General features: G+C 34.6%; 14 protein-coding genes, 1 long non-coding RNA gene, 1 other non-coding gene and 2 pseudogenes across 22 annotated transcripts; 12 read left to right on the top strand and 6 right to left on the bottom strand.

The window, feature by feature from the left end:
* The first annotated feature begins 5,600 nt into the window (after positions 1-5,600).
* On the top strand, positions 5,601-8,979 carry LOC110810210 (Pectin lyase-like superfamily protein). The gene is made up of 7 exons (XM_088213869.1): positions 5,601-5,838; positions 6,428-6,559; positions 6,653-6,853; positions 6,962-7,006; positions 7,110-7,317; positions 7,998-8,188; positions 8,344-8,979. Exons 2-7 carry the CDS (start codon positions 6,476-6,478, stop codon positions 8,725-8,727), a joined length of 1,113 nt encoding a protein of 370 aa, XP_088069995.1. The 5' UTR covers positions 5,601-5,838; positions 6,428-6,475; the 3' UTR covers positions 8,728-8,979.
* Positions 8,980-9,672: 693 nt separating this feature from the next.
* PDF1B (peptide deformylase 1B) lies at positions 9,673-13,834 on the bottom strand. The gene is made up of 7 exons (XM_022036296.2): positions 13,552-13,834; positions 13,236-13,374; positions 12,544-12,736; positions 11,947-12,057; positions 11,213-11,275; positions 10,219-10,363; positions 9,673-10,101 (listed from the first exon to the last, which is right to left on the bottom strand). The coding sequence occupies exons 1-6, from the start codon at positions 13,757-13,759 to the stop codon at positions 10,262-10,264; spliced, it is 816 nt and encodes a 271-aa protein (XP_021891988.1). The 5' UTR covers positions 13,760-13,834; the 3' UTR covers positions 9,673-10,101; positions 10,219-10,261.
* A 501-nt stretch (positions 13,835-14,335) lies between these two features.
* On the top strand, positions 14,336-21,429 carry LOC110810250 (protease Do-like 10, mitochondrial). Its single transcript, XM_022036351.2, has 8 exons — positions 14,336-15,033; positions 15,282-15,527; positions 16,145-16,340; positions 17,429-17,688; positions 17,778-17,905; positions 18,991-19,194; positions 19,857-19,907; positions 21,086-21,429. The coding sequence occupies exons 1-8, from the start codon at positions 14,502-14,504 to the stop codon at positions 21,326-21,328; spliced, it is 1,860 nt and encodes a 619-aa protein (XP_021892043.2). The 5' UTR covers positions 14,336-14,501; the 3' UTR covers positions 21,329-21,429.
* A 217-nt stretch (positions 21,430-21,646) lies between these two features.
* Positions 21,647-25,426, bottom strand: UCH2 (Peptidase C12, ubiquitin carboxyl-terminal hydrolase 1). Its single transcript, XM_022036311.2, has 6 exons — positions 25,177-25,426; positions 24,952-24,992; positions 24,236-24,282; positions 23,339-23,385; positions 23,157-23,259; positions 21,647-23,080 (listed from the first exon to the last, which is right to left on the bottom strand). The coding sequence occupies exons 2-6, from the start codon at positions 24,980-24,982 to the stop codon at positions 22,304-22,306; spliced, it is 1,005 nt and encodes a 334-aa protein (XP_021892003.1). The 5' UTR covers positions 24,983-24,992; positions 25,177-25,426; the 3' UTR covers positions 21,647-22,303.
* Positions 25,427-26,431: 1,005 nt separating this feature from the next.
* LOC110810194 (uncharacterized) lies at positions 26,432-27,483 on the top strand. Its single transcript, XM_022036282.2, has 2 exons — positions 26,432-26,692; positions 27,167-27,483. Exons 1-2 carry the CDS (start codon positions 26,500-26,502, stop codon positions 27,325-27,327), a joined length of 354 nt encoding a protein of 117 aa, XP_021891974.1. The 5' UTR covers positions 26,432-26,499; the 3' UTR covers positions 27,328-27,483.
* A 1,081-nt stretch (positions 27,484-28,564) lies between these two features.
* On the top strand, positions 28,565-41,200 carry NBS1 (nijmegen breakage syndrome 1). Of its 3 annotated transcripts, none has more exons than XM_022036308.2 (14): positions 28,565-28,790; positions 29,338-29,391; positions 32,762-33,026; positions 34,573-34,661; positions 35,849-35,979; positions 36,749-36,795; positions 36,925-37,033; positions 37,408-37,494; positions 38,146-38,317; positions 38,790-39,277; positions 40,231-40,292; positions 40,386-40,488; positions 40,598-40,747; positions 40,908-41,200. In XM_022036308.2, the coding sequence occupies exons 3-13, from the start codon at positions 32,830-32,832 to the stop codon at positions 40,649-40,651; spliced, it is 1,539 nt and encodes a 512-aa protein (XP_021892000.2). In that variant the 5' UTR covers positions 28,565-28,790; positions 29,338-29,391; positions 32,762-32,829; the 3' UTR covers positions 40,652-40,747; positions 40,908-41,200. The 3 variants fall into 3 exon arrangements, with proteins under 3 accessions (XP_021892000.2, XP_021891998.2, XP_021891999.2); XM_022036306.2 differs by having other exon boundaries at positions 28,565-28,824; XM_022036307.2 differs by having other exon boundaries at positions 28,565-28,824; positions 40,598-40,824.
* On the top strand, positions 35,766-35,930 carry LOC148269086 (U2 spliceosomal RNA; annotated as a pseudogene).
* A 322-nt stretch (positions 41,201-41,522) lies between the features above and the next one.
* On the top strand, positions 41,523-42,551 carry LOC110810230 (kunitz type trypsin inhibitor 106-like). Its single transcript, XM_022036323.2, has one exon. It carries the CDS (start codon positions 41,700-41,702, stop codon positions 42,315-42,317), a length of 618 nt encoding a protein of 205 aa, XP_021892015.2. The 5' UTR covers positions 41,523-41,699; the 3' UTR covers positions 42,318-42,551.
* A 1,970-nt stretch (positions 42,552-44,521) lies between these two features.
* On the top strand, positions 44,522-45,661 carry LOC148269085 (NDR1/HIN1-like protein 6). The gene has a single exon (XM_088213811.1). The coding sequence runs from the start codon at positions 44,676-44,678 to the stop codon at positions 45,453-45,455; it is 780 nt and encodes a 259-aa protein (XP_088069937.1). The 5' UTR covers positions 44,522-44,675; the 3' UTR covers positions 45,456-45,661.
* A 1,124-nt stretch (positions 45,662-46,785) lies between these two features.
* On the bottom strand, positions 46,786-51,147 carry LSM8 (Small nuclear ribonucleoprotein family protein). 3 transcript variants are annotated; one of them, XM_022036279.2, is made up of 8 exons: positions 50,990-51,147; positions 50,731-50,879; positions 49,938-50,006; positions 49,712-49,752; positions 49,561-49,635; positions 47,327-47,379; positions 47,123-47,232; positions 46,786-47,050 (listed from the first exon to the last, which is right to left on the bottom strand). In XM_022036279.2, exons 3-7 carry the CDS (start codon positions 49,972-49,974, stop codon positions 47,142-47,144), a joined length of 297 nt encoding a protein of 98 aa, XP_021891971.1. In that variant the 5' UTR covers positions 49,975-50,006; positions 50,731-50,879; positions 50,990-51,147; the 3' UTR covers positions 46,786-47,050; positions 47,123-47,141. The 3 variants fall into 3 exon arrangements, with proteins under 3 accessions (XP_021891971.1, XP_021891970.1, XP_088069952.1); XM_022036278.2 differs by having other exon boundaries at positions 46,786-47,232; XM_088213826.1 differs by having other exon boundaries at positions 46,786-47,232; positions 50,731-51,137.
* A 301-nt stretch (positions 51,148-51,448) lies between these two features.
* On the top strand, positions 51,449-56,923 carry LOC110810191 (nodulin MtN21 /EamA-like transporter family protein). Its single transcript, XM_022036277.2, has 7 exons — positions 51,449-52,162; positions 52,700-52,747; positions 53,046-53,168; positions 54,928-55,077; positions 55,914-56,085; positions 56,343-56,403; positions 56,502-56,923. Exons 1-7 carry the CDS (start codon positions 51,509-51,511, stop codon positions 56,602-56,604), a joined length of 1,311 nt encoding a protein of 436 aa, XP_021891969.1. The 5' UTR covers positions 51,449-51,508; the 3' UTR covers positions 56,605-56,923.
* Positions 56,924-57,023: 100 nt separating this feature from the next.
* Positions 57,024-60,092, bottom strand: LOC110810190 (rho GTPase-activating protein). The gene is made up of 2 exons (XM_022036275.2): positions 58,516-60,092; positions 57,024-58,141 (listed from the first exon to the last, which is right to left on the bottom strand). Exons 1-2 carry the CDS (start codon positions 59,788-59,790, stop codon positions 57,209-57,211), a joined length of 2,208 nt encoding a protein of 735 aa, XP_021891967.2. The 5' UTR covers positions 59,791-60,092; the 3' UTR covers positions 57,024-57,208.
* Positions 60,093-61,785: 1,693 nt separating this feature from the next.
* LOC110810189 (NC domain-containing protein-like protein) lies at positions 61,786-70,107 on the bottom strand. Its single transcript, XM_088213799.1, has 2 exons — positions 69,835-70,107; positions 61,786-62,786 (listed from the first exon to the last, which is right to left on the bottom strand). The coding sequence occupies exons 1-2, from the start codon at positions 69,926-69,928 to the stop codon at positions 62,014-62,016; spliced, it is 867 nt and encodes a 288-aa protein (XP_088069925.1). The 5' UTR covers positions 69,929-70,107; the 3' UTR covers positions 61,786-62,013.
* A 5,481-nt stretch (positions 70,108-75,588) lies between these two features.
* Positions 75,589-77,474, bottom strand: LOC148269084 (uncharacterized). The gene is made up of 3 exons (XR_015820348.1): positions 77,161-77,474; positions 76,880-76,950; positions 75,589-76,636 (listed from the first exon to the last, which is right to left on the bottom strand). It is a non-coding gene; the product is annotated as an uncharacterized LOC148269084 (long non-coding RNA).
* Positions 77,475-79,693: 2,219 nt separating this feature from the next.
* Positions 79,694-80,675, top strand: LOC110810255 (uncharacterized). The gene has a single exon (XM_022036359.2). The coding sequence runs from the start codon at positions 79,805-79,807 to the stop codon at positions 80,414-80,416; it is 612 nt and encodes a 203-aa protein (XP_021892051.1). The 5' UTR covers positions 79,694-79,804; the 3' UTR covers positions 80,417-80,675.
* A 2,968-nt stretch (positions 80,676-83,643) lies between these two features.
* LOC148269083 (signal recognition particle RNA) lies at positions 83,644-83,943 on the top strand. Its single transcript, XR_015816042.1, has one exon.
* A 5,864-nt stretch (positions 83,944-89,807) lies between these two features.
* On the top strand, positions 89,808-104,828 carry ARF8 (auxin response factor 8). 2 transcript variants are annotated; one of them, XM_088213780.1, is made up of 14 exons: positions 89,810-90,439; positions 90,614-90,726; positions 90,831-90,929; positions 91,057-91,113; positions 91,211-91,366; positions 91,457-91,541; positions 98,248-98,338; positions 98,430-98,594; positions 98,668-98,790; positions 99,753-99,828; positions 100,739-100,886; positions 101,702-102,762; positions 102,842-103,032; positions 104,399-104,828. In XM_088213780.1, exons 1-14 carry the CDS (start codon positions 90,397-90,399, stop codon positions 104,502-104,504), a joined length of 2,514 nt encoding a protein of 837 aa, XP_088069906.1. In that variant the 5' UTR covers positions 89,810-90,396; the 3' UTR covers positions 104,505-104,828. The 2 variants fall into 2 exon arrangements, with proteins under 2 accessions (XP_088069910.1, XP_088069906.1); XM_088213784.1 differs by lacking the exon at positions 104,399-104,828 and having other exon boundaries at positions 89,808-90,439; positions 102,842-103,036.
* An 892-nt stretch (positions 104,829-105,720) lies between these two features.
* LOC110824890 (nucleolar GTP-binding protein 1 pseudogene) lies at positions 105,721-109,083 on the top strand (annotated as a pseudogene). The gene is made up of 2 exons (XR_015817173.1): positions 105,721-105,937; positions 106,688-109,083. The product of XR_015817173.1 is annotated as a nucleolar GTP-binding protein 1 pseudogene (transcript).
* The last annotated feature ends 3,342 nt before the right edge of the window (positions 109,084-112,425 follow it).

Raw genomic sequence — 112,425 nt, 5'->3', positions numbered from 1 at the left:
GCATACGATCGCGTGATTAACAAGTCAAATTTAAATTTCGTATGGGAAAGAATTAGAAGATATCATCAATGTTGTCTCTTTGATTGAATTTCAGGAAACAATTTTTTTTTTTTCGAAAGGAAGAACAAATGAAACTTAATATATATATACAAATATGTATATGTATATATGAGTATATATTATAATCATAAATTATGAAAGCCATGTTGGGCTGAGTATTAATTATTCAAACTCACATGCATAACAGAAGAAACGATTGGCTTACAAGCAAGAACCAGAAACATTGAACTTCATTGCCGCCATATCAATATATACACACATAGAAATAGTTAAAAATATATATATATATATATATATATATTAACACGTTGAATTAGTATTATAACGATGTTGCATGAAACCCATTACTGTGGATGACGATGTACGTGTATATATATGATCTCGTGATCTTTATATCATTATATATTATTATAAAAATATACTTTTTTTAATAATTAATCTAATTATTATTATTTTTTAAATGTGGCATTAATTTCTGTTTCTAATGTTTTCATCTTATTTTCCACATTATGATTAAATCGTAGGGAGTGCACGATATATAACCCATATTTTAATTAAATCCCTTCCTATATAATTTTATAATACGTAACGACTTAATTTATTAATATATTTATACGAACTCTTGACGGGTATAAAAAATCCGATATATATATATATGTATAGAGAGAGAAAGAATAATTGAATAACTTTTGTTGTTATGGGCAAAGTTAAATTACTTTGAAGTTGTTTTATATGTAATAATTATATGGCATATGATGCCATGGATGGATTCTAAAATTTCAATAGAGAATCATGGGGTACTAATTTTCAAACATTGCGTCTTTTAAGTTAGCTAGCATGATGTAATTTTGATTTTTTCTAATTTTTTATTTAATTTGTTTAGTAAGAATGTTGCTTAGAGTTTATAGCATGTAGGCATAAATTATTTAATAATAAAATAAAATAAAATAAAATTACAGTGACCTAAAATTCATGCACGATAATTGGCGCAATAAATAAAATTAATTATTTTTTATTCAATTTATCATTTAAAATTATTTATAAATAAAAAATTATTTACTACGTGAAGAATATATATAATTGATGATTGAAATTAGAGTAAAAGAGAAAAAATTTAAGAGCAATCCCTAAAGCCATGGCATGATCAATGGGATTAACTTATTTTTAACGGTTCCTTTTTTGTTTTCTATTTTCTTGTTGAATTCCAACTTTCATTGTCAATCTCCAAGTAAATTAATTAAACATTTGTATCTAATTACAATATATATATATATATGTATATAAACTATTCGTTAAATTAAATATTTTATATTTTTCTTTAAAATAAATATTCTATTTTTTTATTTTTACTTTTTCATATAATAAATGTGTGAATCAAATATTTTTTGTATGTCTTTATTAAATTATTATATTTGTAATTAATATGTATGTATGGTTTAACTAGTACAAATCTATTATTTATTATATACGCACACACCTATAGATATAAATACATATTTTTGTGTTTGTTTCTTTATATTCTTATAATATGCTTTTTCCAAGGTTTGTTTTTCAAAGGGATTGCCTTGTCCTTAGCCGCTTTTAGTGGCTTTTTCAAGTAAACTTCTAATATACACAAACAATTGGTACATACATACATATATATATATATATATATACACATATTATCTATGTATTCACTTGTTAGCCATTAAGCTCTTGGAAATTCTATTATTAATTTCCACAAAGATCAATCAACATAATGCTATGATGCTACCTAGTTATCTATAGTCAATGTGACATATATAAGAAAGTAATTAATAATATAAAATTATAAAGTTTATTTAAAATTTTATTAATTAAATTAAATTAAATTAAATGCGAACTAATTTATTATATATATATAATTTTTTTTAAAAAATATATGTATATATGTAAATTATAATTTATTTATAAAATATATTAAATACTATAAAAGATTTTCAATTTCTTGTAGGAGCTAAATTCATAATATATATATATATGAAGAAAATCCGTAAATCAAATTCAAAGTGTTAATTTATTGGTAAGCATATATTGACTTGCGAAACAAAGTCGTGATAATTTTCTTTGTAAATCACTAATTCCACAAATAGACGATTGCTTTTAACCTAATCTAAGGTGATAAATTTTAGTTAACAAAATTCAAACTAACAGTTGAGCACACGTGTGTGTGTGTGTGTGTGTGTATATATATATATATGTAATTTGCGAGTATAATTTATTTAAAAAAATATTAACATATTTTCATCTGTATGGTTGAAAAAATCAGCACATATACAAAGTTTAATTATACCTTAAATATATTTTTAATAAAAATTTATATATATATTTTTTATAATTAAATAATACTTATTCATTAATAATAATACGATTAATTTTTTAAAAAATTACAAGTAATGCACGGTGTAATTTAAACTCATATATATATATATAAATGTAATTAATTTCATATAATTTTTAAAATTCAGAGAATTGATTAATTATTAGACATAGCTGATATCACGTCTAGCTAGGCCAGGCACCTATATATATATGTATATATTATAGCTAGCTACTCTTATATTAATTTTTTCTTTAAAGAAAAAAAAAAAGATAGCTGATGCCTACAGTTTAGTTTTGTGGTGCATAATTTAAGGATTAAATTAGCATTAATTAAGCTAACTATACATACATATATATATATATATATAAGCATTGAGATGGAGATATGACTTGTGGATGATGTATGCATGACGTAGCAAGTCGACACTATTAATAAATTAGGGTTCGAAATACCAATTGCAAATGATTTAATAGTTAAATTTTTATATTTTATTTAAAAATTATAAATTCAAATTTTATTAAAAATTATATACATGTTATTATTATTTTTAAGTATATTACAAATTCATTGCAATCAATTTATAATATTTAAATTTAATTTTTTATTGTATTTATAAGATTGTAATAATTAAATCTTAATAAATATATTATATTTTAAAAAAATATATATTTTATATTAATTTAATAAAATTAAATACTTAATTTACTATTATGTTGATAACAATAATTTATTAATATATTAATGAGATTGAAAAAAATTAATTTATTAATACACGTTAGTAAGATTGTAATGATTACATTAAAATTAAATTTTAATAAATTTATTACGTTTGTAGACGAAATAAATATAAATTATAATTAAATTTTTTTAAAAAATTAAAATAATAATAACATATTAAAAATTTAATTTAATAATTTTTTCTTAAAATCAGAGTTATAGATTTCAAATTAATGCAATATTTTACCAACAAAAGAATAGAACTGTAGTGACACGTGGATGCCGATCCAGATGCACAAGCTGGATGATAAATACGGTTATGATTTTAGTTAATTAAAATAATTAGGATTACTTATTTTAATAAAAATAAAATAAAACGTTGACTTGCCCTGCGATTTTTCAAATATATATATTTAGTTATTGAAATTAAAAAATTATAGATAGACACGTGGCAGATGTAGGACGATCCAAGTGTACTAAATGTATGATACATATGTGGGTACGATTTTATTTGTATTTCTTAATTGTGTGTAGATTTTCATATGAATTTGAGCATCCAAGCAAATCCGATTATAAAATTTATAAAATCTTCACGTTGTATAAAGTATATATTTTACTAATCCAATTTTTGTTCATAATTATGTAATGCCAATATGAACCATGATTATTGCTTATGTGTGTGTATAATATATATATATATATATATGTATGTATGTATGTGTATTTTTTTAATTGCTTAAATGGTTTGGTTGACACGTATCATACATATATAATGTGCTGTGTAATGTAAGGAATTTTTACTATTCGTGATGTGTGTGTTTTAAGGAATTTTCACTATTTTGAGAAATTATTAAAAATCCCACCGTTTTTTTTTTCTCTTCATTGAATGCGGCATGGAGAAAGTAATACAAAAAAATAGCTGCCCATATACATATATATATATATATGTTGTAAGTAATTAATGGAAGAAGCTCATCATTTCTTGGTTATAATTTATCAGAACAATTGTACAGTCAATGTTAGTTAATTGCCTGTGTTTTATAAGTGTAGTTTAAATGATTATTTAATGAAAGTACTTTTAATAAATAAGTTATTATGTATTTACAAAAAAATAACTGTAAAACCTATATTAATTTAAAAAGTAAAAAAATTATTATGTTTAATAGAAACAGTTGTTGATATTAAAATAACCAAACATATTATAATAATTATTAAAGATTTTTTAGCTAATGTAAAATTAAAATATTAATTAAATCTTAACTAACTAACTAACATATATCTAATGAATCATATAAGCATGTGTTTATATTTATTACACGATATATGATACATACATAATATATATACAAATATTTGTATTATATAATACATGCTATAATATTATAGCAAATATACAATGTGGTGACTGTTTAATAAAAAATTTCCTATAACTTTAAAAATAAAAATTAATATAAAACCAAAATATGGCACGAACATGGACGTGCTTCTCATACACATTTAGAAGGATTACAGGCAAAAATGATCATGGAGAAAAAAACTCTATTTATATAATAAATAATAAATAAATTAGATGTTGTGCACGTTGGCCGTTGATCATCATGTTTCAATAATTTTGAACTAATCAAACAGAACTGAATTTAATTAACACAATTAAACTAAGATTCAGAATGTCCTCAAATATAAAGTATTCAATGATTTATTCATGGGTCAATGTTTTACACATGGTGGGTCATGAAGGTTTTATTTTTTATTTTTAGTTTTTAAATTATGAATTTATATTTTTACAGGTTAAAAGAAATTACACGAATATCAAACTTGACTTATGACTTAAAATATTAATTTTGTTAAAATTTTTATCATATTTTATCTTCCGTAAAATTAAAAATAAATGGGATTTCCATCTCATAGTTCTTGAAGCTCTTTTCTTTTGAGGTTTTAGATTCTTCTAATTTTGTTTTGTTTAGCTTTGACTCTCTACACATATAATTTTATGAGTAGACAGTTAAAGATATTTTCTAAAAAAAAAAAATTTAATACAGCTTCATTTGGAAGAAATTATAAGTATTAACACTCAGAAAAATGAAGCTACAAAAATATTAAACTCCATTTTGCCTAAAAAGATTGGGAGCTGGGATTTTATAAGCGATGATATAATACTCTATAAGTTAATGACTAAAAATACAAGTAAACCCACAAAAACAATTGAGAGGAAAAAAGGGAAAACTGTCCGCACACGAGAGCAATTAACAGTCGAGCTTTTGTCCTTATCTAACTGTGGGACTCATGGGTGTATAGTGTACGTATAACCCATATAAGCTTAGTCTCTTATCCAGGTATCTGCCTATAAATACGAACCCACTTATAATCACTTTCATCCCCACCAACGCATACATATTACCTCTCTTATACTATCCATCTTCAAACTCTCAGGAAAAAAAACCAAATTAGAGCAAAAAATGAAGATGGCTAGGTCTATTTTCATAGATATTAAAATACTGAACATTCTTATTGCCTTGCTTCTTTTGTTTTCAAGCTTCGGGACCAGCAATGGCAGACACTGCCGGCAATTGTTAGGCAGAGATGAAATAGTCTCTGTGTTTAAGAACAAAGAGAAAGGAGGAATATCAGCGCCAGCAACACAAGGTGGCAAGTATTCTTCCACCTTCAACGTGTTGGATTATGGTGCTAAAGGTGATGGGCATTCCGATGACACCAAGGTGATCACTCTTCATTTTGATCCCATGTTTCACGTATGCTTAACTATGCATGTATATGTGTATGCGTATATAGATATATGTATCATGTATTTGTATGTAAATGCATGTTCATCGACATGTATCATAATACATGCACCAGAAATCATGACCGAATGTCATGAATTGCTTCATTTTGCTACTGCATATCTTCTGGTTGAGGTGGAGGTAAGAATCTAATATGAAACATGGATGGGACCAAAAAGGATGGCGGAGACATGGGGGCTCGAGTCACAAGATGAGAATCTCATCTTTTCGTAGCTGACCTCGTGGTGACAATGAGCAGTAGTCAAATAAACAGACCAAGAAATTGATATGCAAATTGGTCATTATTTTAAATAAAAAATACATGACAACAAGAATCAAAATAAACCAGTGGCTGAAAAGGCTAAAACACCAAGTATAAGCAACTAGGCAAAAATCATCAATTTCTTAAAGCAAATTTGACGACCGAGTTGAAAACAAGAGCAATAAAATTCAATTAAAGATCGAAGCATCATATTTATTATCCTTATTACTAATATTTTTTTGTTACCATTAAATTTTGTTGCAGGCGTTTGAAGCATGCTGGGCAGCAGCTTGTAAGGTCGAGGCATCAACAATGGTAGTTCCATCGGGGTCTGTCTTCCTAGTGGGACCTGCTTCCTTCTCAGGCCCTAATTGTGCACGAAATATTGTTTTTCAGGTAAACTTACATTAGAAAAGACGGAAAATCCCAATCAGAAATTAAATTATCAATCAAATGAACAAGCACTAACTTGATTAGATATCCTTGCAGTTAGATGGCAAGATCATAGCTCCTACAAGCTCTGGAGCCTGGGGATCAAGTCTCCTGCAATGGATAGAATTCGCAAAACTCCAAGGAATTACAGTCACAGGTAAAGGAATCATAGATGGGCAAGGTTCAGTCTGGTGGAATGACTTGCCTACTGATAGGCCTGAGCACAAACCAGAGTCAACTGAAAGCTCTTATGATCCGGTAATTAACAGCAAACACTTTTTTTAGGCTATACAGAGGCATATGCTTTACCTGATCTCATTCTGAAAAAACTAACTGCCTTTATTCATTCAAAATTATGCCTGGCAGTTAAATGGCGAACTCAGTTCAAAGATGCCAGGCAACAAACCAACGGTACTTACCTTGTTCCACAATTTGACTATTTCACAATCAAGGAATGTTGAAATCAAGAATGCCCATCTCTTTGTACTGTACTCAATATTATTCTGATATGTAGGCACTGAGGTTCTACGGAAGTACCAGAGTGACAGTTACTGGTATAACAATACAAAACAGCCCTCAGACCCACCTGAAATTTGATGACTGCACCGGAATTCAGGTTTCTGGTTTTACTGCATCATCCCCTGGCAACAGCCCAAATACAGATGGAATCCACCTGCAGAACTCCCAAGATGTGGACATTCACAGTAGCACTCTCGCTTGCGGTAACAAAAAGAATTTTAATACAATAAATTGTTTTTCATAGGGCCATAAAAATAGCCATTTTTAGTGAAAGTCATTCAAGACGAATAGTAATTAAACCAACTTATCCGTCATAGTTTAGTGAAAGAGAAATTTTGGGTGAAAAACAGAAGAATAAAGACAGGAAAAGAAATAAGCAATCAACATGAAGAAATATAGGAAAAATAGACTGAGTGGGATAGATTAGATAGAATAATAATTATAAAATGAAGATAAAGAGAGATAACCGAGAATAAAATCCTAATAAAAGAATTCTTAATTCACCATCATATCTCTTTGTTACTAGCTACTAGTGTGGGACATTAATTACAACTAATATGAAAAATTATAAAAGAGAAAATACAGCTATTCCAATTCATATAAACTTAATATACCTAAATAAAAAACTAAAATATTATAATATATAAATAATTTAAAAACACAAAATAATAATAATTACAACAAAGATTTTTAATTGAGACTGTGTTCCAAAATAATATCTTTTTTTTTCTGCATCAGATAGAAAATCTAAAACTCAACCAATAGAGAAAATAAGAAAAACAAACCAAAAAATCACACAACATATGGTAAAAGAAGCCCAGATTACTGGATTATGATACATGTTTCTGCATTTTAGTAACCAAAGTTCAACTTCATTCTACAGGAGATGATTGTGTATCCATACAAACTGGATGCTCAAATGTTAACATACATAATGTGGAGTGTGGACCTGGACACGGAATTAGCATTGGAGGGCTTGGAAGGGATAACACAAAAGCCTGTGTATCAAATGTCACTGTCCGAGATGTCACAATGCACAATACATTAAGTGGTGTTAGGATAAAGACATGGCAGGTATAAATTAAAGCATCATAATCAAATTAATTTTATTCTCTACAAGATAAAATATATATACCGGAATGTTGGCACATAAGCACCCAGTGCATGCATGGTTAGATAAACAGAAGAATCACACAAACCATCTAAAATATTACTCTTTTCCACTGCAGGGCGGATCAGGCTCTGTGCGACAAGTCATGTTCTCAAATGTTCAAGTAAATGAAGTTGAAATTCCTATTGTGATTGATCAATACTATTGTGACAAGGGTACTTGCCACAACCAAAGTTCAGCTGTGGCTGTATCAGACATAAACTACATAAGCATACGTGGAACCTATACACGTAAACCCGTACACTTTGCATGCAGTGACAGCTTGCCATGCACAGGAGTATCTTTATCGACCATACAGCTAAAACCAGTTCAAGAAAACCAAGGACCTTTCTGTTGGGAGGCATATGGAGAGCTGAAAACTACCACCGTCCCTCCAATTAGCTGTTTGGAAACAGGGCGGCCATCAAAAGCTGGAATACATTCTACTTCTGATTCCTGCTGAGCTTATACTTAGAAATCATGTAGCAACACCAAGTCAAGGATAACCGACAGTTTCTCCACCCTATTTGATAAGAACATATTGCGACCAAGATGATGCCAATCTGGCAAATCACGGTTGTCCAAGGCTTGTTAGTTTCCGTAGGTATACAGCAGTTTCTATTGGAATAGAGTATGAAAATCTTCTAGTTTCTATATACTCGCTACTAGAAGTTCTCGACATATTTGCCTTTTCCTATACAATTGCATATTTTAACTGAATGTGCACAAGATCTACTCTATAACATTATAGCTATTTGCAAGCAGAATAAAATAAAAATTAAAAGAAAAAAATCAAAGATAACACAGGAGAGAAGTAAGCAAACAGTAGACCTGAGCTCAACAAAATAACCGATTATGACTTTATTACTGACCAAATACATCACTAAATGACAGCACATGATTTTGACCTGCAAAGGAAGACCAAGGCAGCAAACATCAAACCCCTCGTTACCAGTAATTTGAAATGACCGCAGGCTCCATCCTCCCAAAAATAAAAGGAAAAACCAGTATTCTTGTGTTCTATGCCTGTTTCCAAGTCAAGTGCCAACTGAACTTTTGGATGCACCAAAGGCCTTCAAGCAGAGCGTAAAATTTCTTAAACAGTGAAGATAAGGGTTTGATCCATGTCAAAGATGGTAAAGAGAAGACAAAAGACATATGCATGAAAAACAATTGCCTATCTGATGTTTGAGGACGCACATATTTACACCCTCTTAGCTTGATTCATATGTAAAAACCAGGAAAATGGTTCTCTTATGACAAGAAATGGTGGCCGAAAGAAATAACTTAACTTAGATAAAGGATCAGTTGAATGTTGTTATTTTTGTTCCGCTCTTAATCATCTTTTATCCAAGCATTTATTCTTTAAAAAATAGCAAGAAGAATATGCAATCTCTACAAACTGATATCAACGAACATAGCTCAAATGTAGCATTAAGCATAAGTTAAAAATGATGACAATTACTCCAATAATATCATACAGCAAAAAAAACCATTGCTTGTGATCAAACTACACCAACCTAAACTCAGAGCTGATCAATCCTCTTACAGTTCGAAGAACAACAAGGATAACAATTAGGGTACACTTGTGAGCCTTCTGAGATTTATGGTTAGAACTATAATGATCCCCATTTTTTCCAACAAAGAAGGTGAAACATCTTTATGATGGAAGGAAGAGATGTTCTATCACATATGTCTGCATGTCAATAGTCTGCAAATCAATCTTTTTATGTACCCAAAAATCCTTATATTGGAAGTAGTCTACTCTAGCGAGTTCCTCACATAATACTTTCAACATCCTGCTGCTTTTCAGCATTCTCATATTGTAGATAGCACCCTAAAAAATTGGAAGGGGAAAAGAGAAACGTACAAGATCAGAAGAACAAAAAGTTTCTTACTTTATGGAACTCCATGTAAAATTAGTTCAACTGAAAAGATAATAATATGAACTTACATTTCATATGGCATTGTAAGGGGTTTGAAGCAGTCTGCATCAGTTATGATTTACCAAAGCCAGCTGCAACTTTCTTCCTTTTCCGTGTTTCTATCCTTTCAGGGCTTGAGGATCCTGTCTTATCCTTGTATTTGTTCTCTAAGGACTGCGCATCAGATAAGCGTCCAGACAATGTGGTATAATAAATCCGTATTCCAAGCAAATTGACATATTCACTTTAATTGTGAAAGGGTCAACACTCCAAAAACAATTCTTCATGGTATAAAGATTTTACCTAGCATAGTTAATTTAAAGATGATAAATTATTTTCCACATAAATTAACTGACAAGCAGATTGTGCTTCAATTTTGGGCTAAAATTATATACAGAACACATCAAATCCAAGGACAGCAGCCTCTTGAAAACTCATAATAATATCAGTTAATCAAATTATAACACCTCAGTCTACAGATATCTTTTCACATGGAAGAAAAAACAAGAAAAAAATTCTACATATTATCATGAGACAAACTTCTACTATCTTGCTAGGAAAAAGATTTTGCCAAGACATGAATAACAGTATGACAGGGAGGTCTCAGGATGGAATAGAGCGGAAACTACAGAAGGGGACAAGAGTAAGGATAATCTTTATGGCGTTTGGAGTTTTTTTAGTAGTGGAATACAGTTAAAGAACCTTTCTCTACCCTCAAAATATGAACTGACTAATTTATCCTGTATTTGTTTAGAGAATTCAACAACCATACTTTATATCCTTTAGATTCATTTTTCCATATATTAGTATTCACTGTCAACGAAGTTTCTTTCTTTTTCTAAATAAATAAAAAAAGAGATTCATACTTAAACTAAAAGGCATTTTCTATGAATGCAATAATGCATACAGTCAATTCCAGAATCGAACCAAAGAGAATTTTCTCTTCCCCTTCTTCTCATTACATTCTTTCCACTAATAAACTTATATTTCGAATACATTAAGACAAGTTACGCTTCCACTTACTTTCAGTTGCTCACAAATGCTGTCGAGGACTTCGTCAGTCATTCTATCAAAGAACAGAATGCCCTGCAAATTCAAGAGCCAGCTTAGTGACCAAAAATAAAAGATGGATATTAACTTTTCATATCAACACATTTCAAAATAAACAGCAAAAAGAAACATTTCTAAAAGGCAAATAGGATCCAAGAACTTGTTTAGTCCATGCACTAAAAACTGCCAACATTAGTTATCTATCTAGGCTGTAAACAATGTTAACATGGATGGGTACATTATGGAAAAATGGAATTAGATTTTTAGTATACTTTTGGTTCAATATGCTGTAACTGGGATTATGTAGAGTTTGGAGCTAAAAATGAACAAAACATAAACAAGAATTACGAGCAGTAGTAGATGATTCTTTGATCTCTTTAGTTAATTCAGACTGAAACCCCAGAAGTATGAAAAAAATGTACACATCAAACTAACTCGGGATCAGAGGTAGACAGTTGAGGCATTTAATTCAACCTTGGACTTAAATCTAATTGAACAATCTGCACAAGGTGAGTCTTAAATGATTCTATTTCACTAACTAGTAGGAATGAAATCCTTTCCATTTCAGAATTCTATGTAAAAAATATGCTAATTGACGCAGCAGATTGTTCCCAAGGCTGCCATCACCAAATCCATTCCATAAACATGCAGGCATATCTTTGCCGATAATCAAAAAGTACTGTTGAATTTATTAGCAAAGAAAGAACCTGCAGATGGTCAAATTCATGCTGGAACACTCTTGCAGGAAGACCTGACAAACTGAAACTAAACCTTGCACCATTAATGTCCCGTGCATCAACCTTAATAGATTCTGGTCTCTGCAAGAATGGAAACAAGAGAAAAACTCAATTGCTTTGGCCAAAAAGAGAGAGACAAACAGAGAGAGAAAGTGAAGGAAAAAGAAGAGACAAACACAAGATCTGAAAGTGAAAAAAAAAAAGCACACAGTAACTAGAGACTCAGACTCCTTGAAATGAAAGATGCTGCATTTGAAGTTAAGCTAGTGCTTATCTGTCTCTATCTTAACTATCTGAAGATAGTACCAAAGCAATTTTCGGTATATTCTCCTTCACTGAGAGTAAGTGAACAAAAATTTAAGGGAGACAATGAATAAAAAGATCAAATAAATTTAAAAGACAAAAAAAGAACTCAGAAGATACATCCACAGTTCTATGAATTAAGTCTAATCTGGAAAACACCAAAATATTCCTTCAACAATACCAAGAAAAAAAAATAAGGCAGGAAATCCCATCCGTATGCCATTGCAGATGGAAGTTGGCACCAACATTAACACTTAGGTATACCTCTACATCAGCATAGATCCCTGGGAAGGACAGGCAGCCTTCATTGAATAGCACCATTTTCTTTGAATATTTGTTGACTCTTGGATTTACAAGAACAATTTCCTCTCCTTCACCACGCTCCCCAACCGTGTTAAATACCATAAGTTGAACATTTATCCCTACTTGGGGTGCCGACAGCCCAATTCCATCGGTTCTGTTAAAAAGGAAAACAGCATATGTTTTTCATTCTCTTGCAAATAGCAAGAATTCCTTCTAAGCATTTAAATGGAAATTAAAACCTAATTAAGCTAAATAATTTCAGATAAAAGTTTCCTGGTCTAAGAAAATTCCATTGAGAGATATTCTCAAAATTAAATTAATTAGTATCAATAATTTTGATTGAGTAATAAATTAAATTATTTTTTATATATTTAAACTGCTGTTATGACACATCAAAATCAATTTCACATAATACTGTAACGAGTTATGGAGTTTGAATCCTGCTTGCAGCTCTATCTGGAACTGCAAGATCCACGTCTACCAAACATGCATATTAGAATATAGATAATAGATTTATTCAGAAAGAACAGCCATTAATCTTCGTGTTTTTGTATTCAAACTAATAAGATTCTCTTGCACGTAATACATGTAACATATAGATGAGAAAACTTACTTACACGGAATACATGTAACATATAGATGAGAAAACTTACTTATACATAACGTCGAACATCTCATCGACCAGCTTCTTTAAGTTATCATCAAATGTTCCAATTCGCTTGTTTCTCGCTCTCAATATGGGGTCTGGATACTCCACAATCTTCAGAGGTGCCTCAAAATGAAGATCAGCAGCTAAAAAAACAAAGATTAAGCAAAAAAGAAATATAAAATTAACAGTTAACTCGGCAGTCGCACTGCCACTAAAACACAGAGCTCCTCAACTCTCTCTCAAACTAAATTCTTAAAGAATTTAAAGATGTGAACGGATACGTAGAATTATATTATTGAGCGGGAAGTCACTGTGCTTACCAGAAGCAACTTCAACGTCTTTGAGCACGGAGCCGCGCTTGGCCTGAGCGTGAACCAGATGAGACAGCGGTCTGGTTTGAGTGACGCCGGAGAAGAACCGGCCGGTTGCGTCGAAACGATTTAGAACAGGAAGGGACAAGGATAAACTCATTTGGCGCGAAAAAACGGGAAGGAGAGCGCGCGATAGGGACTGAGATGAACAAGCCATGGCGGAAGCGCAGCAGCGTGGCTTTTCCGTCCACAGTTCCACACTTGTGTGGTTTGGAATGTGACCTCCATTTTTCTTTCATAGTTATTTCATATAATTCACAATTATTTTTGTTTAATTAATGAAACTGTTTAAATATTTAAAAAATATTCTCTAAATTACAAAATAATATTATTTTAATTCATATTTTATGAAAAAATAATTCAATCTCCATAGTAATAAATTCAGCCCCTTCAATAAAAACACATGATTCAATCTGATCTTATTTGGCTCTAAATTGATAAATATTAATAGTCTTTACTGAAAAAAATAAATTATTGAATTAATTTTTAAAAATTTAATATTTTTTATAATTTTTTAATTTTTTAATTATAATTTTATTGTTAGTGTTGTTTATTTATTTTAAGCGATATTTTTTTCAAATTTTTTAATTAAAAAATAAAATCATTGTGTTATACTTAAAGTTTTAAAAATTAATTTTAAAAAATTTTAAAAATTAATTAATTAAATTAATAATGGGCCTAATGGGCCAATAACGTACAAATCCGGGTCTTGCCTGCCAGACACCAGACACCAGAAACCTAGCTTTCAAGCATTTCCCTCTTCATTTCCAGTTTCCAGTTTTTCTTCAGAGCCTCTTCTTCTCTGTTACCTGTGTCACTTGCTGCTCCCTGTTTGTTAGACAAGACATATACCAGAAGACAGGAGAGGAGAGTGAAGGTAACGGGGAGGAAGGAAAGAGATGCTACGATCATCGGCCCGTATAGTTCGGGGGGCGTGGTCGTCTTCCTCGTCTGCCAGTTGCGCAGTACATGAATCGCTCAAAGATTGTCGGCAGCACAGACCTCTTTCGTCTCCTTTTGCTCATTACCGCGCCATTTGCAACCACAACAGTTATTTTTGCACCAGTACAGCTGATGCTGATACTTATAGTGTTGGTAGTGGTAGCACTTGTTCATCTACTTCAGTTTCTGTAAATTCAGAGCAGGTATTTGAGAATGAGAATGGGAGTATCGGAGCCTCGAGCAGCAATTCTGTTCGACGTTACGGCGCGTCTTTGGCGGCACAGGTGCTTAGAAGGAAAAGATTGGGGAGGCGAAGAAGAAACTTGGTGCTGGAAAGGCAAGAAGATGGCCAGACAACGGGAATGGACTCCGCGTATTCGGCGATAGAGCTGGCACTGGACTCTGTGGTGAAGATCTTCACTGTCTCTAGTAGTCCTAACTACTTTCTGCCGTGGCAGAATAAATCCCAGCGGGAATCCATGGGCTCTGGTTCTTTTCTTTTTCTCTTCCTCAATTTTATGTTTGGTTCATTCCTTGGGAAGCATGAAAGGAAATCCATGAGCTCCAAAACTGGACTCTTTTTAGCTGTTCAGTGCTTGCAACTTCAATGGATTGCCAATGTTATAACTTATATCAACGTTATTAAGCTGTAATTTTCTTGAATTGAAGGTTTTGCATGAGTTTGCCTTGAATTTGGGTATTTTGTTTACGTTAGCATGCTTCTGGTGATGATGTAGGGTTTGTTATTCCCGGGAAGAAAATTCTTACAAATGCTCATGTGGTGGCTGACCATACATTTGTGCTAGTGAGAAAGCACGGCTCGCCAACCAAATATAGAGCAGAAGTTCAAGCTGTGGGTCATGAATGTGACTTAGCTATTTTGGTGGTTGAAAGTGAAGAATTTTGGGAAGGAATGAACTTCTTGGAGTTGGGAGACATTCCATTTCTGCAACAAGCTGTAGCTGTTGTTGGCTATCCTCAAGGTAACAATACTATAGATCACTAGCTGTTGCTGGGGGACAGAATTTTGTGTATTCATTTTAAATGCACCATTTTGAAGAGAATTACCTAATCCACAACTTGAATTTTTATAATATGCCTGTGTCCTAAATCATAACTCTTTGTTAGTTTTCATGCCAAAAGATTGAAGAATAAAAAGAGAGTTAAATTGATGAGCTTTTTTTCCCGTTGATTTCCTTTTCCCTCAATCTGAACTTGTAAGTTTCCATACTTTTATGTCTAAGTTTAAGTTCTAGAAGTTGTTTGAATCCTCACTTTTTTTGAGTAGATCCAATTCTCCAGATTTCGTATGAGGATCATCTATTTACAGGTTTTAGACAATCTCAAGTGCATCAAATATACTATTAGGGGGATAATTAGTCATCTAAGCTAGTGAAGAAACTAGACATCAATGAAGTGTAATTTCTTTGTTGCCTAAGCATCTAAGAGGTATATCCAGGTAAAAATGCAAAGTAATTATAATTTTGTTACATTCTCTTGAAAATTCATCTATGGGATGGATGGGAAGTTAAACTTTCACCAAAATTTATGTGTCATTACATAATTGGTTCCATATGTCATGACTTTCTCTTTGATGCAGGGGGGGACAATATATCTGTTACTAAAGGTGTTGTCTCCAGAGTTGAACCTACTCAATACGTACATGGTGCTACCCAATTAATGGCAATACAAATAGATGCGGCAATAAATCCAGGGAATAGTGGTGGGCCGGCAATCATGGGCAGTAAAGTTGCTGGTGTAGCTTTTCAAAACCTTTCAGGTGCTGAAAATATTGGGTGAGTCTACATTTTTGTCCTTCAATGTGGATGATAGGATATGTTTTTACACACCAACAATGAGAACCATTCTTTGGCACTACAACTTTTCTACAATTGTTAGTGAAATCTATAGGGATATTTCTGTGCCCAATAGTCATTTTGGAAATGCTCTGTCCACTCAAGCCCTATTTTAACTCTTTATATGATAATAAATATGCAAGGTTTTTATAGGGTCAAAATGTAGGACAACTGTATGCTTTTCCATTTATCCCATTGCTCATCATGGTCGACAACACCCTAACCTTCTGAAATGATAAATTAGCATTTTATGTGACTTCAGGTTCACAATATCTCATAATTGCTGTATCATGAATGGCAAACCTCTAACCTTCTGAAATGTTAAATTGGCATTTTGTTGTGCATCTAATGTGAGTTCAGTTCATACTATCTCACTGTGACTATAGTACGTATACTGAAAGTACAATATGAATGCATCAAACATTTTGTGATATCATGAAAGGATAGGCTGCTTGTATTACCTTGTTAAACACCAAAAGACATACTCTCTAGCTTGTTTGGGAGCTAGGCATGTTAAGTTCCTATTTTATGAGATACATTAATGATAATATTATTAGATTATAAGCTTATAAGCATAATGCTTGGATGCGTGGTCCAAGTTCATGCTATTCAGAATACTTTTTTCCTCCCCGCTTTGTCAAGTGTGTGGTGGATGTTGGATTCCATGAGTAACTGCCATTCGTCTAGAGGCTTGATTCATTTGGGAAATATGGTCAAATTCAAACTTTTTTTTGGGTGAAATGTAGATCTTCACTGAAAGCTTCATAATTTTAAAACAAAAAAAACGGGTTTTCTTGGGAAACGTTGAAGAATAGAGACTTGGAAGCAAATCATAGCAATGCAGTTAAGATTTTAATAGTAATCTTAAACAGGACTTATCTTGATAACTCAAATTATCTTTTTTTTTTCTGTGTACAGTTTTTGTTAAAAGAGAAAAAGTATTTTGCCTGTCATTATTGTTTAGCTAACTTCTCTTTTTTGTGGATAACTTCTGCTCTCTTTGCTGTTTTGATTTTCAATTTTTGCAGTTATATAATCCCTGTGCCAGTAATAGAACATTTTATAGCTGGTGTAGAAGAAACTGGAAAGTATGTAGGATTCTGCTCTTTGGGTCTATCATGCCAGCCTACTGAAAACGTTCAACTACGGAATCACTTCCGGATGCGCGCTGAAATGACTGGTGTACTTGTCAGCAAAATAAATCCTCTGTCTGATGCACACAAAGTCCTGAAGAAGGATGATATAATTCTTGCCTTTGATGGTGTACCTATAGCTAATGATGGAACAGGTAAATTCTTTTCCCCCTTTAGTGGTGTTCTGATAATTGGGATTTCTACTTTTTTGCTTAATTCATAACATTACTTGCATTCTTTGCAGTTCCTTTCCGAAACAGGGAGCGGATAACATTTGATCATTTGGTATCCATGAAGAAACCCAATGAAACAGCTTTAATTAAAATTTTGAGGGATGGTAAAGAGTATGAGTTCAGCATGACTCTAAGACCTGTAAGTCAAGATTCAGTATTATCATTATTCTTGATACAGGATAATTTGTTTGTCTCGCATCGAGTTTTCTTTTTAAACTAGACACCAGGGCTCTTCCTGATGTAAAACAAAATAAGGTTGATTTGCCTACTTAGAAAGAAAACCTAGATATCACACCTGAGATTTGATTGAATTACAAAATCAAATATTCAGAAGCTCTCAAAATATTTTATTGAATAACTGAAGTTTGACTAATAAATGAGATTATAAAAGCTATTTATAATGACTTCTTAATTGATCTTTTCCAAAATGAGATTAAATTAAGAAATATTAATACTAAAGAGGATTGGAAAATACTTTTACTGATAAAAGTAGTCAGTTCCTCCATATGGCACAAAGTTTATTCATAGTTGGCACACATTTTCTAATTGTTCTCTTTCTTTCCCTGAACAGTAAAAACATGATCCTGTAAGTGAATTTTCTAACAGATGCATATATATGTGGATGTAGAGATTTTTTATGAGAATTTAGTTAAAACTTAGAAGCTAAGAGAAGAAAAACTTGATCCACAATTCATGTTAACTAACAATAAAACTTGCAAAAAATAAGAAAATGTTGTAAATACAATATGTAACTCAAAACATATGCATATATATTTGGACAGGAATATCTTTTTTTATAAAAATTTAGTTAAGAGTAAAAAGTAAGAAAAGAAACTTTTGATACATAATTTGCAAATACAAGTGCATGTGTTTTTGTATTCCTTGTGAATTATGGGACCTCCATTATCTAGTTGTACATAATCCAGTGTTGATGTTGATATCAGCACAGTAGGTTCTAGGAAAATGAATGAACTTATTAATGCTCTTGTATGCATTTTTGTTGCATGGTTCGTATTTATGGTCTCTCTTTTGACTTTTGATTACTTAGTTTGTGTTAGGTGATGTTCTATTATCCTAGTTCTTCAATAATTTGTATTTATTGCATGAAAGGACTTTCTGAGTTTGCAAAATAATAAGTGTGAATATCTTTAAGAGTGAATATATTACCTGTTTTGGGTTTATTTTAATATTTTACTTAGTAATTAAAGGTTACTTGTTTTCCAGTTGCTGCCACTAGTTCCAGTTCATCAATTCGACATGCTTCCAAGTTATTATATTTTCGCTGGCTTGGTTTTTGTGCCACTCACTCAGCCATACCTGCATGAATATGGAGAAGACTGGTATAATACTTCACCACGTCGGCTATGTGAACGTGCACTAAGGGAGCTGCCGAAAAAGGCTGGTGAACAATTTATCGTCCTTTCCCAGGTCTGCAGGTTTCTTTGAAAAGAGAAGTGCATTATAGCTACTTAAGGGGAAAAAGTCCTGCTGTAAAAAAAATTAGACTCCAGTAATTAACTTTAAAAATCAGGAGAAAAAAATGGAATTCTGGTTCCCGTTTTGATAAAATCTAAAACAAATTTCCCAAGAAAACCTGTTATAATTGAAGCTGTCTTAAAAATAAATCTCAATTCTGAAAGAGTTAATATCTCGTACTCAATTCTACATTAACAAATTCTATAGAAACATTTCACGTATCTTTCTAACTATTTCCTGTTCTTAGAATAATTGCATATTGAATTCCCATTTTTACACACGACAGTGATATATACCTTCTTCTGTATGAGTAGCTCCTTGACCTCACTATGACATAGTATCTAATTGTGTTCATCGCAGTAAAAGGATCTGTTTTTAATTTACTTCTATTTATCTGAGTAACTTCAGTTATCATTACCTAATGAGTGTCCTCGCCAATGTCTTCCCCTCTCTTGAGTGTTGACCTATGCTAACTTTTATCCATATTATTTTGTACTGATCTTATCTTCTTGTTATAAAGCTTCTGTCAGATGAATTTTATGAGGATGCAATTGCTGAAGTGGAGCCGGTGTCTTCTGATTGTTATCTAATTAGTAATCATTTATCTGGTTCAGGTGCTGATGGATGATGTCAATGCAGGGTATGAGCGTCTTGCAGAACTACAGGTACCACGAATTTTCCGATTAAAAATATACTTATGATTGTAATCTCCATTTTTTCTGATAATTCGCTCAACTTGACAAGCATCATAAGTGGAAGAAAATCAAATTGATGACAGATCTTTCTGTTCTTTTGTTTTTGGGGTGGGGGGTGGGTTTGGTGGGGGTTCTGACAGTATAGCTTTGAGAGTTAAACAAATCAAAGATTTGACTTTACAGATCACTAATTCTCACAATGTTCTAGAGACCCTTTTGACCAGCAGCCATATTATACAGCCTGGACCCATAAATATTTACTGGGGTAGAATCAAATGGATTTGGCAATTGTGACCAGAGATACTGTTCGTCTACTTGTACTCACATCACATCTAGATGCAGTTATTTATTTTAGAACAGAATTTAACATTAATGAGTGCATATGAAATCCTTAAGAACATAGTAGTTGAACCTGGATCAGATACTGACTAGCAGTTACAGCCCTAAAAATTTCACAAATGAACCTGTAGGAAACATTCCAAGCCTTAGTACTAGATTCATCTAGGTCCTCTCGTAGTTCGTTCTCTGACTAGAAGGGGTTGTCACGTTAATTCTACCATCTATTTTATTTAGCCAAAAACAAAGGCAAATCAATTGCTTTTCCTCTAAGCTGTTCCTAGCCAATTTAGTTAGAGAAACAGTCACCTGACTTGCCAGAAGCATTTGATTATTAAAAACTACTGATAAAGAGGAAATCAGTTCTCTGATTCATACTGAAATCTTGAGGGTGTTTGTTTTGTGCTTCAGAGAGTGGATGGTACAGTAGTGAAACTATACCCATCAATAAGATAACCTATAAATAATAAATTTAGTCATCTTCCATGGTTTAAGTTTTTGGGGTATAATTATTTAGGGTATGGTATCAAAGTTTAAGGTCCTTATTTCAAGTTTTTACTGTGTAAAGTTTCATTATTTATCTATTTATCCCTGTAATTGAGTTATCAGTTTTGTTATGTATTTTAGTCTGGTCAATGTGCAATTCCACTTGCAAGTGGGAACGAATATTAAGATACAATATGAATTGTTAACTTTGACGTTGTCCTACTAGCCTGAGCTTTTGAGGAAGCTATTGCATATATTTTATTAATATATTGTATCTTTAACAATGTTTGTAATAGTGCTGAAAATCTGAAGTAAGCAATTTGCAGGTTAAGAAAGTGAATGGAGTGGAAGTTGAAAACTTGAAGCATTTATGCCAGCTTGTGGAGTGCTGTAGCGCAGAGAACTTGAGGTTTGATTTAGATGATGACAGGGTAATTGTATTAAACTATCAAGTGGCAAAAATAGCCACATCTAAAATTTTGAAACGTCATAGAATTCCTTCTGCCATGTCCTCTGACCTTCTTAGCGAACAGAACAACTCGGAGATTGAGTTAGCTTGCTCAAGCTGAGCTCTCTTTGGATACTACTTGTCAGTGCATCAGCTGGCGAAATTTTGTTCTTATTTAGTTGCCATTTCTAATCTTTAAATTATGGCTCATATTTTATTTTAGTTATTACTTTTTAATTCTAATTTTGTTAAATAAAATTTTTAACATTGCCATTGTTTTCTTGAGAAAATGTAGGTTTTACTCAAGTCTCGTTTTCACGTCGCTAAAGAGAATTTTAATTCCTACTTGTACAGGAATTATAATTTTATCCCCAAAAAATCAAACCCATCGATTTAAATGTAAAAATAATATTTTTAATTAAATAAAATGAACAAGAACTCAAAAGTTTAAGACTGGCTTCATTGGAGCTTGAAAAGCACATCAAAGGATCATGAGAAGTTCTGATTAGGGATTATGGTACAACATGAATCTTTTAAGCCCGTAGGTGGAAGTAAATTCAACATATCCAAATTCATCAAAACTAAGAGTAATTTAAGTTAAAACAATTCACTCTAGGCTTTATTTGCAGAGAAACTACAAACAAACACCAATAGGATCTTCCATAACAAGGAGGACATAATAATATATTTGAGATTCCTATCAATCCTGGTCAGTTTCATTAAGGTTTTCCATGGGCAAGGAACACCAAGATTAGCAATTTAACTTACGGTGCTTACCAGCTGAGAGAAGCCTCTGTCACCCACCTGCCAATGCTTACGCTGTTTCGCCCAGCCAAAAGACCGCTTGTGGTTCATCCATCTGCTCTAGTTTTAAAATCATGTCACGGTCATCTTATATTTTGACAACAATGCATGGCTATAGTGACAAACACTCACTTCCCGGTGCTTAATAATTCACATTTATGTCAGGATACGGCCATCAAAAAGACTACGTAAATATCAAATAACTACTAACCACAAAGTTCTCTTCAAGTACCAATACTTTGATAACATAAGGATTTCCATGAATAATGTAAGCCCATGAACAAAGAAGCTTTCACCTGGTGCTGCTAGTTTTCTGCTTGGCCTTCTCTATCAGAGGTTTCAATTGCTTCTTTTCTGCAAGAATCTTAAGGAAGTTAAACAAAAATGGGATGTAATTGTGCTTCCTACGAATATTCTCAGTCCTCCACTTCTTGAATTTTTCTTCCTCCATTAAGATCTTCTCAGTTGCACCCTCAATCCCAGCATTTACTTCCGACAGTGATTTGTTTAGAGTTTCGAAACTGCTTTTGTCCACCAATCTCTCTGACTGTAAGCTGGCCAACTGCTGCAAGATCCGCTCCCTCTTCTTCTGGAGCTCCTTGAGTTCAGCAGTGTACATTTCCTTCCTGTTCTTGATAATTGCCATGAGATTGAATCTTATTTCGTTTTTGGAGTACCTCTCAATGCGTTCTTGGATCACAGGTTGCACCATTTGTAACCATTCCAAGTCACCTTGACCACCAGGGCACTGACCAAGACTAATGGGTCCCTCCTTCAAACCATCAAGCTCATATAGTACCCCATCGACAGGTAAGTAGCTTATGAAGTGGTAAACATCATCATCTTTTGTTGCAGCCTTCTGCTCCTCTGGAACAAAAGGTTCGGGCCTAGCAAAACTATTATGAGCTGTACGAATAGCTTCACTGTTATTGATAGCCAGACCTTTTAATTCAGGGGGAAAGTTCTTGGTGAAATCTTTAAGCTTTGACAATTCTGGGCCAATGTCAACATCTGGAGAATTCATGAGGATAGACAAGATTGCTTGGGTTGCACAAGCATTATTTATGACCTGTTAAGTATCAAACAGTACATGACAAATTCTCACACAGTTATGACTATAAATATGTATAACGTTGATAACTAACCTGGCTAGCAAAAAACAAGTTAGGATTCGGATCTTTGATTACAAGTCGGTCATCCTTTTCTCCAGGACGCCACTTGAAAAGAAAAATCAACCCATACACTGGCCTGTAAACCAAAGGAAAATCAGGATGCAAAACATCATGAAATGAGTACATTCAGATATCATGTCTGTGCAACTACTAACCTAAGGCTGTTAAGAGAATCAAGGTCCAATGAATACAATTCTTCAACCTGCAAAACATGTCAAGGCATCATATAGAGGAAGCTGATTGGGGGTGGCAAAGGAAGCAATTGTTTTTTTCTTTTTCTCTTAAATGTTCTAGCAATAGTGACTAGACAAGTGTAGGAGGTAATAAGTTTTTTTATGATGAAATGAAACAGTCGGCCCAAAAAAATGTCTGATCGGAAAGAAACAAGATGGGGCCCTAGCAGAAACCCTCTAACTTCAAAAGCTAAGCCCAGATTACCCATAATAAAAATTCTGCTTATCAGAAACAAGAGATGCATAAAGATGAATACATCATTCAACTAACTGGTCAATTTGAGGCAAAGAAACTTTACAGCTTGATGGGGTTTACTTTCAATCTCTCTTTGCAAACACTCGAACAAAAAGTCTGGATTGTTATTCATTCAGCACTCAACAGTTGACTTTTTTTTTTCTTTTAATAAACTCAACAGTTAATTTGATTAGAAATAGAGAAATAAAACACCAGAACTACTACAAACAATAACCTAGACATCCTAAAGAGAGGCTTTTCACGTGCATGATCCACTGTTGAACAAACAAAGAAAAAAATAAATTATTACTTACATCATATTTTGTTTTAAAGAAAAAGTCTGTATTATTGACAAGACGAAAAGAAGGCTCTGCCTATGTAAATAAGGTCTGATTTAAAAAAAAAAAAAAACATTGAGGTTCCCACTCTCTCATTAGAGATGTAACGGTTAGTGAACCATCATTGATCCTCCTACAGTACTCTTAACACACACCATATAAGTGAAGAACATAGAACTAAAATAAATTGTCAAAAGAACTTTACACTGTTCATGTTTAAAATAAGAGAAATTCAACAAGAGTTACCTGTACACCTTTTACTTGCATTTGTTGTATCAGTTCTGTAAACACACCTGAAAGCAGACCATAAAAAAGTTTAAGCCACCTCTTGATAGTTATAATTGCTCGCTATTACATGATTATTGGGCAATCTTGGGAATGGTCTTTCTTCTTTAATATTTTCTCGCCCTGAAATAACCATAGAAACCTACCAAGTTGCCCCATCAAATCTTAAAGCATTACCTTCTAAACCTATCTTTCCTTACAGCAATTGATGCCAAACATCTTTTTAAATTATAAAAAAACTGTTCATGGAATTGTTTACATTTTATACCATACATGGCAACTCGATTCTTCATTTCTTCTTCTTGCCTAGTTACAGGCCAAAATTATAACCTGCATTAGCAGCTCATACTTTCCTATGAGTCACAATAAAATTACTCAAAAAAGTTTTTCAACAAATAAAAAACTACCAATTCATATAGTTTAATGGGGAAAAGAAACCTTTCACATCCCTGCCAAATCACACTTAGTTATTACACACCAAATTAGCCGCCGTCTACCTTGATTAACTCAATTCCCTAGTCCCAGACAGACATTAATCTTTCAAATCCTCATCAATAATAACCTAATCGTGCTCTCACACCTAATAAAGTTCAAAGCCGTTCAAAAGGAGAATAAAATTCAGTGGGACAAACTTCCACTATAAATATCTAAGGTCAGGGAAAGAGGTAGAACTGTACCAGGATCAGATTCAATCGTGCACCAAGACATGATGGGCTATCTGCACCGAAAAAATTTGCGTCACTAAACACTGAAAATACTAGGTTACTTCAATTAAACTACAAAAAGATTCATCAAGGTTGAGTTAAAATTTGCAGCAAAATCTTGAAAACGAAGAAAAAATTGAATAGCTAATCAATAAAATCAACAATTCCCGTTTCCTGAGAGAGAGAGAGAGAAGTAACTTGTTTCTACGGTGCAGAGAAGAAAAGGATGTTATGAGTCGACAATGAAGGATGCGAGCGTAATTGTTGAGAAACAAAGAGGGATAGCAGATTCCAGACCTAATTGTCAAGTAGGAAGTCCCAAAACCAAAGGCCCAAACTTTAGGGTTTTTTTCTGATTTCCCTTATTCTTCTCAAGTTCTGCAATTAATTAACTCTCCTATTCTTGTTTTTTGATGAATATTTTTGCGCAGACAGTGAAGCTCCCCAAGTTTATATATATATATATATATATATTAGATAGAGATTTATATAGATATATAATCAAAACACCTCTTTAATATTAAAAAAAATATTTATATCAGCCCTTGTATTTTTTATTTAAAATAAACCCTACATTTTTTTAAATATTTATATCTGTCTCTCTATTTTTTTTAATTTAAAATAAACTCTGTATTTCTAATTTAATATGTAACATCCATTTTATATAATTTTAAATAATTTTAATTATCAACAATTATTTTAATTAAATACTCAATTTCTAAATAATAATATTTTTTACAATTATTTTTACTAAATATCTAACAAATTTAAACTAACTGCAATTATTTTAATAACATTTTTAAATTTATGTATTTATTAAAAAAACAACACTTTTAAATTTATAGCTGAACCTATTTTACCTCTTTTTATTAAAAATAAAAAATTAAATATTCTAAATAAATAGAAAATATTATATATTAAATTATAAAAAAATTAGAGAATAAATAATAGAAAATATAAAAGTTTAAAAGTTAATTTAATAATTTACTATTTACTTTTCAAGCTCCATGACTAAAAAAAACGAGACTTTTTGTCTTCCATTTTGTTTTGTCGTTTTGCTACCGCCATTGAAGCAAAACGATCCTCCTGCCTCCTTCCCTCCTTTTTTTCCCCCCGCTCGTGCGCCAGATTAATTTGATATTCTAATCACTTATTAAATTAAATTAACTTAGTGCTAATCATTGTTATTTATTTAATATTAAATTAATTACTTTAAACATTTTAAATTCTATCATATTTTAATTATTATTTTTACATATAATATATATAGATTAAAATTATTGATGTAAAAGTAAAAACTAATATTTTAAAAAAGTAAATTGACAAATATAATATATTAAAATAAATAATTTAAATACATATATATAATTATTCTAAATAAATACATACACATATATATATATAATAAACACCTGAGGAGCAATTAATCCTGTTTCTATTCTTTTTAGGAGACGCACAGAGAAAATATTACAGGCGCAGAGAAAGAGAGAGAGAGAGAGAGAGAGAGAGAGAGAGAGGAGAATGGCAGGAGGCCGGTGTTGGTCATTGTCATCGGAGAAGATGATACAGCAAGCGAAAGAGGAGCTGCAGATACTCGAAGCTCACTATCCAAATCGATTTGATTACCTGAAGCTCGAACTCAACTCTTTCATCTTCCAATATCACTATTGCCACTCTCCAATTTCCACTCCTTCCACTCCCGCTACCACTCAAGGTTCTCCCTAAATCTCCTCTTTACTTCCTCTATTCCTTTGATTTTTCCCCTAACATTAACCACTAACACACAGATTTCGTCTATATATGTGTGTGCCGGTATATGTATACATGTGTAGTTGATGATTGGATTGGAAAAATTCCGTGAATATATGTGTGTACCAGAGCATGTATGCATCTGTTGTTGATTATTGGATTGGAAAAATTCCGTGAATGTGTGTATCGGTGTATGTATAAATGTGTTTTTTATTACTGGATTGGAAAAATTCCGGGAATATATGTGTATCAGTCTTCTATACATGTGTTGTTGATTATTGGATTGGAAAAATTCCGTGAATATGTGTATCGGTGTATGTATACATGTGTTGTTGATTATTGGATTGGAAGAATTCCGTGAATATATGTGTGTATGAGTGTATGTGTACTTGTTTATATATGTTAATATCTGTTTTCCGTTATTGATTCGATTGAATAGGATCGTCGACGAACAAGAAGAGGAAGATTAACGTGGAAGAAGATGATGGTGATGGGAGATTGATGGTGAAGCAGAGAAAGGATAGAGTTGATTTGGTGCTGGAGAGGGCGGAACTGTGTCTTCGAAAAATTCGACAAGTGAAATCTACCTTCTTTTCCTAATTTTATTCGATTTAAAATCTGTATATTCTCTCTTCCCGCTTGGGCGCAGATTAATTTTTTCCGCCATTTTCTCGGTTGCCAGTCTACTTGCTTCTTCTTTTCTTTTTTTTTTTTCTTCAAATCTTGGGTTTTGTTATATATATATATATATATATATATATATATGTGTGTGTGCATGTGACCCAAAAATCATCCAAACGAGGAACAAACAGTGCATTGCTCGAAAAGGAGATTAGAGAGAGAAGCAAACAGAAACAAACTTTTAGAATATTATTCAAGTGGTGGAGCTACTACTCACCCCTTGAGAAACAAAGGAATACTACTCATAATATGTTTGGTAAGGTCTTATTCAATTCATGAAAAAAAAATTCTCAATGGAGGGTAAGAAACATATCTTATTATTGTTTACTAATATATACACATATATATATATAAATATATACTCAGAAACTAACTAAATCGAAAGCTCTTTCTTTTTTTTGTTGAGAAAAAGTCAATTTTATTAAAATTCATTCAAACAGTACAAAAATTTTAGGTGGTAACCCATTTCAAACATGAAAATTAGAATGAACATAAGCCACTATTGCAATATGGCGGACAACTCTATTATCTTGTCGTTGGGTCTTAAGAGATGTACACATTCTGTCTGAGTTTCAGGAATATCTTGTAGTCTTCTGTAGTGTAGCCAAATGGAAAGTTCAATCTTATGAGATTAAAACTATTAAAGTTATTTTGTTTCCTTCATAAATCCAATTCATTGTTTAAAAAAAGCTTTTGTGTTTAACACAAGCACGTGTTTTAACAATATAATCAAAGAAATTTATTGAAACAGTTTTCGTAATTTTAAAAATTAAAATAAATTTTTGATATTTATTACAATTTGAGTATTAATTTTTTATTTATTTTGAATGTTCAAGCAAATTAAATTATTTATAGATATTTTTTAAAAAATAATTAAAACGAATTTTAATTAATAATAAAAAGAGAAAGAGAATGTATTACGTGTGTTTCATATTTTTCTCATATAAATATTTTTTTTTTATCTCTCATGGACAATAACATGTTCGTATATTTTATATATTTGTATGAAAAACAATAATTAATAGAGAAAATAGATTGATTATTAAAATATTTTTAAAATTTTCATAATTAATTTATTTAACTTCAATAAAATACTATATATTATTTATTTTTGTTTTATTTAAATATTTAAGTTTATAAAACATATAATTTTAGGAAAAATTCTTGCACTCCACTCCCTCCGCCCCGACCCTGTAAATTCATTGTTTCGAGGGTGCCGCTCCATCAAAAGCAACAAACAACAAACAACCCAGTAGTTTTGCTCCGCTAACAAGAAGAATTTCAAAAAGTTTTATTTACGAACATGGAAATTTCTCCTCTATAATTTCTGTTCAACTCTGGAGCATAGACAAGAAGAAGAATTTGAAAAACCGAAAACTATGGTGTGGGGACTCTTTCCCGTCGATCCTCTTTCAGGCATCTCTTTAAATTTACTTCTTCTTCTTCTCTTCAATCTATCTGTTATATGTGTGGCTGTTCTCAAATCCTGTATGTTTTAGCCAGTGTTACTCAATGTTTAATTTATATGGTAATACTGCGTAGAGAAATGTATTCATGGTCTTTGTATGTTTTTTTTTTTTTATTGTTGGGTTTTATTTTTTAGGTTTCGTTTTTTGGTTGATTCTTCAAGTGTTGAGGGTGAATAAGATTAAAAAAGACAGTATTTTTGTTTGATTGCTGAGAAAGTTACTTTATCTACTGGGAAAGTTCCTTCAGTTTACTGAAAATTGGTGTGACTGTTATCTAAATTTGAATTTTGAAGCTTCTTGCGACGTAACTAATTTTTCTTTTCTGGATTAGCCATCAAGTAATTTTCAACTCCAATGAGCAGACAGAGTATACTATGTTTATTCATTTTCCCTTTTTCTTCTTATCCTTATTTCTTTTATAATATAAATTTACTCAAATGTTCGTTGATATGTATTACAGGTGAAGATAAGTACTACATTTTTGCAAAGGGCATTTTCAAAGTGGGTCGAAAAGGTGTGTTATAATAGCCTGTATTACATTTCCTTCTAATATACTTTGCTAAGTTGTTTACTGGTTTTATATTGAACTGTATACGACATTTTTCTATTTGGAAATATGTTGAAGGGGTCGATATTCATTTGCATCGACGCTTGTCTAGGTTTTTTCATATTTGGTTAATGTGCTGTGAAACCTTATGGGGGTGACATTTAAGGTTTATATTTGTCTAATATTGTTCTCATTTTGGGATGGAGTGTTATGTCTTGAAATTTTCATCTTGATGGCCACAATAAAATTGTGCATGACACATTTCTAAAGTGGTAGTGTTTCAAACAACACTATTAGGAAATGTGTTGTGTATAGTCCGTAAGGTAAAGAGTATATTAGTAGTATAGCAATCTCATGTAATTAAGTGAATTCCTTTTATTTTTCATATAAACCTGTATATATAGCATCTTACTATTCAATAAAGGTCATATTATATTCTCTGCATGATATTAGAGCTCGAGGCGATAATCTCCCTCATACTTCTTATTTGGCCTTACTTGCCCTAAGCATTATTTTGAAAGATGTCAGAGGTTACGTTTCAATCTATCGGGGCAAACTTCCCATTGGGAAATTCAGCACAAAGCAACAGAAAATTTCAGCCAATCTAGGCTGCATATTGCTTCAATGGTAAAGATTACTTGAGTTGGTTATAATTGATCTGGATTACCCGAAAGAGCAGAGGAAAGCTAAGTCATATCTTAGGCATTGAACCAAAGCTGAGAGATCGCACTTTTGATGCTTGGGATGAGAAAGATTTGATGATTATGGTCTGATTTTATAACTCTATGACATTGGAGATTAGTAAAATAGTTATGTGTCTGCTTACAACAAAGGAGATTTGAGATTTAATCCGAGAAACCTGTTCCAAAGGAAAAGATGTAGCTCACATATATGACCTAATCGTAAAAGCTTGGACAACTAGATATGGTAACTAGAAAGTCACATAATATGCCAACTTTTTAGAAGACTTAGGACAAGAACTTTACCAATATCATAGTATCACTCTGAGAAGCAGCAAAGATACAACAGTCTTGAAAAAAATGATTGAGAAATACAAAGTGTACTAATTTATGGTAGGATTGAGTGAAGAATATGATAGGTGAGAGTTCAGATCATAGAAAAAAAAAAGAAATGGTTATATCTGAAGGAGGTGATATCCTTAATTTAGCCCAAAGAAAAGTAGAAGATGAGTTATGCTTGAATTATGCATCATTGAGAGCTTCGCAATAGTAGCTAAAGGCTCCAAACCATGCCAGCTAGTGAAGAAACCAAATTATAGTGAGACCTTCGCTGCCCACGAGGAACATGGAAAAACTCTGGTGTACCTTTTGCAAGAAACCGAGCACACTAGAGAAAGAGTTAGAAACTTCATGGAAAGCCAACCGCCCCTAGCAAGGATTAGGGATAGAAGAAGAGTCAGGATCAAACAGGTAGAAATTGAGCGCTTGCGGACCTGACTCGAGTAACTTGAAAACCATAAAGGTAAATGTCTCCTAGCACATTCAGGTATGGATTTTATTCCTCATAGTTCAAACGCCTCAGATAAATCTTTTGCCTTGTCATTAATCTTGGACTCTGGAGCTACCGGCCACATAACCAACTCCTCTAAGTTGTTTAACACTTATACTTCATGTCTCAGTAATAGAAAAATTGCCATTGACCAAAGTAGTAGGAATTAGAATCATAAACCTTAATCTTTTTACCTACCTCACTTATAGGTTGTTATCTAGTACCTAAACTGTGCACCACTCTTATATCAGTAACCAAATTATCTCATGACTTCAATTGCAAAGTGATTTTTTTGCATTCTTTTTGTGAGTTTCTGGACCAGAAATTGGAAAGAATAACTGGACATGCTAAAGCTCGGGATGGATTATACTGCCAGTACATTAGATAAGTTATAGTTGTACCACAAGAGACTAGGACACCATTCTTTCTCCATATTTAAAGTCATGTTTCCCTCCTTATTTTCTAATTATAGTAATAAAATTTTTACACTACAATGTATATAAATTAGCAAAACACTGACATGATGTTTTGGATTTTTATAATATTCCTAGTATCTTTGGGTCATAGTGGTTTGTTTCTTTCATTGATGATTGTACTTGGTTTACTCGGCTTTTCCTATTGAAATCTAAAATTGAACTCAGTCGTGTTATTTCCTAGTTCCATACTATGATTATAACATAATTTGGAGTAATGTTAAATGTTTTAAAATTGATAGTGTTCGAGATTGAGGGGGAGTTTCGGGAAGTATATTTTGTATAGTAAATAGGGTAAATGATATATTAGTAATATACCCTTCTCGTGTATTTAAGTGGCTTTCCTTTATTGTTCATATAAACCTGTGTATATAGGGCCCTATTATTCAATAAAATTCATACTTCATTCTCCACAAATACTACTTGTGAAGAAGATTATAGGAAACATCATGGTAGACCTTAACTGTCAAATATTTGAAAATCTAGAAAAACTTGATTAGCATAGTTCATGGATTCCTCCCTAATCCTTACTCGTGGGGCATCTGTATATGTGATGGATCTTCTTTAACGTGTCATTCAATATTCTTGAGAAACTACCAAGATTATTGAATCATGATTAAGCATTAGCCTCGAAGTTTGAGTCTGATTGTCAAGAAATCTTTCCACATCACTGTTTGGTTTACCTCAATCTCAATCTTATTTATCTGAAGCAATGTCTTCCACTTGAAATTCTAACATATTTTTCTTGGGCTGAACAAGTCTCATCCCTTCCATTTGGTAATAATTGTTTTCCCAAAGATGGTCATGCAAACTTCAAATATAATAAGCAAATAAAACTTAATAAAACGTGTTTGCAAGTGGACTATTAATTTTGGAGTAAGTAATTGATCAATGAATATCGATTTTGATGTTCTCTCTCACATACACTCGCATGTGCACTCATGGTAACACTCAAAGCACATGCTAAAATTGTTAATATGTTATTTTGATAGACGGAATTTTGGTTTCTATATTGTTGGTGTTATGTTGGTTGTCACTAGATCAATTGTCAAGGGGTTTCGAAATTTCAACAAAAAGCTATTAGATATTTTGTATGATTTGAAACAAAAGAAGTAGGGGAGAATTTTATCTAGTGAAAGAAGCAGGATATACACTTTTATGTTTTGGTTCAATAAATAATGAAGGGGCATTTATAGATATAGGATAATGTTTATCTCGTGAATGGTTTCTCCTTGTACTTGGTGATAACTCCATGGTTGTGAAACAAAATTTTCTTTATAAAAAAAGTTGTGGATGTAAAGATAGCTATGATATATCATGGTAGGTGGTTTTCTGACTTCATTTTGTACTTGTAGGTTGTGACATAATTATCAAAAAGGACAAGGGAGTATCTCGAATTCATGCCGATATTATTGTTGATGCCATGACTTCCTTGAATCCTCTAGCAAATAAATCTTCTAAAGTGTCCTCGAATGTCCGAATCAAGGATGAGTCAAAGTATGGAACATTTGTTACATCAGAATTTGGAACCAAAGAAAAGGTTAATGAGCTCCCGAATAAGGAAAAAGTTTTGAAAGATGGAGACATGATTACATTTGGAACTATTAATGCAAACTACAGGTAATTTCTGGGTGTTTCTTTTGTCTACAAGTTTGGTGAAACATCTTTTTTGGATCCCACACCACTTCCTTGGATTTACCACTAAGAGGAAGACCTAGGTATTTAATTGGAAGATTCTCACTTCTGCACCCCAAAGTGGTAGCTAATTCTTTATCCTCCCTAGTACCACGAATGCGGACTAACTCAGATTTTACCAAATTAATTTTTGAGGCCGAAACAACTTGAAAGCACAACAGCACACATCTAATATTAAGAAGATCCCTTGGACTTCGTCTATAAAATAAAAGAGTATCATCAGCAAAGGAAAAATGAGTCATCTCCACCTCCTCACTTGCCTTCCCCACCTTACGACCATTGAAAAGGTTTTGCTCTCTGGCTTTGACGAGCATTCCATTGGGGCCTGCTGTAACAGTGATAAATAACAACTGAAATAGTGTGTCCCCTTATCTTAGTAAGCCCCCTGAATGCTTTCGGAAAAGAAGAAGCACTACTGATAATCCATCCCCGCCATTTATCTCTAATACCCGTTTTTTCATGTAAAGTAAGAATTTCAGTCAACATGGTCGTATGCCTTCTCCATATCCTATGTGTAGAGCACCCCATCCTTCCCTTAAGCAAATAAATTAGAATCTTGTCAGCTAGCCGCATCAAGTATTTGTCTCTTGCTCGCAAAAGCATGTTGACCGTCACTCACCACTTTGGTTGATCAATGTTTCCAATTTCTCCCCGAGAATGGATTCCTTATCATCTCCTCTAGTGGTCCTTAGGATTAGGATCAGTCCTTAACCTCCTCAAGTTGGTTGGGTGTTGATGGTTCAATTGCAGAGGAGTTTTGGCTTGCGAAGGTCTCTGAATGGATAAAATGAGAATGAAATTAGTCTCTTTTATTCCTTTGACCATATTTTAGGTTATAAGGGAAGAAAATAATAGAAGAAATTTTGACAACACTTGCTCTCCTTTAAAAAATCATTGGTTCCAAGCCATACATTTTCTCCATTTGATCATCCATTTATTGGTGGAGAAGATCTTGGGAACCTCATAGATATTTTATCAAATAATTTTTTTGTAAAGGCTGTGTGTACATGGGCAGCATCCTCTTAGTGCTTTACGAATAATACTCCTTTTTTTTTTCAAACCAAGCCTATGTCTGTTCTGTTTGTTCCAGTGGGAGGACAATGCTTATCCGAGAAAAAGAAAGGATTGCTCAAAAAGCAAGGATAAAAAGGCAAGGTTTGTCAAAAAATTGGAAAAGAAACACAAAGGAGAAAGGATAAAGAGAGAGATAAAAACACATAATTTTTTTGCTTTTACCTAATTGCATGCTTATCTACCTACTCGTCTTCTCTATGAATAAGTTTTCCTTAGGTGTAAAAGCTGCATTGCGTTTCTTCTACTTTGTTTCAAGTGGCTTACATGTGTGTTTAACAAGTTAGCCCTGCAAAACGGGATGATTCACAATGTTGCTTTAGATTAATGCTTAATGTAAATTTCCTGCCTTGTTTTGGTTTGAATATAATCATGCTCTCTTCTAATTAAAAGTTAGCAGGTTTTGTTTTGTCCCATTCATATTTTTCATCTGCTGTTCGGACCAGTCTCAGAAGAATCATTCAGTTCAAGATAAAATTTCTTCAATTGGTTAGTGAGAAATTCCTTCTTTAACTAGCAATTTCTTGTATGTATTTTCTGCATGTTAAATAAGTAGCTTCTTTTAAATTCACCTGACTGCTGTTCTTCTTGCTTCTACATTGTGCTACCTAGAACATTACCTGTCATTTATGAGTATTGCAAATTGTACGCAAAGCTGCTAGTGGCCGTCACACTTGCAATGGACTTCAGTTTAAGAGGCCAAATCTGAAAGCTAAATGGATGTTTGGGAATTATCTTTTAATCTACTGGAGAGCAAGTAAAACTACAGGAAAATGAAGCTAAGACTACAAGTGGCATTTGTAATGGTCATTATGTGTTTTAGAGTATGAGGAATTCCTTCTAGGAAGTACTCACACCAACATAATATATTGTCTCAGATTTCGAATTTGACCTCATTTAAGAATATATTACGATTCTTCTTATCGGAAAGAAGAAGGTACTTCTCCCTGTTTGTTTAAAGAAAAAGGCAGTTTGATTGAGCAACTGCATGATCTGAGTGACTTATATATTTTTTCTGATTTTGATATGGCTTCAAATTTGCGAAAAATGTGATAGCTTTTCTTCAATTCACATGTCAAAAACCAAGTCAGTAAGATATTATCCTGCTCATGCCGCCAGTGCAATTTTAGTTAGCAGTTTTGGTCAGATGAGTAGAGGGTTTTGCTGGATCTAAGAATGTCATTCTTAGTAGTTGGACAATAACAAACATGAAGTAACTACAATAGTAATTAGTAAAATGCATTTTCTGATGTATCATTACTTTAATCAACCAAAACTGCTAACTTATTGATCAAATGTTGCTCCAAACTTATTGATCATGGTTTTTATGCACTAAGAAAACTTATTTGGTCATGGTTTTATGCACTAAGAAAATAATAAAAGAAGAGAGGATCCACCTACTTTATGGCTTTTATTTTTTGGATTCAGGGCCTTCTGATATTTATAATCCTCAATCCTTTTGTTGCTGATTTTAGAAATATTTTTGATAGTTTTTTGAGGGGATTGGCTGGATCCCAGCATTCTGTCTATTACCTAGAAGTTCATGTACAATTTTGATAATATGATACATCTAGCAGTTAACAACAAATTCTGTTTTTTTCTCAGCCTTTTGGCTAAGATCAAGTGTAATATCCGTTCTTATCAATTTAATAACAACAAATTCCATTTTATCGCAGGTGCTTCTGTTACTTCTATGCTGAGCCAAGAGTGCACCCATGTGCTTGTCGACCAAAACATGCTAGTTGACATGGATCTAGTTAATGCTATTGTGGCTAAGAAACCTTTGGTTCAAACCAGTTGGCTGGAGGTAGTCAAATATTACTATCCTGTACTCTTTTTCTTTGGACTATAATTACATCGTGGACTTTAAAATATTGAAGTTATTGCCTTCCTCCATAAGACTTGTGATTGTAGCTTTGACAAAATTATTTATTTTTTTTCACTAATAAACGTTAGGAGTAATTGTGGGTTCTTGTAATAAGTTTCTCGTAACAAATTCCTTGATATAGTTTTTTGAAATAAAAATGAGTATCTCTAGTGGTCATTTTAACAAAGCCTGTACAACAAAGAAGCCTTGTCAATTTTTTTTTTTAGAAAAAAGTTGTAATTGGTGAAATTCATTTTTTTTTATTTGTTATGGTGTTAAAGAGATGTAAGTCTGTAAACTTGGCCAGTATGTATGCCCTAAATCCCAGAAAATTAGCAATAATAAACAATGATTTTTTCAGACTTTTTTTCCCTCCTAGTAGAAAAAGTCAATAATTCATTTTTTTTGCACTCTTGAGTTGTTTGGATCTATGGCATAACATATAGACTTTTTTCATGATGGCACCATTTATGGTGGATGGGTTTCATGCAGGTAGCCATTTATAGGGGTTCTTACTGTCTTTGTTTCATGTTTCTTGACTGATTCATGAATATGTTGATTCATCTCAGTTTAATTAATTGTAGTTCAATTATATGATGATTCTAGAGCATGTTTTATTTCCCTCAATTCAAAAATATACTTCTCAATCAAATAGAAGGTATATGTATTTGTCTTCTGTGCAGCTACTTATTGCTGCATTTTCATTTAGTTTATGACAGGGCAAAGGATTGGCACTGAAATTCCTAGCTGCAGTGGGTAAGTATGATTTTCATTTTTTTTTCTCTGCCAGGCCAAGTTTTATGGCCCCTGGATTATAGAGCGTGAAGAAAAGTTTTCTCCAAGTTGATAGAAGCTTTTTCACCTTGTCGTTCCCTCTTGCCTCAGCTATACTCCGTCAGTAACAGTAGGAGGAGTATCAGTTAAAGTTGCAGATGCAAAGGCTCGTGGAAACTGTTTGGAAGGATACACATTTTTGTTAGAGTCAAGATGCACGGTAATATTTTGGTTATACAAAGGTTTGAGTATTTGCTCTCCAGAGCTAGCTTCACTAACTAGTCAATCCTGGCAGTAAATCCCTATGCATTTCTTTCTTTTTTATATATTTTATCTAGGAGTTTTTTGATGCTGAATCTGCACTAATACACACCTAAACACAATTGTCCTGCTTGTAAAAGACATTTAACACGGGAACTGCCTGTCATATAAATTGCCTTACCTTTGCAGGGGCATAATGCACAAATTATTTTATTCCCCTTTTCAAAATCTAATTAATGCTCAAAAGCGTGCCTTTATTGGTAGATTTAAAGTGAATACTACAGATGTACATCCATATATTTATTTACTGTTTTATTTTGGGTCTTGATGCAGTACAAATTTGGAGACAGATTCCGTTTTTTACTGGAAGTTGGTGGTGGAAAGACTCTATCCACTGAGGAATTTAGTTCCAATAGCCAGGTATATACTGAAATTCTAGCTTGTTTCTGTGTTAAAGTAGAGATCTTGAAGTGAGAATTTCCCCATTAATTCAAGATTTTAGAAAATTGGGCCCCTGAGAAATTCTTTTATACTTACTCTTTCTCTTTGAAAATGTAACCAAATTGTTAAACGTCAGAATCAATGTGGTTCTTTTATTTTCCCATGCATTTAATTTTGCCCTTTAGGTCATCTATTTCCTCCCCCTTTTCCCATATTATGGTATAGGCTTATGGATGAGACTCTGAAATTGTTGAGAAATGTTATCTTATTTTGACTCTCTCTTGTCATCATGTGATAACATTTTGCAATTCTTTTTCCTGCAATTGTCTCATGGTAATCTAAATCTTTTGAGTGTCTTATGACTGCAAGTCTGGGGAACCTTTATGTACTCATCATGTTTTTAATATATTTTAAAGTTTCTGGTTGTTTTTCTGGGTTTTTGAGTATGAACTGAAAGAATGACTATACTTGTGGAGACATGCCTATTACAAAGTTCTAATGTTGCATTTGAAGCTTTTGTATACTAGCTGCATCATCTTGGTGCACATTAATACTAGATACTTATTTTTTAAAAAACATTGCATTTAAGCTGTTATAGAAGCTAATATGATTTGTTATTAATTATTTTAGGACTCAGAGTATGGAGAGATGACTCGTGTAGTGTACGTCATATCGAAAGGATCAGCGAACAAGTTTGATTGTGTCAACAAACTCAGTTCATTATCTAGGGTGAATGAGATGGATTTAATATGTGCTGTCTTATCTGGAAATCTGGATCCTTCTGTCTTGATATCACCATGTGGTAGGTATTGGCATGCTGATAAAGTAAGTTTATTTGCTGTCTACTGACTCTCGTCGTACTATCTGCAGAGGGGTTATTTTAATTTAATCTTTCTGATGAACTCCTTACAGCTGAACTTTTTTCTAGTTAGTGTTTATTTACATTATTGTCAGTTCAAATACAGTTGTCTATTACTTCCATCCTTTTTGTCGTTTCCTAATCCTAAAATCATGGACTAGAAAAGAAAATTACTAAAATCCCACATCATTCCTACCACATTAATTCCTATCTTCCTCCAAACAAATGACATTTTTATAAAGCTTGGTGAATACATGATTTAGAAAAGAATAGAGTATCATTCTTTTTTCTGAAATTAATTAATCAGCATAAGAATTTTGTAATGATGCACCATTTTGGTCAAGCATTTGATATCTTTCTGGAGCAGTGCTGGGATGAAAAAACTGATCTTGATATAATTATTAACTGTTTGTAGTGTTTATATCATCATCATGCTCCACGGATGAGACTGTGGTAGCAGAGTCTGATGTGGAAGGAGAAACAGCTGCTTCAGTTCCTGCAACTCATGTGGTTGCCAGCAAAGACACCCCTAGGTCTCCGAGAAAAGCTAGATCTATCGACCCTGAAGCTTCTAGATCAGATGACAAGACTGATATGATTATTGTTAGAGAGAACACCAGTGGTATGGTTGCAATAAGAGATAGAGTTGATGAATCTGGATATGCAAAAGTAGATGATAGTGGTGGTATGGTTGCAAGAAGAGATAGAGTTGATGAATCTGGATATGCAAAAGTAGATGATAGTGGTGGTATGGTAGCAATAAGAGCAAAGTTTGATGAATCTGAGGATGGAAATTTGGATATTATATACAGCCAGGATTTAATTGTTAGAGATTCAAAATTGACTCTCACAGTCAGTTCTATGGCAAATAAGGAAGTTGTAAATTTCAAACGCTTCAGGAAGGTAATAGTCTTTTATCTTTTTCCTCATTGGTTAACATATATTTATGCTTGACAAAATGCAACGTCTAATATTTTGCTAACTCGTTTACATTTTCTGGTTTTTAATTCTGGTTACTGGTACTGTTAAAAGGAAGCCTTTTACTTTTCCTTTTTAAAGAGAACCCAGTTAAATCAAGGCCAACTTTCAAGTGCTTATGGTTAATGTTGCAGATCAGTGGATATCTGTTTTGTAAAGAACCTAATTCTTACATGTCTGAGTAGAACCAGATCTTAATTTGGAATAGGTCTTCTTTCAAAGAAATCTTTTGTAACTATTATTATTATTATTTTATTTTTTTAAGTTGTTTAAATTTATTTAGACATTTTACTATTTTAGTTTTTTCAACTAGATTTCTTTTAAAAACATAGGTAGATTTAAGGACTTAGAATCTTTTAAGTTTTCTCTTTCATAATTTTTCTTGTTAATTGTAACTAATGCATATAAAAAGCCTAGTTGCTGCCAACAAAAGAGAGAATAGATGAAGTAAGATTTGTTTTGCTAGAATTTTATTTGCTGTTATCTTTCTGTATTTGTTCTGATTATTGTTCTATTTCTCCTTATACTTTTTTCACCTTGATTTCTAATTTTCTATAGGCTATCTTTCTTTTTCTATTTTTTTTTTCTAAATATGAGACAAGTTAATTTAAATGTTACTCATCCGGCCTCACAGTCTTATAACAATTTGTGGTGCCATTGCATTCTAAGCATTATGTATATCAACTAAAATATATAATTGCCAATTGTCAGTGCTGTTGCCTTTGAGTACCTTATGTCATCCTAAAATTAATTTTGAGTAATTTTGCTATCTAATTTTTGCGCTAAGTATTGGATCTTGGAGTGCTGCTGTTTATCCTTTCATTCAAAAACTACTCTTTTCTTTCTAAATTATCCGATGAACTGAAATGAGCTTGTAGATGCACACTGAACCTGGGAACAGCTTTGGTAGTCTTATTCCTTTCTCAAAATATCCATACAAGTAAGATACATTTCCACAAGCACAAATTATTTTTCTCTCATATATCCAGAACATCATATGTTAATATTGTCCGCTTTTGCTTGTTGACATCAGAGATTCTGACTATGAAAATGGGACCATGGCTGAATCTGTGAAAGAAGAGAAAAAACGGAAGCAGATGGAAGCTATTGCTGAAGACTTATTTAACAGTGAAAAGGTCAGTGATGGAAGTAATTTTTTTTTTTTTCCGAGACAAGTGGTGCAAGTCAATGTAAGTAACTTGAGATAATTCTTCTAACATATGCTTTCTTTTCAAATTTTTGAAGGGAAGACGGCGTGGTGTAGCTGGCTCCATTCATGGACTTCTTACTCGCAGTTAATTATGGTGAACCAGTCATGTGCTTATATGTTGAAGCTGTGAAATTACATGGTAAAGGCAAGGTTGTTTTTACTATGAAGGCAGGACGATTATGTCGGTAATGATGCATCTCTCATCTTCTTATACTTTAGGAGCCTTGATAGTTTCTTGAAAACCCAAGGCGCTTTTGACTGGGTACCAAGTCCTAAAATTCATGATTGTTGTGGGATTGAATGTTGATGCATAGAGTAATAATGATAGAAAGGCCTCTTTTGCAGGTGAACATCTTGAGCCTAGAACCATTTGCAGCAGGTTGCCAGTTGGTCCAGTTTTGAAGATGTCAAGGATGCCCTTTTGTTCCTCAAGTTCTGTGAGTGTGCGTGTATATATATATATATATACATATATATAATACATATGTATTATTTTGAGGAACTCTTATGTGAAATATTTAGGTAAAGAATTCTGTCAAATAGAATGAAATGTGTTCTTAGAAAGTCGAACTTCAATTAGGAATCGGAACCGAAATGTGATACAAATGATATGAAGATTGGAATGACTTGATTTTTAACTCATGGTGAATTCAGTTTGTAAATCAAAATATGTGAATTGAACCCTAAAGAACTCAAGGAATGGGGAAGGGATGAGGTTAGACACAAATCTAAAATGATATAAAAAAGTATGTTATCATTAAATGACTTTGGACTTGTCAAAGGAGAGAACGGGCCGACTCTTCTCATCTCATCTTTGTCAACGACGCCTACCTAACCCACACCCCATGTCAATGCTCTGAAAATTCTTCTTTTTTCTCCCTCGATTGCTTTCACTCATTCAGTCTATACATATATCTATATCTATATATATATATATATATATATCCAGACTACTCTACAAGAACATGTACGAACCACAGACCTTGAGATATTACAGTTTCATTTCCTTGCGGTACAAGTAATCTTAAAATTTTATAAGTAGCTCCCCTCGCCATAGCCAAAACCAAAAACCTATATAAATCCAAACCTAACATTATACAGATATATGTAAATACCCATTATACGAAGTTCGTAGCCATGTTAATGATGAGAAATGTAGTCAAAACCCTGACCCACTGCACATGGCTTATAATCATGGCCGCCATGTTAACATCCGCACAGCCCACCATCTCGGAATCCAGGCCTCCGGTGCTCGACACTGCCGGAAATCCCCTTGAAGCCGGCGCCGAATACTTCATTCTCCCCAGCCGAAGGTGCGGCGGCGGCCCTTTAGCCCTCGTTAGCCGCAATGAATTATGTCCGCTCTTCGTGGGTCAAGAAAACGACCCGAGTTCACCAAGGTTTCCGGTGGTGTTCAAGCCGTTCGTGGAGGGAGAGAAGGTGGTGAGAGAGTTTAGTGATTTCAGGGTTCAGTTCGCGTCGATCAGCATCTGCATTCAGTCGACTCAGTGGAAGGTGGTGAGTGGGGAGAAGAGGAGATTGATTGGGACTGGAGGAGGGGAAGAAGCTGCATCGTTTTTCAGGATTGAGAAGAATGAATCGGACGGTGGATATAATCTGGGATGGTGTCCGACAGATGTTTGTCCACTTTGCAGGTTTGACTGTGGAAAAGCTGGTGTTTTGATGGAGAAGGAGACGAGGTTGTTGGCGTTGGATGACGTACCTGTTCTTTCTGTCGTATTCAAGAGGGCATGATACTTCATATATATATATATATATATACATATATATATATACTCCATACTATGTACATCTAAAATCACTGCACCCCATTTATACATATATGTATAATTTCACATTGTATGGATAAAATTACATATATACATACACTACAATAATGGGGCGGGAATATTGGTGTATGAAAATATCCTTGTTATAATAAATGTATGTGTCCTATAATCAATTAAATATATATTTTTTATTTAAAAATGTATGATAATATAAAATGTTTTATGCTAAAAAATTATTTAAGAAATTAAATTGGTAGAAAATAATTAATAGATCTTATACATAAACGACAATTAAGAGACAAACGAGCAAAAGGGAGATCTATATATATATATATATATATATATATATATAGACACACACACACACACACACACACATACATATATACACACATATATATACACACGCACACATATATATATATATATACACATCACATCTTTAGAAGACTTATATATATGGATTAGGTACACTATATATATATATATATAATGTTTTTGAATAAAATTCCCACCATGCAATTACTCGAACACAAAAAATTGTGCAACATATATATATATATATATATTCATTAGTTACTCATTTAATTCACATCCTAAAAATTTGTATATATGATAGTTATGCTGCTATAATTTTTTATGCAAATAGAACACTTTTAATATATGTATGTATGTATATATATATATATATATAAGCATTATTGTTTGGACCATGTAAACGTTTTTTTTTTCTTTGACTTAGTGCAGATTTTTGTTGGTTGATATAGCACTATCAAAAGTCTTCAACCTGATTATTATTCTTATTATTACTATTATATAATCTCTCAACATCCTCAAAAAAAAAATAATTAATAATTAATAATAATAAGAGTAAATTATTTAGTTATTAAAATTTGGTATGTGTTATAATTTAATTTTTAAATTGTTACAATTTGATTATTAATATTTTTTATTTATTTCGATCGTCATTTTTTTTTTCTTTTTTTCAATAAAAAAAAGTGAAAATTGTTTAATAATATTTAAATACCTTAAAATATAGTTCAACAGAAAGAAATTTTGCTAATTAATCAAATAAATATTATTAAATATTTAAATATTATCTAATTTTTTAATTAGAAAAATAGAAGAAAACTGGGTATTTAAAATAAATAAAAAATATTAGAAAAATAAATTATATTAAGTTTTAAGTTTTAAAAATTAATTTGATAATTTATAATAATAATAATAAGAGTGGATAAAAGAACAAAGAAGAAGGTGAAATAGTGACGGCATGCATGAGCTCAGTCTCATGTCATTAAAGTCATAGAGGTTAGGTTAGGTTACTTTGAATTTTTTTCATATGAATTTATTCAAAACATATTACATCACACATAATAATTTTATAAAAATGTTTAAATAAATTGAATTTAGAATTAAAATAATATTTTATTCAAACTTCTTTTTATCTTATAAAATTAACTTTGAATTATACTATATATATATATATAATGGGCTTATTATTATATCAAATACTTTTGAGAATAAGGGAAATTAATATATAATTTCACAAGGGGTTTTAAATTGGTATAAGTAAAGAAAAAACAACATTGAGTATTGCCAAAGAAATATATATGTGCATATATCTATATATATATATATATATACACGCACATGTATGTCTCTTCTATTAAAAAAAAAAAAGTAAAGAAATATAGTTAATGATGTCATGAGCTTAAATTAAAAAACAATACAAGAGTTGTTTAAAGTGATAAGTTAAACCTTTAAATAAATTTTAAAGTGAATTTGATTTAAATTATGTGTTTTTATCTATTTTACTTAAAAATTTATCTGTATGTAAAATTTTATATATATATACATGTGTGTGTGTGTGTGTATACAAACACACACATATATATATATATATGCTTATATATAAAACGACAGAGAAACAAATGTGTTATGGGTTAATCTATTGATTGATTGCCAAAAATAAGAAAGGACGAAAGTGGGAACACCCAAAAATATTCTCATTGTTTAGTTTGATCAACAGAAAGAACAAAAAGTAAGAGTCTCTAGAAAAAGTCAAATAAGGGAACCTTCACCCTTCCAGGCTTTAACGATCTTCCTTCTTCAACATTGATCTGTACACATCAATACGTACACACACACACATATATATATATATACACGCGTACCCACAAACTACTAAAACCATTTCTTATATATACAGCCACAGCAAGAAAGAGAGAGCCTCCATATTCACATCCCCAAGCTGAACACTTCACTTTCTCTGCGAAAAAAAATCGTGAGCTTGAATTTTGTATTGCTTGCTTAGTTATCATCAATGGCGGATCCACAGAGAATCCATCCCATCGACGTGGAAGCAGCGCGTTCGCCGCCACCAACAGCGCCGTTAGTTCCACCGGGGACGACCAAGTCCGATCAACGCGACCAGGGATTCGCAGACCCGACCCATCCTCCTCCTCCCTTCCGACGCACCATCCCACTCTCCCACTCCCATCCGCCAACCAAGAAACGAAGCTGTTGTTGCAGGTGTTTCTGCTGGACATTCTGCCTTCTCCTCCTCCTCATCGTCATTGTCGCCGCTGTCGTCGGAATCCTCTTCTTAGTTTTCCGGCCCAAGCTCCCAAACTACTCCGTCGACAAAATGCAAATATCTCAGTTCAACTTCTCCGGCGCCGACTCCAGCTTATCCGCCACCTTCGACTTAACCATCACCGCTCGTAACCCCAACGAGAAGATCGGGATTTTCTACGAGGGTGGCAGCCATATCAGCGTCTGGTACACGGAGACGAAGCTGTGTGAAGGATCGATGCCGAAGTTCTTCCAGGGTCACCGGAACACCACCGTCCTTAATCTGCCGTTGACGGGAAAAACGCAGAACGCAAACGGGTTGTTGACGGAGTTAGCAGAGCAGCAGCAGCTGACGGGGAATATTCCGTTAAATCTGAAAGTGAATCAGCCGGTGAGGATTAAGCTTGGGAAGTTGAAGACGATGAAGGTGAAATTCTCGGCAAGGTGTAAGCTGCTGGTAGATAGCTTGTCGGCTAATGATAATATTCGTATTCAAAGTAGCAGCTGTAAGTTTAAATTCAGATTATAATTATTTTTAAATATTTTATAATTTTATTATTTTATATATTTTTTGGGGTGTTTTGTAAAAAATAGAGGGTTCTTTATGTGATTTTCTCCTCTATATTATTATTATTTTAATTTTTTTTTTCTTTTCATTTTGATATTATTATATATAATGTACTTGGGCATATTATATTATTACTTTATTTATTTATTTATGTATTTGAGAAATAATAGTACTAACGTGAATTAATTTTTTTGCCATGATAATACTTCAAAATTCCAAGAAATATACATACTAAAGATTTAAAATAATATAATAATTGATTAATTTTAAATCTGACTTTTACTAAATTAAATAAATAAATTACTAAACCTAAACTTAAATCACAACCATCATCAATTAATTTCGTGAGGAACATGTGAGGCCCCAAGTCAAACTTCAAACCAACTATTTCCTATTCTATTTTACGAAAAATTCCAATATTATTAGGTCACTAAGTTGTTGTATTAAGTATAGGAACTAATGTTATATACATATATATATATTTATATGTATATATGATTCATATAGTTTATGTATTTATTAGAAATTACTTTTATATTGATAGTTTGGTATAGTTGGTAACTCACCCTCTTGGTTAATAGTCAACATGGTAACATGATAGAATTGATCTAATAACAAAATATTAGTTAAAACTTTGAAAGTATAATTATCACCCTGTGTATATGAAATTATATAACAAGTTATGCACCTTAAAAGTAAAATAAAAAATTGTTACTTGAATTGGTCAATGCATGCGTATAGAATCTTCTAATTTGTACGTGTATATATATATATAAATATATATATATATATATAGCATATTTAACTTTTAAGAAAATGAGATTGAAATATAGGTTAACAAATGGAAATTAAATAAGAATAAAATGAGTTTTGGCGATCAACTAAGCTTATAGAAAATTATTTAACTTATTACTGTTTCTAAAATATAAATAATCGTTTCTCTCAAAATATATTAAGTCAACACAATTAATCTTTAGAAAACAATACATATATATATATATATGTGCATCCATTAATCTACTCATATGCATTTCATGTACATATACATACACTAAATTGAGGCTTTAAATGACCAAACCAGATGAACTTTGACATTACCGACATTTCCATTGTAACAAACGAACATGTGCATATATATATATACACACGGGCATGCACTATACATTCAGGTATGCATTTAAATACACACATACAGATTTATAAGCACACACTGGGGTTGTAAATGACCAAATAATATAACTTCGCTGTGACAAACAACATACAACATATGCATACACTACAAACACATGCATTTACAACGCATACATATATAGCCACATTCATGCTGTAAATGACAGAGCAGTAATATTTCCCATCCATACAAAAACAACCAGCGTTCCCAACTCCAGATTATAGTTACTTGTTCAATATGTATTTTCCTCGAGCTACCTCATTTTGTCAAGCTCACACAAACAGACTGCTTTGAACGAACCACCGACCAACATTTAAACTAAAAACATAAGCCTAAAACACTAATTAATCCATATACCGTTGGCTCTTTGTCGATATCTCATATACTGCAAGAAGCATTTTAAATTTAAAATTGTGCGAAGACTTTCCAATAGAGAAAGTTTAGCAATGCAACTCACAAATGGAGCGGGCCAGTCATCAATGGACAACAGGCTTCAGGGGATGAGCTCTCAGTTTCGAGAGATCCAAACTTGCGTCCAGCTCCTCATTCAATTCCCCTATAACGCTTCTGCAAAATCCAAAATGCAGGAAGAACATGAAAATATGCAATGAAACCCACAAGAAAGTGTAGCTTGATAAAGGAACTAAATGAGGTAACGTACATGTTGTCGCCTCTTATAATGTACAAACCCAACACAAGTTGCTGCACTCCTTCCTGCAATATGCCAAAAACATGACTGTCTACCAAGAGAGGGGGGAGAAAAAGTGCATTGGATCATGAAAACTATTTTGATATAGTTGTTGAATACAGAATGGAGGAAAGGGGCTCAGGAAGGAAGGGCAGGGATAAAGGAACCAAAAATGATGAAGTTCCTTAATCAGAGGAGATACAGCAATTTTTGCTAAAACTAAGTAGAGGACAAAATATCAGGCAGGAATTAAGTATAATAAATAGCAACAAAAATGACCAAAAATATTTTCAATCAGTAGTTGAAGAATAAGAAAAACAGCTCACGACGCTTCAGGTAAAAGCAACTACTTCCTTTCAAAAATCATGCGACCAAGTTATGGAACCAAAGAGCATAAGTCACATGGGCATAAAAAGAATTTAACCTCCTTCCGATGATCAGGAGACCAATGTATGGAACCGAGCATAAGCCACATGACTTTAAGAGAGAAAAAGTACAGTTATAAACAGGTCAAACCCCTTCAATACTTACAAAGTATGCTGAATCCTCAGCACTATACCACGGATGATTCTTGTAAAAAAAAATTTAGAACCAATATTTCCTCAAGCTTACAAAAGAAGAAGCACCCATTCCCAAAACTCCATTCCTCATTTTCTTCCAAATGATCCCAAACATGGTTTAGGGAATGTGAGAGGAGAACCTCTTACCATTCTTCCCACACCCACAAGCTGCAAGGTCAGAAAACCAAACTGAAACCTAGGAACTTGATGGTAAATTCCAAATTGAGCTGGCTAGAAGGCAGCCCAAAAGAAGGCAAATTGGGGGTTCCTCATTGCTGACTATTAACATTCATCTACTCATTAACTTGACATGACCCATATGGACATGGTTAACACGAATTCCAATCTTATTAACAAATCACTACAGTTAAAAAATCAATCACGAAAGATCCGTCCCCTCAATTTTGTATCTCTGGTTTCTTTGAAAGGAAAACAAAACTTTAGGACATGGCTCACCAAGGGTCTGCCATCCAAAAACAAGGTTCGGAACTTAAAAAGGAGCCAAAATTTTCTACAAAATCAGAAGCTTTCAATCAAAATCCTCTGATTAATGAGCCGAAGTTAAAAATAAAAAATAAAACCAGCAACTTCTTTACACCTCTAAAAGGGCATTTCGACCCTCGAAGATGCAAATTCCTTTCCCTCCGCAAATTCCTTTCCTCGATCCAAGAATGGGTAGAGGAATGAGAGCCACAGGCTGAGCTTATCTGCTAGCTGCAGATACTCCCCCCCCAACCTCTGATCTTGTCAGGATCCAAAGCAACCATTACCTATTTCATGCCCATTAGCCCCAAAGCTAAGGCCCTGAAAAATCTATACCAAGAGCACCACAGTAGAAGATGTCTCAGTGTCTAAGCTTTGCACTTACAAATGAAATGTCTGTTCACCAAGTCTTCTCTCTTTTCATAGGGATATCAACTTTACTTTTTCTGTCTCTTTTGATCGTAGTAAAGGACCCAAGACCTTAGGCTTGAGCCACAAACCACAAAACAGAAAAGAGAAAGTGATGATGATAATCTATATTTACAGAAAAGGGAGAACTAGAAACATAATGAATAACCAAGAAGTCAGCTACACCAAATAGATGTTTGACTTAGATTCTTCCACAAAAAAAAGATGGAGAAAGATGGAAAACAGTGGTGCTTAAAGGGAAGGAAAGGAATGTGTTTCCTTTGTTTGGATAAATAAAAATTAGAAAAAAAAAAGAAATGAAAGTATTGTTGTAGTATTTTATTTGACCTAGGAAATAGTCAATAATATCCTTTCAAGTCCTTCTCTTTCCTTTCTATCCTTCCTCTAAAATTGGAGGAATGAAAAGATTAGAATTTGGAAAGGGAGGAAATGCGAACATCGCTGTCTTTGCTTTACTAATTTCTTTTTTTTTTTCATCTAGACAAGGGAAAGAATGGTGAGTTCTATCAGAAAAAGAGAACAAATGGTGAGTATCTCATCAAATCATCACTTCCTCAATCGAAACATAGCGTAAAAGTTTGTATAGGATTACCAAATAAAACAAAGATACAATTCAAGAAACATTTTTTCAGTCGTTGATCCAATGAGATATAATACAAGAAAGAAGGATACAATCAATAACTATATTTCTTATCTTTGTCCCTTTGGCATCCTCTTCCAGAAACAGATTTATACCTTGGTGGAGAAAACACGTTCATGAGATTCATCAAGGATTATATTTGTAGCTTGGTCAAAACCTTTCAGGATTCCCTGAAAAACAAACCAAAATACCATAAAACGAGGATTTTATCGTATTTAATATACTCCACAAATACCAACTACTCACCACAATATTGCGCCCATCATTTGTAATAACTGAAATTGTGTCTGCAATTTCAATAAGTTTTGGCAAAAACATCAGGAATACAATCTTGTTGTCAAATCCCCCACTATGCGTGCCATATACAATATTACATGCTAGATACAGGAAAATACTGATACAACCATTTCTCAGAGTAAAAAAGAATGAAAGACAAATAGTTATCAAGACTTAGATAATTAAGGAGCCATACGATCAACAAGAGACTCGAGTCCAAGCCCACTTGACATTTTTGCGGATTAGGAACCAGGTAACAGTCTTCCTGCAAAATTGAAAAGATCAATTTAAGAACAGTTTCCTAAATAACAATACTAAAGGTGCTACACATTGAGGAAGAAAATTTAGATGGCCAGTGCATTTTAGCCTTAGTCATACAAGTGAGATTCAAGATTCAGAAGACTCTCTAATATGACAACTTAAACGCTCTAAACTGAAATGTCATGACATGGCAGTAACAAAATCAATGAGCCATAAGATGGCTGATGGAATTTGTGGCATCTAGAGAAAACGGTCCATTTGCATCTAAAATTTTTTCTCCTCTCGGTAGGGAAAATCCTCTAAACCATGTTATGCCCAATTCCTTTTCCAATTCCAAATTCCCAGATTCTAGGCATGAGCGACGAGAATTTGAAAGTAAAAGAATTTGGCCATTGAACAAAGAGGCGGGTTAGTTTTTGCTAAAAAAAAATAAAGAAAGAAATGCCGGGACAACACAAGACCAGTAAAAAGAAAAAGAACAACTAAGAAACAACTCCCAGAAAACTAAAAGTATCTGCTAAGCCCTGCTAAGAAGAGGTGTTAACCAAATAAAACAGAAAAAAGAAAAAGCCAAGATGCAGAAGAAAGCATGGTCCAATTGACCTCAAAACTCAGAGTAGAAATCAAAACATCCTAGCAGTGTAACACGAGCCACAACACTAATACGAAGATAGAAAACCGTCCATTTAACAGTTTTGTTGTATTAGATGAAAGGATTTGAGTTTTACCCAATCAGAAGAGGGAAACAAAGTGAGAGCAAACTTTCAAAGCTTGGCGGTAGGCAGTGGCCAAAATGGAGATGGAGAACGCCCACTCCGACGGGTTTTTCGTCCGATCGACAACTTGACACGCGGAGGGTGCTCGATTCACGCGGAACCTATGAAAGAACGACGAGGAAAGAGAGCGAGCAAAAAGAGTAAGTTGAGCGCGACTGAGAGAGAAGGAAAAGACAAAGGAAACAATAGGGCTCGCCGGAGGTCAAAAGACCTGGCAGCTGAAACGACGGACAGATAACTGAGATGGCTGAACGTGGCGTGCCTAATGCTGCTGTTCTTCTACGGGCTAGATTCCACCAGAGAGAAGTAGAAATTTCGAACCAGAGAGACAACGAGAAGAGAGAGAAAAGAACCGGGAAGAAGCGTTTTAGCTGTTTAGGGTTGAGGGTTTACTAGTGGCTGCCTTGTAATTATCTGTATTCCGATGAAGAAACTGGTAATTTCAAGCAGTGCCGTAGGAAGTGGAGTTAAATGAATTGGTTTGTTTAAATAGTGGAATAATGTGTAATTTACGTTAACATAGTGGGTAATTATAACATTTATGTTAAAATAGTGGGTCATTATAAAATTTTCGTTAAAATTGTGGGTCATTTTGAAGTTTACGTTAAATTGGTGGGTTATTATGAAAAAAGATTCGGGCTTTAGATATTCAGTGGTTGTCTGAGAAGATTTGTTTCTTCTCAGTTGTCAATTTTATGTGGCCAAGCAGAGAAGTTTGAAGACGCCAAAAATGGGGTGGCAATGTTCCGCCTCTGCATCTTCTTCTTCTTCCTTCTTCCTAAACCATTACCCTCACCATTATCTCACCACCAATACCCGCAGAAGCTCTTTTCTACTTCATCCGCAGCCATGGATGAGACATCGAGCTTCTCCAGTTAACCCCACTCTTCTCTCTTCTAAACCCCTTCCCTGCATCAATGGCATTTCATCCTCTTCTTCCTTCTTCGGTCTCCTCACCGCTTCTCCGGCAACCTTCAGAAACCGCCATTTACTTCGCTGCAGCATGAAAAACATGGAGACTCAACAATCTCCACCACCGGTTACCATTGATTGCGTGGGGACTGGCCTGGACGTGGAGTGTGTCGCGTCGGAAACCGACCCGCTGTTACCTTCTCAAGAATCGGAGGAAACGAAGGGGATACAGAGCGTGATTTGGGAATGGATTGTTTTGGTTTCACCATTTTTCTTCTGGGGTACGGCTATGGTGGCGATGAAGGAGGTGTTGCCGAAGGCCGGCCCGTTTTTTGTGGCGGCTTTCCGGTTGATTCCGGCTGGGATGATTTTGGTGGCGTTTGCTGCGTATAAAGGTCGGAGATTGCCTTCTGGGTTCAATGCTTGGATCTCCATTGCTGTCTTTGCTTTGGTGGATGCTGCTTGTTTCCAGGTCTGCTTATTAATATAGTACTACTAACAAGTTTATATGCAAATTATAGGACTCAATACTTCTTTTTTTGCCCGAAGTTTTAGTTTTTCTTGTTTGGTGCCTGGATTTTTAAAGCATATAATTAATGTTTAATCTTACTTGAAGTTTTCTATTCAGTGTTTAATGCAATATCTATTAATAGATTGATAAGAATCTCTCGAAAAAATCTGGTCCTCTTTCTTTTTTTTTTAATTGTTAACTTAGATTTATATTGAACTTGTTGAAGTATGAAGGTATCTGGTTCACAAAATAATTTCTTGCTATGCAAGTTACTAATTTTTTTTATGATGGGTTGCATGTCGCAACTTGCAATTTTAAGAGAGGATGATAGAAGGTATGGAGTCAGAAATTTATGAAAGTTCAACTGCAGAACAGTATGCTCAAAGATGAGCTACAAGAATAGGAAAATGATAATGTATTTTAAGTGGCAAATTATAGTTGGAAAATAATGTTAAAGAGACATTTTGTTTCTGATCTTTGGTGATAATGGTGGTGCAGGGATTTCTTGCTGAAGGGTTACAAAGGACTTCCGCAGGTCTGGGAAGCGTATGTTTACCTTACAAATTCTTGCAAATCTGATTGAGATTTCTGGTTTTTTGGATACGTTCTTCCTCAAAATTTGAAGTTTAAGAAGCAGAGAAAACATCTGAACTTCAGAACATTGGTGGTGGAGTCCATGGTCTCTTCTTTTTTTTTTAAGAATGTACCTAAATTTGCATATGAAAATCTGTCTGGCTTTCTGCTTATCATGAAACTGTTCTGCTGGATGTACTGGTTGCCATAAAGCGAAATGAAAAAAGATGATAACAAATGAATATGTAATCCATGCTTCTTATGGTGGCAGGTGATAATTGATTCACAGCCCATAACAGTTGCCATACTTGCGGCTTTGTTGTTTGGAGAGTCTATTGGATTAGTAGGAGCTGCAGGACTTTTACTTGGTGTCATTGGACTTCTACTTCTCGAGGTAACATTTGGAAACTACAGAGGGATGATAGATTTCTCCAATTCGATTTTGTCTAGTCAAATGTTGAATCCTTGACTGACTGGCTTTTGCATTGGTACCTCTGATCCTTCATGAGAGTGCTGCGAATATGTTAGTAGCTTTCTTAAAGGCATGCTTCATAAGCCATTCCTTTTTCCTTTCCCATTAGGGAACAAGTTCAGAGCATTATCAATGTTCTTCTGCTCCTTATTCAAGCACAAATTGCCTAAGGCCAATATACCATGTTATTGAATTAGTGAAGAATAAATTTTTTCTTAGACTATATTATTCTCTTACCGGTGTTAGAATGTAATGTAAACAATAAATTTGAGCCATGTTTTATGAGCATAACTTTTTAATATAATATGTCATCACCAAATTATTTCATACAATTCGTTCAAAAAGCTTTTCCTCTTATTGCCATTTTACCTATTATTGCTGATAGTTGGGCCTTCTACATGCAATAGCTATCTATTTATCTGTGAAGACTTAAAACAGGAGCTGCCATGAATGTGACTTGTAGAGAAAATATTTAAATCAGGATCTTTGACAGTGTCAATAGGGATTCCAATGTCACTTTATCTTTACGAAGAACTGATTCTTGCAGGAACCTCGATATTGGTAATCTAGCTTCTACTATGTACCAGTCTTTTCATTTGTGAAATCTTGGACAACACAGTGGCTAACTTGTGGAGGAACAATTTTTTTTCTATCCTACTGCAAGCCCTGTAATAAATTAAACACCTTTACATATAGAACAAAAAAATCTCTAAATAGCATATCTGATTCCGAAAACAAATTTTGTCGCACCTGAAGTCATTACGAAAAGCATTATTTCATGGTTGGCTTGGACAGAAGATTAAAAGTTATAACACTTGATACTGGAGGAAAGTTCAACCTCATGCCAGCATTTTGGGATTGAATTGTACATCTAGAGCTTCTGACTGGATTTTAGGGTAGAGGGTACAGAAAGGATGAAAAAATAAATTATAGATAGTCCACAATTTCACTTTCCATGATTGAGTTTGACAATAGGAGTGTATATGAAGCTTATTGATAATGAACCATTTTATCTCAAAAAAAAAGTGTATATGAAGCTTTCCCTGCAGCATGTCAACATTCCACAATATGTCATCATCAATCTCCTTTATTCTCATTAATAAACAAGTTTAGGCGTTAAAGGCCTCTGTTTAACCATCCTCTACCTTCAAAAGTCTTTCCCAATTGTAGTTTCAAGATCCTGGGCCTGAATTTTCAGGCCAATAGAGGATCTTTCATTTGTGGGTTGGGAGTGAAAGCGACGGTTAGTAAGAACCATAGTTGCATTAGAAAGAGAAATTGAAATAAGATTCCATATGTTGCTACCAAGTCAAATAAAGGGTCATCTATCTATAGGAGATTTGGCTTTCTTTCTTCCTCCTGTAGACTGAGTTCGTATGATTTGCTGGAAAATTGTTAATTGTAACATGAAGCGTCAACCTGTGATCCAGTAAGAACCCTAAGCTTCTGAAACATTGATGAACCCAACCCTAAGGTTCATCTTGAATGTATTTCATAGAGTACCCATTCCTTAGCATATGATTGTTGCAAGGTCTCTTTCCAGATGGTGTAAATAAATTGTACATACTAAAATGAAAAAGGGGGTCTACCTGATTTAAAGCGCTACTGCTCTTTCAGATAAAATATAACTGATACTTGCCACTTCATTTTCATTTGTATGATGATGTGTTTCATTCTGCAGGTCCCTGCACTTGCCTTGGACGAGAGTAATTTTTCATTATGGGGGAGTGGAGAGTGGTGGATGTTTCTTGCAGCCCAGAGCATGGCTGTTGGCACGGTTATGGTCCGCTGGGTTTCGAAGTACTCTGATCCTGTTATGGCGACTGGATGGGTAAGATGTCTATTCTCACTTAGCAATTGACTCATTATTTTCCATGATTTGTTGATTAGTCCTAGCATTATCTCATGAAAATGTTGGAAAAGCTTCCTGTTTGACTTTTCACTTATTTGCCCTTTTCTTGGTTGATTGGAAAACAGAATTAGTAATATACTTTATTTTATCTAGTAGGCCTAGTTCTTGCTTTTTGGTAGAGAAAGAAACTCTTGCTAAGCTTTTAGATAAACGACACCAAAGAGGGTAAAACATGTCTAGATACAAATTCTCGTCACAACCTGCAGGCCTCCGGTGAAGCACAAAATAAGCAGACCATTGTCAGACACTCAACAACAGAGTTGTAGTACTTTCAAATTAATGAGAGTATCAATAGATTTTTATTCTTAAGTAGACCGTTGAATAATGAACTATCCATATACTACAAGTGTCTATGTTACTTAATACAAATAGAAGCCTGAAATAGAAAAACAAATAAAAAAACAAAATGAGACTACTAACTAAGAAAGAAATAAAAATTTAACAAAATACTATACCTATAAAATCTTGCTAAAATATAATAATCGTAGTAGTAATCCAATATTAGTAAAAACTACTAGATAGTCCTGCTTCAGATGGTAGGAGTGCCAATAATATGGAAGGGAGTGTCATTCTAGCCGAACTATTTGGTTGGCCATTTTATATCCAGATGGTAGAACACAATTGTAATGATCAAACATATTATTGAGAGTTATTGTAATGGAGAAGGGAAAAAAATCAGGATATACTTTCTGCAACATTCCAAATTACAAGGTGGATAACAAAGGACTAACAACCACAAGCTTATTTTGTTGCAGCACATGGTTATTGGTGGTCTGCCTCTTGTGGCACTTTCTGTTCTGAACCACGAGGCTGTCTTCGGTGGGGTTCTTCAAGAGCTTACAGCAAGTGATATTTTGGCACTCCTGTACACCTCCATTTTTGGAAGTGCTGTCAGCTATGGTGTATTCTTCTACAGTGCTACAAAAGGTAGTTACCAATTTTAAGATCTTACTTGGTATCTATTTTGTTCTTCTTCCATTTGAGAAAACTGTATGGTTGTTTTCTTGTTTCTTTTTTTGTCATCTCGTGCTTTCACTTTATTTAAAATGACTTCAACAGAAAAATATTTCTAGTCGAAATCGTTCCATAGACTTTGACTGAGAGGTCCGCATCAGATAATAGTTTATAAACCTTATTGTAATTTGTTTTCTGTATCGTAATTTGGTATTGTGAATGCCCTTCAGGTAGCCTAACCAGGCTTAGCTCACTCACCTTTCTAACTCCGATGTTTGCTTCAATCTTTGGGTAAGATCATCCACTCCCTAGAAGATGAAAACTGATGAAATCGTGTAGATCATTCAATCTAGTTCCCCTAATTTATTGTTTATGATTCTACTCCCCAGGTTTCTATATCTTGGTGAGACCTTCTCTCCCTTGCAACTGGTTGGAGCTACAGTCACAGTTATTGCAATATACATGGTTAACTTCCGTGGTAATGATGAATGATATGAAGCATAAAGTGAAGAAGAAAGAACAATATACAGGCTGCCTTTTGCTGTAGGCTCTGCTGCATGTTTGTATCATGCATGTAGTCTCTGCTGCATGTTTGTATCATGTACGTATATAGAAAGATAGGTTAAGCTTTCCCACAGATCTGATTATTGTAATCTCTGTAAATATACCAGAACAATAGGAAGTTTTCTCAAGGTTTAAATATAGGTAAAAGTTATTTGAGTTATTTTCTCAGAAGCTGCTAAGAACCAAACTGGTGCAACTTAAAATTCATTTGCTTAAATGCAAGACAGTGCAAGACAATCATTATCAATGGACGCGTGTACAGATTAGTGGACTTTTCAGTAGATTAAAAGGCATATTATTGTAGAGTTTATAATAATTTAGTAATTTTATGATAATTATGTAACACATTGTAGAGTTATCTAATTATTATATAACGGAAAGTGACTAACAAAATACAAGAAGAATAAGTGCAAATTCTTCTTCCAAATGAGCTGATTTTAAATCGAACAATCAAAGAAACAGGTTGCAAGATGGTAACCCAACAACAGCACAATAATGTTTTTGCAAGTGGAAGAAAAAAAAGAACTAGAATTTATGTTGTTGCAGCAGCTGCAACAAAGGAAACTCCATGAATGCTATTGCTCCCAGCAAGTCTACCTCGCCCAATTCCATTTTGTTGCAGATCATAGTCTCTCCTGTTCCCACTATATCCCCTTTTATTCTCATTGGCGTTGCAACCTGCAAATCCCAGTGGACTCTGATCCCGCTGCTCTCTGGTGTTCGATCTCGAACTCCACCGGTCAGTTGAATCTGCTGAATTGGGCTCGTAGGAAGATGAAGAAAATCCCCAGTTCTGTTGATGAATAACACTGCCGGTAAAGCTATTGCTGCCCGATGATTCCTGCTCCTCCATGTCATCTCCTCCTCCACCACCTCTCCTCACTGTCACATACTTATGAAAGCTTGGCTCCATCAGCTCATCTCTTACAAAAACTTCAGATTCCACAAAAGGGTCTTTGCCTTCTGAAACTTTCTTATTGTTGCCTAAACAGAAATTGTGCTCATTCCTGTTATATTGGTCTAGTGGGGGACTCTTTCTGTCATGTCCAGATATTGCACAGGACAGATTGGAGCTTATGGTTGAGTTAAGGTCTGCAACTGCTTCAAGAATTGAACAGGCTTTGGTGACACAGGGTGGGAGTGAAATTGGAGGGGTGTTTTTCTGGTGAAAATTCTGAATGTCTTCAAGCAATAAAGCCGTGTACGAAGGTATTGGATTGAGTAAAGCTTCAGGGTTTATGTCAAGCTCTCGAGATCGTCTTGCAGACCTGGTTCTAGTTAGTGTTTGAGGGTTCTGCAGGCCCTCTGCAACTGGGTTTGCCATGGTAATATTGTCGCCATTGATTGCCACCTGTGGTTTGGCTTCTGGAACCAGTAATTCCTGCTCCTTGGCTGTGCAGCAACTGGGTTTGCGATTAGTTCCTTGAGCAACTCCTCCATTGTTGGTAATCTCAGGATTTGGCTTCTGCATTCATGCAAAAATACTTGCTTTATATAATTATAAACCTTGTATGCTTACCATCCAACAAAAAGAAATCCCCTCAAACAGTCCCTAATCCAAGAGTTTGAGAAAATAATAAGTAACAAAATAAGAGAAGATACAAAATTTACATGATTTAATAGGTAGTCTTATATCTACAAGTAAGACCGAGAATGAGTTTTGTACTAGGATAAAAAATGAAAATACATCATTGAAAGAGTTGTAGACATCATATACAAAAAGTATTAGGATCTCTCCCATGAGATATTTCCATAATATATACAAAATATTTTTCAAAATATATACAGAATATTCCTAAAATCAAGCCATGAAAGAAAAATTAGGAGCAGAAGCATTACCTGATTCAGGCCATTGTTGGATACCCTGCTGTTGTTGTTAGTGTTGCTGGAAGCTTTGTTGCCCGCTGATTGCGGATATGCAAGCGAGTTGGGATCAATCTCACCTAGTGGATTTCTTCTATAAGGCGATTGCTCTGCTTTCCTCGAAGAGCTCCGGCTAAGTACCGGCTGCACTTGCTGATTCTCCGTCAATCCTTTACCATTTCCGGTGGCATATGTTCTCGCCGGAGACTTTGAACGGGGCGATGCTGCACTCCTTGGACCCGAAGCTGTAACCTCGCAAGCATTTCTCTTGACAGAGATTCGTTTAATGGTTGCAGGTTCAGCAGCAGTTCCGCCATTGTTACTCTTATCCATAACTAAGGAAGAAACAGTTGCAGGAACTGACACCATTTTCCCGGGTCTGGAAGCAGTGTTCACATTATTACCTATACCGGCGGTTGTAGCCGCCATGGTTGTTGAGTTGTTGGTGCTCTCAGATCTTCTCCCCGGGGATCGACTCACCCGTCTCCCGCCGTCATTGCTGTTTGCTCTTTCTCTGCTACCTGACCGCTGCTGTTGTTCTCTTTCCCTGCTCGGCGTTCTCCTCCTTCCCGGAGACGGCCGGCCGGACTGACGGCGACGGTGACGGTGCTGCCGTCTCTCTTCAGCTTCGTCTTCATCGTATTCATTTCCTTTCCTCTTGGAATCAAAATCATCTGAAGCCCCAACATCGTCACGGCCATTTTCATGGTTATCAAAATCGTAGCTCCTCTTCGAACCAGAGTATTTTCTCCCGGACGAAGCTGTTTTCCCGGAAGAGTTGCTCCGGGAAAGCCTTCCGCATTGTATGAGAATGGCGTCCACTTCTTCTTTCGTGCAGCTCGACGTCCTCACCACACCATTACACCCACCATTAACGTTGCTGTTACCCACCATTTCTTCAGTCGAAGTAGAAGAAGAAGAAGCAGTGGCCGGATCAACATTGTGTTGAGGAGGAGATCTTCTCTCTCTTTCCCTTTCGTGACTCTTCCTGTGTTTTATAATGAATATCTCCTTTTTCACCTCTTCCTTCTCTATTTTAGCCTCTTCTTGATGAACTATCTTTTTCTTAACGTTTTGCACCGTCTCCATTTTCCGTGTAGTAGTTGCAGTAACATTACTGCTACTCTTGTTAGGATCTACTGCTGTTGCTAAAGTCGAACAAGCAGCAGATCCGTTAGCAACACCACCTGGCAAAACCGAAGAAGAAGAAGAAGAAGAACCTTCATTTTTCTTACTGAAACAACTACCCATTTCAACCAGATAACAAAAGGCGACCTCCCCCAGAGAGAAAAATGAGAATAATTACAGAGAAGAAATAGAAGAAAGAACGAGAGTTGAATGGATGACAACTCAGGTGACAAAATGGAAATCCGGAGAGATATGGAGACTATTACAAAGAAAGTGGATTAATGGAGGAACTCATGCTAATTACAGAGGACAAACAGAAAGAATATCAATAGAGAAAATGGAGGATAAGAAGAAAAGTCTGCGAGTCTCGGTAGATAAGGAAAGAAGAGAAGAAGGGTGCGTGGTCCAAGAAGAAGATGGTTTCAAATTTTGCAACTTTTTGGGATTTAATTGATGGCAGAGAGAGAGAGAGAGAGAGAGATTTCAAATTTTTGAGGAAGAGGCGGGGAATCTCTGCGAAAAAAATTGCCGTTGGATGAATCTTTCAGTGTGCTGTATGTCCCCACTAACTGACACCCACTAATTCCAATTTGTTCTTATTTCTTATTATTTTCGTTGTTATTATTATATTACTTTTTTTTCCCAGAATAACGTCTATTTCAACATTGAAAATAAGATTTGATTCAAATTTCTAACGGCTATATTTGTTTGATAGCTTTTTTAAAAAATTGATAGTGGAATTTTTTAATTTGTTGTAATTATTCTAACTAACGTAATTTAAGTGTCACAAAATATTTATTTCGTTTAAACAAAACATGACTCGTTAATACTAAATTCAATTTGATCACTATAATTTTCATCAATACATCATAAAATTAAATAAATATTATATTAAATTAAATATTATAAGATAATTAACAGTAATTATCAATACATTTATAAAATAATAAATTATAAGTATTTATTAATATTTAAATTCGTAATTTTTAAATAAAATACAAACTTTAACCTATCTGACCATTTCATTACATTAGTGATATATTATTTCAGTAGTTTGATGGCTTCAATTTAGAATTTGTAAATACTCTTACCTTTAGATAAATTTTCAAATCTCAATTTACACAATTACTTTTTCATTTTAATTTTTCCTACCAGCAACAAATTACAACATTCTTCATTTTTAGTTCAATTGACTGAATTATTGGAGCTCCATTAATGTATTAGTATTATATATTGAATATGAATTTTTTAATTGAAGATTATATTTTTATGATAAAATACTGCTTTTGGATACAATATGAACCGTTGGATTCCATCTTGCTCTTGATGCTGACCGTCTGGATCTGATTCATGATCATTGATTTTTGTAACTATGAATATTTAAACCCAAGTTCGAATAACATAGAAGGGAAAATTTCAGGCGTGGTCCATAGTAAATTGGTAAGTCTATGTCCTGTTACCTAAGTAATAGGGCAGGTTGAATTCAGTTAATGCAATGAGACTACGGGAATGAGTATAATAAATTCTTATAACATATTTAAACCAAAAGATTTTTTTAAAAAAAAGTAATACTAAATTTATTAATCTAATTTAATCTTTTTGTTAATTTTAAAATTTTGGGTAGAATTCAAAATAATGTTTAAGTAAAACCCTTTTTTTATATGTTTCAATTCACCCGAGTTAGGATGTTAACATATCATAAGTTTCAGATGTACCTAGTATTTCATATATATATATATATGTATATGTATATGTTGGCACACACATGGACAGACATCCTATAAAGCAAATAATAGCTAAAATAATAATTTAATAGTAACAAAATATATCCAACTTTTGATAAGACATAAATCAATATCAGTAAGATACTAATGCATTGAATTTGACTTTCAGTTATTATGAGCCAAACAACATGGTCCCAGAAATTGATGGTCTCAAATAATGACTTCAAATATAATTTCATAAACAATAACAAAATATATCCAACTTTTAAAAGGATAAATTAATATATATATATATATATATAGAAAGTTTGCGTTAAAAAGAAAACAAGCACTTGCCTCATCTAAATCTGATAACCCTAACTTGAGCCACACTTGAACGAACTAAATCATAATATAGCTAGCTAACAGGACAACCTTCAAATTTCTATAATTCAATCTGTTCTTTTTTAAAACAACTCTATTCGTCTTTATATTACCAGGCATACTCCATCCACACACATATATATGATATATATTGGTAAATCCACAAAAAGTGAAAGTGTTTCTACTTGTAACATTGCAGTACTCCAAAGACAACTACCATACTTGTAATCCACAATCTAATATTGAAAGCTTACTCTGTCTAGGATGTAACAGCTTCAACAACCGAGTCATCTTTCTTCGTGATATTGACTTCAGTGACCGACTCATCTTCTTTCGCTGCAATTGGGTTGGCTTTAATTAACTCATCTTTCTCAGCCACATCAGCTACAATGGTTGATTCATCAAATGCCAAAACAGCAACAAGCCTTTCAACAGGGACTTTGGCTACATCCCTGCGTATGCCAATATCAGAAACCAATCGGCTAATACAATACATACCACAACTAACTGCTGCCAGGCCACTGAAGCTGGTAGTCAAGAATCGAAGAGGCGAGGAAACAATAGCACTAGTAGCAGCTACAAATGATGCTGCCTGCCCACTCCGACCTACACTTAGACTAGTGGAAACCAGAAGACCTGTTTTACAGTAAATTGAGAAGTCCTCACAGTTGTTCTTGAAAATATTATAGCCACCAAAACCATTCTGGAGGAGGAAGTGACTGCGACGGAGAACATCTTTTGGTGGGTCAGAAGTGGCAAGAGTACAAGTTCCTCCCCGAGCTTTGACAAGGAATAAAGCTGGTGAGACACCATACTCAAAGAGGTAGAGCTCACCACCAGAGAGGAAACAGTCAACACAAGAACAGATGACACCCTCGAGCCTTGTTTGATCACCACATTGTGGGCATGGATTGTCAGAAGGATGAGATGGAGATGAACTAAAAAGGAAGCGGTCTAGGGCAGTTCCAGTACCAATTTCCTGGCCGGCTGCACGAGTGAAGTGGATTACTTTTCCATCACCTATATAGATCCCTGTTCATATGGCAGGATGGTTAAAAGATATATGTTTATAGCTTTCTATATGGAAAACCAGAAATTATTTCTCATTCTTTTCCACTAATCACATGAATTTGCATCAAGCATGAGAACTCAGATTCATTAAAACATATAAAATCACATCATGAGCAAGACAATATAGGATGCTGCATGGGGCTATTCTATCAATACAACAGCAAAGCAGTTCGCTAAATAAAATAATCAAATATTAATTTCATACTCTTCTTAAGTAAAATTCACCAAGCTACAGAAGGCAAGAAAATCAACAAACAAAATATAATCAATGGTGCTGAAAAGATTATACATAAAACAAAATGATTAAAAGGAGAAACTTTCAGTAACTGAATTCATCCAGCAAGCAATACAGCATGGCCCTAGGTGCTATTTTCAATGTAACACAATATTGATGATTTTAGTGCTTATCTCCATGGCAGTCTACTCCTACGCAAGATAGTATAGAGGGAATCCATGATTCAGACAATTCGTCCAGATTTCAGTTTGTCTGATGCTTGGAAACATAATAATAAACTAATATGCCTTTATTTTTTTGAGATAAAAGTAAGATGAAATATTAAAGAGACGCCAAGGGGGCGAACCCATGCACGAAAGAAATTTACAGGTCAGTAAGAATATCTACAAGATAACCAAGATCATCAAAAGAAACAAGGTTATGACCAAGAACAATGGAACCAAAAAAGTGCAGCCACTTGTCCTTAATATAAGTAAGGTTAGTTTCTCTACTTTCAAAAGTTCTGTAGTTTCTTTCCTTCCAAATGATCCAGAGGATTGTAAGAGGAATAACTCTGTGCCATCTGTTATGGAATTTGATACCTTCCCAGGCAAGTAACTCCCTTTGGACAGAAACAGAGATAACCCAGGACAAGCCAAGCAGCTTGTAAATCATAGAGCACAGTTCATAGGAGACGGGGCACCAGAGGAGACTATGGTTACATGATTCAGCATTCTGCTTGCACATAACACACCAGTTAGCCAGAACAAAACCCCTTTTCATGAGGTTATCAAGTGTAAGAATAGCACCCATGGCAGCTTCCCAAGCAAAAACGGAAATCCTGATGGAGCGAGAGAATTCCAAATAAACTAATATGCCTCTACGGACTTCGTTTTATTTTCATCTTTTTTTAACTTGCAAGCACGTCACCGTAACTTTCAATGTTTTATATATTAGGTTAACAGTGCACTTCTTGGCCTTATATGGATATATTGACCTCGGCCTCACATAGATATATTGACCTGAGCCACACTTTATCCGAGTTAACACTAATAACACTGTGCTCCTAATTTTACACATTAGCATATTAGCCTACTACTATTTGCTATCAGTGGAGCAAATTCCTAGATTTTCTCATGTTGAAGAATGTTTTGGTTTTGAATTTGTTGACAAGTGTTATTGCTTTCAGAAGTTGAGCTTCTACAAAATTTATCATTTTCTACAGTAACAAATTTCCCTGTTTGAGCACTATCACAAATCTAAAGCATGGAAATCAAGTTTAGTCCCTACTGTTTTCCAACAGAAAAAGTTTTTTTCTATCTTTTCTTCTTTTTATTTCCTTATTCTCTTTCCAAGTAGATAAAATCTCCTTGTAACTTATTTCAAAAAAAAAAATTCTCATAACCTTTTCCAAGTCCAATAACAATATGTTTTTAACATTTTCATCTTGGCACAAAAGTGCTGACTCATCAGACCAACTACCAAAAGCCATTTTCAGAACACTGCCCATAACTTATTCCACAAGATATATCATGAGAACATTAACTTCACTATTATTTTTTACATCAATTTTAATTAAATATCCTCATTAAATTCTCCTTTCTCACAGATTATAGCTCATGTTCTGACCACCATCTGTTTCATAAACAAGATGTGAAACCCCAATTCTTCAGAAGTTTGGCAGATCTTCTCAACTGAAAAGCATAACCCCATCCCTCTCCCCCTTCATGGAAGAAAGAACTTGCTATTTTTCTCACCTGTTAATCAAAAATGGAGAATTGAAAACTGATAAATGGAATGGAAAGGAGATCTAGAGGGAGATCAGAGATGTGTAGTATCCATCCCAAGCTAAGGGACCATCCAATTTCCATTATCTTGCTTCACCCTTTAAAGCTAAGGTATGGTCAATATGATCCCCCTAATCCAGCTTGTCTTACCTTGATGCTCTAAGATAAGAAGTTTTCCACTTCCATCACCTCTTCTCATCTAATCTTTACCATGGCACTCAAGTAAGAGCATTGTAAACCAGTTACAGGCTTAGTGACCAAGAAATCTAGTTGAAAGTTAGTAGAATCCTTGTGTGATTTTTCACCTTTATGACCTATATCTAATATTAGTAACAGCTTGTAAGACAGGATCCCATTATATCTGAGCGTTAGAAGAAACTCAAGCTTTGAGTAAATCACTCCTCAAATCCTTCCATCCCAAGATAACACATTAATACAGCTGAAGAAAGGAAGATAGCCAGGAGCCTCAGAAACTACCCTGTAGAAAATACCTACAGATGAACAGAACTACTACTACCCGCAGTTTAAGGAGATAAAAGGATCAGAACCAGAAATGTAGATAGAAATAAAAATATATCTAAACTACCAGACTGCATAAAGAAACCAACACTGTTGCTAATAATCATGCTCGCCCTTTCTTGTGTCCATGAACAACAAGACATTTGTATACTTGTCCCAAAACGGGATCCATAACAAATTTCTTCCTTCACCAAAATATATCTAACCTCTCCTTTCTTAATTATCACTTCATCTTCATTAACTTGTCAAAAAGAACTCAACCACAACTAATCATCTGTACATTCGTTTATTTATTTTATTATGTATTGGCTTTATTCTCCTTCTCACACTTATATTATCATTGCTACTGGATTTTTAAATCTTTACTGCAAGTAATCTTCCCTACTTCTGAGCCACCATCTCTCGTGAAAACTAATTACTAATTGATCAATAATTAATTTAGGAACCTTGTGCCTCAACGCCCCCCGTGTTCCCTTATGGAGCTTTGTGAGACAGGGTCAAACCTGTCTCCTATCATGTGCTTGCATTTCTTGCCCCTTGTAATTGGCTTCAAAGAAAATAAAAGGCAAAGATATAAACAAATGATACAAAGACCAGCAAAAGGTTTGATTACCTAAGGACTAAATGTTAAAAGATTATAGATGATGTGGCATATATCTTACTCTAGCACAATGGAATGGAATTTAGAAGGATACAAAAAAATAGCAAATCCAATCCACAATCAATGGGGAGGTACCTATTTACAAATGATTGCAAAGAGAAAAGATCAAAGGACCAATTCCGTGCACCCTTAGGCTGACCCCTATACAAATAGAGAAGCTTTGGAGAAACATTTCTAGTTGAAAGCATTTTGAGATCAAGAAATAATCTAATAAAGCAATAAAACAAGTCGACTGAACATTTCAAAGAGGTTGAATTTGTAGCTGTAGATATGCAACTAGTATTGCACATATATAAACTTACAATAATAAATAAATAAAAGTCACTAATTCATGATAGCATCAAGAATATATTAACAATCCAAACTTATGCGAGGATGAAAAAACTCGTCATGGCCAAGATTAAAAAACCATATCCATCTCATTCTAATTCTATATCAACATGATAATTTAGTAACCCTGTTAACAAGCCTACAGATAGGTAAAAATAAGGGAAAATTGCATCAAAGTACTTTATCCTTTTAATATTTTCTCCAACTAGTGGCCATATGTTTTATTATACTGCTTTAGGGACTGCATTTTCCAATTGCTCAAACTAGCACCTAGCAATCATGTTTCTGATTGATTACGCTAAAAAATTAACTTTCACACACTCCTTGGATATTGTCATTAAATCATTATTGGTTAGAAAATCAATAATCATAGTAATTAAATCACTTTAACTAGGCATACAAGGAACATGAAAATCAATTCTCAATGTATTTTATGGAAAAAATAAATGCCAGGTGCTAATCTGAGACATTTAACAAATGTAAGTCCTAAAAGGATGCAGTTCTAGTTTGAGGGGCTGAGAAAAGGGCAAGGTTATCTATAGTAGCTCCCACTAAAAATAAATAGATTGCAAGAAAATACTAAAATATCCAAAGGATTTATAATGGTTCTAGGTTTTTTATGTAAATCTAGAAAAAATTTATATTCCCATTCACTCCATTGTCGGCAAATGGTCAAGTATCCTGACAGGAACTCTCAGAAAAAGTGTCGTGATGGGGAAAATTACTTTGATACTTAGCTTAACTCTCGAAAAAATAACAGGAAATAAGAATAAAACACAACCAGAAACTAAAAATAAGACAGAAGATGGTTGGTGCAATTCTTTTTTCAAACAAATAAATCCTACCAGCCCACCAAGGACCTTTCTGACAATAGGAAACAAAGAGGAGAAGAAGCATGGAAAGAAAGCTAAGCAATAAGGCAACATGTATTGATGTTATAAGTGAAGATAAATAATGCCAAAGGAAAAATAGAAGAGCCATGAAGTGCCGTAGATTGTGAGAATCATTTCCAAGGTCCAGTAAAGTATCACATTCTAGAGTCAATGCCAAAAAACTCCAAAGCAAATAGTAACATCGCATAATGACCAAAATTTCAAATAACATCATTATCATTATTTAAGAAAAGCATCCTTCTAGGTCTCCTTGTGCGAAACTTTGTTAAAAATCGGAAGCTCCAATACCATTCTTTTGGAAATTGAAAGTTTGAATATGACTTTATTGGAAGTATGTGTTAGGATATTTCTCAAGGAATTACAGAAGAGCAGGAGAATTCAAGAAGATGGAGGACTTCATTTTATCAAACACTTTACATTCATTTTTTTAAAATAAAAAACATGTGTATTATGTATATGACACCAAACAAGACGTTCGCCCATATACAAAAGTATTTACAAATCAGTTAGTACATCCAAAACCTTTCTAAAATCATCTCACCCACACATATCATGCCCAAGAACAAAAGTCCTAGAAGTAGCTAACCATCTATCTCTAATTTTATCAATGTCACTCGCACACCCATTGAATGCTCTATTGTTCATCTTTTTCCAAATCATTCAAAATATAGATAAGAAATCATTTTAACAAACATGGATCTATTCCCCACCCCATCCCAAGCCCACAATTCATTCTTAACCGAGCCCCCACTCACCCAATTGATACCCAATAGGTTGTACACTATATGCCATAAATTATATGTTACCGGGCACCAAAGAAGAAGATGATTGCAAGATTCTGCAGCTTCCATATAAAGATGATTGCAAGAACCACTTTACATTCATAATATATAATAATTCCTATTAGATGAACCTTCCCACTCAATAACTCATACACTTCTCAACACATGCTTAGTTACTTAACTCTTACACAATTCTCTTTCTTCCATGTCCTCTTACATATTCCCATAACATTATTCATGAATCCCCAAAAACATATCTAAGACTCATGCGATGAACATATACGTAATATTTAAGTTTACCATACACGGTATTTTATCCATGTGAGCTCCTTGAGAAAGGTAATGATATATATTAGTAACTCAATAAACTCAAAGCACTAACACTCAGTGATGTAGGACAAAGAGAACTTGAATACAAACTAGAAGATTTTTACTAAGAACAAAATTTGAAGATCCCATATCTCAATAATCAAACGAATATTTCAATATATGAATATAATCATGAATAATCTACTTAATAACTAACCTAGAGCACCTTATTTTTAAGCACCAAGATACATCAAAATAGAAAATCTAGAAAAAGAACCTAATAAATAGGAAAATAAAATAAACAAAAATAATTAGAAAAATAGGAAATGTAGAAAATAGGAAAATAAGTTAAATAGAACGAATTATAAAAATAGAAAATAGAAGAAATAGAAAAATAAATCTTCCTATTTCCCTTTATTGTAAAACTTTTCAAAACTTGAAAAGAAAATTCAAAAGTTCCTATTTCTTTTAGTTAACTTCTAGATGTTTATGTTCCTTTATTGGCTCTGCCTCACATCTTCTGTTATCGAAATATGTCCACCTTATAAGTTCTATATTATGTTCACCATGCTAGTCATTTTAAGTGATGAGTCTGCAATGCTAAAAATTGTAGCAGAAGCAACCCACACCATTCATCATGGTATGTGGCTTTTGTTGTGTGGATTATGTGGGCTCCTGCAGGTGGATGTTGTATGGTTTGTAGTTCCAGGAAGTAAAAAGTACTTGCAATTTATTACTCATGAGGATATCAGGGAAAACATCAAACATTTTCCTACATGAGTCATGCCACATAAGAGGTAATAATGTACATTCGCTTGTGAGCCAACAATAGCACCAAGGCTAGCACATACAGATGATGGATCCATGAATGTGCTGCTAATTATAAGCTACAGCCTCATTTTCCTGCAAACCAAAAGAACTTCAAAACTAAATCACAAAAGCATTACAGGAAACATAGTTAGCTTATCAAAATAGTGGAAGACTTTTTAAAGCTACAACTGAATAAAGAAGTATAGATTTCTCCTCCACAACAAACTAAGATTCTTCATTTAGTTGCTGAGAAAACAATGATCTGAACCTCCATAGATGATTCCCATCCTTGAAAACTAGGGCAGACTACCATGACACAAATACTACATGGCCTGATTTCACACAGAGTAGACTCGATCACAAAACCTATCCAGAAACCAGTAGCATTGAGGACGTTTATTAGGGAAACCAACCCTTAGCGTCCCCAATAACTCATAAAATCAATTGAACTCAGCCAAACAAAAATTGAGATAACACCCAATCATCTCCCCCATTTCCACCAAAAACAAAAGTAGTCTCAACAGCAAAGGCAGCGCCGTCAAAAAACACTCTGATGTCTATATGCACACACTAAAAGTCGTAGATAATGTCTACTGATAAAGTTGAAAATATTAAAAAGTAGCACAATCCACTGGTTATCAAACAATTATACACGCATTCTTCGGATAAGATGTAACATAGAGTAAGAGACGTAGAGAGAGAACCGTGATGGGCATAAATGTAGGCGTGCCTCCATGAATATATATGATCACCGGGCTTGAGCACATCTCTGTCCACCTTGTTCGAAAGCACTCCCATTTCTCAGCAATAACAATATTAAATTATCAATTTCTCGATCTTTCCCTCTTCTGAAACTCGGATCTCGCTTTTGAATTGAACCACAGAGGGAAGAGGAACTTGGCGAGAGCCGATTCCGATTTCTTCGTGGTTACGGCTCTCATAATATTCGTTTTTCTTTTTCCCAAAACAAAAGACGAACCGGATTCAGAGAATATAATCATTTGGTAAAAAAAAAAATTATTAATATCATCTTTAATTTGTATTAATAACTTAAGTAAATACTATTTATATAAAATACTTGCATTTATTAATTAATTAATTAAATTATATACATACTTTTTAAATAAAATAAATACAGTTTTTAACTCGAAATTACTATTTTTTATATATTAATTATTTAATTAAATAATTATTGATAAATATAATATTCTATATAGTTTTGTTGAATAGTTGTTAATAAAAATATAATAATACATTAACTTATAACTGTTACATAAAATATTTATGTCATAATTAAATGCCAACTGTTTACAAAAGTTGAATAATAAATACCCAAAATTTAATAATTTTTTAAAGTAATATGGAGGAACTCACCAACTTTCATTGAATATACATAAATTTTCATACTTTCTAAAACTAAATAAAAACATTTTACTTTATAAATTATTTCATAATCTACATTTGAAGCATAATTATATGTATATATTATTATTTAAAAAAATATATAACTAATTTTATAATTAGCTAAAACATAAACGTAAAAATTTTTACATTTATAATTTACTATTTTGTTTTTATATGATAATTTTAACTTATGATCGATACCTATTTTTTACAATTTTGAATTAACCAATTTAATAGTACATGATAATTAAAACTATCTATTAATATTATGTATTTGATATTTATAAATTCATTAATATTGAACGTAACAATGTTAAATAAGTTAAAATATATTAAAATAAATATAATAAAATGTTGAGCATGAGATTATGGAGTCAAGAATTACGAGATAATTTAACAGAATTAATGAATAAAGTAAAGACATAGTTGTAACACCCAAATTTTATTATTTTTATTTTTTAATTTATTTTAATTTATATTAGAATTTTAGTTTAATTTTTTAATATTTAATTTATAAGGTTTTAATTTAATTTAATAAAAATAAAAATAATAATAATGATAAAATAGGGTAAAATTATTTTTTGAATTTATTTGAAATTGATTTTGGAAAAAAATGGTGAAAATTTAGATTATAGAGGTATTTTTGAAAAGAAAATCGGAAACCAGGGGTCAAAACGCAATTTAAAAAAGTTATGCCACGTCAGCAGCCCAGTTAGCAGCCCCGGCCAACCAGAATACGGCGCGTAGCAAGGAAGCTGACGCGGGAGACCACGCGGGACATAGCCACGTGAGCGATCCGCGTGCACGCGATCGAACGGTCTAGATCTCACGCGTGCGGACGGCCCAGATCTCACGCGCACGGACTGCTCAGATCTCACGCGTGCGAACGACCCATATTGAATCACGCACGGATGGCGCAGATCGCATCGCGATGGACGGTCCAAATTTATTCTCATTTTTATCACGATCGGACGACCCAGATTAAATCGTGATGGACGGCTGAGATTAAAAAGGGAATGTTATAAATAACCTCACCCACACCTGACCCCAAACCCTAGTCGCCAGTACCCTTGCCGGAGAAGAAGAACCAGTCGCCGGAGGAGCCGGCCGCCGCCACCCGCCACTGCACCGAAGGGTTTTTCGACTGCCAAACGAGGTAAATTTTCTCCCATTTGCTCATTTTTCGATGCTGACTCCGCCCATGGCCAAATCGGAGCCAAACCACCGGCCAATCGGCCGAAAAACACCACCGAAGTCCAGTGGCACTGCTGCAACTTTCCTCGATTTTTGCCTCCGATGAGACCCTTTCTGGTTCCCGTTCGATGCAATTTTTACACCATTATGATCACCGTCCTTTTCTCTACAGGTTGACTGGAGCAAAACATCAAACTGCGACTTGCGCCGGAGAAGCCGCCGCACCCGAGAGCTCCGCCGTCGGTAAATCTTGATTTTTCGTGATTTTTTGGCCCACTGAGGGCTCTATGATTGTTTTATCGCATGAACCAATGCAAGTTTGCCGAATTCGGCCGAAAACGGCCAACTCGAGGCGGATCGCCGCCGTGCCAGAATTCCGATATTGGCCGAAAAGGGGCCCTGGGTCTGATTTGCAGTTTTTTGGGACACGTGCAAGTACCGGTAATGCGTTTCAGTTTCCTGTAAAAAATTCAGAGAATTTAGGGACAGCCCGTAGGCGCATTGTAGAGCCGATTTTAGACTCCGAAACAAGCAAGGATTTCTCACCCTATTTCCTATCACGGTATTAAAGCTCAATAAATAATAAAACAACATTTCGTAAATTAATAGATATGTATAATTAATTAAGGTTGCTAATGGAGCCCGAGTTTGATATATTTTCGGTCAGTTGCTGTTTTAGTTATTTTACAGTTTTAAATGCAGTATGGTATTTGATGTATTTATTTTATGATTTCGTATACATGAATCATGGTTTCTTTTATTATGGTTTGAATTATGGTGAACCTGATGTTGTGTTGCTTGTTTGGTGTCCATTACTTGTTTACGTGTTTATGTTTGATTCGATAATTGAGACCAAGAAAAATGGAAAAATGTTATGTGAATTGATAATTTGATAATGTGAACAGCCTGACTAGATATCCAGAAAGATGGTGGACGGAGCGGATCCGTAGGGAACCCTACCGGGAACGTGATCTCTCATATCATACGGGGTATGGAGACTTTATGTGTTTTTGCGCCCGTACCGGACGGGGTATGGGGACGGCCCGTTTAACCCTCATACCGGATGGGGTATTGAGGTTTATGGTTTTGGCGCCCATACCGGACGGGGTATGGGGACGGCCCTGGAATCAGGTTATTAATGTTAATGGTTCACGTGTAGTGGGAACCCCTTATGGATCTCTATGGATACTAGTAGGCTGGTAAAATAGGATAATTGTTATCTGATTATTGAAGTGCAAAAGTATAACATGTGTTATGTTACAAAGTGTATATGATTTTATGATGGTTATAATGTTATTGTTGTCATATGTTATTTTCACGAATCTCACCGAGGTAAGTGGACAGTAAATATTTTTATTATTAATAAATGAGTTTGTTATAAATTATGCTCCATTTGTCGTTTTTGTTTTCTACCAACCTTTACTTATGTGGCAGTGAGATAGTGTGATGTCTTTACTAGGCTAGTGTAGCTCATTTCTTACCTAACCATTTCAGATCAGGAAGACGTGGTTCCCGAGTTCGTTCCGCAGGAAGACGGCGAGTTAGATGTGTAGCAGCCCCGGAAATTCAAAATGGAATTTTATATTATAGATAACAAATGCGGAAACGATGTCAAAATTTGAATAACATCCCTTACACTGAAACCGAAACGTGCTCACAAAATATAAAAGATTAAACTACCTAAAGGAGAAACTTGAAAGTAAAAACTACGAATGTGACTATGAAGTCTTTAAGCGTCCCCTTCGTCGTCCTCCTGCGGAATCGGCTCGGGAACGATGTCCTCTTGATCTGAAATGATTAAATAAGGAATGAGCTACATTAGCCCAGTAAAGACATCACGATATCTCACCGTCACGGAGGTAAAGGTGGGTAGAAAACACAAAACGACCAATGGAGCATAATTTACAACAAATCCTTTTATCGATAAATAAAACCTTTACCATTTACTTACCTCGGTGAAATTCATAAAACAATGTACGAAAGCAATAACATCATTATCATCATGGAAACATATATATGAACTGTATGACATAATACCTATCACACTTTTCGTAATTCAATCGTTACACAACATATTTTCCTAATTCACCAGCCCACTAGTATCCATGGGGATCCATAGGGGGTCCCGCTACCCGTAAATCCGTAATACTTGAAATCAAATTCCAGGGCCGTCCCCATACCCCGTCCGGTATGGGCGCCAAAACACATAAAATCTCCATACCCCGTCCGGTATGGGAGACCACAATCCCGGTAGGGCCCCCTACGGACCCGGTCCGTCCACCATCTCCCAGGATATCTAGTCAGGCTGATCACATTATACCATTATCCATTTACATAATTGTTCGTTCTCTTTTTTCTCAATCAGCATCATTAATCCACATACAAGCAAGCAAAACGATAATTTATGCTAAGCAGACAACATACAGCATCAATATTTCGGTCATTTAATCCATAATCAATAAAACAGTAAAACATGCACACGAAACTATAAAATGAAAACATCGAACCTCATTCTACGTTTAAAACTGTAAAACAGGCCAAATAACAATTAACCGACAAACACACTAGACTCGGGCTCCATTAGCGACCCTAAGCAATTTCACACATTCGTTGATTCATGAAATATCGTTTTATCATTTATTGAACTTTAAAACCGTGATAGGAAATAAGGTGAGGGGTCCTTACTCGTTTCGGGGTCCGAACACGGCTTCACAGTGCGCTTGCAGGTTGTCCTTAATTTTCCCTGAATTTTTCTCGGAGAATTGAAACGCACTACTGGTACCTGCACGTGTTCCAAAAAAATCCCAAATTAGGCCCAGGGCCCCTTTCGGCCCAAATCGCAACTCCGGCACGGCGGCTCTGCCGTGCTCCGGCGACGGCGCCGCCGCTGGCAGCGGCGATTCGCCTCGGGTTGGCTGTTTCCGGCAGAATTCGGCCACACTCGCATCGGTCCCTGCGAGAAAACAACCCTAGGGCCCTCGGGGGGCCAAAAAATCACGGGAAAACGGAGCTTACCGGCGGCGGCGCTCTCGGGTGCGGCGGCTCTCCGGCGAGGTTCGTGTTTTGGTGATTCGACTCCGGTCAACCTGTAGAGAAAAGAGTGGTGATCACGGTGATATAAAAATTGCATCAAACGGAGGCCGGGAAGGGCCTCATCGGAGGCAAAAACCGGGAAGGGCGCGGCGGCACCGCTGGGCTTCGGCCGTGCATTCCGGCCGTTTGGCCGGGATTTTGGCTCCGATTTGGCCACAGGAGGAATCAGCGTGGAAAAACGAGTCGAGGGTACGAAATTTACCTCGATCGGCGGTCGGAAGTTCCTCCGGTGCGGCGGCGGGTGGCGGCGGCTAGGGTTTGTGGTCTGGTGTGGGGGTTCTATTTATAACCCCTTGCCTTTTGATCTCAGCCGTCCATTTTGTTTTAATCTGGGCCGTCCGTTTTTGATTAAATCTGGGTCGTCCGATCGCACGTTTGATCTGAGCCGTCCGATCGCGCCCACGCGGATCGCCAACGTGGCTGTAACGGCCCCGGAAATATTAAAAAGAAATGAGTATTTAAATATATCGAATGCGGAAGCGAGATCAAAATTTTAGTTAACATCCCTTACACGAAAACCCAAAAAACGTACTTAAAATATAAAAGATTAAACTAACTAAGAAAGAAACTCGAAAATAAAACTATGCGTATGACTACAGAGTCTCTAGGCATCCCCTTCGTCGTCCTCCTGCGGAACGGGCTCGGGAACCATGTCTTCCTGATCTGAAATGGTTAATTAAGGAGTGAGCTACACTAGCCCAGTAAGAACATCACGATATCTCACCGTCACGGAGATAAAGGTGGGTAGAAAATAAAAATGACCAATGGAGCATAATTTACAACAAACTCTTTTATTAACATGAAAACCTTTACCATCCACTTACCTTGGTGGAATTTATGAAAACTATATAAGAAAAACAATAACATTATCATAATCATTGAATAATATAAGCTGTAAAACATAACACTTATCACGCCTCTTGTAATTCAATCATTGTACAACATATCTCTTTTCTCATTTATCAGCCTACTAGTATCCGTGGGGGTCCATAGGGGTTCCGCTACCCGTTAACCTTTAACATTCATAATCAGTTTCCAGGGCCGTCCCCATACCCCGTCCGGTATGGGCGCCAAAACCATGAACCTCAATACCCCGTCCGGTATGAGGGTGAAACGGGCCGTCCCCATACCCCGTCCGGTATGGGCGCCAAAACCATAAACCTCAATACCCCGTCCGGTATGAGGGTGAAACGGGCCGTCCCCATACCCCGTCCGGTATGGGCGCCAAAACCATAAGATCTCCATACCCCGTCCGGCATGTGAGACCACAATCCCGGTAGGGTTCCCTACGGACCCGGTCCGTCCACCATCTCCCAGGATATCTAGTCAGGCTGACCCCCATAATACAATTATCAGTCTATACAATCTTTCATTTTCCTTTTCCTCAATCAACATCATCAATTCACATTTAAACAAGCAAATCGTAATTCATACCAACAGACAACATACAATATCAGTTTTTCAGTCATTCAACCCATAATTAATAAAAACGTAGTATATGCACACAAATCTGTAAAATGAACACATCAAACCCCATAATGCATTTAAAGCTGTAAAACAGTGTAAAACAGGCCAAATAACAGTAAATCATCAATCACACCAGACTCGGGCTCCATTAGCAACCTTAAGCAATTTCACACATGCGTTAATTCAAGAAATACCGTTTTATCATTTTGAACTTTAATACCGTGATAGGAAATAGGGTGAGGGGTCCTTACTTGTTTTCGAGATCCGAATACGATTCACAGTGCGCCTGCAGGCTGTCCCTAATTTTCCCTGAATTTTTCTCGGGGAACTGAAACACACTAACAGTACCTGCACGTGTTCCAAAAAAATTCCAAATTAGGCCCAGGGCCTCTTTTGGCCCAAATCGCAACTCCGGCACGGCGGCTTCGCCGTGCTCCGGCGACGGCGCCGCCGCTGGCGGCGGCGAGTCACCTCGGGTTGACTGTTTTCGGCCGTTTTCGGCCGAATTCGGCCACACTCGCATTGGTCCTTGTCAAAAAACAACCCTAGGGCCCTCGGGGGGCCAAAAAATCACGGAAAAACGGAGCTTACCGGTGGCGGCGCTCTCGGGTGCAGCGGCTCTCCGGCGAGGTTCGTGTTTTGGTGATTCGGCTCCGGTCAACCTGTAGAGAAAAGAATGGTGATCACGGTGATATAAAAATTGCATCGAACGGAGGCCGGGAAGGGCCTCGTCGGAGGCAAAAACCGAGAGGGGGCGCGGCGGCGCCGCTGGGCTTCGGCCGCGTATTCCGGCCGTTTGGCCGGGGTTTCGGCTTCGATTTTGCCATAGGAGGAATCAGTGGGGAAAAACGAGTCGGGGGTATGAAATTTACCTCGATCGGCGGTCGGAAATTTCCCCGGTGCGGCGGCGAGCGGCGGCGGGTGGCGGCGGTCGGCCTCTGGTTCGTCTTCTCCGGCGAGCGGCTGGCGGCTAGGGTTTGTGGTCTGGTGTGGGGGTTCTATTTATAACCCCTTGCCTTTTGATCACAGCCGTTCATTTTGTTTTAATCTGGGCCGTTCGTTTTTGATTGAATCTGGGCCGTCCGTGCGATTGAATCTGGGCCGTCCGATCGCGTGATTGATCTGGGCCGTCGGATCGCACCCACGCGGATCGCCAACGTGGCTCCTTTCGGAGTGACGCGATCTTGCCACGTGGTAGGCCCTGGTTGGCCGGGACTGCTGACGTGGCTGCTGACGCGGCTGCTGACGTGGCCCCCCTTTTTTTTTTTTTTTTTTTTTTTTCCTCCTCCTTTCCGGGTGCTACAGTGGCCCTTTTTGGAACGACGTGGTTTTACCACGTGGCAGGTCCCGGTTGGCCGGGACTGCTGACCAGGCCTACTGACGTGGCTGCCGACGTTTTTTTTTTCCTCCTCGGTCCGGGCGCTACAAGATGCCTACAGATTTTATAGTTATATTTATAGTTTTTATTTCGAGTATTTCTTTTAATTAATTTATTCTTTTCATACGTTTGATATGTTTTTTGTTATTGTATAAGAGATGTTAATCATAATTTTTATTTTGGTTCTGCATTTAAAATTTTTAATACGTACATTTTCATTTAAATTTTCGAAGCCTTTACATAGTTGTTTTAACCTAGGTGATACGATTTTATATCATATTTGTAAGTTTGATATAAATTGTGTCTTATGTAATTTGTTTTAAATTATTTAAATTAAAATAAACAATAATTATTAATACGATTGTTCTTTATAAATGTTTAATTGATGTAATATTAAAGTGTCATGCAGTATTCTATTTAAGTTATAATTATTGTTTTGAAAGTGAGCACCTTCACACAACTTTAATAAAACATAAGTTGTTTAAAAAACTTTATACATCAAACATTATTTAAGAAAATCTCTAAAACAATTTATTGATTTACGATAATTATTACTTGAAATATAGGTTGATTACCATTCAATTTATATATAAGTATTTATTTTTAAAAAAATAAAAAAATATATTATATATTTTAATACATCGTGACTACCACAACTAAAAAAGTTAACTATTAAATAATGTTATTATCATCAATAAATATAATAAAGTTATTATGACTATGTCTAATTTGGTCAATTTAGAAGCACCAACAAATTAATCCACCAGTTAATACTGAATTTAATTATTATTAATTGCATATGGTTAATTTATAATATACATGCAAATTATCGAATTTTACATAATCGGTAAAAAATTAAATTTACGAACTTCAAATAATTACATAATATTTTAATAATTAAATAATTATATTGTTAGTATATATTTAATGATAGTCTATTTTATTTATTTTTCAACGAGAGACTGATATTTTATCTTATGTTATGTATAATTTTGTTTTTTTTTTAATATATGTATTTAGTATGTTATTTATATAGCTATTTGGATTGAAAATCTTAAGGTGTTACATCAATGGAAAATATGGACAAATATCTAAAGGCACAATATTATATTGATGGTAACACGACAACTATGGCCACAAGAGATGGGGAGATTAATATATATATGACAAATATAAAGATATAGGGGATGAATTATTTTTTTCAAAAAATAATAAAAAATAAAATAAGTGGGACCATGACTTATAGTATGACACCAAGTTTTTGTAATAAGTAAAATAATATCGTGATAATTTTAGTATTATAATTAGATTTAAAAATTAAATATCATTATATAATAGTTAGTTCCAAATTTTAGTAGTAAATAATATAAAATATTAATTTAATAATAATAAAAAATATATAACTTTACCTTCCCAAAATTATGTATTTTTCAAAAATTCTCATTATTATTTTTTTAAAGACTCCAAAAAAAAAGTCAACGTCGGTGCCTACTATTTCCACACATCCCCAAATTTTTATCTTGATATTTATTTTTTGAGAAATTTTTAGTAGTAAAAATATTTTGGATAAATCAATAAATTAATCTAAAAAATATAATATTTATTATTAATATTTGTTATTTTAGAATATTTGATTTAATTTAAAAGATGTAGTTTTTATTTATTTTAATTTCAAAAAATTAAAATATTTCAATTATGTTTAGAAGATAATTCATTTCAAATTTTAATAAAAAATAAGAAATTATAAAAAATATATGTGCTAAAATTTTTATAGCTTTTAAATTATTTTGAAATTTAAAATAAATTATTTTAGCATTTAAATATTTTTATATTTTCAAATTCAAAATAAATAAAAATAAAATTTTAAAAATAAGTAAAATATTAAAGATTAAATTTTAGAAAAAAATATAATAAATTAAATTATAATAAATATTAAAATTTTTAAACTAATTTAATAATTGACTAAATATTTTTTTTTAAATTTTAGTGGTGGTAATTTTAAAAGCGTTTCTAAAGAGTAAAGCACAATAAAACGGCAGACGCGGTGGTTTTCCAAATCGATTTGACTGACCGCGAAAGAAACAGGAGAGCCTTTTCTTCCTCCTCCTTCGTCCGTTCTTTGTCCTCTCTCCGAGTCCATGGCGTCGTCGGCACTCCTCAGCCTGGTGATCGTGATAGGGTTACTCTCGATCTGTGCCACTGCGAGGCCATGCAAGACTCTCTTCATTTCTACCTACACCGTCTCCTTCAAGCCTTACCCCTCCCAAAACCCTAACCCTAACGATCTTTCATCTTCCTCGTCTTCTTCGGGATTCTTGACCGTCTTCACCGAAATTCGCCAATTAAGACCTTACTACAGGCCCCGTCATCCCTCCGAATTCTTCGTCGATCGCGGCCGCGTCATCCCCGCCGTTGACGAGTCAACCTTGATTCAGCGCACCGAGCATTCGTCATTCTTCCCATTGCCTTACGATTTCAGCTCCCTCCGCGACCGCACTAAGGATATCCTCAGCGTTGTCATCGCTCTCCTATTCGGAGTTGGTTGCGGTGCGCTCACCGCTGCTACCATGTACCTTGTCTGGAGCCTCTTCTCCAACCGTTACGACTACCGTTCGCCGGTCGGTGAGTACGATGGGGAAGCAAGTGATGATGAAATAGCCAGCCCCAAGAAGATGGGATACGTTTTGGTTCCAGCCGCCGCTCCCGTGGATTCTATCTCTCCTCCGATTAAGGACAAGGAAGTTGCTTGAGGAGGAGGCAATAGATGTACAAGTAATACATAATCCTCTGCCCATTGGGTTTCCTTTTACCTTGTCCATGGTGAAATCTTGCTTTGTTTTGTGTGGATTGTTATCGTTGCCATTGAACAAAGTTGTGCTTATGTGGTCTGTCTTTTCGACTTATGACTTTAACTGTTCTATGAAGATGTCGTTTGAATTTGTTTATCTAGTACATTATGATAGTTGTTTTGTTGGTAAATAAAACACGTATATACATTTACGGAGTGCATTACATGTTTTAGATGCTGTTATGATTTTCTCCCACTTACGATTTCTCCTTTATGTGCGGGTGAAAATGTTGATAGCTGGATTTTTTATATTACAGAATTTCAGTTTAGTGGTGCCATCTTGTGTGCTTAAAAGGATATTAGCTTCACTGTTAAACAGCGTCACTGGAATTTGGTCAGGGAGGACCTCAGTGTATCAATAACGTGTAAATGGTCTGGTCACTGGTTGATTTTTGATTCTGTTCTTAAACATTGAAAACTTCAATTGTTTCTTTCTTGAGGGCATTTTTCTTGCTTTTCTTTATGGTTAAGATAGATAGCAGTTGAAAATGGAGAGATATGATTTGGTCTCTTATTATTTGTTTGTGAGCTAGTTTCTTTACTTGCTGCCTTCATACTAGGCAAGGTGAGATTAAGCTTAGATACAGATTAAAGAGTAACTTAGCTTGGTTGAGGTGATATATGATAAAATTTTGTAATAAATGTTGAGTTAGTAGATAATTTCGTGGCCTACTTTTTATCTCAAAAAAATGTGGGCCCACCTTCATGGCATAACAAATGTGCTGGATGACGATTAACGGATGTATCTAATAGACGATTAGAAGCATAGAATTGGAGGTTCACCAAGAAGATTCCATTGAACTTTCTCCATTGGAGTAGTATTTTAAAGAGCCTTTTGCAGTTTGTTATGATGTCCATTATTCGGAAAAGTTGGCATGATTTGTTCTTTTACCTTTTGACTCTTTTTCCCAATGTCAGATTATTTGTATATATTAGCAACATTACTTCTTCCCTCTAGAGAAGCAGTTGTACTAAATTCCATAAAATTTATTGTAGTTTTGCAAGTTAAGTAGATTAGAAAGTTTGGAGAATGATTGAAGTCTCAAAGTCTACTTTGAAAGTTAAGATCTCTTATGGCCCATGTTGAGGTTCTAGAGGTTAAAAACAAGTTCAGCTTGAAGGAGAAAGAAAGTGATTGGGACAAATCCCTGTTGGATCACAATATAATGTTGAAGGTTTAATGTAATTCGTCCACAGGAAAATTCAAACAAAGTTTTATAATTGCTGTGGTTCCTAAATAAGATCTAGTTTTATTGATATGGTTTGACAAGAAAGCAGAGGTAGGAGCGACGAACTAGAATCCATACGCTTCATGGGTCTAAGGTTTGTGCTATGGAGGTAGTGATAGTTATCTCTTGCACTTCTTGTCGAGAGTCTTAGAGCTCAAAGTGAGAAAGGTTAAGTAGTAGAAGACCTATTCCTTGGCTCAACAACTGCTAGCAATGAGGATATTGCTTGAGAAGAAAGGTTAATTTAAATTTTAGTCAAAATCAACAGGGGTCTAGAGAAATCCCTTCTCCAAGGAAAACAATAGTTACGGGTTTCCAAGCTCGAGCCCAAGAAGAACATCTCATGAGGTGAAAACAAGTAGTTGGTTGCTAAAGAGGCACAACTTTGCCAAATTAGATCCCCAAAGGGATCTTTTTTGAAAAAACCATCCAAAAGGGAAAGAAAATTGAAATTTTCTTCATCATCATCATTCCAATTTGTAGGAAAGATTGAGTGATGAAGGTGTGTTCCATGCTTGTACCTGCTTGGCTCTCCCTTAGTGCCTATAATAATATACCACTTCATACTTTTTATTTCAAAAAGAGAAAAAGAAGGCGCATTCCGTGCTTCTTTCTCAAAACTACTCCTTTGGATTTTCTCTCGAGCTTGGTGTTGGTGCATGTGATTGAATTGCATGGTAGTTGTTTTGATGGACGTAGTTGTTGCGAATAACATGTAAGGAGACTTGAGGGTTAATTTGCCTAGATTTGAGGATAAAAGCCTAGGTTACACCTGTATTTTATTAGACGTCATGGTTAAGAAGTCTTAAACATCATAATTAGGGTTTTGATTGCATTACAGGACAAAAAATGTCTAGAAATCCTTGAAGTATTTTATTGAATAAATCGAAGTTTGTTTCAAAGGTGATATTATAGAGGTATTCATTAAGCTTCCCAGATATGATAAGATTAAGAAATATAATGCTAATAAGATTAAAAAGTACTACTACTAATGAAAGTAAGAAAACTAAATACCAAAAAGAATAAAATCCTAAAATAACAACTTTAGTCATAGACTCCTAAATAGTACAATAGTTTATATTTAATAGAATTATAATTTTTAATCTATTCAAGTGATCTAAAGTTAACCCATTCTGTGTCATTCTCTCCTGATTTGAGAAAACTCAGCGTCAAGTTTTGAAATAATAGATGATGTTAAACTTGGAAATTAGAGCTTCCTTTTGATAATTTAAAGACTTTGTGTGTATTTATTCTTCAGTATAACAGAAACGGAGACAGACAATTGTTTAGGAGTAGGAAATCTTGCAATAGGATGAAACCAATAGACTAATTATTGTGTCAAGTGTCTTGTTACATGAAAAACTTCCTTACAACTGTCTTTTAGGGAAAGATCTTGAGCAATAGGAAGACATGGTGGTTCTTCTTGCTCCTCCACTTACAGGTTTGTTGAAATGTGCCTAAGTATAGACGAAAGTGAGGCATTTACTTTGTCAAGGCGCTCCTCTACTTTGTTCTTGACTAACATATCCAGGACAACTGTTTCCCTCTTATGCCAAAATCCAAAATTGCTTCGATTGGTCACATATAAACAAGAGGGAGTATCACCTAGGAAAGATCCGAGGGCGAGGCCTAGGTCCAAGCTCCTCAAGCCCATACTTTCTTGGAGGTTAAATAAAAGTGGGAAAAGATTTCTAAGAAATCTGAGACCCATGACATTTTAGAGAAATATGAAAGGAAGCATTCTTCTTCTTCATTCACTTCTTATTTGTTAGCAAAAGTTGGTGTACACCTTGAGTTAAGGGAATCCAACTATAGGGGGCTTCATTGACTAAAAAAGGCTCTTATAGCTTATTTGGCATGAGTCATCAAACAATGTTTACTTATGCTCATAGCTTGTGCTGCTCAGCTTGGTAACGCGGGCTTGTCACTCAAGTGGGGTCATTAAGATGGCCAGAGATTGGTTCGGTCCATAAATTGGGCTGGAGGGTTAAAATGTTGGCCTGCTCATTCAAGAGGAGAGTTGAGCCATGGTTCTTGAGCGTAGGCTTGGGACTCACCTTTCTTAGAGCGGAGGGGACCGCATGAGGCTGGAAACAGAGCAATGAAAACCTCTCGCTCTCTTCAGTGGAAGGATAATGAGGCGGTGCTCTCTAGGTCCAGTAACACCTGGTGGACTGTTCTCAATACAACAACCATCTTTTGTTTATTATTTCAAAAAAAAAAAGCTCGTAGCTTCTGCTATCTCTTCTACTATTGAGGAACCATGGGCTCTTGCAAGCATATGTATTAGCTACCAAGATTGTTATGTACACATGGAAAGGGGAATTGTCAAAGAATTAAATAGTTGGCGGGGTGACCCTTGTAATTTGTTGGCCTTTGAGTCGGATTGAGTGTTGAACAACATCAAAAATTTGAATTGTGAATAAATTGATGGGTTGGATTTGTTTAGAAGACATGAGGAAAGGAATTCTCTGAAGGTAATTTTAATAAGTATTGAACAGAAGCCTTGAGGACAAGAAAAAAAGGAGGCAATGAATTGAGGAGGTTGCAATGCTCCCTTACTATGAAAGAAGGGAGGGATGGGCAAAACTGCTAGCATCACTGTTGAAGGTAGCAACAACTACTAGGATAAAAGGCTTCAGGAAAAAAGAGAGAGCATAGAGGGAGAGTTCTCTCAACTGAAATTTTAACTTTTTGGTGGCACTGTGCACTTGCCTTATTTTGACATAGACTACGGTCAAGGGAAATGTTTTAAAGGATCTTCTAGAAAGAATTAATCTCCTGAAATCACATCAAAATTTGTGGCTAATGGTGCAGATGTCAATGAAAACATAATTATCCCCTCCTCAGGTAAATGTTAGTGCTGAAGATGACTTAGTTAAACAGCCAGCTTGTTTGCTAAAAAAATGACTTAGTTAAGCAGCTTGACCAAGTTTGAAAAGAGGCTGTTGCTGGTTGGATAAGGATGAATATGAAGTTAGGGCATGTTTTGGATGTGGTTAGGATGGATTTGTTGAAGGCTTTTTTTTGAGGAATTTATCTTTATAGGGGGGTTGGTAAGATTATAAATTCACTTTGATACCTAAGAGGACATGTCTAAGAAGTTATCTAATTCTTGTCATTTATGTTTAATGACTTCCATTTTTCTTAGATAAAAATATGATAGTATGATTCATTCACAAGCACCAAGGGGGTGCAAACCCGTATACGAAATATTTATATATCTATCAAAGTGTCCGTAAGGTCCCCAAGATCCTCAAAGGAGTAAAGAAGATTATCCTTAATTAAAAAACCTAGGGTCTGCAGCCACTTATCTTTAACCTTACCAAAATCAACTTTCATGCCCTCAAAAGCTCTCTTGTTCCTTTCTTCCCACGCCACCCAAAACATAATGAGGGGGATGAAGCTAACATGTTTCTTCACATCGTTGATTCCTTTCCACACCCAAATTTTCTCCCTCACCGAGTCAGCTGTCATCCAATTAATACCCAATAGGCCATAAGCAAGAGTCCATAGTTTATACACAAATGGATGCCACAGAAGGATATGGTTAGATGACTTTGCATCCCGTTTATATGAAAACAACCGTTCACTAGAATTATGCCCTCACTAACAGTTTGTCCAGAGTTAAAATGCAGCCTCTACTTGCCTCCTAAGAAGAGAAGGCAACTCTAGATGAAGCATTAATCTTCCAGATTAGTCTGAATGGAAAGTCTTTATCTGTAGCCTCTCTTTTAGTCAAGTGATTGTAAAAAGATCTAACAGAGAATATTGCTCTAGCGTTGAGCTTCCATTGGGGTTCGAATATGGTGCCGTCAATTCTAATCCTGGCAAGGGCAAAGAGTGAAACCTCATACTCCTTAACTTCCAATCACGGAGGTTCCTTGTGACCTCCACAAACCACTTTCCATCCCTCACAGTACCATGGTAAAACTCTCATATCAAGGCATTCTTGTCCCAGGCAATAGCATAGATTTGGGGAAACTGTGCTCTGAGTGTGTCACTCTCCAACCAGGTGTATGCTATGACCATGTCCCCAGTGCCAATCATTCAGTTGATAAAATCCTGGAACTTTCTCCTACCCATGCAGATTTTCTTTCACGTCCATTACCGTGGGGTCTAGACAAGACCCCAGTATACTAACGTCTATCCACAATACTAAACCTCTATTTAGTGGCTTTCATCACTCTATACCGTTTTGCTTCTAGTCTATTGGTTCCCCTGTAGTGCTTTTCTGCTTTTGCATTATTAATCATAATATTACATCCCTCTTTTGTTAGGCAATTGTCCTCAAGCATAAAAAATGAGAAATAGAATCGGCCTATAGTAAAGACCACCAATAAGGGAGCGCCGCCCCTTGTAAAATAGGCCTTCATCTGCATTAGAAATCAAAATATTACTATGGTTAAATCATCTTCAACAAGGGAAGATTCATTTATTATACAAAACATATAAGGTTCTTAAAGTCTAGAATCAGTGATCTTGATGCCTATCCAGAGGATAGCTAATACCAGGAAAAAGTATATTTTAATTCCTTTCCTTTTATGTAACCCATATAGTATGTGAGGAACTAGGGAGGGGAGATTCTTCTTGGACTGTCCACAGATTCATAAGCTATTTCTGTCATCAATGAATAAGATGCTGGTTTGGGGCAAGCGTCCTTCTTAGGAGTCTTCTAGGGAAAAAAAGCTTTAAAAGCAAATTTTTTTGTCCCATATTTGCTTCTAGTGGAAACCAAAAGCAACATGATTGTGGTTCTACGATGGAAGATTTTGATAGGTCTTCAAATTTTTTGAAAAGGGCTGCATTAAATTGCTTCTCTCATCTGGATAAATCTATGCTGGTAATGTTAGGCTTCATGGTGAATTTTTGAAAGTTTAAGTTTTGAGCTAGTTAGAAGACAGACAGGAAGAGGCTTGGATTTGAGATTTGGTATATGGCATCTTTGCATAGGTTTGTGGGATTTTGTTTCTTACTGATTCCATTGATTTCTATGCCAGTCTTGGTGTGAGGATTATTTTATCCCGTTTGAAAATGACTATTCTTGGATACCCCCTTTGAAATACGGGTTACTGCTTCATGCATCATCGTAAGCTATTAGAACTTAGATTTATGACATAAATAGTCGATCCTTTGTGGTTCGGTTTTGTCTTGAAATCAACTTCGTGGGTTTTTCTTCGAACAAATTTAGTACTATCTGGTTTGTACGTAACATTGTTTTTTAGACTATTTATTGTTTAAAAATTCATAGATGTGCGTATATCTTTTTGAAAAACTAAAAACTAATTTTATGTCAAATTATGAAAAAACAAAATCGAATCATACGCCGGAGATCTGATACAAAAGAAACTACATGGATTAAATTAGAGAAGTTAAACTGTAATAGATTCATATCCTTTTCGGAAAAAAAATTATCATCTGCCAACAACAATGGTGAGTGCCTGTAATTTGACTGGTTCAACCTATAAAGTCTTTAGAAAGTTATGAAGGATTTTGATTTGACCAATTAAAATCTTCCTTGTTGATCATGTAAATGTAGGTGGGAACCATTCAATAAGTTTCTCCATGGTTTCGCCAGCCCTCTTTAACATGTTGGGTTGAATTGTACTTGAATGCCAATTAAACAAACATCCTGCAAAATTGGAATTTTGAAATAAATAATGCCTGCATCAATACCATAGAAAAATTTAAGACGATTTGTTATGGTATCCGCTGTTGAATTTATACGTAGTGCGAGTTCGGGGTAGGTTTGGATTCGGTATGATAACGGGTGGGACGAATTTGGGGTATAGTCGTGTTTATCGGTACTTGTTCTGTTGTTATCCCTAGCACCGACTTAATTTGAGTTCTATTTTTTTTTTGGAAACGAACGAATGAATGAATGTAAACTTATTCCCGAGTTCGGGGCAGATTTGGATTTAGTCATATTTTATCCGTACTTGTTCTGTTGTTATCCCTAGCATTGACTTAATTTGATTTTGGATGAAAAAGAGTTAATGCATGAATACTTGTTCCGAAATGGGGTGGGGCTTTGGATTTAGGTTTTAGTCATATTTTATCTGTACTTGTTCTGTTGTTATCCTTAATTAATAATGATGAATTCTTTTGTATGTGATTGGTTACTCGTTCGAGATATATCTAAATCCTAACACTGTTTCATTAAGTTACGGGTTTGATTTTCAATATCATCACTTACGTTTTTCCAAGGTAACATCAACAAATTCTTGATATAGATATTTGAATCATTTTACTCCACGGCGGATCCTTATATATATATATTTTTATATCTATTGTTGAAATTTATTTTTAAAAAATTAAAATTTATATGGTGAATTAAAATTAAAAATTAGGTAAATATTTTGGTGGTAATTGGAATGTTTACGGGTTAATATATTAATTTAGTTTTAATTAATTAAATAATTATTAATTGTTTCAATATTATAAATAAATTGAAAATTTTATAAATATAATTAGTTTATTTTAATTTTTTGTTTAAAAAATATAAACAAATTACATATATAAATTCTTAAAATGTTTATTTACTCTTGATGTTCAAATATATTCGCATAATATTATATAAAATAATCATATTAAATTATTAAAAGTAGGCATTTTTAAATTAGTTAAGATTATTTTAATGACTTATCTAATATTTTTGTGTTGGATTTTTTATCGACATGCAAGCTTAATGTAGGATTTGGTGTGCGTAGTATGTTATCAATTTATCGAGTATGTTTAAAAGTGATCAATTACGGTTAGACGGATGTGTACTTTAATAAATTAGATTTAAGTATGATTTTATATTATATGTGCAGATAACATATTTTACGATAAAAAAAATAAAAAATAACAAAAGTCAACAATATAATTCTAAAATCACACGTGCATTTAATTTATTTACTATTATCTCGTCAGTAGTAAAAATTATTATTTTATAATCGCGTGTTGATTTATAAAATTTATTGCATGACGTAAAAATTTTATTTTTTATGGATGTAAGTAAATTTTTATATTTATTTTATTTGATTCGGTACGAATTTTTTTTTATATTTTTCAGACTTAGTTTGATTTGATTTTTATGATTTTGACTTTAGTTTTTGTGTCTTAAAAATATTTTTATAATTAAAAAACTGTTTTTGTTTTTTTTTTTTTTGGCAAAAATCAGTTTTCTTACAAGTTTATGCACAAATATTTTGGTAGGAAATCATTTTGATTTCTAATAAAAAATTACACTAAATTTTTTAAAATTAATTTAATTATATATAATTTTTTTTTAAAAATAAAAATAATTTCTATCACAATTTTTTTTTTAAACATCAAAATAATTTCTAAATTAGTACAAAAATAAATTAGTAATTTTTTGCTTTTCAAGAAGTACAATAATTTAATTTTAAGATACTAGGACAATATGTAATATTCTTAATTTATTTGTCGTGATTTTACCCCTCTTTCATTAAATATCTTGTCACTTCATTAAATGGAAAAACCAGAATAAAATAATAAATTATTTCATATATTATTAATTATTAGTTAAATTAATATTTATACTTAATTTAATAAGAATCTAAAATTAGATTTATTAGTATTTTAATAAAGTTGAACAATTAAATTTATTTAACAACTAAATTTTCTTTAAGTGGGTTAATTATAATAAATTCTTATAAAATATTTTATTTAGAGAGCGAAAAGAAGTGAGTTTTTTTAAAATTAAAATAAAATAAAAAAGTAAAAAATATATACACATGTATATATATATTTTTATATGTTTTTTTTTTTTTTTATGTTAATGATTTCTCATTGACACGCTGTTTTCACTCTCAGTCATTCGAGTCTTTCTTTTGTCAAAATATAAGTAAATAAATAAATAAATAAATAAATAAATTACGTTCAATACATTATTTTATGCAATCCGTACTCTGACAGCGACCACTGGAGGATGGTGGCACATGCCTACTGTCATTTCATTACGTAGACGGACGGTCAAGATTCACCCGTACGGATCTCTCGACGGTTCAGATTTCACTCTCTCCACACCCACACACACTCTCCCCCCTCCCCCCCCTCTCTCTCGTCTTCTTCCTCTTTCTCTCTCCACTGATCTCAGGTTCAGCTCGGTCGGGTCCCTTATAAGAGCGGCCAGTGACACCCCCTTTCTCTCTCTCTCTCTCTCTGAACTGTAGGCCAAAGTATCTGTCGCTCCGTTGAGATAGTGATAGTCTTTGGTAGTGATATGCCACCAAAGTGAAAAAAGCCTCTTCCCATTTCTATCCTTTCTGGCTCCTTTCATGGCGATCTCGAAGAACGTGCCGTCTCTCTTGAGTAATTGCCCTTTTGAGTATTGAATTGGAGGAAGTTGCGGAAGAAACGCCTTCTCTATTCTCATTGTGGATCTTCGTCAGCTCTTCTAGTCTGATGAAAGCTAAAGATCTCTCGAGGTTTCTGCTCTCGTTTTCGTATATCGGAGTTTCGCGATCTACTCAGTGCGAGGATGGTGTGAAATTGGGAGTTTAGAGATGAGCCAGAAGAAGAATAAGAGCAAGAATAGAGTGGTTTTGAGGATAATCGTTAGGATAGCTAGGAGTTTGGGTCGTGTGAGTTAGGGTTTCTGGTTTCTGCTTAGTTGATAGACGCTAAAAATTCACAAAAGCTTGCTATGAAGCTTTCCACATCGGGGCTGGGTCAACAGGGTCATGAAGGTATTTCTTTCTCTTTCTTTCTCTTTCTTTCTCTTTCTTTCACCCCTCCCGCTTCCATTGTCTTTTTCTCTGGGTGCTTCACTTTAGTTTCTTTCAAGTCCTTTTAGCTCATTCATGGCTATAGTTTTAGTCTGAATTTGGTGAAGAATTATATGCACATCACATCTTTGATAGGGGAAAAGAAGTGCTTGAATTCCGAGCTATGGCACGCGTGCGCCGGCCCGCTTGTGTCTCTGCCAACGGTGGGAAGCCGTGTGGTCTACTTTCCGCAGGGTCACAGCGAGCAGGTTTCTCCATTTTTCATCTGAGCATTAGGAAAAAAAGGGTCCATCAAGTAACTTGAGGTATTGGGTACTTTCGTTTTCAGTCTGAAGCTATATGAGTTTTGCAGGTAGCTGCCACGACGAACAAAGAAGTTGATGGGCAAATACCCAATTACCCAAGTCTGCCGCCTCAGTTGATATGCCAGCTCCACAATGTGACTATGCATGTGGGTGGTGGTCCTATAAGTTACCTTTTTCTTCTGAAGTTAATGGGTTGAGTTTGATTTTTTGTTGTAGTTGTAATTAATGCTCAATAAGTTTTTTGAAGAAGATAGATCATGCGTGTAATTTCAGGCAGATGTTGAAACAGATGAAGTTTATGCCCAGATGACATTACAGCCTCTGACTCCAGTAAGAACAAGTTTAGTGTTCAGTTCAAGAATGAAATTAATGTAATTGGTTTTTTAAATGGTTTGTGGATTGTTTTTTTTTCTTTTTTTCTCCATAGGAGGAGCAAAAGGAGGCTTTTATTCCAATGGAGTTGGGAATTCCGAGCAAGCAACCCACAAATTATTTTTGCAAGACATTGACAGCAAGTGATACAAGTACTCATGGAGGATTCTCTGTTCCTCGCAGAGCTGCTGAGAAAGTCTTTCCTCCGCTGGTATCCTCTTTTTCTGTATCTCTGTTGTTCTAAACTAATCACTCAATGCTGATGCTGATACTGATTCCATTTTCGATATCTGTCATGCAGGACTTCTCACAGCAGCCACCAGCTCAAGAACTTATTGCTAGGGACCTTCATGATGTTGAATGGAAGTTTCGGCATATCTTTAGAGGTAGAATTGAATATTTTCTTTCACCAAGCACTTTGATGAGTACATCAGTTTAAAAATCAGTGGCCAGAAGCTGTTGGCATTTGTTTCTTTCTTTTTCCCCTGTTACTTATGCTTTTCTCATCTCTTATTTTCATGGATTCTTGAGTTACTAATTTTCTGATGCTTTTCTTCCCCTTGTTGAAATAAACTGTATGTTCACTCTGAATCTCTGTTTGCTGTTTTGCTCTTCTCCTTCTCCTTCTGCTGTTAAAAAGCAGAAGACTGACCAAATGTTAAAAACAGAAGTTTTTTTCTTAAAGAGAAGACAAGAGCTGTGTTCTTTGTTTTGATAAAGATGAAAACAAAAGCTTGAAGAAATAGCTTGTGGTGTAACAGTTAAATAAAATTTTCAATGAGTACATTTATTAACTTTCTTTTATCAATTAATAATTCAATATTTTAAAATTAAGATATAAGATCAATTTATTATTGTTGATTAACATTTATATTGGATAAAATAATTAAAATAATTATATTTAAATAAAAAGTATAAATATATTCATAAAAACAAAAGCTTTAAGGGGATGCAACCCCGTATACAGTATCTTTATTTTAACATAAATTGGTTTTTTGTTATTTAAAAAAAAACATAAATTGGTTGTTTGGAAATTAAAATATTAAATTGAGGTAAATATTTATGATAATTTAAATTACTAGAATTGTTTTTCGAAAAAAAATAAATAAATAATTACAATAACTAATTTTAGTATTATTATTTTTTTTTTCAACATTTATATTAATCTTGTAACATAATTAATTAAATATAATATCATATTTCATATTGAAAGTACTTTTTGTGTTAATAGACAAAGAAGATATATTAAGGTAAGTGGAAAAGGATGCAAAGAAAGGAGGAAGAGATATCCTTCAGAAGTTACAGTCTTATAGACAATAGTAAGCCAAAAAGTTATAAGTAAAATAAAGTTCATAAAGAAGATACTAAATTAATGACTGAAAATAATAATCTCTTATGAAGTTCAGAAATAGGAAGGTCACAGAATTTTCCACGCGCCTTGACCCACAATGACATCAAAAAGGTTGCCTTATATCATTTATTAAGAAAGACGTGCTTCAGTCACCAAATATTTTTTGCTTCCGTGCAATCCATTTTATCTGTAAACCAACAAAGATAGCCCCTCACCACAAAGGTTACTTTTTACAAGTAGTTACCAAACGCTATATTACTTTTAAGAAAAATAGCTTTACCACAGTTATCATCTGCACTAGCTTTACCACCTACATCACTATAAGAAGACCCTTACTCTCAGCCTATCCAATAAATCTTACATGGTGCTAGATTTACTTTGGTGTATTCAAGGAGAGATAATTCAACTCCTGAGTTGAGGCAAGGTCAACCATTAGAAACAAGTTATGGAATTGAGGTAAGTCTTGAGAACCCTACCCAACCTAATATTGATGTGCCTATTGCAATTAGTAAAAGAACCAGAGAATGCACAAAACATCCATTGTATCCAATTTCATGGTTGTGCCATTTGACAAGTGCTCATAGTCCTATAAGAATTTTCTCATAAGTCTTAAGACTGAGTTTATTCCTAATACTATATTTGAGACATTATTCTGTGAGAAATAAAAAATTGCCATGATTGTTGAAATGCCAACACTAGAAAAGAATTAGGAATGGGACATAATGGACTTGTTCAAAGCAAAAGAACTTGTAGGATTTAAGTGGGTGTACACCATAAAATACAGGACATATAGAACAATTGAAGTGTACAAAACAACTCTAGTAGCCAAAGGCTACATCCAAACTTACGGGATAAACTATCAAGAGACATTCATACCAGTGGTAAAAATGAATACAATGCAAGTTTTGCTATATCAAGTTGCCTACTTCAATTGGCAGTTACAACAATTTGATGTTAAAGATGTATTTTTGCATAAAGAGTTACAAGAAGAGATCTACATGAAAATCTCATCAGGATTTGCCAACGACACGAGTACAAACAAAGTGTGTAAACCGAAGAACATACATTGTTAAAGTGATGTTGGCATGAGATACAAGTAGAGTTAGGGTGATCACAACCTGTTTATCAAGAACTCAGGTTCACAGTGAGTTATTGTTTTCCTATTATATGTTGATGATATTATTGTGATAGACTATGACGAGGAAAAACAACTGAGGCTCAAGTAATTGCTTTGGCCAAGGAATTGGGAAAGCTGAATCCCGTCCTGGAGATCAAAGTAGCTCGTTCAACTTCGGGAATCTTCATCTCACAGAAGTACATAAATGATTTGTTGAAAGATATAAGTAAACTAGCATATAAACTAAGTAGTGAAACTATTGATCCCAATCATAAGTTGGGACTAGTGGAAGAGGACGCAGAAATAGGTAAACGGATTAATAGAGACTAGTTGAAAGGTTGATTTACCTATCGCACACAAGACCTGACATTGCCTATGCAGTGAGTGTGATAAGCATCATGCACAACCCTAAAGAGGTGCATTTATAGGCAGCCTATTGAGTGTTATACTAACTAAAGAGGATACTAGAAAAAGATATAATGTTTAAGAGGAATGGCAGGTTGATCCTTGAAGCTTACCCTATATAGAAAATACAGGATCAGTAGTGGACAGAAGATCTACTACATGTTATTATACCCTTCTCTGAGGTAACTTGGTTACTTGGAGGAGTAATAAGCAGAAGGTAGTTGCAAGATCAAGCGCAAAGTTAGAATTCCAAACCGTTACATAAGAAGTTTGGAAGTTACTATAATTGAAGAGCTCCTGGAAGATCTAAGAGTCAAGTGGGATAGTCGATACGCCTTTAATATGACAACAAATCAGCTATAAGCTTTGTTCACGGTCCTATATAATATGGAAAGACAAAATACATTGAAGTTGATAGGTATTTTATCAAGGAGAAGCTAGACAGTGGCCTAATATGTACTCCGTATGTGCCCGCCAAGTTACAACTTGTAGACGTGTTGATTAAAAACGTGAGTAGTCCAACATTCCATACTATCATTACTAAGTTGGAGATGAATAACCTTTATTCCCCAACTTGAGGGTGGAGTGCCAAAGAATGTAATTTATGTATAAATAGGGCTAAACTAGATTAAATGATATTAAAATAAAATATACTCTGGCATTAAAGTAAATATACATTTTGTAATTAATTGTAACTTTCCTTTTTCTTATCCCTAGAATTTGTATATACAGGGACGTATTATTCATTGAGAGTACAAGACAATTAATCTTGACACTTCAAAATGACTTGTGCTACTCCTTCAGTTGCTTGCTAGTCAGAAATGTTCCGCCAATACTTCATTCTTCAGATACTTTAGTGTTTTAGGCATGAACTCTTTCCTGCAGCAGCCAGCTCTCTTGCTTAGGATTTGTTAGCTTGTTTGAACTTTCATTCTTTTGGAGAAGAATGGACCAATTTTTTCATGTTAGTTTCCCTAATTTATGATAATTGATGATATTTTTGTGCCTACTCCAATTCAAGTTCTTGAATCCTTTTTATCATAGTTTTACTTATAGTATGTTGTCAGTTTACTAGAATTGTGAATGGTGCTGCTGCTGCTGCTTATATGGCTTTCTCTATCATGGATGTGCCATATCATTTTGTTGTATAGCTTGTACAAATTTCTGAAAGAAACTTTTGGTATCTTCTCAAGATGAATTTATAACCATCTTTTTTTTTTTTTTTGAAATAAAAATTTACATGGTTATCTGTATCATGTTAAGATTAATAGTTAAAATTTGCAAGGAAATCTCCAGTTTCAATTAAAGCAAGGTGCATGTTTGGTGGCCCAGTTTGTTGCATGGTTTTCTTCCAAGAAAAAAAAAAGCAAAAATGAAAACTTGTAAGCTCAATAGATCAAATAAAAGAACAAGATGAACCAAATAGAAAAAGAAATTACGGTCTTAGGTCACTTTTTTTCATTATATATAGAGGAGGTAAGAGGGTCTTGAGATTTCCAGTGGTTAATCATTATATATATATATATATCTTTTGGTATAATTTCTGAAAGAAAGAGAAATAGTTCAAGAGAGAGGACAAGATCCTCCTATAAGGAAAAAGGAAAAAGAAAGAACAGAGAAACAGAAAGAAAGTCCTTCGATACAAGAGAGCAATTCAATCTCTTTCAAACTAGCAGCAAAAAAAACCCTGAAATTGATGTTGGGTCATTCTATTCACTCAATGGAGGATTAGATGACCTCATTGATGTTTTAGTGGATATGTAAATATGTTGTATACGGGTTGACACTCATTTGGTGCCGGTCATAAATATATTTTCACACTTTTTATCAAAAAACCTGAAAGAAGCAATGAACCTTAACCCAAAGAAAAGCTGACAATCATGGAGCAGTTATGAATAAAAGCAGTCTTCGAAATTTCTTGCATTTCTTTCTTGTCATTTGCTCCTTCCTCTGAAAAACACACAGAAATATAGAAAAAGAACTAAGGATTAGTTTTAGGAAAAAAATAAATAAATAAATAAAATTCAAGGGTTAGTTACAAATCCAACATACCAAGGCTTCTAAGCGACATTTCAGGGAAGAAATAAATGACTATTAGACTTATCTTGGAAGATTCATACAATATGATTATAGAAAGAATTAACTGAGAATTCTTAATTCCGTTTCAACTTCAATAGAATCGTATGTACATAACATTTAAATAGAATATATATCGTATATGGTGTGATATATATAAATTTAATATACATGTTTGAGAAGTTGATTCAAGTTTTTATTGTCAACTCATTCAACATTATATGATAAACATGTCAAGCAGGTCTAAACAGATTTACTAATTTTTAAACAAAACATTTATAACAGAATTTAGATCGTATATAGTATAATATACATAAATTTAATATACATGTTAGAGAAGTTAATTCAAGTTTTAATTGGTTAACTCATTCCATATTATATGATAAACATGTCAAATGGGTCTAAACAGATTCGCTGATTTTTTAAACAAATTGTGTTTGAAATTAGAGATTAGGACCTGTTTACTAAATGAGTTGTCTATGGTTAGAATACTCTGCACGTTTTGCCACCCCAATTCAAGTCCCATACCTTGCAATTAGCACATAACAGTCCACTATGCTCTACAGTCTCGGTGCCCTTGCAGGCTGGCTTTGCTGTAGTTCTCTTTTGACCAGTCTTGGATGAGCACTGCAATTCTGACGTCATGACCCACATTGCATGATTGCAATCCAGAGAGATTGTGGATAACTCTTATAACACATTGAAATGAATTTAAAACATCAAACCTCAAAAGCCTTAAGCTTGAAAAACTATATAAACCTCACACCAAAGTCATGCACCTTTGATGTGGAACCCAAATTCCATGCCTTGCAATTAGACATAATACTTAGAGATGAGTTTCCACCAAGCGAAAAGAAGTAGTGAAGGCCATATTTGGTTAATGGGATAATGAGTCACAAATTCATGAAAGGACCCATAAAGTATAGACACCTGAACAATCTAATTTCTACGCTCTATAATCCGAGCTACGAACAATAATTAAAGGAATTAAGGAGGTTAAGCAAAGAAATCAAATCTGAGGCTTCCTGTTTAAGTTTCTTGAAAGAAGAACAAATTCCAAGAGATGTGGCATTATGATGTAGGGAAAGTCTATAAAAAGTTGAGGAAACAGAGAGGAGAAGAGGATTCTCCCTGCAAATTAACCTACGGAAAAAGCAGGCATGATCCATCTCTCACCATTTGATGGAATAAGACAACCATATATGCCCAATATGAATTTCGAAAGGCTTTTTCGTGGTATTTCAAACTTTACTACTCCACCTATTGTTTTGCAGCTTGTACTTGCATTTATCACTGTGTCATAATGAAAAGGATTCTGAAGAAAAAAGTAGAAGAATACCATGGAGATTCTCTAGAAGTAAAAGTAAAAGAATAGGCATGAGACCCATGAGCTGGAAGAGATAATCCGAGTCCCTGTTGAGTTTTGTGCTTCTGCCCATTCAATCATTTAAATTTAGCTGTACTTGAAGCCATCTAAAAGAAAGTAGCATTGAACAAGGTTTTTATTCTGGAAGTAAAAGGTGTACTCATGGCTCATTTTCCATAGTATTTTTGTATTAAATAATTGCCTAGCATGGAGATTTACCGAAATTAGAAGTAAAGAAAGGGCACGAGATCCACAAGGTGGAAGAGAGAACACCAAATGCTCGAGTTTTGTGCTTCTGCCCATTCAGTCATCTAATTTTATTTTCATCATTGTTATCTATAGGACCTCGGTATCTCAAAGTTCAATCAAAAGCAAATTAGGATTTTGAAATTTTAAACCATTCTCAAAAATCACTAATTTGCTGCAAGGATTTTGTATCGAGGTTATGCTTTCTTTTGGAATTTTTTTCTGGGTGATTTGAAAGCATTGGCAGTTTTATATATGCTAGGGATAATACTTGCTATCCCATTTGGTCTTTACTGTTATTCCTTTGTGCTTGCAGTTAGGAAGCTGCTACTACTATCACATTTGAAATTCTTTTTGATAATCCAATTGTCTTGTTTATGGGAAAAAAAATCTATTTATGGTGCTGCAAACTGAAATTACTCCATGCTTGTTTGCTTAATTTTATACTTGTGCTGAAATGGTCCATGCTTGTTAAGAATGTTCATTTGGGTACTTTTTAGCTGAGGTGCTTTTTCTTTTCTTGTTTTACAGGGCAGCCCAAACGGCATCTTCTCACTACTGGCTGGAGTGTGTTCGTAAGTGCAAAAAGACTTGTTGCCGGAGATTCTGTTCTTTTTATTTGGTACAGATTCTTTCTTTAATTTAATCAAATTTCCGTTACTCCATGCTTATTGTTTATTTCCTATCTTACTTGTAATATTTCCTTTGAATAGGAATGAAAAGAATCAGCTTCTTTTGGGAATTCGGCGTGCCAATCGACCACAAACTGTGATGCCATCTTCTGTTTTATCTAGTGACAGCATGCATATTGGACTCCTTGCTGCTGCTGCTCATGCTGCAGCAACTAATAGCTGTTTTACAGTTTTTTATAACCCAAGGTGGCTATGATTTCTCTGCCTTTCTTTGAGTATACCTTTTTCCTTTTTCTACTAATATTCATAATATCTCCAGGGCTAGTCCATCTGAGTTTGTGATACCCCTCTCAAAGTATGTTAAAGCCGTTTTTCACACACGTATTTCAGTTGGAATGCGCTTCCGTATGCTATTTGAGACTGAAGAATCAAGTGTCCGTAGGTATTATGGTTGTTGATAATTCATTTTGGTACTGAGTTGATGATCTTTCCTTAAAGTTTCTGTGGAATTACTTTCATTTATTTATCAAAAATATAGAATACCATATGAAGTATTATGCTATGTTTGTTGAATTTATTGATCTCCTTTTAATTTATCGTTTATGGCTACATGGGTTGACACCCCCTTGGTGCTTGTAATTAATGATACGTACCATACTTTTTCTTTCAAGTTTATTGTTTATGGCTAACCTTGATTCACATTTTGCTTTTCTGATGCATAGAAGTGTAATCTTCTTTATATCAATTGAGGGTCTGCTGCACAAGCACGTGTGCAGCCACTGATTGTTTATGCATACAATAACCTTTTGAGCTTATGGTATTAATAATAATCACAAGTTTTTAACTGGTAGTTTTTAATTTTTCAGAAATTCTTAAGACATTAACATCTAACAGCTAAAAAACTAGTACTCACAATTAATATTGTGAGCTTGGGCTTTATTATAGTATTTCTCTTTATTATTATTATTTTTGGAAGAACATTTTTTCGTTCTGTGCAATATAGTATATGCATGTGCACATGTATTTTGTACTTTTGGGGCAAAACTGTAGGCTTCTGGTTTATGGCAGCCGTTGGACTGAGATATCATATAAATTATTCCTCCTGAATTCAGGAAATAAGAAATGGAGCCAGTTCAGCGGATATTGGTTGAGGATATGAATATCATTCAAAATTCAATTTCAAAAATATTAAAATTTAGTTAAAGGAGATTGAATAAAGCATTTTTAATGGAACTTTTTTTGTCTGTAAATAGGTATTTTAGCTGCAGGATTACAGAAAGTATGTACCATAAGTGGCATGGAATTGTTGAACTTACATGAATGGCATGGAATTATGGAACTACTGTTTCTATGTCAGAGTTACAGAGATGTTGTATATTTACTGTGGAAGGCTTTTGTGTTCAGGTATATGGGTACAATAACTGGCATCAGTGATTTGGACCCTGTCCGCTGGCCGAATTCTCACTGGCGATCTGTCAAGGTAATCATTTTATGTGAGATTCTTGACTTTTATGCATGAATTCTTTGGTTTTTTCTTGCAGGGGTTGTGGGTGGTGTGGGTATTTCTAGAAATGCACTCGTGATTCTTTGCCATTGCTAGTTGTAATGGTCTTTTGAGCTTAACTCAGCTAACTCTTAACTAGTAAGTGTTTTTGTTGGAGTAGAGTAGACCCATACTTATCAGCAGCACCATCAAGGGAACCTACACCTTCTTTGCTGCTTCTCTTCAAATTTTTTTGTTGTTAGTCTAGCTAACTCTTTCTGTGCCCTTTCTTGGTTACTATCTATATCTTGTTGACAAACCCCATAAATTTATAGATTAAATAGGCATTAAAATCTTTCAAACAAGTTAAATTACAAGAGCCTTATTATGTTTGTAAGACCCGGTATAATGGGAATTTCTGTACTGTTATGGATCATGTATAACTGCATAGCTAAATGTTGTAGTGTGTCATTTTGTTTTTGTATTCAGTAATTCAGGTGTATGCATTAAACTCTCCATTTCTTATTATGTTGCCTTCATGCGTCCTCTTATTATGTTACTTTTATCTATCCTTTTTTTGAACAAACATATTCCAGTTCTGCATTCCTGAATATAAAATATTTTGTTTAATTATGCAACCTATTCTGATGAAATTTTCTGTTTAGAAACTTGATAAAAAAATGTTATCTATGCTCTAAATAACCGTTACGATGTTCTCAATGTTTATGGGTGGCTGATGTCCTCAATGTTTATGGGTGGTGACTGTCTTTTCTTCTCTTATAGCTTAATAATTTATCTTCTTAATTTCCGGTTTCTGTTTGACTGATCAAACCTAGTAAGAATGAGGCAGAAGCATTTTGCTTTCTTTACTGTGGTTTTTTGTTATTCATTTTACTTCTAAATGTAGGTTGGTTGGGATGAATCAACAGCTGGAGAGAGACAGCCAAGGGTATCACTGTGGGAAATTGAGCCTCTGACAACTTTTCCCATGTATCCATCACTGTTTCCCCTCAGACTGAAACGTCCTTGGCATCCTGGCCAGTCATCTATATATGGTATCTGTTCCTTGATATTTTTCTCTTGTTCTTTCTTTGGAGCCTCTTTTGATCCTATATGTTGGTGAGTTTGAACCAAAAACTTCCTCTTTAAGGCAGAGATTTATCACTAAGCCAGGGCTCTGGTTGGTCTTTTGTTTGTTTGGAAAACCTGTCTGCATGTTCAAGCGTTTGAATTCATAACAGGTTTATAACATGATTTTCGTGTTTAAATCACCTTCACTTCCACCTTGAGTTCATTGTGGATGAATTTCAAATATCTGCTTTTGAGAAGTAGTAATTTGATTCCTACTGCCAAGAAATTCTAGGTAGGAATAGTTATTGCTTGAAGGTAAAAACTATATCCAGTAGAAAAAAACTATATTATACTGTAGTTTTATATATATCAAGAGTAATATGGAATTTGAGTGTAGAAATTAGCTAGGAGTGGGATGAGAACTGAACCAAAGGGGGGATGAGAACTGAACCAAAGGGGGGATGAGAACTGAACCAAAGGGAACCTAATAATCTTCAGGGTCTTTATAGATGGAGTCTGTGAAGGAGAGTCATACCTCATAAAGGAGTAGCTCATTTTTTTCTCTCCGTGGTAGGGTGATGATCTTTATATGTGATTTACCTTGAGAACATGATGACTATGGAGGGTTTAGAGAGAGTTAAGGGCGTGCTGTATAAGTCTCCTTCAGGCCTTGAAAAAAGGGTGATTTATTGCCAATTTGCTGATGTGTCTCAGAATGAGCTGAAAACATGCCATATTCTTCTCTAGTGCAAAATCTGTTTACATTCTTGTAATTCTTGTTAACCTTTGTTTTTTACAGACAACAGAGGTGAAACTGGTGGCTTAAAGTGGCTAAGGGGGGGAACTGCAGAGCAAGGTCTATACCCCATGAATTTTCAATCTGTTGGTTTGGTTCCCTGGATACAACAGAGACTGGACCTAACTTTATTAGCAAATGATCATAATCAACAATACCAAGCAATGTTGGCAAATGGTTTGCAGAATCTGGGAAATGGAGATCCTTTGAGACAGCAGTTTATTCAGCTGCAGCAACCACTCCCCTATCTTCAGCAATCAGGTGGCCACAATTCTGACTTGCTGCTACAGCAACAGCAACAGCAGCAGCAACAGCAGCAGCCACACCCACAGCCACACTCACAGCCACAGCCTCAGCTGCCAACTCAACAACCACACCAACATAATCTTATGCAGACGCAGAGCCAAGTTCTAAATAACGAGAACATTTCTTGGCACCATCTACAGCAACAACTAAATGGTCAACAAAAAGAGCAGGTACCGCAACAAGATTACTCATTTCATAATGCTCTTAAAATTCAAAATGATCACCTCCAACAATGGCAGCAAGCAAATACACCTTCAGTATCCTTCAGGAAAACCGACATAATGGAATCAAACTCCACATTCGCATCACCAATAAGTCCTATCCAAAACATGCTGGCTTCAACATGTCCTGAAGGTATTGGCAACTTTTTGAACTTCTCCAAAGCTGGTCAGTCCATGCTTGCTGAGCAGCTACCCCAACAGTCCTGGGCTCCAAAGCATCCTCCTTCAGAGGTTGCTTTTGCCGAATCATTATCATATGCAACAACATATCCTGGAAAAGATCCTGTTGTGGAACCAGAAAATTGCAACCCTGATGTCCAGAATCCCATTCTTCTGGGTGTTAATGTTGATTCTTCTGGACTTCTTGTCCCCACAACTGTTCCCAGTTTTACAACCTCAATTGATGCTGATGTGTCCTCACCATTAGCAGATTCTGGATTTCAGAATTCTTTGTATGGATGCATGCAAGACTCCTCTGAGTTGTTACATGCCACTAGGCAAGTTGACTCATCAACCCCAACCCGGACTTTTGTCAAGGTGAAAACTGCTAGCAACTAATATCTATCTTTAAGTTCGATGTCAATGTTCTGTGGATAATGTTGTGTACTTTACGTAGGTTTATAAATCCGGGTCAATAGGGCGCTCACTGGACATTTCCCGGTTCAGCAGCTACCATGAGCTGCGAGAGGAGCTGGCGCAGATGTTCGGTATTGAGGGGAACTTAGAAGACTCTTTTAGATCAGGCTGGCAGCTTGTATTTGTTGACAGGGAGAATGATGTGCTTCTCCTTGGAGACGACCCATGGGAGTAAGTAATCATGAAGCCAAAAATATGTTCTTACTTATGTTGCGGTACCACATATATACAGCATGCACATACATACATGAAATTAGTTTTCTCTAGATCTGATATTGTTGAATCCGGGTAACTTTGGGAGGCTACCTTATTGAACATTTAGCTGCGCTGGTAATGAAACTGCTATTATTTCTTCTTATTTACTTGTTCGTTAAGAAAAGAGAAAAATCGTCAACTTTATCCATAGTGGATGCTTTATGAAATTGAATAACTTTTTGTATATTTCTTCTAGTTTTGTTTATTTCCTTTTATCCTTCATCTGTGCATAATATGGTTATATCCTTCATCAATATTTTTATTGCTTCAGATAGGCATGCATGTTTGACAAAAATCAGGCTTTTGGTAATTCGTTAACCCACCCAATTATTTCACATGTTAGCAAAGCTAGGAGTTCTTGGTCCAAACTGTGAAACCATTCCCATTTCTATCTTTAGTCTTCCTTTATTTATTATAAGGCGCATTTTAGCTGTGCAGAGATCGTCAACTTTTTTATTTTTTATTTCTATTTGACTTGCAGTCATATTGTTCATGCTAGATTTTGCCGCTCTCAGTTTAAGTCCATGTATTAAGCTAAAAATTTATGCTTGCACATGAAAGTGTTTGTTAGAATATAAAATAAATCTTAACTTGGATTCTTTTTATCAGCTTAAGTTTTTAAGTTGGTTACTCTACCTAATTATTTCATTGATACTGAATTGTATAGCAGCATATAAACTGTGAGGGTGGAGTTTCGTACCCATGCCATCACATTGAGGAGGGTTTTCTTGGCCCAGATACTGAATAAGTCTTACTCTCTGCAACATACAATTCTTGTGGATTTGCAACTGTGTTATGATAACATGGATAAATTATTGTTTGATCAGCTGGCTATTCGGTCTGATCTAATTATCATAACATGGATGCAGAGGTTGCCAAGTCCTTAGTGTATTACATACTTGTGATATTGGGCTATCCTGAAAACTCAATTTGGTCACCTGATTATTGGGAAATCTCAACCTGAGTATTTAGACTAACAAAATTTTCCCAATCTAGTCACCATTAAATCCGCAAATTGGGTGTTATAATGGCCCAGGAGTGTTTGTTTTTCTTTTTTTCTTTGAAGTAATTCTTATAGCAATTGGATATGCCGAATCTGCGCAGAATGATGAATGGCTTTGTTTTGCTTTCTTTTCTTTTAAAGTAGTTTTTATATTAGATCTTGTGATATTTATCTATAATTCTTGGCCCAACAATGTTTACATAATGCCCATGTCATTAAGCATAAGACTTGGTTCAGTATGCTCATGTCTCTTCCCTGCCATTCTGTAATTATGTGCAGGGCATTTGTTAATAATGTCTGGTATATAAAGATACTTTCCTCCGAAGATGTGCAAAAAATGGGTGAGCACGGAGCTGGATCCTTCAGCCAAAACTCTGCTCAGTAACCAATTATAGTTGTGCCCGATGCCTTCAGCTCTGTAACTTCATCTGTCGGTTTGCTCGAAGGAGAGCACGATTGAAGAACTACAAATCTATGAATACTCGGTGATGCCTTCCCTAAGTGCTTTGAGTATGAATGGTACCTTATTGTGTCTGGTCTCCCATAGTGCTTACTCTATTATGACTTGCTCCGCGATTTGTATTTCGCGTAATGAATAGTAAAGTATCTGAGTCAGACTATTACAGATGTTTAAAGAGATTAGCTGCAAATGGTATGCTATTCTTGAATATCAGCAACTTAATTAATTGTATTGTACTTTAAAAAGTAACATTTGGTTCTCCTGCTGCAAAAATTATTTTCATTAATGACTTATAATTTGCTGTTAATAGTATTAAAGCTGATCCTACCGCTGGAATGTTGTAGTACAGTTTTGTCTCTGAGTTTATGAAGTACGTCACTATTTATCAGTGTTTAACTCTCCTCTAACGTGGTGATTTAGTGTTTGAAATTTTTGCTCTGCTTTGAAGTTATTGAGAACGCGAAATTTATTACGTTATAAATATATTATGAGTTGATTGATCTATAGCGATTGATTTAATAAAATTAAATTTTAAATTATTAATATTTATTTGCGAGATGATAAAGTTGAATTTTGTTCTAAAGAATTAATTAAATTATTTTAATTACTATAGTTATAATATATATTAAGATTTTTAATATTTGGTATTTTAAAATATTTAATAAATTAAGTAGTAATTATATAATTAAACAGTATAATTCTAAATTAAAACAATATAATTCTCACGATTATGATTACAATGATGTAGAAACAATATTTTTTTTTCTTCTGAAATTCTTTTAAATTTAAACATACATACCAACTGAGTTCATTAAACTTTAAATAATATTTTCAGAACAAGTGTATTTAAAATTTTAATTAAAGATTTAATAAATTAATTATATGTATAATATATATATATATTTATTATAAACTACCATTATAATTTACCATGGCATGCAATGGATTTTTAAAATAAAATTATTATAATCTAAATATAAGTGTAGAAAGTAGAGTTTCATAATTTAATTTTATTTTTATTGTAATCTGAATATGATTTTGATTTTAATTATTCAGTCTTTTTTATAATTTAAAAATTAGAAAAATAAAAACCATATATATTTTTACTTAAAATAATTTTGTCAAAGCCCTTGTTCTTTGCCGGCCAACCTTCATATTCCTCTTCTTCTCCAACACGCAGGCCGAAAACCCCTAATTTTATTTATTAATATATATATATATATATATATTTTTTTTATTTCCATTCTCACTTCTCCGTCGGCCGCCATCGCCAGGGTTTCACAGTCTTCTTCTTCTTCTTCAAAGGCAGAACTTGTCGCTAGAGTTACTCGGTTCATTCCTTCGAGCTGCAAAATCAGGTTTGCATTCACCACCAGGCTCTATACTCTCGGGGCTTGTTCATTTATTTATGTTAGATGCTCTGCATTTCTTAGCCTTATTCGAATGAGTATTTGTTTGAAGTGTAGGAATTTTTAGTGCATAAGCTCATTGTTACGTTTGTATGGTTACAATGGCGCGGGAGTCAGGAATTATGATGTTCGAACTTTGAAGTGATGAGATTGATGTTTGCTTCTTTTATTTAATTCCATCTGTTTGTTTCTAGGAGTCTTTGGAAGTGTTATTCATGCAGTTAAAAATGGTCGGAAAATTTCCTTAATGGAAATCGAGTCCTCGCTGATTAATATGCTAGTATATGTGTATGTAGACATATGATCGTGTTGTTTTTTGGAAAATTTTAAATTAAAATACAATTATGCAAGCCTTTTTTTTTTCGAATTAATCTTTGGGGGAGTAAGTGTTTTATGTTGAAGGGTCATCCTCTTGCTTCTGATGAGGTTTTAGAAGACTTCTGGGTTGTAAATTCCCTCTTTATGTACATAGCACCCCCTCGGTTCCTTGTTTCTAATAATTCATATTTTCCTCTCAAAAATTTTTTTGGTGTTTGTTTCCTTCCATGAACGTAGAATTTGATTTTCTATGGACTAAAATGAACTGTTGAGCAATGCATATACCTGTGATCTTAATCACAGGTATCTATTACTTATCTTTTAGTAATAATGAACACATATACCTGTTGAACTTAAAGGTGACCTGTCTGGATCATGCAGACTGACATACAAGTATGGTGCAATATAATTTTAAGAAGATAACAGTGGTACCCAATGGGAAGGACTTCATTGATATCATCCTTTCTCGTACCCAACGACAAACGCCAACTGTTGTCCACAAGGGTTATGCAATTTCCCGCCTCCGCCAGTTTTACATGCGGAAAGTAAAGTATACCCAGCAGAATTTTCATGAGAAGCTCTCCACAATGATTGATGAGTTCCCTCGCCTGGACGGTATTCATCCTTTCTATGGTGACCTCCTCCATGTACTGTACAACAAGGATCACTACAAGCTTGCTCTTGGCCAAATTAATACTGCTAGGAACCTGATTAGCAAGATTGCAAAGGATTATGTAAAATTGTTGAAATACGGTGATTCTTTGTACCGATGCAAGTCACTTAAGGTTGCTGCTCTTGGACGTATGTGTACTGTAATAAAGAGAGTTAACCCTAGTTTGGCTTACCTAGAACAGATCAGACAACACATGGCAAGGCTGCCTTCAATTGACCCGAATACTAGAACAATATTGATTTGTGGGTACCCCAATGTTGGCAAGAGCTCATTTATGAACAAAATTACCAGGGCGGATGTGGATGTTCAGCCTTATGCTTTCACCACTAAGTCACTCTTTGTTGGTCATACAGACTATAAATACCTACAGTACCAAGTGATTGATACCCCAGGAATTTTGGACCGGCCATTTGAAGATCGCAACATAATTGAGATGTGCAGTATTACAGCTCTGGCCCATCTGAGAGCTGCTATATTGTTCTTTTTGGATATTTCAGGGTCATGTGGTTACAGCATTGCTCAACAGGCAGCACTTTTTCACAGCATAAAATCTCTGTTTATGAATAAACCGTTGATCATTGTATGCAACAAGACTGATTTACAGCCACTAGATGGTATATCCGAGGAAGATAGGAATCTGGTCATGGAGATGAAAGCTGAAGCTATGAAAACTGTGATGGGTCAGGGAGGTGAGGCTACATGCGAAGGAGGGGTTCTATTGACAATGAGCACTTTCACTGAAGAGGGGGTTATTGCAGTAAAGAATGCTGCTTGCGAGAGGTTGTTGGACCAGAGGGTAGAACTAAAGATGAAATCCAAAAAGATAAATGACTGCCCTAAATAGGTTTCATGTTGCTATGCCAAAACCTCGTGACCAGAAAGAACGGCAAGCTTTTATCCCACAGGCCGTTTTGGAGGCAAAAGCTAAGCAAGCAATTGAGGTTGAAAAGAGGAAAACTGAGAAAGATTGGGAGAATGGTGGTGCTGGTGTTTATTCTGCTAGTTTGAGGAAGAATTATATCTTGGCTGATGATGAATGGAAGGAAGATATAATGCCTGAAATTTTGGATGGTCATAATGTGTATGACTTCATTGACCCTGATATTTTGTTCAGGCTTGAGGAATTGGAGCGAGAAGAAGGTGTTTGGCAGGCAGAGGAGGAAGATGATGATTTTGAAATAGATGCTGTGGAATTGACACCGGAAGAGGAAGAAGCACTGGCAGAGATTAGGAAAAAGAAAAGTTTGCTAATTCAAGAGCACAGGATTAAGAAAAGCACTGCCCAGAACCGGCCCACTGTGCCGAGGAAGTTTGACAAGCACGGTAAGTTTACCACAGTGAGAATGGGCAGGCAGCTATCAGCGTTGGGGCTGGATCCTTCATTGGCAATTAGTCGAGCTCGCAGTAGGTCTCGGGGCCGGAAAAGGGAGAGATCACCTGAGAGGCAAAATAATCATGATGGTGATAGTATGGATGTCGATATGGGCCAACAGAACAAGAAGCTGCGAATGAGGTCCAGATCACTGTCAAGGTCAAGGTCAAGGTCAAGACCTCCAAATGAAGTTGTCCCTGGAGAAGGCTTCAAAGACTCTGCTCAAAAGGTCAAAGCACTTAAACTTGCCAAGAAATCTGTTAAGAAAAGGAACAAGGATGCTCGCCGTGGAGAGGCTGATAGAGTTATACCTACACTTAAAACCTAAACATTTGTTTTCTGAGAAACGGTCAATTGGAAAAACTCAGCGCCGCTGAGTACTCGAGGTATATAACTTATTCAAAGATTCAGGTATTATTTCCTATGTTGGCCTTGGGCTATGTCCCTCTTGTAACGGGCCTAGAACTGAACAAAATTCAAGAATGTTGGTTCTTTCCAACTCATCTGTTCTTGGTAGATTGCATAACTGATTGTCAGTACTTAACATGTTCCTTTTGGCAGCAAAGGTCAGGTTATCATGGTGGAACCCAGATTACACTTGGGTGGAAGGAATTGATCTGTTCATGTCATCTTTGATCTGCTGGAGAGAGCCTGATTATGGCAGCAGGTCTTCTCTGCTCTCTTTGTTATAACTTACACTCCTCATGTTAGATTAAGCAGTTTTATGTTAGACACCATGGGTAACAATTTTGTCAGGTTATGAATCTTGTTTGAAATGCAGTCGACAATTGAGTGCTTCCAACATATAAATCTTTTTAGTTCAAATCAAAATTTGCTCTTCTTTTCTCTGTTTAGTACCTCCAACTCCGTTTCGATTGTCAAATAATTTAGATTCCATACTCCTCCCGGCATATTTGAAATGTGTTCTCCAATTCAATTGTCCTTTATATGGAGTTCTTTCATCTCACCATTGTCAAAAAACTGAGACTGCCGTGCCCATGTCTACACTTGACTAAGTTGTTGATCAATGTATTCCCAGAAAAATCATTCATCAAAAGATTATCCCACCCACTGTCCCAAACTCAAAGCCAAGGCAACACAGAGAATAGAAGGATTTCTTATCCGTAATTTCACGAAGATTGGCTTGGCCTTTCTTCCTTTGTGGCATTTCTCAAAGGCTTTACTACAATACCTTCTCAGCCTCTCTTCCTCCGCAGCATCTCTCAAAAGCCTTACTACAATTCCTTCTTGCCACATACCCGTCCATAATTTTTCACCTACAGCTAGACAGATTTTGTATCTTCCAATATCGTCATAGGTTAGTTTCTAGGAATGCTTATACTGTCAACACTTCCATCTTGCAAAATAGTCCGATTTCTACCTGAGGAATTCATGGGGTTCCATTCATTCAGCCAAATGAATGGAACTAGATGATGCATAAATCCAGTAAAGATGATAGCTCAAAATTTTACTTCTTCACTTGGTAACTTCAACTTGATATGGTAATTAACTTTATAACTGTTGAGGATTTAAAAGACTTGGTGGGTTCTTCACATACTATCCCTGGTTGATCTTGTTTGTAATACATTAAAATTTAGGTAGTGAAGAAAAGGGATTTGTTAGTAAAAAGATTGATAAAAGTTACTTAAGAGATATTAATATAAACTAACGGGTTATTATCTCGTGATTATCTGAATTTCAGTTTAACAAAAGTAATTTCTAATGTTCTTTGTCAAAAAATTTTAGTTGCATAGAAAATTATCGTAAATTGAATAATTTCATAAATTTAAGAATTAAATTAGAATTAGAATCAGAATCAAATTATGATTGTAGCTTTGCAAATAATTCAAGAACTAAAAATGGTAATTTAGGCTACCGTCCAGTTGGATATCTGAAAATTGAATAGATTTGTGGTCCAGCCTGTGGTGTGGTGATATATGTGGGAAGCCAGATAAGTAAAGGTAGTAAAATTTATGGCAAGTTTACAAGAATAAAGTACAGAGACTTTGTGTGTATATATGTAAATATATCACCCCTTTTATTAAATAGGCAACCAGGTAGATGTATGTATATATATCACCCTTTTTATTTAACAGGCAACCAGGTTATCCAACAACCTTGCTGATTATTGCTGCTTGTGCAGGAAATTGAAAGAGATATTGTAAAGGTCCGAAATTTAAAAGAAAATAATATTTTTTATATAATAATTTTGAATTTTTAATAAGAGTACGAGAATATTTTTTTAAAAAAATAAATAAAAATTAAAGAAATAAAATAAAGAGCGAATAACTAAACATTTTAGAACAATCTTCACTAACACTTGAAATAAGTTTGGATAATAAATTACTCACAACTCTTTTTCTGTTCAGAATCTGAATTTTGATCATCTTGATATTAAATAATTAATGAAAATGTGAGTTATACTATCTCATTAAGTATATCATACTAATAACATATACGAAAAATTAAAAAAACAACTAATGGAGCCCTTACTTTATTTAAATACATTTAAAACTTGAAGACATTTATTTAATACTCACCATAACTAATTTTTCAAGACAAGTTATGAAGATCTATATCCATATTATTTTTTATTTTCACACATAAGAGAACGAGAAACAACCAAAATAACCAAAATAGTCAAATAACATTGAATTATAAATTAAGAACATGTACTCTACGAAAATCAAGCAAGTAGAACAATACAGGAAAATAAACAGAAAATCAAGACAATTATGAACTAACCGGTTTTGGCTCCACTAGTAACCTGTAATTATTTTTAGAGTTTTTTAATTTTTCACAAAATACAAAATTATAAATTATTAAACCTTAATTTACCGTAATGGAAAATAGAGTGAGGGACCTGGATCAGTGTTTCGAGATGTCGAGCTGTCTACTACACTTCCTAACGGGTATTGGGTTCCCTGAATTTTTTCTGTAGAATTCAAAGCATTCGTCACATACCTAAAAATACCTCAAAAAATTCAAAATCGACGTCCAAAACTCATTCCGGCCAATTTTGAGGTTCCGATATGGTGGCGGCGTTGTGCTCCAACGCCGTCTCTGCATTCCATGATGGCTATTCACCTCGGCCTAGCCGGTTTTGGCCGTTTCATAGCAGAAAAATATGTTAGGGGTCTCGTTTGGCCGAAAAATCACAAAAAAACCAAACCTACCGGCGGGGGGACCTCCAGATGCAGCGGCTCTGTCGGTCCTCCTTCGCAGCTGAGGTTCTTTATTCGGTTACCCTACACAGAAAAGGACAATGAATATACTGATTGAAAAATCATGTGAAACAGAAATCAGGAAGGGGTTCATCGGAGAAATTTTAGAGTTTTAGCTGCAACGACTCTTTACCAACAGTTTCTAGGTCACCCGTCGTCCCTCTTACTCCAATTTGATCACAAGGGTACTTAGAATCGAATTCCGAATAGGTAAGAAAAATTTTTACCTTTTTTTTGCAGTTGGCAATGGCTCTGGTGCGGCGGCGGTCGGCCTCTTTCTTTGGCGTCTAATTTTTCTTCTCTAGCGGGGGCGGCGGCTAGGGTTTAGGTTCCCGTGTGATGCGAAATATTTATAAACATTCCGCGTTGATCTCGGCTGTCCATCGCGATCGATCTCATTCGACCGATCGCGCTTAAGGAGGAAACAAATTTGAATCATTCATCGCGATTAATCTCGACAGTCCGATCGCGTTTACGAGGAAAACGAATCCAAGCCGTCCACACGCGCGGAATCGATCCTGAGTCGTCCGATCGCAGGACATGCGGATTGCCAGCGTGGCCTCCCGCGTGGCACCGACATCAGTGCGCCTTGCCACGAAGCACGCACCGGTTCGTCGAGGTTGCTAACTGGACGGTTCTACGTAGCTGAACTTTCTCTATTTGTACTTTGATACTCTGTTTTCAATTTTTTTAAAAAAAATATCATCGAAACCTAAATTTTCACCTATTTTCTTAAAATTATTTTCAATCTCGTTTCTAATTCATTTTTTCTTAAAATTCTACTTAAATAAAAATAAAATAAATAAATAAATTATTTTAAATTAATAATTAAAAAATAAAAACTTTATCT

Source organism: Carica papaya, chromosome 1 (genome assembly GCF_054855325.1).
Source record: "Carica papaya isolate Zhongbai chromosome 1, ASM5485532v1, whole genome shotgun sequence".
NCBI lineage: Eukaryota > Viridiplantae > Streptophyta > Magnoliopsida > Brassicales > Caricaceae > Carica > Carica papaya.
The sequence above is the reverse complement of the archived record's forward strand: the minus strand, read 5'-3'. Positions and strand labels throughout refer to the sequence as shown.

Excerpts from the sequence above, each read along its gene's own strand:
- LOC110810210 (XM_088213869.1), top strand. The coding sequence starts at position 6,476 with ATGGTAGTTCCATCGGGGTCTGTCTTCCTAGTGGGACCTGCTTCCTTC. Across the intron at positions 6,560-6,652 it reads CACGAAATATTGTTTTTCAG|TTAGATGGCAAGATCATAGC; the intron begins GTAAACTTACAT and ends ATATCCTTGCAG. Across the intron at positions 8,189-8,343 it reads TTAGGATAAAGACATGGCAG|GGCGGATCAGGCTCTGTGCG; the intron begins GTATAAATTAAA and ends TTTCCACTGCAG.
- LOC110810189 (XM_088213799.1), bottom strand. The coding sequence starts at position 69,928 with ATGGGAGTGCTTTCGAACAAGGTGGACAGAGATGTGCTCAAGCCCGGT. Across the intron at positions 62,787-69,834 it reads CTACATTTATGCCCATCACG|GGATCTATATAGGTGATGGA; the intron begins GTTCTCTCTCTA and ends CCATATGAACAG.
- LOC110810250 (XM_022036351.2), top strand. The coding sequence starts at position 14,502 with ATGCTACGATCATCGGCCCGTATAGTTCGGGGGGCGTGGTCGTCTTCC. Across the intron at positions 15,034-15,281 it reads GCGGGAATCCATGGGCTCTG|GGTTTGTTATTCCCGGGAAG; the intron begins GTTCTTTTCTTT and ends GTGATGATGTAG. Across the intron at positions 19,908-21,085 it reads AGCGTCTTGCAGAACTACAG|GTTAAGAAAGTGAATGGAGT; the intron begins GTACCACGAATT and ends AGCAATTTGCAG.
- PDF1B (XM_022036296.2), bottom strand. The coding sequence starts at position 13,759 with ATGGCTTGTTCATCTCAGTCCCTATCGCGCGCTCTCCTTCCCGTTTTT. Across the intron at positions 12,058-12,543 it reads GGATCTATGCTGATGTAGAG|AGACCAGAATCTATTAAGGT; the intron begins GTATACCTAAGT and ends CCATTCTTGCAG. Across the intron at positions 11,276-11,946 it reads ATGAATTTGACCATCTGCAG|GGCATTCTGTTCTTTGATAG; the intron begins GTTCTTTCTTTG and ends TTGAATTTGCAG.
- LOC110810255 (XM_022036359.2), top strand. The coding sequence starts at position 79,805 with ATGGCGTCGTCGGCACTCCTCAGCCTGGTGATCGTGATAGGGTTACTC.
- LOC110810190 (XM_022036275.2), bottom strand. The coding sequence starts at position 59,790 with ATGGGTAGTTGTTTCAGTAAGAAAAATGAAGGTTCTTCTTCTTCTTCT. Across the intron at positions 58,142-58,515 it reads CCAACAATGGCCTGAATCAG|AAGCCAAATCCTGAGATTAC; the intron begins GTAATGCTTCTG and ends GCATGAATGCAG.
- LOC110810191 (XM_022036277.2), top strand. The coding sequence starts at position 51,509 with ATGGGGTGGCAATGTTCCGCCTCTGCATCTTCTTCTTCTTCCTTCTTC. Across the intron at positions 55,078-55,913 it reads CTGTTATGGCGACTGGATGG|CACATGGTTATTGGTGGTCT; the intron begins GTAAGATGTCTA and ends ATTTTGTTGCAG. Across the intron at positions 56,086-56,342 it reads CTTCTACAGTGCTACAAAAG|GTAGCCTAACCAGGCTTAGC; the intron begins GTAGTTACCAAT and ends AATGCCCTTCAG.
- NBS1 (XM_022036306.2), top strand. The coding sequence starts at position 28,788 with ATGGTGTGGGGACTCTTTCCCGTCGATCCTCTTTCAG. Across the intron at positions 33,027-34,572 it reads ACTATTAATGCAAACTACAG|GTTTTGTTTTGTCCCATTCA; the intron begins GTAATTTCTGGG and ends AAAAGTTAGCAG. Across the intron at positions 38,318-38,789 it reads TGTCTTGATATCACCATGTG|TGTTTATATCATCATCATGC; the intron begins GTAGGTATTGGC and ends AACTGTTTGTAG.
- LOC148269085 (XM_088213811.1), top strand. The coding sequence starts at position 44,676 with ATGGCGGATCCACAGAGAATCCATCCCATCGACGTGGAAGCAGCGCGT.
- LOC110810194 (XM_022036282.2), top strand. The coding sequence starts at position 26,500 with ATGGCAGGAGGCCGGTGTTGGTCATTGTCATCGGAGAAGATGATACAG. Across the intron at positions 26,693-27,166 it reads CACTCCCGCTACCACTCAAG|GATCGTCGACGAACAAGAAG; the intron begins GTTCTCCCTAAA and ends TCGATTGAATAG.
- LSM8 (XM_022036278.2), bottom strand. The coding sequence starts at position 49,974 with ATGTCAAGTGGGCTTGGACTCGAGTCTCTTGTTGATC. Across the intron at positions 49,753-49,937 it reads ACTCGAGTCTCTTGTTGATC|ACACAATTTCAGTTATTACA; the intron begins GTATGGCTCCTT and ends TTGAAATTGCAG. Across the intron at positions 49,636-49,711 it reads ATGATGGGCGCAATATTGTG|GGAATCCTGAAAGGTTTTGA; the intron begins GTGAGTAGTTGG and ends TTTGTTTTTCAG.
- LOC110810230 (XM_022036323.2), top strand. The coding sequence starts at position 41,700 with ATGTTAATGATGAGAAATGTAGTCAAAACCCTGACCCACTGCACATGG.
- ARF8 (XM_088213780.1), top strand. The coding sequence starts at position 90,397 with ATGAAGCTTTCCACATCGGGGCTGGGTCAACAGGGTCATGAAG. Across the intron at positions 90,440-90,613 it reads GGGTCAACAGGGTCATGAAG|GGGAAAAGAAGTGCTTGAAT; the intron begins GTATTTCTTTCT and ends CATCTTTGATAG. Across the intron at positions 103,033-104,398 it reads CTTGGAGACGACCCATGGGA|GGCATTTGTTAATAATGTCT; the intron begins GTAAGTAATCAT and ends AATTATGTGCAG.
- UCH2 (XM_022036311.2), bottom strand. The coding sequence starts at position 24,982 with ATGTCTTGGTGCACGATTGAATCTGATCCTG. Across the intron at positions 24,283-24,951 it reads CACGATTGAATCTGATCCTG|GTGTGTTTACAGAACTGATA; the intron begins GTACAGTTCTAC and ends GTCTGCTTTCAG. Across the intron at positions 23,081-23,156 it reads ACTTGTTTTTTGCTAGCCAG|GTCATAAATAATGCTTGTGC; the intron begins GTTAGTTATCAA and ends GATACTTAACAG.